We start from the raw sequence: 144,179 nt of genomic DNA on the forward strand, positions 1-144,179 counted from the left end.
CCACCCCACCACGCTGGACCAAGACAGCGACCCCACCCTGGCTTCCGTGACCCTCGACCAAAGCGCTCCCCACCAGCTTGCAAGGTCAATGATGGACATCCTGGTGGAGGGGCACAGGACAAGCTGCCTGTTTGACACAGGCAGCACGGAGAGTTTTACCCACGCGGCCACGGTGCAGCATTGTGGACTCATGATACGGCCGGTAAGTCAGAGGGTCACCATGGCCTCCGGGTCGCATACAACAGACATCCAGGGGGGTTGTGTAGCGACACTAGTGGTGCAGGGCACAGAATATCGGGACTTTAAGTTACTGGTCTTGCCTCAACTGTGTGCCCCTGTGCTGTTGGGGTTGGACTTCCAGAGCCACCTGAAAAGCGTGACAATGAAGTATGTTGGGCCCCTCCCACCAATTACTGTCATAAATCCCCTGTTTTGTAGAGATATGTCACGTAACCCGCTACTGACCACACACACACACCGACCCGCGCATCCCACCCAACATCATGCCAACTGCCACACTACCGACACCACTTGCGGCCTCTCCACCCTCAGGATCCCTCCCCCACCGCTGTTCGCCAACCTGACCCCCAACTGTAAACCCGTGGCAACTAAAAGCAGGAGGTCCAGCGCGGGGGACAGAGCTTTCATTAGGTCGGAGGTGCAGCGGCTGCTCAGGGAGGGGGTCATTGAGGCAAGCACAAGTCCTTGGAGGGCGCAGGTGGTGGTTGTTCGGAACGGGGAGAAGAATAGGATGGTCATGGACTATAGCCTGACCATCAATAGGTTCACGCAGCTCGACACGTACCCTCTACCCCGCATCGCGGATATGGTCAATCAGATAGCACAGTACAAGGTGTACTCGACCATAGACCTAAAATCCGCTTACCATCAGCTCCCCATCCGCCGGGAGGACCGCCCTTACACCGCCTTCGAGGCGGACAGCAGGCTTTATCAATTCCTGCGCGTCCCCTTTGGTGTCACGAATGGTGTATCTGTCTTCCAGAGGGCAATGGACTGGATGGTGGACCAGTGCCAACTGAAGGCTAACGTTCCCATATCTGGATAACATCACCATCTGTGGTCACGATCAACAGGATCACGACAACAACCTCCAAAAATTTCTCCAAGCGGCCAAATCTTTCAACCTCACCTATAACAAGGACAAGTGTGTATTTGGGACCACCCGACTTGTATCCTTGGGTGTGTCGTGGAGAATGGAGTCATTGGCCCTGACCCAGACCGTATGCGCCCCTTGTTGGAACTCGCTCTTCCCAATACCCTCAGAGCCCTCAAAAGGTGCCTGGGCTTCTTTTCATATTACGCCCAATGGGTCTCTAACTATGCAGACAAGGCCCGCCCCCTGGTCAAGTCCACCACATTCCTCTCTCTGCCGAGGCCCACGCGGCCTTCAACCGCATAAAAGGGGACATTGCCAAAGCAGCAATGCATGCGGTGGATGAGGCCATTTCCTTCCAAGTAGAGAGTGAAGCCTCCGACTTTGCGCTGGCTGCTACCCTCAACCAGGCAGGAAGACCAGTGGCGTTCTTCTCCCGTACCCTTCAAGGCCCTGAAATTCGGCACTCTGCGGTAGAGAAAGAGGCCCAGGCCATAGCGGAAGCTATAAGGCACTGGAGGCACTATCTTGCCAGCAAAAGGTTCACCCTGCTAACTGACTAGCGCTCAGTCGCATTCATGTTTAATAATCAGCAGCGGAGCAAAATCAAAAATGATAAAATTCTGAGGTGGAGAATCGAACTCTTCACCTACAACTATGACATCATGTACAGGCCTGGGAAGCTCAACGAGCCCTCCGATGCCCTATCCTGGGGAACATGCGCCAGCGCGCAGATCGACCGGCTATATGCCCTACATGTAGACCTTTGCCACCCGGGAGTCACCCGGCTTTTCCACTTTGTGAAAGCCCGGAACCTGCCTTACTCCCTTGAGGAGATCGGGATGATGACCAGGGACTGCCAGGTCTGCGCAGAGTGCAAACCGCACTTCTACCGACCCGAAAAGGCACCACTCATCAAGGCCACCCGCCCCTTTGAGCGACTGAGTGTTGACTTTAAGGGCCCCCTTCCCTCCACCGACCGCAATGTGTACTTTCTTAACGTAATTGACGAGTACTCGCGGTTCCCCTTCGCCATCCCCTGCCCCGACACCACCACCACGTCAGTTATAAAAGCCCTGCGCAAGCTCTTCACTCTGTTCGGATACCCATGCTATATCCACAGTGACAGAAGGTCCTCGTTTATGAGTGACGAGCTGCGCCAATATCTACTGGCTAGGGGAATTGCGACCAGTAGGACCACGAGCTATAATCCCCGGGGCAATGGACAGATGGAGAAGGAGGATGCCACGGTGTGGAAAACCACACTCTTAGCCCTCAGGTCAAAGGGACTGCCGGTCTCCTGCTGGCAGGAGGTCCTTCCCGAGGCACTCCACTCCATCCGCTCCCTGTTATGCACGGCCACCAATGCCACCCCTCATGAGCGGCTCTCTTTTCTTTTCCCAGAAAATCGACCACTGGAACCACCCTACCATCTTTGCTGACGTCCTCGGGGCCAGTGCTGCTCTGGAAACATGTGAGGAGCAATAAATACTCCCCGATAGTCGAGAGGGTTCACTTACTTCATGCGAACCCCCAGTATGCCTACGTGGTTTTACCTGATGGGCGGGAGGACACGGTCTCCATCCGCGACCTGGCGCCCGCAAGAGCTCCGGGCCCCTACCCTGAACACTCCGTGGTGACTATTGACCCCATACCCACCAATGTATGTACCTACGACACCGTGCACCCCAAACCCTCTACAGACACTACACGACACTCCCATACCGGGCGCGACACACACGCACGAGGGATTACCGACGCCTAACGTGCTGGCACCTGAAGTCAGGCCGGAGCCAGCACAACCGCCATCGCCGGTGCAATCACCGCTGGTGCTACGTAGATCACAGCGACGGACTCGGCCGCCTGATAGACTTAACCTGTAAATATACTTCTTGTAAATATTGTCAGTCACTTCACCCCGCGGGACTCTTTTTAAAAAAGGAGGGGTGAATGTGGTAAACCATGTATATATGTTATAACTCGGTTACCTGTCTGGACACACCCCTCTGCTGACTGCTCCTGTGACTCCTCCCACAGAGTCCAGGTGTTCGCCTTGCCCCTCCCCCTCAGTCTGGGGGCAGACACTCTCTGTGGAGGTCGTATTGTACAGCGAATAAAAGCCTTTCAGTATTTTACCAAACCTCAGTCTTTTGGAGTAATTGAAGGTGCCTCACAGTCCTATAAAGGGGCAACTGGAACTGAATGAAATACTCTAGATGTGGTCTATATAAAGATTCAACACAACTTCCCAACTCTTGAACTCACCCTATCAACCTGTGTAACATTCCTACCATTGAAGTGGAACTACAACCCAGATCTATAACTTCCATATTGGCTAGAGAGGACAGGAAGATATTAGTCAAGGCCCCAGCAATCTTACCTCTTGCCTCTCTCAATAACCTGGGTCCTGGGAACTTCTCTAGGAAGAGGTACAGTCGACATTTCGGGCCGAGACCCTTTGTCAGGGCTAACTGAAAGAAGAGCTAGTAAGAGATTTGAAAGTGGGAGGGGGAGATCTGAAATCATAGGAGAAGACAGGAGGGGGAGGGATGGAGCCAAAAGCTGGACAGTTGATTGGCAACAGGGATATGAGAGGATCATGGGACAGGAGGCTTAGGGAGAAAGAAAGGGGGAGGGGGGAAGCCCAGAGGATGGGCAAGGGGCATAGTGAGACGGACAGAGGGAGAGAAAGGAGAGAGAGAAAAAGAATGTGTGTATGTAAATAAATAAATAATGGATGGGGTATGAGGGGTCCAGCAGGAAGTCGCCCACTGATTTTCCATATGCTTTTGAAGTTGTTCATGATTTTGGAAACTTATGGAGACAAAGAATTTCTTACAGCTGTAGGAATCCCAATCAAGAACGGCCAACTAGTACAAGAACTTATGGATGCAATACAATTGCCGTCAGAAGTTGGTGTATTAAAATGTAAAAGCCACTCTAAAATGACAACAATTGAAAACCATGGAAATGCACTGATGGATGATATTACAAAAAAAGGCAGCACGGGAAGGTGTAAAAGAGACAAAAGTATCAAGAACCCACAACTGGAATTATGGAAACAGTGGAACTCAGAATAACAAATGAACTAACAAGATATTCAAGATGCAAGCTCAATGCTCTAACCAGGAAAAGTGGTTCTCGATGGAGAATGTTAGGAGGTTAAACAGTGACGGAGTATTGAGATACAGCACTAGTAATTGACAAATAACTCAGCTAAGTTGCCTCCTTCCCTGGCACAGCAAGTATACTCCCTGGGGCAAAATGGAGTGCAAAAGATTCTCCCAATGGTGGTGGACTCCAAAATTCAGAACACAAGCTCAAAAAATATTTGAGAAATGCATGACATGCCAAAAAAACAAATCCTGGAGTAGGGGAAAAGCTACCACAACTAAGTGCTCCTGCCCCAACAGGTCCATCTTTACACTTACAAGTGGACTATATTTCTTTGTCAAAGTGTCAACGATATTCAGATGTTCTGGTAATAGTGAACAAGTTTTCAAGATAAGTGGAAGCTATTCCAAAAAGCAAACCCCTGCCACTCACACAGCAAAAACTCTGACCAAGGGACACATTTCACTTGGAGTGTTTGTCAGCAATTATGTCTACTGACATAAAATAGTGCCAGCGAACAAAAGGACAAAAGGTGATGCCCTTCAGTCAGTTCACAAAGTTACCTTACACTTCCTCTTTCATTTATTTATTTATTTCTGCTACTAAGCTTGGAACCTGTGATTTACATTTTGATGGCATTTTTCAGGCCACTTGAGAAATCTGGCGGTTTGCTGGTTCCGAGGGAGATGGTGAGGTTTCGAGCTGAGTGTGTGGCCTGGAGACCTCGCGTATCAAAGCATTGAGCAAAATTGGAAACAATGAGCATGAGAGCAGAAGGCGAGCGATTGTTCCACACCATCTGTCTGTATGTGATCTCTCTCTCGCTCTCGCTCAATGCTGCTGGAGGATGGTGGTAGAATCTTGGGTCTTGGGCAAGGTTTATTCGAAGCGGTTTGTGGATAGACTCTGCAGTTCATATTATGTGTGTTTCTGGTTCTGGTTACCAGACATCCCACCTCTCCCGGAAATTCCGGGAGTCTCCCGCATATTAATGGTGGATCCCTGATGCCCACAAGTTATATACGCTATCACGGAAATCAATTTTTTTGAGAGCGAGCAAGAGAAAGCAAGAGAGAGCGCGTGAGCAAGAGCAAAAGCAAGCCAGAGCGCTTGAGAGCACACGAGCCACCACAAGAGAGAGGGAGAGAGAGCGCAAGCGAGAGCACGCCATGGCAGAGTGTTCCAAAGAAAACATAAAACATACGTCACCCCAGACTACACTAAAGTGTACCCCTGCCTAATAGGGGTCAAAGTAATGACAGTGTTGCTCGCTGCACTGTTTGCAACAGTGACTTTTCTATTGCCCATGGTGGGTTAAGACTGTAAAAGACATGTTGAGGTGAGTTTAACAGGTGTCATTCGTTCATTAGCATAGCTAACGTTATTTAAACTAGCTGGCCAGCTGCTAAGGAGCTACTCTATTGCAGACATCCCACCTCTCCCGGAAGTCTCCCGCAAGTTCATGGTGCTACCTCCCTGAAATGAGTTTTTGCAGGGAGGGATGTCTGGGTTATCTTTTAAAAATTGTTGCTTTGTGTGATTTTGATCGTGGCGGACTGTGGAAAGACAAATCTCAGTGTTGTATGTTGTACACATACTTTGATAATCCACGTACCACGAATCGACTGATGGAAATTGAATGGTCTTTCCATTGTCCACATCACCCAGAGTCATTAGGACAAGTCAAACAAATGAATGGAACCGTCAAGCAATGACCAAGTATCATGAGGAAGGTGTGCCATGGCCTATGGTTCTTCCTATGGTCTTGTGCAGTATCAGAGCAATCCCAAACAAGAAAACTAAACTAAGTCATTTGAGGTGGTAACAGGACCTCTTATATAACTGCTGAAAGCCTTCAATCTCAGGGAGGCTGATATACACATTATGGCAGACACTTCAGGTAGCTGTTGTTTGAAATTAACTCAAGCTTTACAGTCTGCTTCTCAACAGGTTTCTACCACTTGGGAGGATACAACACAATCTTCAGGAGGATAATTCACCCTGATTCTTCACAATGGTTCATGATTTAACAAACTGAAATGGAACCATTGGGAGCTGGATAGAAAGGTCCTTATCAAGTGCTGTCAATTGCCACTTGGTAGAGAAAGCCAAAGGTAAAAGTAGAATAGCATGTCAACAGATCTTCTCTTAGCAGCTAAGAGGGTGGGATCATGTACAGTTATAGGTATGGAATGTTGTACTTACATACCTGACAAGCCTGAAGACATGAAAGACATAACTAATTTGGCTGATCATATTCGTAAAGAAACAGCTAAAAATACATCAATCTGATGGATGAGATTTCTTTGATTGGACTCATTTAAGTCTTAGAAGCTGAGTCATATCATTCAGACTAATCTGCTTTATCACAATTTACATTTTTTTAATTCACTTAAAGGCAATCATCACCAGAATAGTTCAAACTCCTACTGATCTACCAAACCATGACATAATATTATGAATACTTTGAAGAATATATATACTTTTGATACTTCATAATCCAAGTAGCTTTGATTACTTATACATAATGTAAATACCACAAGTTTTTTTCTTCCACTGAATTTTCAAATGTAGTGATTATAAATGGGGGGGGGGAATTATTGGATCTGACCATTTAATTTTAATTGTCATTTTTTTTGCAGTTTAAAAATAAATTAGCTATTTGCACTTTAAGTGGCCTTTATATACATAACAGTTTGGTATGCCTCTATTGGCTATACAAAGTATAATTCTAGAGTTTCTTTGTTCTTTGACTAAGTAGCGAGTAGTTTATCAGTGAATCTGAATCAGAGTCAGGTTTAATATCACTGGCATATGTCATGAAATTTGTTGTCTTTGCGGCAGCAAAACAATGCAATACCTAACAATAGAAAAAATGTTAATTATAATAAATAGATATTAAATAGTTAAGTTAAATAGGCAATGCAAAAATAGAAATAAGGAAGTTAGGATGTAGTGTTCAAGGGTTCAATGTCCATTTAGAAATGGAAGAGTGCTTTAGAAGCTTTTTGTATGACGCATGGCTCCAGGGCTGAACACCTATTGGGGTTTTTCCCCTTCACTTTTTCTTGCTTAGTAGGGTTTTTTTTTGTCACCAAAATTTTTTCAATCTTTAAACAATGTTTCTTTTTCTTGAGACATTGTAAGTGTTGCCTACTTCGATGTACTCTTGTTAATTTTGGATAATAATAATAAAATGATTTGAAAAGAAAAGAAATGGAAGAGCAGAAGAAGTTATTCTGAATCATTCAGTGTGTGCGTCAGGCGTCTGTACCTCTTTCCTGATGGTAACAATGAGAACAAGGCATAACCTGGCTGGATGGGGGGGCCTTAATAATGGATGCCATCTTTTTGAGGCATCACTCCTTGATGATGTCCTGGATACTACGGAGACTAGTGCCCAAGATGGAACTGACTAAATTTACAACTCCCTGCAGCTTATTTCCTGTGCAGTAACCCCCCTCCCATACAAGATGGTGATGCAGCCAATTAGAATAGTCTGCACAGTACATTTGCAGAAGCTTGTAAGTGTCTTTGGTAACATACCAAATCCCCTCAAACACCAAATGAAATATAGCTGCTGTCATGGCGTCTTTGTGGCTGCATCGGGCCCAGGATCCTCAGAGATAATGACACCAGGAAAATGAACTTGCTCACTCTTTCTACTTCTGATCCCTCTTATGAGGAATCGTGTGTTATCCCTCAACTAGCTGATACATAGAAACATAGAAAATAGGTGCAGGAGTAGGCCATTCGGCCCTTTGAGCCTGCACCGCCATTCAGTATGATCATGGCTGATCATCCAACTCAGAACCCTGTACCTGCCTTCCCTCCATACCCCCTGACCCCCGTAGCCACAAGGGCCATATCTAACTCCCTCTTAAATATAGCCAATGAACTGGCCTCAACTGTTTCCTGTGGCAGAGAATTCCACAGATTCACCACTCTCTGCGTGAAGAAGTTTTTCCTCATCTCTGTCCTAAAAGGCTTCCCCTTTACCCTCAAACTGTGACCCCTCGTTCTGGACTTCCCCAACATCGGGAACAATCTTCCTGCATCTAGCCTGTCCAATCCCTTTAGGATTTTATACGTTTCAATAAGATCCCCCCTCAATCTTCTAAATTCCAGCGAGTATAAGCCTAGTTGATCCAGTCTTTCACCATATGAACGTCCTGCCATCCCAGGAATCAATCTGGTGAACCTTCTTTGTACTCCCTCTATGGCAAGAATATCTTTCCTCAGATTAGGGGACCAAAACTGCACACAATACTCCAGGTGTGGTCTCACCAAGGCCTTGTACAACTGCAGTAGTACCTCCCTGCTCCTGTACTCGAATCCTCTTGCTATGAATGCCAGTATAGCATTCGCCTTTTTCACCGCCTGCTGTACCTGCATGCCTATTTTCAATGACTGGTGATATAATGTCTTCCTGTTCTCTTGGCTAATTTCCCCCCTCTCAAACAGCTCCCATTCACTTATTAACCAGATAACCTTAGTTACAGCTTATCCATTACAGTCAACCTGGTTTCACCCTATGAAAGGAAAGTTGCTCCTAGGTACTTCCTGCAGATTTATATGCTTCTTTTCTCTTTCATAGTTGGGACAAAGGGTCTTCTACTTGAAACATTAACTGTGTTTCTGAATAAAGGAAGACTATACACGCTGCACATAAACAGCACCAAAGGTCTAGACTGGAACGATGAGAAAGCTGCTCTACTAACTGTCAACACAAAGTAATCTGCATATGCTGTTGTCAAAGGGACACTCACAATGCGCTGGGGGAACTCATCTAATCTTTTCAACTGATGCTGACTGACCTGCTGAGTTCCTCCAGCGCATTGTGAGTGTGTTAATGACTGTGCCTCCCTCCCCATGTCTATTTTGATATTTTCTCATCTCTGATTCTAAATTCCAGAGCTCCTGAAGAGTACCGTGACCACAATGGTTCAAGACAGTAACCCACCAGCACCTTCTTTAAGGCATTTAGGGATGGATAATAAATTCTGACCTTAGCAGACGATGAATAATGCATAAAAACATGCTTATTTCACTCTTATCAAGCAGTGAAGACACTATGAAAAACATTATGACATTATTACCTTACTAAAGCTTAAAGAAGTTAAAGCAATGTTGTTCAGAAGTCGAAAGTGCTCTTCCCTCCACTCCAACACCTTCCACCTACCATATCAAATTTAAAGAATTCTGTTAATTGGAATATTGATTAAAAAAACAGATTAACATTCATTTTCAGAAGAGAGTATTTAGGAATTCTACTCCCGAAAATGCCAGAGTTAAGAACGATATTAGAACCATAGAACCATAGAAACTACAGCACAGAAACAGGCCTTTTGGCCCTTCTTGGCTGTGCTGAACCATTTTCAGCCTAGTCCCACTGACCTGCACACGTATCATATCCCTCCATACACCTCCCATCCACGTATCTGTCCAATTTATTCTTAGATGTTAAAAAAGAACCCGCATTTACCATCTCGTCTGGCAGCTCATTCCATACTCTATGTGTGAAGAAGCCCCCCCGAATGATCCCTTTAAACTTTTCCCCCCTCACCCTTAACCCATGTCCTCTGGTTTTTTTCTCCCCTTGTCTCAGTGGAAAAAGCCTGCTTGCATTCACTCTATCTATACCCATCATAATTTTATATACCTCTATCAAATCTCCCCTCATTCTTCTATGCTCCAGGGAATAAAGTCCTAACCTATTCAACCTTTCTCTGTAACTGAGTTTCTCAAGTCCCGGCTACATCCTTGTAAACCTTCTCTGCACTCTTTCAACCTGATTTATATCCTTCCTGTAATTTGGTGACCAAAACTGAACACAATACTCCAGATTCGGCCTCACCAATGCCTTATACAACCTCATCATAACATTCCAGCTCTTATCCTCAATACTTTGATTAATGAAGGCCAATGTACCAAAAGTTCTCCTTACGACCTTATCTACCTGTGATGCCACTTTTAGGGAATTTTGTATCTGTATTCCCAGATCCCTCTGTTCCACTGCACTCCTCAGTGCCTTACCATTAACCCTGTATGTTCTACCTTGGTTTGTCCTACCAACGTGTAATACCTCACACTTGTCTGTATTAAACTCCATCTGCCATTTTTCAGCCCATTTTTCCAGCTGGTCCAAGTCCCTCTGCAGGCTCTGAAAACCTTCCTCACTGTCTACTACACCTCCAATCTTTGTATCATCAGCAAATTTGCTGATCCAATTTACCACATTATCATCCAGATCATTGATATAGATGACAAATAACAATGGACCCAGCACTGATCCCTTTGTCCACTAGTCACAGGCCTCCACTCGGAGAAGCAATTCTCTACTACCACTCTTTGGCTTCTTCCATTGAGCCAATGTCTAATCCAATTTACCACCTCTCCATGTATACCCAGCGACTGAATTTTCCTAACTAACCTCCCATGCGGGACCTTGGCAAAGGCCTTACTGAAGTCCATGTAGACAATATCCACTGCCTTCCCTTCATCCACTTTCCTGGTAACCTCCTCGAAAAACTCCAGTAGATTTGTCAAACATACCTACCACGCACAAAGCCATGTTGACTCTCCCAAATAAGTCCCTGTCTATCCAAAGGCTTGTAGATTCTGTCTCTTCGTACTCCCTCCAATAACTTACCTACTACCGACGTTAAACTTACCGGCCTATAATTTCCCAGAGTACTTTTCGATCCTTTTTTAAACAACGGAACAACATGAGCCACTCTCCAATCCTCCGGCACCTCACCTGTAGACAGCGACATTTTAAATATTTCTGCCAAGGCCCCTACAATTTCAACACTAGTCTCCTTCAAGGTCCGAGGGAACACCCTGTCAGGTCCCGGGGATTTATCCACTTTAATTTTCCTCAAGACAGCAAGGACCTCCTCCTTTTCGATCTGTACAGTTTCCATGATCTCACTACTTGTTTCCCTTAATTCCATAGACTTCATGCCAGTTTCCTTAGTAAATACAGACGTAAAAAACCTATTTAAGATCTCCCCCATTTCCTTTGGTTCCACACATAGCCGACCACTCTGATCTTCAAGAGGACCAATTTTATCCCTTACAATCCTTTTGCTCTTAATATACCTGTAAAAGATCTTTGGATTATCCTTCACTTTGACTGCCAAGGCAACCTCATGTCTTCTTTTAGCCCTCCTGATTTCTTTCTTAAGTATTTTCTTGCACTTCTTATACTCCTCAAGCAACTTATTTACTCCCTGCTTCCTATACACGTCATACAACTCCCTCTTCTTCTTTATCAGAGTTGCAATATCCCTTGAGGACCACTGTTCCTTATTCCTATCCACTTTGCCTTTAATCCTGACAGGAACATACAAATTCTGCACTCTCAAAATTTCTCCTTTGAAGGCTTCCCACCTACGGATCACATCCTTGCCAGGGAACAACCTGTCCCAATCCATGCTTTTTAGATCCTTTCTCATTTCTTCAAATCTGGCCTTCTTCCAGTTAAGAACCTCAACCCTACGACCAGTGTTTTATCAGTGTTTTGAAAGGAAGTCACAGACTACACAAGATCATACTTCATATTCAGAAATTTTTAAAATAAAAATGTTATTTCTGTCCTTAGTTATAACCTAAAGTGTGTTTCACATTCAATTCATTTTGAAAGTCACTAATTCAAGAGAACAAACCTCCAAAACGTTACCATTAAAAGCAAATGTTGTAAACAACCAAGGAATCATTCTGCTGAGATTTTTCAGCATTTTCCATATTTATTTCAGATTTTCAGTATTAGGAGTGTACCGTAAACAATTTCTGCTCTGACTAATCACTCACAGAAATGAATTCCAGATCATAACCTTTGGCTGAGTGAAAAAAAAAATCCTAATGTCACTTTCAGGCAAATCTTTGTCATAGAATACAAATACAATGATCGTTCACATCACAGGGCTACTTTGACAAAGCAAGTAAGGTGAAGATAGAAAGCAAAGAAAACATGAGTATGACATTAGAGATGAGTGATTCTGAAATATAATAACGGAACGCTATTATCCATCAGCAGTGTTAACCCAATAATAACGTGCAATCTATGAATAACTTACTCAGTAAAGTAATTTATTTGAAACAAATCAAAAACATCACAAAAATATGTAAGATTTGCAGCAAAAATGATTTTGTGAAATAATTTCACTCAGTGAAATAATGTCCAAAGCGACGCCCCCCTTCCCCCCACTAAAGATCTTCAGCAGGCGAGATGTCTTCAGGGATTCCCTGAACCTCCCCAAAGTACTGATGAAAGCCTCCGGTGGTTAACCCCAATCTCGGACAAAGAAAAGATGAACTTCACGCCGCCCAACTAAACCACGCAACAAATCTCTGCGACCGCTTTCTGCAGCGGCGCCAGCCTCGTCAATTACCTGCTTTGAAGAGAGTTACGGGAGCCACACTCGGGCCCCAGGCCTTCTTCCCTAACAGAGCAGAGGCTGGTGCTCCAAGCCGCACTGATCTCACCCGAGCTCGGTTCCTGGATGTTCACCGCTCTGTCGCTACCGTGATTGCCGTTCGCTCGCCACTAGCTGTGTCAAGCACGAATGCTAAGTTTTCGCCGCGCTTGCAACCACGGGGAGTTATTTTGGTTCATCGTCGTCCCGGCAACATTGTAACGAGACGTACGTCACCTGGCAGCTCATGACGTCACTACATTTCAAGCCGCTCACTCCGGCCCTGTATTAGCATTTTAGCGCAGCCGCACCGAGTGAATCCCTCATTTCACTCTAGTCCGTCTGTAGATCATGGAAGTGATGCGAAAGAACTGGAACTTATTATTTCAGCAGACCAGATTTTAAATCGTGCATCACTGCAGACCCTACATATCAGAAAATATAGGTTTCATGCTTTTCCGTCTATTACAATTTTTTAACCTTTTCTATTAATCTGTAAAGAGATATTTAGACATCTCGGAACCTTCTCATCTAAGTGAACTAAATTCATCAACTGTGCATTCTTTTTAGAGAGTGGGAAACAACTGAAGATCAGATCAGAGGAACATTGTATCATTTCTTAATGCATGCATTACTAAATGACAAGAGAGGACTGCGTGTCCTCATAATCTTAAAAAAAAAGATCAAATCATAAAATAAAAAAGAAAAGTTAACAGGCAATAATTTCCACTATCCAGTATGCACTCCAATGACCTGAGGATGATAACCCTAGGGATATCAGTGCACTGAATCAGAGAACACTGCTTGCACCCATGGTACCCTGTCACATACAGAGGAGTGGAGATGCTTTTTGCCTTAAAGCATCTTAACCGCATCTGGGGGATACTGAAGGTGATCTGTTAGATCTATGAGATAGTGAGAAATTCCATTGTAATGCATGATGTCTGCATTGGCAACGTTCTTTCACTTATTTTATATGTCGTCATACTCTTAGTAATGCTATTTAATGGAGACACTACAAAAGAAAATGCAGCATCTTTATGATTTTTATAAGTACTTCTTAGGCACTGTAAGATATCTTAGTTTCTTTCCTTAACCCAGTGCTAGCAGAGCGGCTCCTGTAAATACTAGTCCTGGCACATCAGTACGGTGACCCTCTTGTCCAGCTTGTCCTCCATATGTACCAGAGGATGGTATTCCGAAGGAACTATAAAAATATAAACTAAAAACCCAAGTGCAAATATTGGAAATATGAAATAAAAAGGAAGACAATGCTGGAAATGCTGAATAACTTCTGTGATGGCGGGAGGATCACAGTTAATGTGACACCTTCCAGATATTTAGAGTTCACTTTTAACCTCTTTAGAAATAGGGTGAGAGGAATGGCAAACCTGCAAAAGAAAATTTTTAAAAATGAGGACCTAGAACTGGCCTCTAAGAGTGAAAATTAATCCTTCAATATACCAGAAAAAAGATGTTATCAAAGAGTATGTTTTCAGTGCCTTTAAAGGGGCCACCAAAGAGTATTTGATGCTCTTTATGCAATCATGATGTACACAGCGATTCGTTAATTGTTACCCTATTCGTCACAAACATTTATTGTTTCCATCAACATTACAGTGGTGCGGCATTTAATACCTATAAATCAGTAATGGTAGAAAATGGCACAAATGGTGCCAAATAGGCCTAGCATTTTTAAGGCAAGTGTTTCACACATTGAGTAGAAATTAATGGACAGGTCAAAAGAACATGTGATTTTCCTAAATTAGTCTCAGTATTTGAATCACTTCTTAAATATAAAACAAAGCCAACCTAATGCTCGTGTCTGTAATTAAAACAACCCACTGTCTACTCCGCAGGGACAACGTTATTGAAAATCCAAAAACGGAAATTTTATTCTGTTTATGACTCCTTGTTGCAAGAGGCTTAAAATGATTTACTCTTGCTCCCCTGAAAAATGCCACATATCTGTATCAAAGAGAATTATCTAATCTGCCAAATAATGACCATATGCCAAAGATGATAGATCTTAGGTAACTGTCTCAGAAAAGTATTGCATTTATTTATTTTTTAGGATTATAACATTGCTGCCAAGGCAGGTTGTACTTGGGGGACCACAAGACCATCAGACGAACACTCACAATGTGCTGGAGGAACTCAGCAGGTCAGTCAGCATTAGTTCAAAAGATTAGTCGGTGTTTCGGGCCGACGAAGGGTTTAGGCCCGAAATGTCGACTAATCTTTTCAACTGATGCTGACTGACCTGCTGAGTTTTTCCAGCGCATTGTGAGTGTTCCTTTGACAACAGCATCTGCAGATTATTTTGTGTTTAAAACCATCAGACTATAAGACATAGCAGCAGAATTAGGCCATTCAGCCCATCAAGTCTGCTCTGCCATTCCATCATGGCTGATCCCAGATCCCACCAACCCCATACACCTGCCTTCTCGTCATATCCTTTGATGCCTTGACCGATCAGGAAACGATCAACTTCCACCTTAAATATCTGCACAGACTTGGCCTCCACCAGAGTCTGTGGCAGAACATTCCACAGATTTACGACTCTCTGGCTAAAAGAATTCCTCCTTACCTCTGTTCTAAAAGGTCGCCATTCAATTCAAGCATAAGGAACAGGCGAGACATGGTACAGGCAGAAGTACGGATCCGTGAGGAAGAGAAGCGGATGTCAAAGGCAGTAGAACAAGGGTCCCAGGGTGCCTGGACAAAATGGGATCTGCCCAAGCGCAAGATCTCATGGGCAGAGTTAAGGAGTCTGGAGCCCTTCCGTATTTCCTTCCTCTTGTGATCCGTGTATGACACCCTTCCTTCGCCATTACATCTGTACACATGGGAGATGAGAGAAGACCTGAACTGTAAGCCCTGTGGTCAAAAGGGGACACTGGCTCATATGCTGTCAGGGTGTAAAACAGCTCTAACTCAAGGACGGTATACGTGGCGCCATGATCAGGTGCTTCTGGCTCTTGCTGACACACTGGAGTGAGAGAGATGCAAGAGAGGATGGCTGGCACAGATTTGAGGAAGCCCATCACCTTCATCAAAGAGGGAACCAGGCCTTCTTCTTCTTCTTCTTCCTGTGTTGTTTAGTGGCGGTTGGCAAACCAGCTTTAAGGTGCATTACCACCACCTGCTAGACTGGAGTGTGGATTGTTGGATAAGCAGGAGAAGGGAAAAGAATTGCATTCCCTATATTCTATATAAAAACCTGGGTCTTTCAGACACTTCATGATACAGATCTGTATTTCTCTTGAATTCCCACTTAAGGTGTCTTCTATATCCACATCAGTTTTTTTGTTTATCTGAAGCACTCCTATCATCTTCACTCTTTCTTTTTGATACTTCTTACATTTTATCAATACATGTTCAACTGTATCTGGTTGATTACAGTATTCACACAACCCAGCTGGATGTTTCTCTATTTTGTGTAATGAGTAATTAAGACTAGTGTGTCCAATTCTCAGACGACTGATGATCACTTTTGTCTTTCTATATCCACTTGACAATCTTTTGTATCTGACTTTCCTCTATTTTGTACAGTTGTCTCCCTGTTACACTCTGACAATAAAAATGACAATAAAGAGGACTGCGAATCTTTATAATATAATCTAATCTAATCAAATCTAATCTCATCCCAATCCTTCTGCCATGTCTCCTCAATACGTGCTTTAATAATGCTCTTGACTTCCACTTTGCTAAGAGCGATCTGGACCTCTATTGTATATGATTTGAGTGATTGTTTAGCTATACTATATACCTTTTCATTACCCTCCACTCCACAATGAGCAGGAATCCAAAGAAAGCTTACTTCTACCCTATTTTTGGTCAGTGTATATAACTTGCATAGAATCTCCAATAAAATATCCTGTCTACTTTCTGATTTTCTTGATTTGATCGAAGTTAATGCAGATAAATTGTCTGTACAGGTTACAGCCTTTTTGATAATATTTTCTTCTGTCCAAGGTAATGCACTCAATAGTGCCATTAATTCCATTGTATACACTGATAAATGGTTTGATGTTCTTTTTCTGATACTGGTTTTGCACTGAGGAATGTAGACTGCAATACCTGTGTGGCCAGATCTAGGGTCTTTTGATCCATCCGTAAATATTACAAGTTCATTTCTAAAATGCAAGTCTTTATATTCTTGTACTATCTGTTTGAATCTATAGTTAGACTTCTTTTTTTAAAAGTTGTTGCAGGTTTTTGTCTACTGTATGCATTGTAAAGAGCCATGGAGGAACATCAGATATTGGAACTGCAGGGCTATATTCCATTTTGTGTGGACAATATTTTTGAGCTGCTGCATCCCTGATCCATCCAAAGCTATTATAATTTGACTTATTATGTTCCCAGCAGTCTTAATATAGCTTTAGCTGGATGTGAGTCATTATGTCCCATGACGTTAACCCAGTAATTTAGCATTAGCTTTATTCTTCTAAGTCTTAATGGCACTTCCCCCATTTCGACTTGAGGAGCTGATATAGGTGATGTTCTGAATGCACCAGTACATATCCTGAGGGCCTGAGCTTGCTCAACATCCAGCATTTTTAAATTACTTTCTGCAGCTGACATGCATGCTACACTTCCTTAATCCAATGTGGCCCTCATTAAAGCTTGATAAATACTTAATAGCGATATCCTGCTTGCACCCCAGTGCTGTCCGGCAAGACCCCTTTCGTAACCAAACAACCAAAGCCCAATCTGCTGCTAATGGCCAGGTCCTGGGAGATGAGGGTCTATCTGGGAAGGAGGTTGCGGTTCCTGGATGTGGTGCACACAACCTTATGCCCGGATGTTGTACTGTGGTCAACTGAAGACAGGAAAATAATTCTGGTTGAGCTGACTGTGTTGTGGGGGGAGGGATGGGAAGAGGCCCATGGGAGAAAGGCCTTGAAGTACCAGCCCTTAGTGCAGGAGTGTAGAGACAAGGGACGGTAGGCATGGTTGTTCCCTGTGGAAATCGACTGCAGAGGTTTCTCAGCCAAATCAGCATGGCGGTTGTTGTCAGCTCTGGGCCTGGATGAAAGGAGCAAAAAACAAGCAGCTCGTAGGATGGGGGAAGAGGCAGAACGAGCCTCTTGTTGGATTTGGAGTAGGTGAGAGGAGGGGAGCTGGAAGCCAGGAGCAGATGGGCAGTGATTTGTACACCACTGCCAGCCCACCAACTGGAGAGTGCCTGGTTAAGGGTTGAAACACTCTGTGAAGCTTGGGAACCACGTGATGATATCTGCTCATGGCTGAAGTCTACAGTTACCTTCTAAGGTATCTGGAGAATGTGCCCGAATGGGTGTATGTAACCAAGTAACAAGAGGCTCTGCCCTTTAGGTCTGGATACCCCCACCATAGGAAACATTCTCTCCACATCCAACCTATCTAGTCCTTTCAACATTCAGTAGGTTTCAATGAGATGCCCCCCACATTCTTCTAAATTCCAGTGAGTACAGGCCCAAAGCTGCCAAACGCTTCTCATGTGTTAACCCCTTCATTCCCATAATCACCCTTGTGAACCTCCTCTGGACTCTCTCCAATGACAACACATCCTTTCTGAGATATGGGGCCCAAAACTGTTGACAATACTCCCAAGTGCGGCCTGACTAGTATAAGAGGGTGTGGTGTTGAGCAGCATTCTTGAACTGCTGAAGATATTTTTGTGATCGTACCCCAAAGAACCCTGTAACATAAGGATTCCACGTTTGTAGTGAGGAATGAAGAAAGAATGAATATATAGAGTACTTCTAAATCAGGATGCTGTGTGACCTGAGTGGAACATGCACTTAATGCCCTGTTCTTCTTGGGAGTATAGATAAATAAAGGTAATAGATTTGGGAGCAGCTTGGGGAAGTAAATGCATGTTTTTGATAGCACACATTATATTACTGTAAATAGTGATGGGGAGAATACATTTTTAAGGTGGTGGATAGGATAATGATTAAGCAAGTGGATTTATCTTAGACGCTGTTGATCTTCCTGAGTCATTGGGGCCTTACTCATCCAGGCAAGCAGAGGGTATTCCATCATGCTATTGACTTGTTGCTTTAGATGGTGGAAAGACCCTAAGGTGTTAGAGGTAAATTGTTCACAACAAAATATCCAACCTTTGACCAGCTTTGTAGCCACTGTGTTTATGAGGTTGGTCCAGTTGATATTCTGGTCATTGATGACCCCCAGGTTGTTGATGGTGGTGAACTGAACAGTGATAATGCTATTAAATGTCGTGTAGCTGAGTTTTCTTGATGGAAGTAACATTTCCCTAGCACATTATGGTGCAAATGTTATCTGCCACTTATGATGGCTCAGGTCATTCTGGATTTAGGTGTGGACCACTTCATTTTTAAAGTAACTTATCATCAAAAATCATCAGAAAATATCCTTACTTCTGACCTTAATGTGGAAGGTAGGTCACTGATAAAACAGCTGACGATGTTTGACCCTGAGGCTATCCTATCATGATGTCATTGGGCTGGGTCGATTAACTTCCAAAACCATGATGATCTTCCTTTGTGCAATGTACAACTCTGTCCATTGGAGTGCTTTCCTGCTTGTGCCCCTTTGTCAAAGGTTGCCATGATGTCAAGGTCAGGCATGCTCACCTTCTGTTTGCAACTCAGCTCCTTGATCACACTTGGCTGTGGTGTGCTCTGAAGCCCAGCGGCCCTTTGGGTACCCAACCTTCGCACTGATGCTCAATTATCACTTTATAATTCTGTTTCTGACACTATCCATTACTTTGTTGATGTTTGAGTGTAAACTAATTGGGTGGATTGAATGTGTCCTATGTTTTGTGAACATATCCGGACCTTTTTCACATTGCTCAGTAAATCCTGTACAGTATCTATACTGGAAGATCCTGATTTCAGCCATTATTGTATTCAAATTCAGGCCATCTTCTTTTGCTAGCAGTTTACATGCTCACAAAAGTCATGACCAGATGCTGCAGAATTACACAGCTTTAATATTGTTGCTTAGCTATGTTTCATTGCTCTGTTAATCCATTCAGTCTCTGCCCTGATGTCATATTAGCACTGACATAAAAATTGAATTCAAGATGCCTGCCTGATACAAACATCTCCCTGTATGTTTAAACTAGATTCACAGCCTTAAGTGATCAAATGAATCACTAAGATGGAAATTCACAATTGATGACTGTAGCAATGCAGTGAGAGACAATATCTATCCAAAAGGTTAGTGGTTTATTTGCTAGGCAGATATTTAGATTAAGACACTAATTGGGCAGAAGGTGACAATGTTGTTACTGCAAAACAGACACACAGCATGACTCAACTGTCCATTCAGCACCATATTATAATCACACAAGCAGGTAGGGAAGAATTAGTATGTTCTTCTTCAAAACAATAACAGTGCCATCAAATTATGTTTAAAAACATGTTTATTAATGCATTTGAATGGAGGACTCCTAATGCTTTTACATATTCTGGTTTACATGTAACTTTAGTCACAACAATTATGTGGTTAAACTTAATTGCCTTATTAAGTATGCTCAAACATTGGTCTATCGAGCACACAGTTGTATGATATTACCTTCTGGATATAACGTTCCTCATGGGAAGTTTTGATGAAGTTAGTTACATCAATTTTCCAACGTACAAAATTGAACAGTCAGCTGGGAATAAAACGATGTGCTTTATGTTAAATGTTCAAAGCTAAGTAATAATTTTTTTCATTTCTTCATATTATACCTACTAACAGTAAAACATACACAGAAAAAAACTGGATGTTACATGCAGATGACTGACAACTCAAAAAGACAATTACAACTTCCTAAATAAAACTGATAAGAAAGTTACTTACAGAATGCAACATTTGATATTTTAGTAATAAGATATAGTTAATAGAAATTAAACCAGCAAGATATTTGTGAAAATAAACAAACATAGCTTCTGAATAAAGAAATGACCCTGACAGTATATTAATACATTAAATTTACATTTCAGATGTAAACAAATAAAAAATCTTTTTTCCCAAGTCTTGTTAAGACAGATTTTAGTTATTTAAAAACAATTGGTCACAATATTGAGATTATTTTAAAAGGAATTACATTTGTAGGATATACAGTAAATGTTTAATTGCAATTACCCACTGTGCAATATTTTATTCAAATTCTCTGGCAATCTTATAAGGGAATAACAAATACATAGAGAAGCAGCATATTTTAATATTTATCTTTGTGTAAATTTTGTTTTGGTGTCAAAGTGCTTGTAATCAGATGACTGATTTTTCCTGCTCTGTCATTTGAGTTGCCATTGTTGAACAAGATGTCTTAATCTTCAAATAAGATGCAACTCTAAAAAAAAATCCACATTGTAAATGAATAAAATTAAGACACCAAAATGCAATAAAATGATACTATAATTTTACTAAGTACCATAGCATCTGGAAGGGCATGTCTATGTTTGTGTGAGAATTAGCCATCACTTATAACATGCAAGGTATTGAAAACATTGTTTATTGATTTCACTAGCTCTTTTAGGAGTGGGCCTTTGAGACCACAAGAACAGCAATGGAAGTGCACTTTTTGATCTACTGAGCCTGCTCTGCCCTTTAATACGATCATGGCTGATTTGACATTCTACAAGTCCATTTTCCCACACTATACCCAGATTCCTTGATTCATTTACTGAGCTAACTCAGCTTTGAATACATTCCAGGATTCAACCACCACTGTTTTCTGGAGTACCAATTTCAAAGGCTCACAACACTTTGAGGGCAGAAGTTCTTCCTCTTCTTGGTCTTAAATGAGACTACATTCTCTTTCCTAGACTCTAGTACAAAGGAAAACCTTTTTATAACTTTTTATCCTGTTCAGCCCTCTAAGGACCTGAGGTGATTCAATTAGATCATCCATCATTATTTTAAATTCCATTGAGTATAGTCCCAGCCTTTTCAACCTTTCCTCAAAGGATCACTACCCCCATACACATAGGATCATCCCAGTCACTGTTCCCTCTAAGCTGCAGGGGTGCATGGCCACGCAGCAACTGAAATGCTCCCGCACACATAGTTCTTGTTGCTGTACAGCTATAATTTTCTTAACATTTAACAATTTAAAGTGCCGTGCAGTTTTCAGTCCATGTAAAAATTTCCTGCTCAGAGCAATGGTTGGTCCACACAGAAGTTAAAAAAAATTTAGAGAGAATCTCAGCGAACCTTTTCTAAACTGCCTCCAGTTATAATATATCTTGTCATGAATAAGGGAAGCAAAACACTCAATAATATAACTAGTTCTTCATTAAAATTATATAACACTTCATTTCTGTTATACTCCAACCATCCTAAAATAGTAGTCAGCATCATTAACCATCTTGTGCACCTGGATATACTAGCCTTTTGTGTTTCTTTAATGAGAATCCCTCAGTATTGCAACTTTCTGCAGTCTTTCTCTATTTAAATAAAAACCAATTTTATCACTCTTCCTTCAAAAGTGAACAAGTTATCTTCCCTCATATATTTTATCTGCTATATTTTGTATTCTCTATCTATCAATATTTCCATGCAAATTGTTTACATCTAGAAAGTAAAGGCACCTACATTAGACTATTGCTTATTAACTACAGCTCCACCTTTAATACTATAATTGCAAACAAACTCATCACCAAACTCTAAGACCTAGGCATCAATATCTCCCCTTGCCACTGGATGCTCAATTTCCTGACCAGCAGAGCACAATCAGTAGGATAGCCAATAACACCCTTACCACAATTATTGTCAGCGCTGATGTTGTACAAGGTTGTGTCCTCAGCACTCTATTCTACTGCCTGCTCTCTCATGACTGTGTGGCCCGATTCTGCCCCAACTCCACCTACAAGCTTGCACTGTAGCGGTTGTTACTCAAATAATGGTGAGTTTGAGTACAGGAAGGAGATAGCTCAGTAACATGGTGTCATGACAATAACATTTTCCTCAGAGTCAGCAAAACAAATGAGCTCTCATTGACATCAGGTGGGGTCGGGGTAGTTACACATGCTTTTGAAACAACAGATATAGGCTTTTATTATTCAAGATAGTTTATTTCCATGACCAGTCTTAACGTGCTTAACGTGAGATAAAAGCCAGATGTGTTTTATAGATGACATGGGAGGAAAAAATTATTTTTCTTAGAATTAAAGCAACACAGTCCCTTGGAAGTGTGTGTCACAACATTAATGCAAAAAGAAAAACGAGAAGTCTTTGATGTCTTGCATAGTTTATGATCAGTCATGATCAGTTTATGTGAGAATTGTTTTGCTGACTTAACATGCCCAGAATACCTTGGTGCCTGTAGCTGAGCACAATATTTTGTGGTTAATAATTTGCTATCAGCCGCAAGTCAATGCTATTTCCTCCTACCTGCTAAAAAGCTCAACCTCACTGATCTACGATTTCTGTGCAAAAACTTCCCTTTTCTCTGCACCTGCTGCTGTGAAAATGTCTGTTCATTTGTTTCTCTGGTACCCAGTAGTTGGGGCATCATCAAGCTGGCTGACATATTAAAAATTCTTTCATGCATCAAACCAAAGTAAAAATGTTTCATATATATGCACAAAATGCCCAATATAGATACAAACATATGTAAATGATTAAAGTGGAAGCTGAAGTATCATTAAAAAATAACTTTTTAGCATATGTGCTAGTAATACCTGCATGCCAGTAATACTTTTTAATAAAGGTGTTTGAGGCTCCCCCACCAATTTTGTGTGAGGTCCTTCTACAGAAAAATACACAAACCCAAAAGCAAAGGAAGGCCTTTTCAACAATGAACGTATCATTCCAAATCTAAGGCAGTGAGCTGGAGCACAGTGTGTTCAGGTGCTGGATGGAGTTGCTAATGGGGATGAGTCAAAAAGAATGGAAACAGGTCCTTCAGACCAACTGGTCCATATCAGCCCAGATGCTCATCCAAGTTCGTCGCATATGCCTGCAGTTGGCCCATATACTTCAAGACTCTTCCTATCAATGTACCTCTCCAAATGTCTTTTCAAAATTGTATTGTATATGCCTCAACCACTTCCTCTGGCAGCTAATTCCATACACTGTACATACCCACTTGGCTATAAAAATGTTGCCTAGCAAATTCCTATTAAATCCTTTCCTTCTGACCTTTGACTCTATCATTTATCTATGCCCCTCATGACTTTACACACTGTTTTGTCTGTGCAGCTACATATCAAATGATTAAAAGCATGCACACGGAATGGCTTTAACTGCAGTATTCACATGGGGGGGGGGAAGAGAGAGAGAGAATGCAGATAGGTAAGTTATCAGTTCAGATGCAGTTATGAGGGGAGCCATTGCTCTAAAAGAAATAGATCCATTAGAGAGAGAGAAGAGGAGAGAAGGGGAGGGGAAAGGAGTAGGAGGATGGGGGATGAGGAGTGGGAGGGGGAGAGGGTTGATGGTTGAAATCGGACCGTAATGAAAATCCATAAGCGATCCGTCTATTTTGGAGTTCAATGTAAAGGATAAAATAAAGTTAGTCCCTTCTGACCAACACTGAAGGAGGCCTTAATTTTCCAATGAAAATGTTTTAGTGGGAGTGATCCACACTGATTATAGGCCTCACTTGTAAAAACTAATTTTGCAGTAAAAAACACAAAAGTGTGTTGTATGCAATCTGCTATCTGCTTATTCATGTGTCTTAGAAGGTATTTACCTGTGTAAGGAACAAAAACGTTGCTCCATGTAAGTGAATTTCTGATCTCCATTGCTTGATTTAAAATCCCTTAAATTTTTAATATTCAGAAAGGAAATTACACTGCACAAACATAAAATTAATGTTTTATTGCCTTAGAGGTTGCTAAAAAGACATTACAGCTTAGTTCACTATTAAAAACTCACTTAGACCTTGTTTAACCAAGTATAAGTTATTCAGTGTATGTTACAGTGAGATTTGTTTGCTAAAAGCTTACGTTTGCATTTGTTCGATTAATTTCATCCTTACTGCATACAGCACAATGTGCAAAGGCAAAGCAAATCTCCAATAGAAATTTTTCAATTCAACATTATCATGTATGCATGAAAACCACAGTTGGTTTAAATTCATAGAACAGTAACAATGAACATCAATGACATTGCTAACATTTCTGTCCCAAATCAAGGCCATTATGAAACTTGATATCTTCCTTCCAAATACTTAAACCATTAAGAGATAGTGATGGAAAATTAATGCAGGTTCTTTCTTCAATGTGCTTTAGATTCTTTAAGTTGTTCAGTTGTTCTAGACATTACTAGCAGACCAAGATTTATTTTCAAAGATGATTAAAATTATCTCCCCAAGCTAAATGGCTTGCTATTTCTAATGGCTTTAAAACTCAACCACTTTGGTCAGTCTATGGTCACCTGCATATCATACTGGATAATAATCTCAGGTATTCTTCTTGATGGCATTATTTAGCTTACATGCCCTCCATTATGGAGATTATCATTTTAATACAAGCTTCTTTAATTTCTTTTATTATATTCCACACGTGAACTGAACTGAGGACAAAGGAAGAACATAGGTGCATCTGCCTAAGCATTTTTATATTGCAATCCAGACTCTCCATTTTTTTAATTACAATTATCTTTCTTTTTCACTGGAATTTAAGTTTCCCATCTCTTTGGATCAATAGTCTTGTCCTCTGAATACTTATCCAATGAACATTCACTAGAATCAGGCCAGGGTCTTTTGCACCAACAAAGGAATGGAAGGCCAAAGAGGATCAATGAAAACTCTTACGGCTTTCATTGGAGAAAGGAGTCTTCTGTGGAACTCATTCCCTATTACTAGTAATGGTGAGGGTTTTTTTTGTATGGAATGTAGTGGTTAGCTTCCTAACTTCTTAGACATAGTCACTGATAACAGGGGAATAATGATGGATGATCCATCCATGACCCTTTCAGTTATAAATTGATTTGGTAGAAGAAACAAGACCATAGAATACAACTCCAAAATCCAGCCTTCAATCAGCTTCAGAGATTAGGAAACCAAGAGCTTATTTTTAGCATGCAAGTCTTTGATAATCAAAACCACATCTGATGTAAGAATAGTTTTTTTTCATCGGCAACCATATTTTCAAAAAGGAAATAGATTTTGTACTACCTTAACACTTCTTTGCCAGAATTTAGGCTCACCCCAACATTTTAGTACAATACATGTTTAGAATATATAAATAACAGGAAACTAAGCGACTTCCTCATTGAATATAGTGAATGTCAGTGGGAATTCCAAAGAAATTTTTTTAATATCTAACTAAATTGCATCAATAAAAAGTTAAGCGTTTTGAGAAGTTAAACCAGGCCAAGACATAAAACAGAGAAACACAGGGCCCTGGCAAGCACTATTAAATAGCAAGACCTTGTTGTACTCATATATAATACCATGAAATCACAAAGCAAGTAGAGAGAGTGATGAAGAAGCCACATGGTAAGCTTACTTTCATCAGCTGAGGCACTAAGTTTAGCATTTATGGTGTCATGTTACAGTGGTACAAGTCTTTCGTTTCACTACACTTGGAATATTGTGTGCTGTTCTGGTAGTGATGCTATCAGAAGGAGGTTGCAAGAAAATGATTCACAGGAATGTTGGTGGAACTATAGGGCTTGAGTAATCAGTAAATATTGGATAGGTTGGAATGTTTTCCCTGGAGTGTAGGAAGCTGAGGAGTGACCTTAAAGAGGTCTATAAAATTATGAAGGGCATAATAAAGTGGAATGTCAGTCATTTTCCCCTTGTAGGAGAGGGAAAACTAGAAGGCATAGGTTTAAGATGAGAGGGGTTGGATGCAAAGGTGATCCCAGATGGTGCTGGATAGGAAATGAGCTGCCAGAGGATTTGGTAGAAACAGTTGCAGTGACAACATCTGAAAGACAGGTACATGGATAGAAAAAGTCTAGAGGGATACAGGCCCAATGCAGACAATTAGGATTAACCTACATTGGCATCTTGGTCAGTATGAGTCAGTTGAGCCAAATAGTCTTTATTCCACACCGTTTAACTCTACATAAAGATACTAACACAAATCACACATAAAATTATGGAATAGGTACCGGCAGAAAGCCAAACCATAACTCAAAACATTACATTATGCATTACATTATTATTTGCCTACTTATCTTTGAGAAATTACTGAGGCAAAAGTGCTGATGGTGTTAGTGGGGTGTGGGGGCAGCATGGAAGCGATAAGTAAATGGCCAGACATGGGAATCCTGTACTGTGACATTCTCTTTCTTTGGATTAGTTGTGATCTGTGACTTGGCCTATGTGATAAAAGAGAAGTAATAACTACATTAGTTTTTTTTGTGGGGGGGGGGGTGGGTCTAAGGTCCAAAGCACCTTTCTAAAGAGAACATCCAGCACTCTTTTCTTCACTGTTCAGTGTGCCTTTAGCTTCATGCTATTGCACTGAAACATGGATATCAGAAACAAGTTGGGGGTTAGATAGCCAATTTCTACCATAATGACATGTGACAACATACTTCAATAGTATGCCTGTCATGTGAGTTGTGAACTGCAAGAGTTAAAAAGAAATAAGTTTTTAAAGAGACATGGCTGTACTACTCAGACAGTTCTGAGTGTGTAGTCTGGTTGTGCGTGCAGTGTGTAGAAGTAATTAAGATATTCTATGAGTTCTACATGTGCAATTGCTGTTTCTGATGGAAGGCTACAGTTGTTACATATAATTAAAAGAATGAGTGAGATGGTGGAATTTATTTTTCACTGTTGCCAAGTCTGGGATGTACACTTACGGGTGTGATTTCATTCATTTCCTGTTACTTGATTTCAGCTCTGGGGACCATCTTGCCACCCATTGCAGAGCATATGTCTTTTCCTCAACACCTCACCTGCAAGCATACAAGGGTCTCCACCTACAAAGAGTGGGTCACATTCTCTGTTTTGCACAACTTCCTTTCCAGCTATCAGAAATCAACAAGCAAATAAGACTTCCTACAGGTGTCTTTCGATCTGACATCAAATAATGAAGAAATGAGAGCTGAAGTGTAGTATAGCATGAAAATAACTGTGCAGCCTATTGCATGGCAACAAGCTAAGTGTTGTGTGCATGTGCTTTAGAACTAAGATCACAGTTAAATACTGTGTCCAGCTGCAGCAGCATGAATTCTAGACCACTGCATATAATATAGAACAAGCTGTACAATCACTGAGATTTTTATCTGAGTCTGTTTTTTTTGTTTGTTTGTTCACAGCATCTGGGCATTGCTAGTAAGGCTAGCATGTATTATCCATCACAAATGCACTCTAATACAAATAGTTTTCGAGGCCATTTCAGTGGGCAACTGAGTATCAACCACATTGGAAGGTCTAAAATCTAAAGTAGAATGGGTGAGGGCAATGTATTTCTTTTCCTGAAATGTATCAGTGAACGGTGACTCTTATTACAAGCTATTCATTACTATCATCATTACTGATAGTACCTTACGATACCAGATTTATTCTAAGTACTTTTAAAGAAACATTGAAACAATATAATCATATAGTACTAAGTTCATCACCTGTACCAGTGTTTCTTCCCCATGTGAAACATTTTCTTACTTTAACCCTTCCTCCCCACCCACTGTGTGTAACATTCATGTATTGCCAAATTCATTCTTCAATTGATGTGGACCCTGCTGGTATAGGACCAATAGACAGCCAATTACCCAATGGAGCCTGGAATCATCAGGCAAAAGAAAACCAATGCCATACTAATAAACTGTGATTAAAAGTAAGTGCTGTACCTAAATTACTGCACACACAGCTCACTTTATGACACAGCCCAAAATAATTGTTTTTCACTTTTACTGTATTTTCACACTGAAATAAGTGCTTTTGCCTTCCAAAAATACCATTGAATTTACATTCAGTTATTTTCAGTATTTAGACCTTCTGCAAATATTAAAATATACTTCTCTGAAGCCTCAGAGGTTGCAGTGAGACTGCAGGTGGTGACAGTGCAGCTGTTCAGTTACCGGACCTGTCATTCATTGGGCCTGTACTAATACTTCAGATGCTGCAGTTCAAATCCCACATTGGCAAAAGTGAAACTTAAAACTCAGTTAATATCCTGGACTTTTTAAACAAGTTAATTATTAGAAAGGAGGGTCACAATATGGCCAGAACAGAATGAAGCTCCATTTGTTTGATTCATGCCTTTTACTGTAGGAAACCTAAGATACAATATATGACTCCAAACCCAATGCAGAAGTAGCCAAGCAAGGCACTGATGGCCACTATGCCAAAAAGACAAGAACAAAATCAGACCCAGACATCAAACTTAGACAAGACAAAGATTCTCCCAATACAGACAGACTTGTAAACTGCTCCTCATAAACATCTGGGGGTCTTTTGTCTAAGTTGATAAAGCCGTCACACAGACTAGCTTTTCAAAATTTCAACTGAAGTTAGTAAACAATACTGCTGCGGTAGATTTATGTTCTTCTTGTCCTCATCATAAATTTTTATTTCAATTTCTCATTGTTACTCTCTCATTATAATGCTTTTAAGATTTGAGAGGAGTTTAAACGCAATGTAAGGGGCAATTTTTTAAAATGCAGAGAGTGGTATATACCTGGAATGGCTTACCAGAGTAGCGGAAGCAGGCAGTTTGGTAAAGTTTAAGAGGCTTTTAGATAAACATATGGCCATGAGATGATGATAAACAGGAGGAGGAGAATATTGAGTATAAATTGCCATCAAGATCAGCACAAAGTTCTGGAGCCAATGGCCTGTCCCATGCTATACTGTTCTGTGTTCTGTTATCTAACTCTTCTGCTCCCTTGATAGATCCCTCTGTTCCCATCTCATGGGATAAGTTAACTATAAACAATTACAAACCTACAGGCTTCCACGGCTACCTTCCCTAAACTTCCTCCTACCTTGTTCGAACAAGGACTACATTCAACTCCCTCAGTTCCTCTGCCCCTGATATTCATATAACAAAGCCGCATTCCCCACATTAACATAACAAAGACACCATTTTAATTAGCCTCCGCAGTAACATAAAAGTCGAAACCCCCTTACTCTAAGATAAGACTTTCCATAGAGGCCCCCTGCTGTTTCTGTCAGTTCGTTCTGCACTAACTAGCTGATGCATATTTTACATTAAAGCAATGGCTACACTCGTAAAGTACATTGCAATCTGAACTCAAGAGTTATGCTATAGGAATGCAAAACTTTATTATCTGTTGTTTCCTTGGTGGAAAAGGCAGAGAAAGTCGGAGGAGCAGAGTTGATGCAAAGAACAGAAACACTTTGGTGGAGTGGAAGGGAGGGACCAGCAACTGGTAGTTGAGCAGTGACTGGAGAGGCTGCAAGATAAATGAGGAGGAGGGAAATGATTTATTTATTCTGCATGCTTCAGGTCTCTGTACTTCACCACGAGGCCAAAATTATTCACTGCATTATCATTATGGCTTCATTTAGTGCATGAAAACCCTGAGCAAACTTTCATGGTTCAGCAGCCTTAATCATTTACTCTATGCAAAGCCATTTTATTTTTGTTGTCTTCCAGCTACCGAAAAAGGAATCAGAGTATTTCATAAAGCCTTTGAAAGTCATCTTCAGAATAGTACTTCTATTATCTGAGCAGACATATCAGTTACCTATTTTGCAGGTTACTTTTCAACAGCTTCTGTAAATAAGTGTCCAGTAGTCTCCCTTGGACTCTTTCTTCCCTCACCTCCAATGGGCTAAGGAGTGTTTCTGGTGCCAAACTTCAGTCTGTTTGCAGATTTTACTGAGTGCGTGGCTTTGGTAGCAGGCTGCTGTTTATGTACTGAGTGTTTCTGCCAGCTTCCTGTTGTTGCATGTTGCGCCTGGATAAGTTCAGTTGCATTTTGCTAGCTGCTTGGACACCGAATGGTAGACCAACTGCAGGATGGTTGGTTGGTTACTCTTCCTGATCTACATTAGCTCGGCTATTCTCTAGGTGAAATTAATGAACCATCATGGGAGCCAGCTGTTGCATGTTTCAATTGTACACAATGTTTTTAACATATTATGACAAGTTTAATTAGATCTATTTAAAAATATATCTACAACAAACACTGCAAGAAATACCCACTAAAATATTTAGGTATATTTACTTTTCCAAAGAGCCAAACACTTCCCCAGAAAAAAAATATTGTTAAAAGTTACAGATATATCACAGTAATTTGAGGAAATGCCCAATTTCTGGGAACTGCACATTGCATGTGGTTAGTATTAATAACCATCATTCAAAATAAAAGCAGAAAACATTGGAAATACTGAGCAGGTCCGATCAAGTGAAAGAGAAACAGAGTTAACATTTTTGGTCGATGACCCTGCATCAGAATTGGGAAGGAAAACAAAAGGAGCTGGTACAGTTGTAGGGAGTGTGGGGGAGTGGGATACCTAAAATAGGGGAAAACTGGGTTGACCATAGGGATAAGCTGCAAAAGGAGAATAAGTGGTTGATGAGGGAATAGGTGCAATTAGAGAGTGACAGCATAGATCAAAGAATGCAGGAGTTGTAAAATGAAGAGAACAAAGACATTCTAATTTGAGAACGAATTTGAGGTCCTCCATTGGTTCGGGTCAACCATGGATGTTGCACCCCAGCTGTCTGCATGATATGCAAGCCAGGGCAGTACAATATGGAGAGCAAGCTGTTGCTCCTGTAGTAAGCTTCCCCCCCCCCCACACCCCCCGCCATGCAGCTGATGCATCCAAAGGGACAGCAGAGACCAATATAGTCCAGAGTCGCAGGAGTTAACACTTAACAGTCAGTGTTGAACTCAACGTAGGGCTGCCTCAAGGATTCCAGCTCCGGATTTTTCTACAGGGTTTACTTCCAAAGCCTTCTCCATCAGTAGGTATATCTGCAAGGCAATGGAAGTAGAGAACTGATACAGTCAGAGAAACCTACTGTTGCAATGAAGTCCAACACCAAGCTTGAGAGATATCTTCTCATCTTCCACCTAGATATACTGCAGCCTTCTGGACTCAATATTAATTCTACAGCTTCAGGTAACTTGATATTTATATCCATGTCACTCATCCATCTGTGATAGTGGCTCAATCTGGTTATTTTTTTAATCTTTTATTTATTTTTTATCTTCTATTTGTGGAGGACATGCCCAGCCTGATCTGCTCTGCATTTTGAAACTTTCACAATCATTCATCTCTGTTCTCACTTTCAACTGCTTATATTTACTCATTTTCTAGATCACCTAACTTTATAGTTTATCGCCATGGACACTATGGTTTTATTCCTTATCAACTCTTTCCCTCTTTCTCCCTGCAGCTTAATAAGTTTATTTTAACTTTTCCTCAGCTCTGATGAAGGTCCATCAGGCGTGACCTGTTCTCCTGAGTACTTCCAGCATTCACTGTTTTATTTTATATTTCCAAAATTTAGTTTTTCAGATTTTCATCCAAATCTCATTACAGTCTGATAACAGCAGATGCAATTCAGAAGAGAACGTGGCTCCAGGAACAAAAAAAAAAAATCTGGTGCTGAAAAATACTTAAAACTATCTCCATAAGAATCAATAGGACCGCAACATATGTAGTCTCTCTCTGGGTTAGATAATAATCTGCTTTTCGATTCTTCCTATTGAAGTGCATGATTTCATGTTAAACTCCAAATAACTTTAACAATCAAAATAGGCTCCAGCCCCTAGTTATTCCCCTTTCAGAGTTTCTCGAGTAATTTTACAGAATTCCCATCAATATATCTATCAACCCAAACTAGCTTCAGACAGGCAGGCAATTGTGCATTCAATTTGTTGGGACTTCTGTTCTGGGGCTTTCTAAAGAGGTGTGTACCCACTTTTCTCAAACTGTATACCAGTTAGGTTTTCTCTCTAGATGTTCCCTTCTGTTGTTTGTGTGAGTTTCAGACCAGTTAACCAAAAAAAAAATCGGTATCTGCTGAATAGAGTATTCATTTCCAACTATCCATATATATGACCTGACTTGGTCCATCCAAGCAGAGTCCACTGCCAAGAAGGCCCACCAGCGCCTTTACTTCCTGAGAAAACTAAAGAAATTTGGCCTGTTCCCTAAAACCCTCACTAATTTTAATAGATGCACTGTAGAATGCATTCTTCTAGGGTGCATCACAACCTGGTATGGAAGTTGTCCTGCCCAAGACCGAAAGAAGCTACAGAAGATCGTGAACACAGCGCAGCACATCACACAAACCAACCTTCCGTCCGTGGACTCAATTTACACCGCACGCTGTCGGAGCAGTTCTGCCAGGATAATCAAGGACACAACCCACCCAGCCAACACGCTTTTCGTCCCTGTTCCCTCCGGGATAAGGCTCAGGAGCTTGAAAACTCATATGGCCAGATTTGGGAACAGCTTCTTTCCAACTGTGATATTCTGCCGAACGGATCCTGACCCGGATCTGGGCCATACCCTCCAAATATCTGGACCTGCCTCTCGTTTTTTTTTGCACTACCTTACTTCTAATTTTTCTATTTTCTATTTATGATATATAATTTAAATTTTTAATATTTACTAATTTTAACTATTTTTAATATTCTTAATATTTAATATTTGTAATCAAGGGAGTGGGAAGTGCAGAATCAAATATCGCTGTGATGATTGTACATTCTAGTACCAATTGTTTGGCAACAATAAAGTATGAAGTATTTCTTTTTTCATTTCATGGCTCTAATATAATAGAGGTATCATGCTTGGCCACTAGGATTGTCCTTTTAAGTTAGGATAACTAATAGAAGTTAAACAGAATTCTACAAGAAATGCAATTGCAGTTAATTTGTTAGATCCAAATTTGTTTCTGCTCCTTCTGCAATTTTTCACAGCACCAAAAAAAGCTGCGTTTTCAATGATTTCCAAGCATGTTTAATCACAAGTCTGTTGGTTTTGCATGTTAGCTTATCATTATTAATTCCTTTGGAATATGCAAATTAATTCAAAGTAATTTAATTTTCACTTATACTCACTTCCCCTAATCCAAATTGTTAAAGCATCAAGAAAACCACCCAGAAGAAAAGAATGTATTGGTTAAAAATTATGAAAACTTTGGGTGAGTTCTGAAACATTTTCCCCAATCAATCATGGCAGTCTCTACGAGATGGAAAAGTGACAGAAAAAGACCATAACAATAGACAAAGTTGGAAGAGTCAGATTTCCATGTGAAGACTGATGACATGTTTTATCTTATATCAGATCTCAGTGAAAGTACACATTATTTCAGAGTAATGACATTACTAGTGCCAGTCCCTCGTGTCTGATCTGCAGCCAGATATTAGCCACCATGCAATAAAACTCCAATAATTAACTCTCTGTGGTCAGAAATCCAGATGGTTCAGCACCTAGCTCACAGGGTAATGCATATCACACAAAAGAGATGTTTGTGGATTTTCGGAAGGTGCAGGCTGACCACTTCTCTGTGGAGAGAGTTAAGAGCATCAAGTTTCTGGGAGTGCACATAACTGATGATCTTACCTGGTGCCTCAACCACCTCTTTAGAAAAGAAAGCACAGTAGTACCTCCACTTCCTGAGGAGACTGAGGTGAGCGAGACCACCCCCTCAATCAATTTTTACAGTAGCACCATCGAAAGTGGGCTGACCAGCTGCATCAGCATCTGTTATGGTAACTGCAAGGCATCTCATTGCAAGAATCTACAAGGGATTGCAAGGACTGTTGAGAGGATCATTGGGATCTCTTTTCCACCCATCTGAGATATTTACCAGGAGTGCTGTGTACGCAGGGCACTTAGCATTCTTACTGATCCCTCCCATCCATCTAACAATCTCTTTGACCCCCTACCATCAGGTGGGAGGTATCATAGCATTAGGACAAGCATTGTTAGGATGAGAAACAACAATTTCCCCCAAGACGTGGGGCTACTAAACTCCCTGCCACCACCCAGGTCTCAGCGCGTACTGTATGAAGCACCGCTAGTGTTATACTGTTTATCTTTTAACTTGTGTTGTAAATGCACCTTATGATTTGTTAATTTATTTGTGGTAATACTACTTTATGTGTTGTGTGTGAGTTATATGTATTGTGTTGTGCACCTTGATCTGGAGGAACATTGTGTTGTTTGGCGGTATACATGTATATAGTTGATATGACAACTTGAACGGTAACCTGAACTTTCAACACACTACAGTCCCAGTTTCTACCTTCATTTAACACTTACAACTAGTCAGTCTACATTTCAACTGAAACACTGTGTCAGATAGTGATACAAGATTTGACCTAAAATGTCAACAATAGCATTCAAAGAAGCAGTACACATCAACATTTGTTGGTTAAAAAAAAATCAAACCATTATAAAGAAGTGGCATAAGACCAGAGGATGTAGAATCCTTGTGGGAAGAGTTGAGAAACTGCAAGGGTAAAATTACCCTGACTGGAGTTATATACAGGCTTCCGAACAGCAGCCATGATGTACAAATTACAATGGGAGATAGAAATGTGATGTAAAAGCACAATGTTACAATGCTGCTGAACAAGATAAGAACCCATGGTATTACAGGAAAGAATATTGGCTACCTTGCAGAAGGCAAAGAGTGAGAATTAAGGGAGGGCATTTTCTGTTTGGCTGCCAGTTACTAGTGGTGTCCTGTAGGGTTCAGTGTTTGGTTTGCTACTCCTCACATTATATGTTAATAATCTAGATGATGGAATTGTTGGTTTTGTGGCCAAGTTTGCAGATGATACAGAGATAGGGGTGTAGGCTGTGTTTTGGACGCAGGAGTATGCAAAAGGTTTTGAACAGATTAGGAGATTGGGCAAAGAAGTGCCTGAGAGAATACATTGTTGGAATATGTATGTCATGTGCTTTGGTAGAAGTAGTAAAGGCAGAGACTATTTTGAACTGAGGAGTGAAATCAGAAATCAGAGGTGTGAAGGGTCTTGCGAGTCTTCATGCAAGATTACCTAAATTTTATCTTGCAGATTGAATTGGTAGTAAGAAAGGCAAATGCAATACAATTTTGAGAGGACTGGTATATAAAATCAAGGATGTAATGCTGAGACTCTATAAGGCATTGGCCAGACCACATCTGAAGTATTGTGAGCAGCTTTGGGCCCCCTATCTAAGAAAGTATGTGCTGGTACTGGAGAGAGTCCAGAGAAAGTTCAGAAGAATGATCTCTGGTGTGAAAAGGGTTAACATAGAAGAAACATTTGAAGCCCTGTACTCAAAATAACTCAAAAGAACTGAGAAAAATGAAAGGGATCTCATTGAAACCCAAATATTTAAAGAAGTACATAGAGTGGATGTCGAGATGATGTTTCAGTAGTGGGAGACCTTAGATTCAGAGGACACGGCCTTAGAATAGAAAGTTGTCCATTTGTATAGAGATAAGAAGGAATTCCTTTAGCCAAAGGGTTCTGAATCTGTGGTACTTATTGCCACAGATGGCTGTGGAAGCAAAGTCATTGGGTATATTTAAAACAGAGGTTGATAGGTTCTTGATTAGTAAAGGAAGAAGACAGGAGAATGGAATTGAGAGTGAAAATGAATCAGTCATGATGGAGTGGCAAAGCAGACTCTCTTTGAGCCTGTCTTATTTTGCCTCACCTAATTTGACTTGAGGTTCCTTACGTTTGCTACAGCCAGGGGAAGATGTAGTGGCGATGAGCTCCCACTAACTATTAAAATAACCCAGTGGTATGCTTCTCAAATAGCCTCTGACAACCAAATCTATCTCCTGGCCTTCACATGTGGTTTAGCTTCAAAGGCCAGCAGAACTATTTCTACTGACAGGAGAAGAGGCAAAGGTGCCTTAAAACCAGTTACTCCGGGCAGATGGCTCTCATCAGCTAGGATTGGCAGCTTATCTAGTAGAAAGAAAACTCTGATCTCAAACCTCCACTGTCTTGTGCCTATAACCACTCATGGGGAAAGCGTCAGGAATAAACCCTGAGGAAAATTTAACAGCTGGAATCCCCAAGACAGCCCTACGTTGAGTTCAATGTTGACTGGCAACTCCTGTCAACACCATTGGAGCCAAACTGTATTGATCTCTGCTGTTCCCTTTGGATTCATGGGCAACAGTTCGCTCTCCATATCGTACTGCCCGGGCTTGTGTATACAGCTAGGACACAACATCCATGGTTGACCCCAACCAACAGAAGACTTGAGTTTGACTTGATTTCACTCTTTTTCACTTCCTTGTATTGTTTCACTATCTGAATTTTCACTAGCTAAGAATATCACTGTTGGTCCAAATGTACCCCAAGGTCTCTCTTGGACCTTGCCACATCAATAATTCGACTTCCAGTGAGTTGTTACACAAGCACTTTTCAACTGAAATATGATGGGAAAAGAACCTGTCAAAAATGTGCTAAAAAATGTCTCCCTTTAGCAGTCGGCATTAAATTTGTGATTCTGTGAAAACAAAAAGGAATTTCCTTACCTTTTTTTAGCTTCTTGTGTTCTTATTCCAGTGGAAACACAACATTAAAAAATTATAGAAATTGCCAGTGGTCCTAAAATAATCCAAAAATAACGTTCTGTTCTAAATTCTGATGCATGTGCTGAAAAGCAAAAAAAGAAGTATTAAATAATTGAAAATAGCAGATTAACCTTTTCATTTTCAATTGCAGAACAAATTTAAGTCCGGAAGATTGTGAAATGTCATTCTTTTTCTGAAACATACAGAGCATATTTGTTTCCTCTGACTTATTTTCCTGGCATTTTGAAGCGTCTCAAAGGAATTTCAAGGGAATTGCAGCCAGTTTTATGTTGAAATTTGCAGCTCTCTGTTGAAATTGGAATGAATTAGTCTAATGGAGGGGAGGATGTTTAACTAGCACCATTAGGGGAAAAGAGGACAAGTTCAGAAGGGATGATGTGAACAGCACAGAATGGAACTGGCAGGAGATATGGAATCAGAGGCAAGTGAAGAGGGGAGAAAGATGTAGGGGGATTTGGAAATTCAAGAGTTGAGTTTCAAAACTAGAGGCAGTTGAAATTAATGGGTCAGGTCATCTATCCATCTGTGATACTGAATCAGTTTTTCTCTCTCAGTACAATCTGATCTGTTGAGTATATTCTGCAGCCCTTCAGTTTTTGACATTTACATTCCGTTGTCTGTGATTCGCTCTCTTTACTGCCGTCATTTCATGATTTTTATGAGAAAAGGACCATGTTATTTCTCTCCCTAAAGTTTCCATTAACTCATCAACTTGATTATGTTGTTTCCAGTTGATCAATAGGGCAACTTTGGCATCATCCTTACAGAGATATAATCTTTGTCAGAACCAGAATCAGATTTATTGTCAGTGACACAAGTTGTAAAATTAGTTGTCCTATCCAATAAGCCCTCCCCTACCCCATCCCATAATTTAATATATATATTTTCTCTCCCTTGCAGTTCTGACTTTAAGGTCTGTGACCTGAAACATTAAATATGTTTCTTTTTCTCCCCCCCAAATACTGTGTGGCCTTCTGCTCCCAATGGCTGCTTGGCCTCTTGCTCCAACTGTCAGAGTCGCTGCTTCCCACACTGGCCTCATTTGTCACCCTGGAATCCACAAAGCTGAAGCAGAAGCCAGTTGTCCTTGATGCTGAGGTGTGACCAAAGAAGAACATGAATATTGGAAAAAAAAGTAGGAAAACATGAACCTGCAGACAGCTTAGCCTAACATTAGTCATGAAGAAAATGATAGATACTATTAAAAAGAAATGGATATCATTACACTTCGAAAATATCAATGGGATTACACACAGACAACACAGATTTTTGGAAGGAAAGTTATGTTTGACAAACCCACTGGAGGTTTTGAGGATGTAGCTGTTAGGATTGATAAGGGGAAAATCAATGGGTGTGATTCACCTGGTCCTTAGAAAACCTTTAATAAGTACTGGGAACAATGTATTGGCACAAATTAGTAAACAGAAAATAGAACAGGAATAAATAGATGGACAGCAAATAAAATGGTGAATGCTGTAATCCAAAACAAAAATAGAAATGTTGGAAGTACGCAGCCAGTCAAACAAAATCTGTAGAAAGAGACGCCAGTTAATGTTTCAAATCAAGGATCCTTCCTCATAATAAGTGGGACTTCTGAGTGCCAGGTGCCATGTATATTCACATATTGGGTGAGGAACCAAACATAATATTTCAACGTATGCTGGTGACACTGAACCACATTGATGGGAGGATGCAAAGAGGCTTCAAGGCAGCTGAAGTTGATGGAGTGAGTGGACAGTATCTTACTAGGTGTGGTATAATATGGATAAATGTTTTCCATTCAGCAAGAAAACAGAAAGACATGTTAAATGGTTTTAGATTGGGAAGTGTTGAGGTAGAAAGAAACTTGGGTATCCTTGTACACCAATTACAGAAGGTATCAACTAAATGCAGCAAGTATTTAAGAATGCAAAGTAGTTTAGCCTTGAAAGCAAGAGGATAGAGTACAGGAACAAGGATGCCCTGATACAATTCTACAAGACCTTGTTGAAACTGCATTTAGGACCTTGTCTACAGTTTTGGGTCTCCTTAACTAAGAAACAATACACTTGCCATAGAGGGAGTGCAGTGAAGGTTAACGTAGGGACTGCTGTAATGAGGAGATATTAGGTTAACTATGTTTGTATCCATGGTAGTACAGAAGAATAAGAAGAAACCTAATTGAAATGCTGACAAGGCAAGATAGATGGCAAGCAAGAATGTGTTCCTTGGCTGTGGGTTGTGAGGAGTTCCAGTCTCAGGATAAGGGCTGAGGCACTTGAAACTGAGATGAGGAAAAATTTCTTCACTCAGAAGATGATGAACCTGTGGAATTCACCAGCATGAAGGGCTATACAGGAAAGGTCATAAATATATTTTAGAAGTAGTGAAAGAAAATTCTTAATGCTAAAGGCATTAAAGGTATTGGGAGAGAGCAGGAATCTGATATTAAGATAATGATTAGCTGTGTTTCTATGGAATGGTGGAGAAGCCACAGAAAGGCTGAATGATCTACTACTCTTAATTTACTGGACCCTGTGCATTTGTCATAATTGAGATGCCTGAAATATAACTTTTCTGCAAGATCTTTCAAAGATTATAGAGGCTGATGCCTAAAGTTTGCAAATGCCCAGGGCAGCTCGGTTATTCTTCAAGATAAATTTCGATTTCCTTTACTGATGTGAGGGTCTCCGCTGGTTGGGAATGACTATGGATGTTGCATCCTAGCTATCAACATAGTTGATATGCAAGCCAGGATAGCACGATATGGAGAACAAGCTGTTGTTCATGCAGTAGGCCCCCTCTCTCCATGCAGCTGATGAACTTACAGGAATGGCAGAGACTAATACGGCTTGATAACAGGAACAGCATTGCAGGAGTTGCCAGTCGACATTGAACACAGCACAGGGTTGCATTAGAGATCCCAGCTCCAGAATTTTTCTTGGAGCTATTCCCGAAGGCTTCCCCAACAGTTGTTATAGCTGGAAGGCAGCAGAGGTTTGAGATCAGAGTTTCCCTTCTCCCAGATAAGCTGTCAAGCACAGCTGATAAGTCCCATCTGCCCTGGTACTGATGAAAGTGATACAAAGTGTTGCCTTTATCGGACAGCTTCCAAAGCCTCAGACAGCAACAGTGACATTTTGATAGTTAAGGAAGCTTCTTGGAGAAAAAACATAATAATGACCATGTAGTTAGTTGAGATTAATTTTTGTGTCTACTGTTAAATAACAAAATGACACTTCCACCTAGAACCTCTAAGAAGATTGCTGCTTGACACATCTGCTCTTCATGGAATACTTTTAAAACCAATAATTCAGCCGAAGAACATGTCATACTTTTCAGATTGCTCGGGGAGACAAGCTCTATGATTGCCATATGATTTTGGGGTTCCAAGCAGCAGAAACAAGATACTGCAGATGCTCTGAATCTAAAATGAGGTTAAATGTTGATGCAGATCCTCAGCAGGTCAGGTAGCAAAGACAAAAAATCAGAGTTTCAGTTTTAGTCTAAGGAGCTTACACTAGAATAAGACAAAAAATGACTCTTCCATTTCTTCAGTCGATTCTGTCTTTCATCCCTTCTTCAGATCTTCAGCTTCTTCTTTGAGACCTTGAATAGTCCATCCTCAACAAAGGCCTCAGCTTCAACCACACATTTCTATATTACAATCATTTCAAGCTCAAAATGATACCAAGAACTTCTTCCACTGCCTACACTTCCAGGTGAAGTTCCCTTTATTCAGGAGACTTCAACCAGAGCATCGAACTATGGGAACATGGGAACATCAGTAGCCTCCCAAGCTTTTCTGGCATTTAAAGGGATGGCCATGCTTATCCATTGACCTATAACTTCAAATAAACTTGGTTACCAAAAATCTACCAAACTCAGTTTTAAAAATAACAAAATACCAAAGAACACGTGATTTTTATAAAATGATATCACAAGCTTCTTCAACTCTTTGCCTATGCACGCATTTCCTAACTTCACTTCTGACAGGACCCCTAATTGTTTAGACCATGCCACATGTCCAAGACTTCCCATTTAGTCAAAAAGCTGCACTCCATTTTCCCCGTTATTAACTTGGAAGATTTGATCAAATCATAGCTTAACTTTCTAAGTTTTACAAACGATAGATAACACAACATATTTGTGTAATTTCTAGTGAATTTCTTGTTCATGTATGATTTTGGCAAATTTATAGTGCATTCTACCAAAGGTCAATACATTATTTTCAAGGTGTGGCACCCAGAATTGCTCACACTACCTCTGTACTAATCCAATTAGGGATTTCCATAGCTTAGTCATAGAGTCACAGAGCACTAAAGCACAGAAACAGGCCATTTGGCCCATCAATCCTGTGCCAAACTGTCATTCTGCCTAGTTCCAATGACCTGCACCTGGACCATAGACCTCCATACCCCTCCCACTCATATGCTTATCCAAACTACTTTTAAATGTTGAAATCCACTACTTCAGCTAGAAGTTTCACACACACACACACTCTCTCTCTACACCCTCTGAGTGAAGAATTTTTCCCTCATGGCTCCTTAAATATTTCACCTTTCACCCTTAACATATAACCTACTTCCAGGCTTGCTTATCTTCAGTGGAAAAAAGCCTGCTTGCAGTTACCATATCTATAAATCTCATAATTTTGTATATTCTTTCAAATCTTCCTTCATTCTCCTACAGTCCCGGGAATAAAGTATGGTACTAAACTATTCAACCTCTACAGGTAACTCAGATCAGTAAGTCGCAGCAGCATCCTCGTAATATGTTTTTTCGTACTCTTTCAATCTTATTAAAATCTTTCCTGGAGGTAGGTGACCTAAACTTCACACAGTACTCCAAATTTGGCCTCACCAACATCTCATGCAACTTCAGCATAACATACCAACTCCTGTATTCAATACTTTCATTTATTAAAGCCAACATGCCAGAAGCTCTCTTTACGACCCTATTTACATGTGACACTACTTAATGCATTAATTTCATCTGCCATTTTTAGCCCATTTTTTTCCAGCTTTTATACATCCCACTGTAGGCTTTGATAACCTTCTTTGCTGTCCGCTATGCTCACATTCTTAATGTTATCCACAAATTTGCTGATCCAGTTTGCCACTTTATCATCCAGATCACTTAGTTGACAAAGAACAATGGACCCAGCATTAATCTCTGGCACACGACCAGTAACAGAAAGGCTACCATCTACCCTGGCGTCTTCTGCAAAGTTAAGCTTGAATCCAATTTACTACTTCATCCTGAAAGGAGGGATTTTTTCAGCCAGAGTGGTGAGTCTGTAGGTTGAGGTCAACTCATGGGTATATTTAAAGCAGAAGTTGATAGATTCCTGACTGGTCAGGGCATCAAGGGATATGGTGAGAGGGCAGGTGTATGGCGTTGAATGGGATCTGGGATCAGCCATGCTGAAATGCCGGTGTAGACTCGATGGGCTGAATGGCCTAATTCTACTCTCGTGTCTAATGGTCTTATGGTCTAATGCCAAGCAACTGATACTTCTGGACCAGACTTTGTCAAAGGCCCTGGCTATCCAAATACTTACACATATATCCATTCCCTTACAATACCTTCCTATAATTCACCCACTATTCAGGTCAGGCTCATTAGCCTATAATTTCCAGGCTTATTCCAAGAGCCTTTCTTGAACAATGAAAGAACATTAGCTATCCTCCAGCCCTCCAGACCTCCAGCCCCTCACCTGTGGCTAAGGATGCTTTAACTATCTCTGGCTGGGCCTCTGCAATTTCTGCACTGGCCTCCCATATAGACCAAGAGGACGCCTTATCAGGCCCTGGGAATTACCTACCATAATTTTCCCTCAAGACAGCAAGCACGTCCTTCTCTGTAATTCAGATACAGTCTATGAATTCAGTAATGTTTTGCCTCAGTTCTATAGTCTCTGCATCCATCTCCCAAGAAAATAAATAATCAAAAATTCTATTTAAAATCTAACACACTCTCCATCTCTTTTGTATAAATTACCACACTGATCTCATGTGGACTAATTTGGTCCATTGCTATCCTTTTGATCTTAATATAATCTGTAGAAGCCCTTGGGATTCTCCTTCACATTGTTTGCCAGAGCAAGCTAATGCCTTCTTTTAGCCCTCCTCATTTTCCTTTTAAGTGTTCTCTTGCATTCATTATACTCTTCAAGCATCTCATTTGTTCCTTGCTGCCTATACTTGCTGTGCTAAAACTTCTTCTTCTTCTTAACCAGGGCCTCAATATCCTTTGAAACCAAGGTTCCCTAAACCCGTTAGACTTGCCTTTCATTCTTACAAGGAACATACAAACTCTGCACTCCCAGTATTTCACTTTTGAAGGTCCCCCATTTACCAAAGATCCCTTTGCCAGAAAACAACCTAACCCAATCCACACTTGCTAGATCCTTTCTGATGGCATCAAAATTGGCTTTTCTCCATTTAAAATCTCAAACCAAGGGCTAGTCCTATCCTTCTATGTGATTATCTTCAAACTAATATAATTATGATCACCAGATCCAAAGTGTTCGCCTATACATATTTCAGTCACCTGCCCTGACTCTTCTCTAATAAGAGATCCTGTACCACACTCTCTCCAATTGGAATCTCTATAGATTGATTAAGACCATAAGGCCATGAAAGATAGGAACAGAATTAGGCTATTCGGTCCATTGAGTCTGCTCCACCATTCCATCATTGCTGATTTATTATCCTTCCCAATCCTGTTCTCCTGCCTTCTACCTGTAACCTTTGACGACCTTACTACTCAAGAACCTATCAATCTCCACTTTAAATATATCAAACGACTTGGCCTCCACAGCCGTCTGTAGCAATGAATTCCACAGATTCACCACCTTCTGGCAAAAGCATTTCCTCCTCATAGTTGTTGTAAAGGGACATCCCTCTATTTTGAGGCTGTGCCCTCTGGGCCTAGACTCCCGCACAAGAGAACATCCACTCGTTCAAAGACTTAAAATATTCAGTAGGTTTCAATGAGGGAGCCCCTCATTCTTCTAAACTCCAGTGAATACTGGCCTAGAGCCATCAAACTCTGCTCATATATTAATTCTTTCATTCCTGGGATCATTTTTGTGAATATTTTCTGGACCCTCTCCAATGCCAGCACATCTTTTCTTAGACAAGGGGCCCAAAACTGCACACAATGCTCCAAGTGCAGTCTGACCAATGCCTTATAAAGCCTTAGCATTACATCCTTGAGTTTATATTGCAGTCCTCCCGAAATGAATGCTGACAATGCATTTGCCTTCCTTACCACCGACTCAACTTGCAAGTTAATCTTTAGGGAACACTGCATGAGTTCTCCCAAGTCCCTTTGAACCTCTGAATTCTGAACTTGCTCCCCATTTGGAAAATAGTCCACACTTTTATTCCTTCTACCAAAGTGCATGACTATATTCTTTCCTACACTGTATCAATCCTCCACTTCATTGCCAATTCTCCTAATCCTTCCAAGTCCTTCTGCTGACTCCCTGCTTCCTCAGCAGTACCTATCCCTCCACCTATCTTTGTATCGTCCGCAAACTTAGCCAGCAAAACATCAATTTCAATCTCCAAATCATTGACATATCAAGTGAAAAGCTATCCCAACACAGACCCCTGTGGAACACTGCTAGTCCCAGGCAGTCAACACATATAGGCACCCTTTATTCTGACTCTGCCTTCAATCAGTCTTCTATCTTTCCTACAATGCCATGGGCTCCTATCTTGTTCAGCAGCCTTGTCAAAGGCCTCCTGAAAATCCAAGTAAACAACATCCACTGACTCTCCTTCGCCTATCCTGGCTGTTATTTCCTCAAAGAATCCCAGCAGGTTTGTCAGGCAAGATTTCCCCTTAAGGAAACCATGCTGACATTCACCATATTCCTCCAAGTACTCCAGGTAACTCCTTAATAATGGATTCCAACATATTTACAACCACTAATGTAGGGCTAACTGGTCTATAATTTCCTTTTTTATGCCTTCCTCCCTTCTTAAAGAGTAGAGAGACACTTGTGATTTTCTAGTCCTCCAGAAACATTCTAGAATCTAACCATTCTTGAAAGGTCATTAAAAATGCCACCACAATCTCTTCAGGTACCATTTTCAGAACCCTGGGGTGTAGTCTGTCTGGTCAAGCTGTCTCACCTACTTTCAAACGTTTCAGCTTCTCCTCAGTAAGAGCAACCATACTGACATCTGCCCTCTGATGCTCTCAAATTGTTGGCGTACTGCTGGTGTTTTCCACAGTGAACAAAATACTTTTTAAGTTCATCTGCAATTTTTTCTCCCCCATGACTACATCTCAGGAATCTTTTTCCAGCAGTCTGATATTCATTCTTGCCTCTCTTTTACTCTTTACATATGTGAAAAAAATCTTGTGGTATCCTTTTTTATATTTTTTTGGGCAGCTTACCTTAATATATTAACTTTTCTCTCCTTATAGTTGCCTTCAGTTGGTGTTTAAAACCTTCCCAATTCTCTAACTTCCCACTGAGCTTTGCTGTATTATAAGCCCTCTCTTTTGCTCTTATGCTGTCATCCACTTCCCTTGACAGCCTCATCCTCCCTTTAGAATACTTCTTCTTCTTTGAGATGTATTGATTCTGTGACTTCTGAATTGCTTCCAGAAACTCCACCCATTGCTGTTCTGCTGTCACCTCTGCTAGCGTCACTTTCCAATCAGCTTTGGCAAGCTCCTCTCTCATGCCTCCGTAATTCTCTTTACTCCACTGTAATACTGATACATCTGATTTTAACTTCTCACTCTCAAACTGGTAGTACAGGATTTTTATCTGAGGTATGGAGGATTCAAATGTGAGATCTATTTGCTGCAGTTTTGGTAAATTTTCAAATTGTAAATACCATTTTTGTAATTTTATGGTTCCATCTACACATATCTGCATTTTTAAATTGTATATGTGGCTTTTTAATCCCATAAACTTCATTATTAATAAACCACAGTGAATACTTTATGGGTCATTATTAACCATCGTCTGCCTTTAGACAACCTGTCTACCAGAGTCATTGTCAGAGTTGTACAGAATAGAAACAGGCCCTTCAGTCTACCACAATGTATTCTCACCATCATGTCTATTTATAGTCATTCCATTTGCCTGCATGAATTCCATATCTCTCTCTCCCTGGCTCATTTAAGTACCTGTCAAGATGTCTCATATATATATTTCATCACCTCCTCTGACAGATCATTCCATTTACCAACTATTCTGGGTGTGAAAAATGGCCTCCTCAGATCTCTTTTAAACCTCCTCTTGGTCACCTTAAATCTACGCTTCTGATTTTAGTCATTTCCACCACAGGAAACAGACATTGCTATCTATGCTATTTATGCCTCTCATAATTCTACATACCTCTAATCATGTCTCCTCCCAGCTTGCTACAGTCTAGGGGAAACAGACCCAGTGTATCCAATTCCTTCTGCTAACTCAAGTTCTCCACTCCAGGCAACATAATTGTGAATCTTTTCTGCAGCCTCTGTTTTAATCGTATCTTTCCTGTAGCACGCTGACCAGAACCGCGCATAATATTCCAAGTGCAGACTAAGCAAACTGTTGTACAACTGACACCTGAAGTGCCAACATCCCTATTCAGTGCCTCAGCCAATGAATCTAAGCATGCCATATGCCTTTTTCACTACCCTGTCTACTTGTATTCCCATTTTCAGGGAACTATGTCCACCATCTGCACAATCTCTGTGTCCAAGTTAAATTCCATCTGCCATTCCCTTTCTCAGTTGATCTCTATCCTGTTGTAGTTTCACCTTCTTCAGTATCAATGACTCCACCATTTTTTTACGCCATCTACAAACTTACTCAATCACGCTACCTACATTCGCATCCAAATCATTATGTGACAAACAACAGAGGATCCAGCAATGATCCCTGCAGCACACTACAGATCACAGGCCTCCCATCTGGAAAAGCAACCCTACACTATCACTCTCTGCTTCCTCATCTATTGAAACTTCTCACTCTGAATCCATGTGTTCTAACCTTCTGTCACAGTCTACCATGTGGAAGACTTTGCTACAATGTCCATGCAGAAAACATCTACTGCTGTGCTCACGTGTCTCTTGGTTACATCTTCAATAAAAAACTATTTAATTTGTGAGATGTGATTCTGCTAATCAGTCCTCATCCTTCCAAATGCTAATAAACTCTTCCTCTGAAAATCCCTTCCAATAACTTTCCCACCACTTATGCAAGACTCACTTGCCTGCAGTTTGCTGAAGTAACCCTGCTGCTCTTCTTAAATAAAGGCACAATATTAACTATCCTCCCGTGCCACAGCTATGGCTGACAAAGATACCAAGATCAGGGTCCTGGTGAGTGGGTAGGAAGTGGGAAACTCAAAGTCTTTGCAGGAGGGGTTGGAAGGTGGAATTGTAGGGAGCTTGGCAAGTATTAACTGATGAGCTAGAGACTAAACCTGTGTGATTTCAGAATTGTCAAATTGTTGACTTTTGGAGCACTTCTCTAGGCACGTAATTCTCCATTAACTTCAGTGAAATGAATTTTAGAAACTTTAAAGTATTTTAGAAGTTTTAAAGTATAACTCCAATAATCCTCAGTTTTGTTTGTTTAAATGATACAGACTGGGATGAATTACTACCTCTGACCTTTTTGCAAATTTACTATAGGTAATTAATTTGCCCAGGTCTTTGACTGAAATGAAAACTCATTTTCTCCCTCCATATTTATTACCCTATCTGCTAAGTGTTTTCAGTATTGTTCAAAAATCTAATAATTCATTGATAGAAATGTTGTCCATGTCTTTGTTTCATTTTTCTGCTCATTAATGTATTATACTTACCAGTTACAGTGAGGCAGGTCTTGCCAGAGCTTGAATCAATATCAGACGTATTAAAGAGACATTGATAACATCCTTCATCTTCAAGCTTTATTCCAGATAGTTCTATTGTGTACACTGACTCATTTGTTGATATAAAAGAAGCTCTTTTATCACGTTTCTCAAATGTATTGAGTTTTACATTAAATTTGATGATATTTTCCTCAGATTGACCTCTTAGCTTTTTCCATATAACCTGTTGAATATTTTCTAATTGTGTTGTACAGCTGAAGTTAACGTTTGCACTTATAACTGCTGTCTTATTCTCTTGAGCCTCTTCATGTGGATTTTTTGCTGTGAAATGGAAACAGAATACAGTTAAAATTTCCCGTCAAGACCTTGAAGTTTTCAAATTGGTATGAATGATTTTACCACAGTTTGGTAAAATGATTCTCATCAGCTTTGTTCCACTCCAAAGCCCAAAGCACAAACCCTGGACTTGTACTTCCGTGCTGATTTGAAGGAGCAGCACTGTATTGGAAGTGTACTTTTCAACTGAGTTGGTAAATTGAGACCCTGACTGCTCCTCTGATACAAAGCTCTTTACAATGGACAGGGCAAGTTTTCTCCTGACCCTGGCCAATAGTGATTGCAAATCATTTATTATTAATGACATTATTAAACTAATCCTTAAATAGTTCACACCTCAATCTGTAGTAAGTTTTCATAGGCAACAACACTTGAACTGGAAAACTAGAAGAATCTGTTGCTGGACAGCACCAAAAATACTTTTTTATTTACCTGAATATCATGTCAGAAGATGCAAGACAGCTGATCTTTATCTCAGTTATCATATTGGTTTCTATAGCATTTCCTCTGGATGAAAAAGCACATAACTATGTATTTGGTTCCCAGTCACTACCCCATTATCTATCTCTGGTGCTTTTAATAGCAATGCCTTATTTCTGGAGCATTATGAATACAACCTTTTCATGTTTCATAACAAGAGTGCCAGAAATTACTCATCCGAACTCTTGAACTCCCCTTGTTACTCATTATTTTAAGTCTAAAAGATAAAGAGCAATATTTGTGATATTCTTTATGGGGATAAAATAGCTACAGTTTGGTAAGACATTGTTAGTGAGCTACTAGGAAACTACATGCATAAAAGTTGATCCCCAGTTGCTACAGGTCATTCATGTTTTTATAGATGTCCATAAGTTGATTTTGTCCATGATGGAAAATAAACAACAAAATAAAACTCACTTGGTATCATAACCAATGGTAACCATACCTCCACAGTACTACAAGGAGTGGCATCAAAAGCACACACGACTGATAAAGAAAGAACAGTTTTAAAAAGTGGAGTGAGAAGAAACTAATTCTGCTGTTTGTAAGTATGTACATTGAATTTTTGAATTTGAATTTTGTGAGCATGCCTGTATGTAGGGGTGTTCATAAGTTGAAAGTTCTTAACCCAGGAATATCCTACACTACTAAATACATTATTACATTAACTATGTGATAGTCTGCCTTGAAATCCATTCCAATGATATCAATGGATTACAGCACAGAAACAAGCTTTCCACCCCACCAAGTTTCACTAAGCAGCAAGCATCCATTCACAGTAGTCCCATTTTATTCTTCCCTCAACATTCCTGTCATTCATGCAATTTACTGCGGCCAATCTATCAATCTGCACATCTTTGATGTGTGAATGGAAACCACTGCAGCCAAAGGAAATCCATGTGGTCATGGAAAGAATGTCCAAATAACTGAGGTCAAGATTGAATCCGGGCACTGGAGCTCTGGGGCAACAGCTTTATTAGCGCATATTGTGGACAGCACTATTTTGAATCTAGATTATTTAACCCACTGTTTACCTCAGGTCCTCAAATGAAATTTGAATTAACTTCTATTTCATCTTACTAGTCCTGCAATTTAACAACTGACCACATGATTTCCTTAGCAATACACAAAGTACTCTCATAACTACTGATCCAGGCAGAATACCTGTCAGTGCAACAAGGAAAGTACAATGGTTTAAGAACATACGATGCTAAGCACATAACTGAGCAACGTCCCATCCATGATCCAGTTAAACCCGAGGACTGTAGACTGCTAAATTGCCTGATTGCTTCTCAGCTGCAAGGTCAGCCTCATGGGAAATAAAACATCTTAATTAATCAACACACCATGAGATATGTGTTTCAAAATGATCCAAATTGAATTTTCTGTAGTAATAGACAATACCTATTATCGACTAGACATAACTTATTGCTTATTCTTACCAATTAACATCAACTTCAGGTAAGTAAATATCAGTTGTATTTTTAAGTAAAAAGTAAATATTTTAGTCACTTTTACATGAGATAATGAAGTTACAGATAGACTATCATAGATGATTTTAATTCAATCAATTCTATTTCAAGATAACAATTAACAAAAAAAGATTGAGAGTTTTGTTTGAATAGGTTAGTTTGAATGATGCAAGAATTAAAAAAATTCTGGAATCTTGCACGAGTTTGCATTCATGATTAAGTAGTCACATAGGGAATGTGGAAGGAGATAATTTAATGAGCCAAGTGGACTTCGGTGGTTGAAGACATACTTTATTTTTATTTGTACAAGTCTTACCAAGTACATTCAGGCAGGTCTTCCCAATATTTGATCCATCTGGGAATGTCGTGAAGAGACACTGATAACATCCTTTATCTTCATATCTCACTCCAGAAAGTACAAGGGTGGATTCTTGCAGCTTTGATGTCAAAATAGACACCCTATCCATAAATGGTCCAAATACTTTGGGTCCAACTTTTTCATTATAGATGGCGATGTTTTCCTCTGTTTGACCATTTAACTTTTGCCAGGTCACCTGTAGAATATCATTTAAATTTGTTGTACAAGTGAAGGAAAGACTTTCTCCGAAAACTGCTGTTATTTTTTCCTTTGTCTTTACAATTGGACTTTGAGCTGTGAAACAGAAATAAAATAGAATATTGTAAAGAAAACTAATCAACCATTTCACAAATATTTATTCCCAAAACACTCAAAGGTATGCTAATTATACTGGACGTACATATGTCTTGGATGAGAATGCATGTGTCTGATAGCATATTTACAGAAGAGGTAAAAATTTGTGCCTGCTGAAGGGTCTCGGCCCGAAATGTAAACTGCACTTTTTTCTATTGATGCTGCCTGGCCTGTTGAGCTCCTCTAGCATTTTGTGTGTGTTGCAAAAAATTGTGGAGGTTGTAGATAGCAAAAAAGGTAGCCTATGTGTACAGTGGGACACAGATCAGTCAGAAAGTTAAGCAGAGAAATGGTAAATGGAATGAGCTAATGCACCTTGGAAAGCAAATCCTTGTAGGATATGTACAGTAAATGGTAAGAACCTTAGGAGTATTGATGCATAGAGGGTGCAAGTCTATAGCTCACTGAAAATGGTAACCTAGCTGCATAGGAAAACAAGGAAGACATTTTGTCTGCTTGGTTTCATAGGCTGAGATATTGAGTATAAGAGTTATGGTGTCATGTTATAGCTGTATGAAACATTGGTTAGACTACACTGGAGTGTTGGGTACAGCTCCATTTGCCACACTGGAGGGAGGGTGCTGTAACAATAGAAAGAGTGCAGAAGAGATTCACCAGATAGTTGCCTGGAATGGTGGGCTACACAGAAATTGAATAGCTGGGTTTATTCTTACTGGAACATACAGTGTGCTAGAAAGTTTGTGAACCCTGTAGAATTTTCTCTATTTTGGCATAAATATCACCTAAAATGTGATCAGATCTTCACATTAAGTCCTAAAATGAGATAAAGAGAACCCAATTAAATAAATGACACAAAATATTATACTTGTTCATTTACTTATTGAGAAAAATTATCTCTACAATTCTTCTTCTAAGGTCCTCTGAAAGTTGTTTTGATCACGGCATGGGGCACATAAACAGATCTTTCTTGAGAAGAGCAGACTCTGTCAGTAACCCGACTTGGTGAGCCTTTTTTATAAGACAGGGCACGTCCACAACCCACACCTCCAATCTCACCACATTGATTGGAACATCTGACTCCAAATAGCTTTTGTAGAAGGCATTACCCAAGAGGTTCACATACTTTCACCAACAAATATATGTAATACTGTAATTTTGTAATAATGTAATATATGCAAATTTGCCTCCAACTTCCACCCTGCTCTCAAATTTACCCGGTCCATTTCTGACACCTCCCTCCCCTTTCTCAATCTCTCTGTCTCTATCTCTGGAGACAGCTTATCTACCGATGTCCACTATAAACCCATGGACTCTCACAGCTACTTGGACAATACCTCTTCCCACTATGGTACGTATAAAAACGCAATCCCCTTCTCATAATGCCTCTTCCCCTCTCTTTTACCTTGTCCCTGTACGTTTCGAAACATCTAAACCTTGGAACAGCCAACAGCCATTCTGTTATCCAAGTCTCTATAATATCACAACATCGTAGTTCCATGTGCTGATCTACATTATAAGTGCATCACCCATGTTTCTGATACTCTTTGCATTAAAATACTCACTTCAACACATCCTACTGACTGCAATTATACCCCATCCAGTACCTATTCTTCCTCACAGTCTGTCTGCATGCTGAATCTACCATTACACCTGCTGCCTATTTTCTGACCTTCCCGCCCCCTGCCAAACTAGTTGAAATCCTTCCCAATAGCTCAAGCAAATCTGCCCACAAGGATATTGGTCTCCCTTGAATTAAGGTATAGCTTGTCCCTTTTGTACAGGATATACCTTCTCTGGAAGAGTTTTCAATGATTCACAAATCTGAAACCAGCTCTTCAGCCACACATACACTTGCTAAATTATCCTATTATTATCCATACCAGTGCATGGCACAGGCTGCAATTCAGAGATTATTGCCCATGAGGTGCTGCTTTAGGATTCCTACCTAGCTCCTTCTATTTGCTCTTCAGGACTTCACATCCCTTTTCCTGCCGATGTCAATTGTATCAATATATACGACTTGCGGTTGTCCACCCTCCCCCTTAAGAATGCTATGGACGCGATCTGAGATGTCTTTGATCCTGGAACCTTGAGGTAACAAAACATCTGGGAGCCTCTTTCGTATCCAGGAAATCTCCTCTCTGTTGCCTTAAGTACTGAATCCTCTATCACCACCCCTCTTTCCTTCTACCTCTTCCCTTCTGATCCACAGTGACTGTGATCCTCAGTGACTCGTAAGGGTACAAAGATTATGGGATGAAGGCAGGTGAATGGGGCTGAGGGGGAATAATAAATCAGCCATGACCGAATGGCACAGTAGACTCAATGGGCGTAATGGCCTAATTCTGCTCCTATATCTTATGGTCTTCCATACAGAGGGTGGTCGTTATCTGGAGGAGGTAGTGTGGCAGATACAATTACAACATTTTAAAGGCTAAATGACAGATAATTAGATCAGAAAGGCATAGGAGGATATGGGCCAAATGCAAACAAATGGGATTAGTGTAATTAGACATCATGGGCCAAAAAGGACCTGTTTCTATGCTGACAATTCAATGATTGTATGAGATGGGAAATAAACTTCATTATTACATCCAACAAAATAGTAAATAGTTGTTTTTTAATATAGCTAATCCAATTGTGTTTGGAATGCTGTTTATTATTAATAAAGAACTTACTCATTCTTGTAATAAACTTTGCACAGACTTTTGTCAATAATATTTTTTTCCTACTGTGAGAACAGGAGCATAAATGTCAACCGAACAGCTACACTTCATTAGGAGTTTGAAGGGATTTGGCACGTCAATGAATACACTCAGAAACTTCTATAGTTGTACTGTGGAGAGCATTCTGACAGGCTGCATCACTGTCTGGTATGGAGGGGCTACTGCACAGGACCGAAAGAAGCTGCAGAATCTAGTCAGCTCCACCTTGGGTACTAGCCTACAAAGTACCCAGGACATCTTCAGGCAGCTGTGTCTCAGAAAGGTCCATTACTAAGGTCCTCCAGCACCCAGGACATGCCCTTTTCTCACTGTTACCATCAGGTAGGAGATACAGAAGCCTGAAGGCACACACTCAGCGATTCAGGAACAGCTTCTTCTCCTTTGCCATCCGATTCCTAAATGAACATTGAATCTTTGGACACTATCTCACCTTTTTTAATATACAGTATTTATGTTTTTGCATGTTTTTAAAAATCTATTCAATGTACACAATTGATTCACTAGTATAGTTATTATTAGTTTTTTCTCTCTGCTACATTATGTATTGCATTGAACTGCTGCTGCTAAGTTAACAAATTTCACGTCACATGCCGGTGATAATAAACCTGATTTTGATTCTGAAGTAGCTTCCACAGGCGTAGACAGTGACTCAAGACCACAAGTTTGAGCTCCAACACAGCAGCTGGGAAGTTAAATGTAATTTAATAAATCTATAATTACTAACGGTTAGCATGAAGTTACTAATGTACTTAAGGGAAAGAACCCTTGCCTACTTATTACTGATCAGCACGTGTGATTTCAGTCTGACTAACTTTCTCCTATGTTGACATCAATAGGGATGGAGACTGAATGCTAGCTTTACAAGTTTCTTTACATCTCATGAACAAATAAGTAGAACAAAAGACCTGTTCCTGCAGTAGAGGCACCAGGTCATGAGGTCAGTCAGTATAGCAAGCAACTTCTTTTCTGTATGGGATTCCACACAATTTTGATGATCACTTCGAAGAGCATGGGGATATTACAAATATCTCTGCTGGGACATAAGATGGAGATCTATAGAACTGGCAGCTGACCCAAATTTATCCCTTACCCAACCAGTTAATGGTGCTTTGGTATTTTGAATTTTGTGGGAAATTTTGAATTTGTATTTAGATTCTTACAATAAGATCCATTTACATGGACCATAATATACTCCACTTCGAACAAAATAGAGTAGATTTAGATGAAGCATCCGAAGAAAGACTGCTTTTCACACAAATATTTAGAAAATGGAAGCTTTATGGATATTTCAATGTAATTCTAAACTAGGAAGTTGGAGCACATACAAAATTGCTGGAGGAACCATGGTGCCACGGTGGCGTAGCAGTTAGTGCGATGCTATTACAGCTCTGGGGATCGGAATTAGAGTTCAATCCCGGCATCCTCTGTAAGGAGTCTGTATGTCTTCCCTATGGAATGAGTGGGTTTTCTCCGGTGCTCCCATTTCCTCCCACAGTCCAAACATGCACTGGTTAGTTGGTTAAGTGGTCATTGTAAATTGTCCCATGATTAGGTTAGGATTAATTCTGGTTGTCAGGGGTTGCTAGGCAGTGCAGCTAGAAACATAGAAACATAGAAAATAGGTGCAGGAGTAGACCATTCGGGGGCCAGAAAGGCCTATTCCACTCTGTATCTGTAAATAAATAAATAAACAAATGAATTCCACAGGTCAGGCAGCATCTATGGAGGGTAGTAAACAATCAACATTTTGGGCTGATAACCTTCTTCATGATTGGAAAGGAAGGGGTCAGAAGCCAGAATAAGAAAGTGGAGGTGCGGGGGGGGGGGGGAGGAGAATACAAGCTGGCAGGTGGTAGGTAAGACCAGGTGAGGGGGAAGGTGGATGAAGTAAGAAGCAAGAAGCAGGGAGGGGATAGGTGGAATGGGCAAAGGGCTGAAGAAGAAGGAATGTGATAGGAGAGAACAGCAGATAATGGAGGAAAAGGAAGGAGGAGGGGAACTAGAGGGAGGTGATGGGCAGGTGAGAGGGTAGCCAAAGTGGGGAATAGAGAAAGAGAGGAGGGAGGGGGGAGAGATTACCAGAAATTGAAGAAATCAATGTTTATGCCATCAGGTTGGAGGTTACTTGTTCCTCCAATCTGAGTGCGGCCCTTTTGTGGCAGCAGAGGAGGCCATGAACAGAGAAGACCGAATGGGAATGGAAGTTGAATTGAAATGGATGGCCATCTGGAAATCCTGCCTTTTGTGGCTAACAGACTAAAGATGCTTGACAAAGCAGTCCCCAAATCTGTGTCAGGTCAGGTCCCACTGATGTAAAGGAGGCCACGCTGGGAGCAATGGATACAATAGATGACCCTAACAGACTTGCAGATGATGTATTGCCACACCTGGACGGACCATTTGGATCCTGAATGGTGGTGAGGGAGGAGGTGTAGGAGCAGGTGTAGCCCTGAGTGATGAGGCCAAACTCAGTTTTTAGTAATCTCTGCCCCATCCAACCTTCTATTCCCCACTCTGGCTACACTCTCACCCCTTCCCTTCTCCTCAGTTGCCCATCATCTCCCTTTGGTTCCCTTCCTCCTTCCCTTTCTTCCATGATCCACTGTCCTTTCATATCAGATTCCTTCTATCGTCCTTTACCTCTTCCACCTATCCTCTCCCAGCTTCTTACATCATCCCCCTCTCCCACCAATCTACTTTCCCTCTCCCTCCTATCACCTGTTAGCTTGCACTCCTACCTCCCTCCCACCATCTTCTTATTCTGGCTTCTGACCCCCTCCCTTTCCAATTATGCTGAAGGGTTTCAGACAAAAACCATCAACAGTTTACTCCCCTTTATAGATGCTGCCTGTCTTGCTGAGTTCATCCAGCATTTTGTGTGTGTTGCTTACTATTATTAACATCTGCAGAAACTTGAGTTCAGGAAACTAGGAATTGTTTTGTTTCTGTAAACTTGAAAAGGTCATAAGTAAATACAATAATAGGTTTCTGATTTATTGGAAGTCCTGATTGTACAACCAATGCACATAAATAACATGACAAGAGGCTCACTGTGCTATCGGCTCCTAGCATACCCCCATCATCATTCTTGAATATGGAATATTAGCTACCATTCTCAACTTTTCATTCTCTCCTCCATGCTTAACACTAGTACAAAGTATCCATTCAGGACACCACACATATCTGCTGGCCCTTCACAAGGACTTCCCTTTAGTTCCCAAGGTGATTTCCTCTTTTCCTAGCTACCCCCTTTGCTTCTAAAATACTATGGAAGTTTATGGAACTCTCTTTGATTCTGTTTATCTCAGAAGTGAATTCACTGGCTTCCCATCTGAGAGGCAGGAATTATCCCCCCCAAAAGCGGCTTTCTACTTTTCTAATTTAGATTGTTGTTCTGTTCTCAATCCTTTCTGTCTGAAAGTACCACAATTTCTTGGTACTTTCAAATCTTCTCATTTAGAGAATACTGGAGGATAGCCAGCAGTTTAAACTAACAAACACTTGTATTTTATTTATAGAAAGAAAATGACAATGTTTCTTGACATAAACACTCAGTCTTTCTGGCAGCTTCCTGAATGAAACATGTAGCATTCAGTTAGTCACACTTAAATACTTTAACGTCTCATAATATTCCACATGTTACACCCCTGCTTGAGAGTGAAAAACAAAAAGTAAAGATCCAAGTCTAAAACATTTGTCTGCCTCAGGCTTTATCATAGCACAAGGTCCTCTAGATATTTGGGTTGTTGGCTCCATACTCGTTCCACTGATAAAGGAATGCCATCTTCATTGTGAATTAGTTTGATGCGTGATGAGGTGTGTGGAATCACTGCTGATCTCTGCCATACCCAGCATCATTCTGATGGTTGGCCTCACCTCACTGGGTCTCCACATTTAGTGGCATCATATTTGTTGCAACTCTGTGCCTGTCCTGCCCCCCAGTTGCTTATTTACACTTTCTTGGGGTTCTGACTTTACTGCTCTAATCACCTGTTAATTGCATCAACACTATCTTCCCACTTTTGCCTTGCTATATCTTGGTCAGTCACATCTCTGTATTGTAAAACTTTCAAATAAGCTTTCTGATATGCCGCAATAAAATTCACAGCAATGTTCAGCAACACAAGACATTCTTGCAGATGCTGGAAATCTTGAGAAACACGCACAAAATGCTGGAGGAACTCAGCAAGTTAGGCAACATCTGTGGAGGAGAGTAAACAGTCAATGTTTCAGGCCACTGTGCCTTGGTTTCACCTTCTCCTAACCAGCTTTCACATAGCTTTGATGTACATTGAAGTCATAGTGGTACAGCACGCAAACGGAACCCTCAGCCTAAATGGTCATGCTAACCCCAGCGTCCTCCCGTCTAGTCCCATTACCTGCATTTGGTAAGAATCAATGACAAAGGTTGGTTTCAACTGCATTGTCTCAAGGTTGATAGCTTGCTTCAGGGCAACATTAACTGAGCAGAATTTTCAAGTTGATGTATCACTGGGTTGCCCTTGGACCAATATTTTGAAGCAGTATATCTAATGTGTGTTCATTCAGCATATACACTAATTTTCTTCGGTGAGCAAATGCTGCCCTACCCATCCTATTTTCTTATGGTCTTTCCTAGGATGGCTCAATTGTGAATCTAATCTTGTGCTGAACTGGGAGCCTGAATGTGACCTATAGCAAACTATAGCGTTTATTGTTCATTTAATTCATTGCAGCTGCTTTATATTTTACTACACTGTAAGTTTTAAAACTGATTTCAAATGGATTGACCCTATTGCCATTGCTGTAATTTTTGATGAACTTTGTATAACATCAGAGTATTACAACAGAGTAAGTTTCAACAATCTACTGCTTGCCATATGTACTGGTTTAAACTAATATGGCAGGGGGATGTGAATCAGGAGTATAGAGCTGACGAGGAGCCTGCAGGTTTACAAGTAGATGACGGATGTAACATGAATGTAAGGAAGGACAAGCCAATGAATGGGGCAAATGCAGACAGAGCAGAGTGTTAAATTGGACCACAGAGGCAAAATTCAAAAGGCCAAAGAATGCAGGACTGAAGGTGCTATATTTAAATGCGCTTAGCATTTGGAGTAAGGTGGAAGAACTTGTGGAGCAATTAGAGATTGGTCGGTATGACGTTGTGGGCATCAATCGTGGCTGACAGAAGGCCATAGTTGGGAGCCTAACATCAATGGATATACTTTGTAACAAAAGGACAGGCAGGAAGGTAAAGGTGATGGTGTGGTTCTGTTTGTAAGAGATGGAATTATATCTTTAGAAAGAGGTGACATCGGGTCAGAGAATGTCAAATCTTTGTGGGTGGAATTGAGGAACTGCAAGGGTGAAAAAACCATTATGGGAATCATATATAGGCCTCCAAATAGTAACCAAGATGTGGGGTTGAGACTGCAATGGGAGCTGGAAAAGGCATGTAATAAGGGTAATGACACAATTGTAATGGGGGACTTCAATAAGCAAGGGGATTGGGAAAATCAGATTGGTATTGGATCACAAGAGAGGGAATTTGTTGAATGCCTACAAGATAGCATTCTAGAGCAGCTTGTGCTTGAGCCTATTCAGGGAAAGGCTTAGATTGGGTGTTGTATAATAACACCAATCTTATTAGGGAGCTCAATGTAAAGGAACACTTAAGAGCAGTGATAATAATATGATTGAATTCATACTGCAATTTCAGAGGGAATAGCATAAGTCACATGTATCAGTATCGCAATGGAATAAGGGGAATTACAGAGGCATGAGTGAGGAGCTTTCCCAGGTGGATGGGAGAAGGATAGGGGTGGGGATGATGGTAGAGCAGAGATGGCTGAAGTTTCTGGGAATAGTTCATAAGGCACAGGAGAGATATGTGTCACAGAAGAAGAAATTCTCGAATGGTGGGGGTAGGCAACCATGGCTGACAAGGGGAATTAAGGACTACATAAAAGCCAAAGAAAGGGCATATAAGGTAGCAAAAGTGAATGGAAAGTTGGATGATTGGGAAGCTTTTACAATCCACCAAAAGGCAAATAAAGGCTATAAGAAGGGAAAAGATGAAATATGAGGGTAAACTAGACAATAACATACAGCAGGATACCAAAAGTTTTTTCAGTTATATAAAGAGAAAAAGGAAGATGAATCTTGATATTGGACCACTGGAAAGTGATGCTGATGAGGTAGTAATGGGAGGACAAAGAAATGGCAGACGAACTTAATGGGTGCTTTGCATCTGGCTTCACTGTGGAAGACACTAACAGTGTGCCAGAGGTGTGAGAGTGTCAGGGAGCAGGAGTGAGTGCCATTGCTATTACAAACGGAAAAGGGCTAGACAAACTCAAAGGTCTTAAGGTGGATAAGTCACCCGGACCAGATGAACTACATCTCAGACTCCTGAGAGAGTCCTGAGGAGATCATGGGTGTAATGGTTATGATCTTTCAAGAATCAGTTGACTCTAGCATGGTCCCAGAGGACTGGAAGATTGCAAATGTCACTCCACTCTTTAAGAAGGAAGGAAAGCAAAGGAAAGGAAATTATAGGCCAGTTTGCCTAACCTCATTTCTTGTGAAAGTGTTGGAGTCTATTATTAAGGATGAGGCTTCGGGATACTTGGAGACTAATGATAAAATAAGCCAAAGTCAGCAAAGTTTCTGTACAGGGAAATCTTGCCTGACAAATTTGTTAGATTTCTTCGAAGAAGTAGGGTGAACAGAGGAGAGGCAGTGGATGTCACTTACTTGGATTTTCAGAAGGCATTTGGTAAAGTGCTACACATGAGGCTACTTAGCAAGATAAAATCCTACAATGTTACAGGAAAGATATTGGCATGGATAGAGGAATGGCTGACAGGCAGGAGGCAGTGAGTGGGAATATAGGGGGCCTTTTCTGGTTGGCTGCTAATGACTAGTGGTGTTCCTCAGGAGTCAGTATTGCGACCGATACTTTTCACTTTGTTTATCAAGGATTTGGATAACGGAATTGATAGCTTTGTGGCAAAGTTTGAGGATGATACAAAGATAGGTGGAGGGGTAGGTAGTTCTGAGGAAACAATGCAATTGCAGAAAGACTTACGACAAATTGGAAGAACGGGCAAAAAAGTGGCAGATGGATGACAGTGTTGGGAAATATACGAGAATGCATTTTGGTGAAAGGAACAATAGTGCAGACTACTATCTAAATGGGGAGAAAGTTCAAACTCAAAGGTGCAGAGGAGTCCTCGTGCAAGACTTCCAGAAGATTAATTTACAGCTTGGGTCTGTGGTAAAGAAAGCAAATGCAATGTTGACATTTATTTCAAGGGGAATAGAATATAAAAGCAAGGAGATAATGCTGAGGCTTTATAAGACACTAGTCAGGGCTGCACTTGGAATATTGTCAACAGTTTTGGGCCCCATATCTCAGAAAAGATATGTTGACATAGGAGAGAATCTAGAGGAGATTCATGAGGATGATTCCAGGAATAAAGGGGTTAATATATAAGGAGCGCTTGGCAGCTTTGGGCCTGAACTCACTGGAATTTAGATGAATGCAGGGGAATCTCATTGAAACCGACTGAATGTTGAAAAGACTAGATAGGGTGGATGTGGAGAGGATGTTTTCTATGGTGGGAGTATCCAGAACTAGAGGGCACAGCCTCAAAATTGAAGGGTGACCTTTGAGGACAGAGGTAAAGAGGAAATTTGTTAGCCAGAGAGCAGTGAATCTGTGAATCTCTACAATGGAGGCCAAGTCCATGGGTATATTTAAGGCAGAAGTTGATCGTTTCTTGATTGGTCAAGGCATCAAAGGATATGACGAGAAGGCAGGTGTATGAGATTGAGTGGGATTCGGGATCAGCCATGGTGGAATGGCAGAGTAGACTCAACGGGCTGAATGGCCTAATTCTGCTATGTCTGCTATTGCTTTACTAATGTTTTACATCTAAATACATGGATTTTTCCTATATTCTTTGTTGCAAGGTGAAGTTATCAGTATCTCTCCTCTTCACCTACTCTAATATAAAAGAGAAAGAAAAATAGTCTTTCACTATTAAATTTATTCTTGCACTCCACATCTCATCTACCCCATGAATTTACAATGTCTACTTAGTTGTGTACTTTTTGTGGAAATGAATTTACAGTTCACATCAACCCACTTTTTCCTTTACAGAAGACATTACTTTTTTAGCCATTAATATTCTGGTCCATTATGCTTATAGGTGATCTTGGGCAAATTTCCCCTTAGCTTTTATCATGCGCTAGTTCTCTCTAGTGATTAGAAAATAAAATAGGTGCTACATAAATTGATAATTCATTCATAGTTAGTTTTACAGTTGGCTGAAGATGACTTTCCACCCCCTCTTTTCACCCGTGAAGAAGCTTGATCCGCTAAAAGCCATGTATCACTGCTAATTTCATCCCAGATAATGATGTTTCCTGACAGAACTGGTACAAAAATGCAGTCTGAAACCCCTCAGATAATTAAAATTGACTTATTTCTCAGATTTTAGAAGTGATTGATTTTTAAAATCGTACACTTAATTGTGTAACTTTCAGCTTTCTAGATCAATATGGAATTAACCCAAACTATTTGCAACAATTACTTCTCATTTACATTTCATTTTTTAGTTTCTTCAAAATCTGTTAATTTACTAGTATTTTGATCCCATATAAGAAAGAAAATGCTTTTGGAGCAAAGCACCTGGCTGAATTCAGTTTAGAAATAAAAAAATTACAAGAAGCTAATGTTAAATGTTAAGAAAAATAATCACTTTGTTGCGCAGTTGGTCTCAAGCATCTCTCTTCCTATAGAATCTCTGCTTTTATTGGTACAAAGTCTTAAAATCAGTTGTTAAAATAAAATAATTTTTAGGTGTTCTACCCTTGTGTCTACCATAATTTTTATGTGTATGTGAGATATCATTGACTTTGCTTATTGTTCCATCCTCATTTCCAAGAAAATAAAAGCCCGTTGTGGTTCCTTAATGTTCTGTTCCAGAAATTAGTGTCTCATTATTTCAGTAAATTCTCCCTCAGATGCAACAATTGCTCACTCACATTTTGCATTTTGATCCCCTTGAGGAAGACTGAAATCCCCTAGTACAATAGTTTCCAATTTGGGAGTCTGCTAAATATCGCTAAGGTTCCAAAAAACTTTATTATTATTGAAGTAATTTAGTTAGTTAGAAAGTTCACGAAGTATGAAATAATTAAAAATGAACTTGTTACAACATCTGCCCTACCCACTGCCAACAGTTGCTGTAATTCTCTGGGACAGTCCAAATTCTTATCAGGAGTGACCCATGACTACATCAGGTGCCTATGTGGGTGGGGGGCAGACACAAATTTTACACAGAGTGTGGAAGTAGTACTTTCCTTCAAGAAGAGTGAAAACTAATGACTGAGAATGGGTCCTGATGACCTGCCACACTGTTACCTTAATGTTTCCATGAAGTAAGTTCAGTCCTTCACTTTAAATGCCATCAACTGAAGTAGTACCATTTTCATCATTCAATTCCATTGTAATTCAACTGTCTCAGATGAACATTGATTCCCATCTCCTGCTTTATTTCCCTGATGCTTCTTAACAAGCACTGAATATTGAAAATGTATTTCTTAACCATCAGCCATTATTTTCTTCCAAACAGGTTGTTATTTCTACAACATTTTTTACTTTTCTAAGCATCAGTAATTCCAGCTTTAATTCTTTACACTCTCTACATTAATGAAAGTTCACTTCAGGTCCCAGCACTAACCCTGCGGTATACCATTGATTCGTGACTTTCAGTCAGAAAATCAACGCACCTTGTGGTACACCACTGTTTACAGACTTGCAGTCAGTAAGATATCATCTGTCTAACATCACCAGACTAATTCTGGATCCCATGTGGCCTGACTTTCTGGACCAGCCATTCATGCAGGGCCTTGTCAAAAGTCTGTGTATACAACATTTACTGCCTTAAATTCACCAGTCTCAAAAAATCTGATTTGTGAGGCAGGATTTCTCATACACAAAACCATTCAGATCCCGCCTAAATATTCTCTGTCTTTCCAAGTGATTGAAAGTCCTATTCGCAAAATGTGGATACTCATTTGTTTTGGCTACAAATAAATTATGAATGTATTTGAGTATATCATCTTTAAATCTATTAAGAAGCTAATCACAGATTCCTAATACACTGTTCTATTTCTTATTGTTATCTCATTTTCACATATTTAAAATTAGAGGTAGTTTGACACTGCTCTGTCCATGACCACAAGAAACTGCAGAGAGCTGTGCATTTATTTCAGCACATCACAGAAACCAGCTTCCCCTCGACGGACTCTGCCTACACTTCTCACTGCCTCAGTATAGAAGTCAGTATAAAGAACAACCCACCAACCTCAGACATTCTCTCTTTTCATTATTCCTATCAGGTAGAAGATACAAAAGCCTTAAAGCATACACCACTAAGCTCAAGGAAAGCTTCCATCCCACTGTTGGAAAACTATTGAACAGTTCCCTACTATTATAAGAATGGCCTTTGACCTCACAATCTACCTTACAACCTTGCACTTTATTGTCCAATTGCACATGACTTTCTCTGTAATTGTTACACTTTATTCTGCAATCTGCTGTGGCTGTATCTCAATGCACTGTTGTCATAAATTGATCCGTATAAATGGTGTACAAGACAAGCTTTTCTTTGTACCTTGGTACATTCACCTATTTCATTTTTGTGATAAGCCTGGTTTCATCTATAAGTTGCAGTTTAAAACTTAAAGATATCAAATGAACATGTAGAACGAGCTGCCAGTGCAAGTGGTGCATGTGAGCTTGATTTTATTGTTTAAGAGAAGCTTGGATAGGTACATGGATAGTAGGGCTAGCGAGGGCTATGGTCCCAGTGCAGGTTGATGGGAGTAGGAAGCTTAAATGGTTTCAGCTTGGACAAGATGGGCCAAAGGTCCTCTTTCCGTGCTGTATTTTTCTATGACTCTGTGACTCTATCAAGGATAGCTTTGAAAAATAACACAAAACCTAGTCAGGTAGTGTAGGCTTGCGGTTATATTGTTGTTGAATGAGTCATTTGAATGTGAGATCACAAAGATAACAAAATTTTAGGCAACATTTGCAGTCAGACCATTGTTTACTCCCAATAGCAGACAAAAAAAAAGTATTTTCAAACATTTCCCATCTGTGAAAATTCTAGTGCTTCCCCATTAAGCCAGTAAGCTTCTAACTCCTGGACAGGCATTGCAGTTTTGAGGATAGACTACACTTAGTTTTCATTCAGGGTGGGAACACAAAATCTTGCTAAGCTTGGCATTTCTCTTCTAGGCAGTCCTTCAGGGTGCGGGTGGCTTGTTTCTACTCAAATTCTGAGGGTTATGTGGTCTGAGGTGTAATATGGCTTAAGAGGCCATTGTGGGACCTACTGATTCTGCTGGAAGGGCTTACTGGGATGGGCGGGTGGGTAGTTTGATGTCGATGCTCTCCTTCTGCTATTTTTTTACCAGGTTGTTGGCTGCTCCTGTCAAATAACCCTGCTTTCTGAATGGTCCTTCTCAACTAGAAGTGGTCATTGGCCAGAGGTTCCCATAAGTCAAGTGAATTGTTGCATTTCTTCAAGGAGATGTCCTTGAGAACAGATTGAATTCCCTCCACTGTGCACCCAGCACTTTCTCCCCATGATAGGTTGGGGTGTCTGTTTCAGGAAGAATGTAGTCGTCATGCCAATCAGGTAGCCTGTCCAACAGAACGGATGGAATGCATTAGAAATATTTTGCAAAAGTAGTTACTGGTGTTATTCCACCCCTCCCCTTGCTTTGAAGTGGCTGTTGTAAGCTGTCTGTAGCTTAGAGCGACGCTGGATGGCAGGGCTCGCTGCTGCTTAGTGGAACCTAGCACCAGGTTCGATTTCCTGATCCTCATGGGCTCTTTCCCTCAGCAAGGCGGCACTGGTTCACTGAAAGCAATGCCCGCCTTCAGAACGTTATAACTCTCGATTTACTGTAAGTATTACACATTTCCCAGGACTTTACTATCGGAGCGCAGTGTTGGCAGTGGAGCGTTGCAGTTGTTAGTATACGGCTCGTTCACTCACTTTCTTCGGTGAACAACTTAGCAATAATTTGGAAATCACAAGTATTACCTGCACATTACAACTTGACTGAAACGGTGGCAACCTTGATTCTGGGACAGAACTTTCCCTATTTGCTCTGTACATTATTCGATTCCAACAGTAAGCTTGTCTGAGTAACAGGCAACAAGAAGCTACATATCCAATCTCCCATCTGAACACCGACAATCGGCAAACTAAGAGAAATGCTTATCGTAATACGTTGCAGAAATGCATATCATTCAGGGTCTTGACCCTAGCCTCTGCAAATGCTTTTCCCTTTCCAATACGCACCTCCCCACAACGAAATTGAGCACCAGGTATAGAGTGCAGAACAGACTATATTGGCGTACTCTTTAAAGAAACAAATCGGCAAGCCGATGTCGAATGCATCAGTTTGAAACATTATTTTCAATGCACTTACTATTGTTATTTCAGCTCTTTACACCGTTGCATTCTTTTTTAATTAAACTGGCTGCAAAATACAACTCAAACGCGTTGTTTTTTGCATGCCTTTGTGAAGCTGTATATTACTATACTAGTCTCTTTCCTTTAACATTCCTCCTCCTTTCTCCTCATCCTCAGCTGACCCCGATTTCCCAGTTCACTATCCTGTTAAGCCATTCGGCAGAACATACTGAGCTAAAGAAAACGTTAACGATTCTCACCGTCGGCCAGAGAGACCAGCAGAGCGAGCGCAAGGAGTTTCATTTGGAGATTGTCAAGCGGTTCGAAGATCCGGTTCCAATTCGCCGCAGAAGGTAAACTATTTTTCCGGGTAAGATCCACTGAGCGCAGCCGGCTGGATGCCTGCACTTTATTGGGAAGCTATTTCGATAGTGAATTTGGCCCAGAACCAATTTACGCACACTCTGTTAAAATTACCGACATCCACATGCCTTTTATTTCAGTTCCCGAAATGAATACTAAATTGCTTGAAGGAAGTAACGTGCACGCCCCTTTCTCAATTTACATCAATAGAGGAATATGAGTACGTGTGCGTGTGTCCGTAAACCCGATCACTTTAAAAACTTCCTTACTTCTGAGGGAGTATTAAACAACAGTTTCATTATCATTATTAGTTCACAACTCTAAACTATAGAATAATTATTTTACGTCTATACCGCGGGAAGCAAAAGACTTGGGGTTACAAGGGTCGCTAATCTTTGTACCATTGATTACGCTGGACAACAAAGATTTTAATTCCTGAATACTTTTGAATGGCTCTTATGGATTTTGGGCAGCAAAGGATTTCACCATGAAACATCCCTCTCAAGCACCATTTTAAAAATTCGCCTATATGTTATTTCAATTCATAATTCAACTGATGCCAAGATTAAGGAGGTACTTTTGTTGGTACGCAAATCAAAAGGTCATCAAAGACAGGTAATTCGAAGAATTTCTAGTGGGACCTGAGAAACTTGCATGGAAGGCATCCAAATATGTTGCTGAAAAATTTCTTTGCAAGTACAGAGCACCGAACATGCTTCAAGCCATACAGAATCACGAAGTGTAACATGTCACTAAAGATTCATTTTCTGCATTCCCATTTAGACTTCTTCCCTACAAATCTGGGCACTGTCAGTGATGAGCATGGTGAATGGTTTCACTGGGACATTGTGGTCATGGAGAAATGCTATCAGGGTAACCGGAATCCATCAACAACAGCAGATTATGGATGAACACGGACGCAAGAAGCCTCAGACACTGAGTAAAAACAGAAATCATCAATAAAACGTTTTAGCTTAGTCGAACTATTGCAAAGTGTCAGGATCATTGTGCAATTAAATGCATTTTTTCAATAAAAGTTAATTTCTTGTTTCTCCAAATTCCTACCCGATAGACTCCAAATTTCCACTTGATAGTTTGAAATATTTGTGTTCAGCCTCATGAGGTCTATAATAAACAAAAAAAAATTCTGAGGAAGCAATACTTACAAAAAAGATGTTGTCCAGTGTTTTTGCTAAGCCAAAACATGGGATGGGAGAAAGTTTTCCACACACGCTATTACTACTACTTGAAGGTTATAGCAAATGCCCTGGCATCAAGGACCCTAGGACCAACTGAGACACTTTGGATTATTGTTCAGTTTGTTCTGGAGCCCTGGTTTGTTAGGTTGGTTCTGTGCTTCTGAGTAACTTGTATACTCCTGCTACCAGCAGGTTTCCACTGAGACAGCCTGCAGAGTGGCCATTCATTCTGAATGGGGTAACAGAATCCAAAAAAAAATTAATCCCCAGCTCTAACATAAATCGCTCCAGATCAGTACAGAGCCATAGAGTTATACAACACAAAAAAGGCTCTTTGACCCAACTTATCCCTGACCAAGGCTGAACTAGAACCATTTGGCTGCTGCATTTGGCCCCTACCCCTCAGAAGTTTTCCATAAACCTGTCTAACGCTTCTTTTGGCAGCTCCTTCTATACACCCATCACCCAATGTAATGAAAAATGTGCTTCTCACATCCCCTTTAAACCTTCCCTTCTTCTTGTTAATCTACGTCCTCTAATTTTAGAATCTTCGAACCATGGGAAAGGACTGTGACCATTCGCTTTACCTATGCCCCTCAATATAAAATGTTGTGCTTATTACAATGGATCTTATTGGTTTGCCTATGGAGTTGATAACTGATAACAGAAAGGGGTTGAGAGAGATGCGGTGGAATGGCAGAGCAGACCTGATGGGCTGAATAATCTAATTCTGCTCCTATGTCTTGTAGTCTGTTTACAAAGTTGTCAAAAGTTGAGAGTTCAGACTATATATAAATTAGCATATTCTCTTTGAGTTTATTTTCTTGCAAGCATTTACAGGGAAAAATGAGATACAATAGAATTTTACAAAAAAACTATATAAACAGACAAACAACACACACAAAAAATGCTGGTGAATGCAGCAGGCCAGGCAGCATCTATAGGAAGAGGTACAGTGGACGTTTCGGGCCAGGACCCTTTGTCAGGACTAACTGAAAGAAGAGATAGTAAGAGATTTGAAAGTGGGAAGTGGAGGGGGAGATCTGAAATGATAGGAGAGGAGATAAAGACTGATTAACACCAATATGCAAATCAGAATATACTGAGAACACGGGTTGTAAAGAGTCCTTGAGAGTGAATCTATAGGTCGTTAAATCTGCTCAGAATAGTAGTGAATGAAGTTATCCACACCAGTTCAGGAGCCTGATGGTTGTAAGCTAATAACTGTTCCTGGATCTGCTGATGTGGGACCTAAGGCTTCTGTATCTCCTGCTCGACGGTAGTAACAAGAAGGGGGCATGCCCTGGATGGTGGGGGACTTTGACGATGGTTTAAAGATAGAGTTGAAAATAATATCTACACATCAACTTGACAAATATAGATCATTTTGGATATTCACCAGATGGAGCAGCAAAGTTAGCCAGGATAGGAACACTGTCAATCACCCACTCTAATGTTTTCCATATGCATTCTCTTTATCACCAACTGAAAGTATCAGCTTAGGCCTTGGGGAAATCATATAACTCTGCAAAAATTCAGTTGAAGTTATTGTGGAGAGGGTGATGAATTCCTGTGGAATATCAAACCTCCTCCAGAATTGAACTGCTAGAAGCAGCAAAAACTGCTGATTCAGACAAACATTTGTGTTGTGTACAAGGACACATTCACACGGGAGGTTCTGCAACTTCAGACAATATAAGACCTTAAGTCTATAAGACCATAAGATACAGGAGCAGAATTAGGCCATTTGGCCCATTGAGTCCACCCTTCTATCCCATCATGGCTGACGCATTCCTCCTCTCAGCCCCATTCTTCTTTCTTCTGGATGCATCCTTCATGCTCTAAGCTATCAAGAATCTATCAACCTCTGTCTTAAATATAGACATTTAAGACTTGACCTCTACAGCTGCCCATGGCAATAAATTCTACAGATTCACCACTATTTGGCTAAATAATTTCCTATTCATCTCTGTTCTAAAAGGGCACTCCTCTATTCTGAGGCTGTGTCCTTTGGTCCTAGACTCTCCTACCATAGTAAACATCCTCTCCACATCCACTCTATCAAGGCCTTTCACCATTCAAAAGGTTTCAATTAGGTCACCCCTTATTCTTCTGAATTCTAGTGAATACAGGCCCAAACCTACCAAACACTCTTCATAAGACACAGCATACCATTTCTAAGATAAGGGGACTAAAACTGCTCACAATACTCCAAGTGAGGCCTCACCAGTACTTTATAAACCCTGAACATTCCATTCCTGCTTTTATATTCTAGTCCTCTTCAAATGAAATCTAACTCCTTCCTCACCACAGACTCATCCGGCAAATTAAACTTTAGGGAATCCTGCACAAAGACTCCAAAGTCCCCTTGCACCTCAGAGTTTTGAATTTTCTCTCCTATTAGAAAATAGTCTACCCTTTTATTTCTTCTACCAAAGTGCATGACTGTGCACTTCCTGACACTGTATTTCATTGCCCCTTCTCCTAATCTGTCTAAATCCTTCTGTAGCCTCTTTACTTCTTCAAAACTACCTACTCCACCACCTATCTTCATATTGTCTGCAAACTTTGCAACAAAGTCATCAATTCCATTATCCAAGTCATTGATATATAACATAAAAAGAAACAGTCCCAACACAGACCCCTCTGGAACACCACTAGTCACAAGCAGCCAACCAGAAGAGGCTCCCTTTATTCCCACTCTTTGTTTCCAGCCAATCAACCACTGCTTTAGCCATGCTGGAATCTTTCCTGTAATGCCATTGGCTCTTAACTTGTTAAGCAGCCTCATGTATGACAGCTTGTCAAAAGCCTTCAGAAAATCGAAGTACACAACAAACATCAACTGATTCTCCTTTGTCTATTCTGCTTGTTATTTCTTTAAATAATTCTAACATATTTGTCAGGCAAGGTTTTCCCTTTTGGAAATCATCCCGACTATGGCCTATTTTATCATGTGCTACCAAGTACCCCAAAACCACATTCTTAACAATTGACTCCAACATCTTCCCAATCACTGAGGTCAGACCAATTGGCCTATAATGTCTTTTCTTCTGCCCCTCTCTCTTGTTGAAGAGTGGAATGACATTACAATTTTTCAATCTTCTGGAACCATTCCAGAATCTAGTGATTCCTGAAAGATTATTACTAACGCCTCCACAATTTCTTCAGCCACCTCTTCCTGAACATTGGGGTGTACACCATCTGGTCCAAGTGACTTATCTCCTTCAGACTTTTCAGTTTCCCAAGAACTTTCTCCCTAGTAATGGCAACTTCACACACTTCCGACTCCTGACACTCTTGAACTTCCACCATACTGCTAGTGTCTTCCAAAGTGAAGACTGATACCCCGCTGAGGGTAACAGACACCAACAGAATCAAGAAACTCATTCGTAAGGCCAGTGATGTTGTGGGGATGGAACTGGACTCTCTCACGGTGGTGTCTGAAAAGAGGATGCTGTCTAAGTTGCATGCCATCTTGGACAATGTCTCCCATCCACTACATAATGTACTGGGTGGGCACAGGAGTACATTCAGCCAGAGACTCATTCCACCGTGATGTAACACAGAGTGTCATAGGAAGTCATTTCTGCCTGTGGCTATCAAACTTTACAACTGCTCCCTTGAATGGTCAGACACCCTGAGCCAATAGACTGGTCCTGGATTTATTTCATAATTTACTGGCATAATTTACATATTACTATTTAACTATTTTTGGTTTTATTACTATTTATTATTTATGGTGCAACTGTAACGAAAACCAATTTCCCCCAGGATCAATAAAGTATGACTATGACTAAATACTTATTCAGTTCATCAGCCATTTCCTTGTCCCCCATTATTACCTCTCCAGCATTGTTTTTCAGTGCCTGATGTCCACTCTTGCCCCTCTTTTACACTTAATGTATCTGAAGGTATTTTTGGTATCCTCTTTAATATTACTGGCTAGATTTCTTTCATATTCCATCTTTTCCTTCTTAATGACTTTAAATAGTTACTTTCTGTTGGTTGTTAAAAACTTCCTAATCCTCTTCCCACTAATTTTTGCTCTATTACATGCCTTCTCTTTGGCTTTTATGTTGTCTTTGACATCTTTTGTTAGCCATAGTCATGTCATCTTGCCTTTAGATAATTTCTTCCTCTTTGGGATGTATATATCCTGTACCTTACAAATTGCTTTCAGAAATTCCAGCCATTGTTGCTCTGCTGTCATCCCTGCCACTGTTCTTTTCCAATCAATTTTGGACAACTCCTCTCTCATGCCTCTGTAATTCTCTTTACTCCTTTGCAATATGTTCAGCTTCAGTGGAGGGCATGTAACACTATCCCATTAATGGGGATGGCATGGAACTATTGTCAAATGTTATCCATGCCAAAGCTGATTTGCAAATAGAACAAACGTACATCAATGCACATTATAATCCAACTATGAAGCAAAAATTAAACAAACTGACCTTTTAAAACAAAGCTAATGTAAAGACTACTCATACAATAAGGTCTAGAATACACAGTTGCACAGTTGTTTTGAAAGTGTGGACACAATGTTGAAAAGGCATATGACGAGATGGGCCAAAACCAGCATGGTTCCTGAAAGGAAAATCCTGACCTGACTAACCTACTGCAATTTTTTTGAGGAAATTACAAGCAGGGTAGACAAAGGAGTAGGTGTGATGTACTTAGATTTTCAGAAGGCCTTTGACAAGTGCGGCACATGAGGCTGCTTAGCAAGATAAGATTCCATGGAATTACAGAGAGTTACTAGCATGGGTGGAACATTTCCTGATCAGCAGAAAACAGAATGGGAATAAAGGGAGCCTATTCTGGCTGGCTGCCAGTTACCAGTGGATTTCCACAGGGGTCGGTGTTGGGACCGCTGCTTTTTACGATGTATGTCAATGATTTGGACTATGGGATGAATGGATTTGTGGCTAAGTTTGCTGATGATATAAAGATAGGTGGAAGAGCGAGTAGTGTTGAGGAAACAGAGAGCCTGCAGAGGACTTAGATAGTTTAGGGGAATGAGAAAAGAAGTGGCAAAGGAAATACAATGTTGGAAAGTGTATGGTCATGCACTTTGGTAGAAGAAATAAACGGGCAGACTACTATTTAGATGGAGAGAGAATTCAAAATGCAGAGATGCAAAGGGACTTGGGAGTCCTTGTGCAAGATACCCTAAAGACTAACCTCCAAGTTGAGTTGGTGGTGAAGGAGGCAAATGCAATGTTGGCATTCATTTCTAGAGGTATAGAATATAAGAGCAGGGGTGTGATGTTGAGGCTCTACAAGGCACTCGAGAGACCACATTTGGAGTATTGTGTGTGGTTTTGGTCTCCTTATTTTAGAAAGGATGTACTGACGTTGGAGAGGGTTCAGAGAAGATTCACGAGAATGATTCCAGGAATGAGAGGGTTACCGTATGAGGAACGTCTGGCAGCTCTTGGGCTGTATTCCCTGGAGTTCAGGAGAATGAGGAGGGATCTCATAGGAACATCCCAAATGTTAAAAGGCCTGAACAGATAAGATATTTCCTATGTAGGGGAGTCCAGGACAAGAGGGCACGACTTTAGGATTGAAGGATGTCCATTTAGAACCGAGATGCAAAGAAATTACTTTAGTCAGAAGGTGATAAATCTAGAGCAGGGGTCCCCTATCTTTTTTGCACTGCGGACCGGTTTAATATTGACAATATTCTTGCGGAATGGCTGACGGGGGAGGGGGGTGTTCCAGTTCAACAGTGCGTGACAGGGAATGAGGAAAGTTGCAGCTGACTCATATCGTTTCATATTGCCAAATCATATTGTTTTCTTGCGGCCTGGTAGCACATCTTTGTGGCCCAGTACCGGTCTGCGGCCTGGTGGTTGGGGATCACTGGCTCTAGAGCACAGTACCATTAAAGAGGACTACAAAGAACTGGCTGGGAGAGGTGGGGGAGCAAATTTGGGATTGCTTTGAGTCAGTGGACTAGACCACTTTCAAGGGTTTATCAATAGACCTAAATTAACATGTAACAATCAACACTAATTTCATAAGAATGTGTATGGGTAAGTGTATAACCACAAAAATATTCTTTCTCAATGAGTAGTCCTGGATGAACCAGGAGATTCGGGACCTGCTGAGGACTAGAACTGAAGTGTTTAGGGCTGGTGATCCAGAGTCATATAAAGAAGAAGAAGAAGAAAGCCCTTAACTCTGAGTGGAGTCATTGGGACGCCATCATGATGGCGTTTTTTTAGCAGGCTTTCTTACTTTTACGAGACCGAGTTGCTAGCTCGACGCTCAACCCAGCACGGATGGAAAGCGGGCAAGGGAACTGGCTGGATTCGAACTTGGGAGCATTCGCTCCGAAGTCCGGCGCTGATGCCACTACGCCATCAGCTGGCAGAGTCATATAGGAAGTCCATATATGATTGTAAGGCCATTACAAGCTCAAAGAGACAACTTCAGACTAAATTGAAATCACAGACACTGTAGATGCTTGACAGCATTGGTAGAGATTGGACAATATTACTTTCTACAAGGTGAGATTAGTTAGCAAAAGTGGCAACAACCCATCACTCCCATCTGTTCAATGCCTTTTATGCACACTTTGACAAGGAGAAGTATGGCACACATACAAATCCATACATCTCCAGATTACTCCATAATCTTAGTCTCTGAGGTTGATATTTGTGCTTCCTTCAAGACGGCGAACCCAAAAGATAGTGTACATACTGAATACTCAAGATCTGTACATAACAAGTGGCAGGAATGTGTATTGGTATATTCAGCCCCTTACTTCAGCAGTTTAAGGTTCCCATCTGCTTCAGAAAGGCATCTATTGTACCGGTTCCCAAGAAGATCTTGGTGATGTGCCTCAAATACTATTGTCCTGTTGCACATACGTCAACCATAACGTGACAGAAATTCAGTAAAGGCTGTAGTGTAGAGGGAGGGATACAGAAGTGTAATGAACAGTTGACTAAGTTTTTAATAAGAACTGTACAGAACAAAGAAAAATAATAAATACTAGGACAAAAGGGCTGCTAGCTAAGACTCACCGAACTAAAAACTAATGCGGTCACTGTGGCTTAGAGCAGTAACTTAATATTAAATTAATAACCATGAGAAATTCTACAGAAACTGGAAATGGAAAGCAATGCACAGAAAATGCAGGAAGAACTAAGCAGATCAGGCAGCATCTAAGGAAATGAATAAGCAGTCAACATTTTGGGCTGAGACCTGCATGACCTGCTGAGTTCTTCAGCATTTTATGTGGGGTGTGCTAAATCAATACTGCTTCTTTACAGAGTCCATCTAAATCATTAATCTTCTTTCCCTCAATGTGGACATAGTAAGCAGGTTGCATTGCTATTGCTGTGCTTCAGTCAAGACCTGACAAGACTGAAACGAAAAGAAGGGAGTTAATACAATTACGAAGAAACCCATAATTAACTGGAATATTCATTCTCATGTGAGTGATTACTGATCTCTTCTAGTTGCCCACCTACGAGAGCACCTAGACTTTTCTCCATAGTCTCTTACTGACCCTTGTCCTTGGCACAGGTCCAGGACCTCCTGACCTTGTTCTAGAAGGTCAAAAGCTCTTTTGAATACAACTACAAATTGCTGGAAAGACTGGGCTGCAGGACAACCTTGCTCTCATAGAGTGTTGAACAGGCTCTGTTGAGGTCCTTCTCAAAGGTTCACCATGGATCATCACTGAACCCACCTGGATGGGCCTGGAAAGTCGGCTCACACTGGGTAATAAAGTTTCTACAGCCTTCGGAGTCACTGGAGTTTCTGCCTGGTGGCGGAATGCTTGGTTCAGTCAGGATGCAGCAAGGGAATCAGGGCGTTAGTGGCTGAGGCTGATGCGAGTGCAATAGAGGAGATGGGGGAGGTGCTGGTACCAGAAGTGGGACTGTCCCGGCAGAGAGCTGCTGAATAGAGACAGTGAGAGCAGTTATAGCTGCCAACTGACTCTGTCTGTTTGCTGAACCATCGTTGCAAGTGCTGATATATATTCTTTCAAACACGAGGATATCTGCAGATGCTGGAATTTCAAGCAACACACATAAAAGTTGCTGGTTAACACAGCAGGCCAGGCAGCATCTCTAGGAAGAGGTACAATTGATGTCTCGGCCCGAAACATCAACTGTACCTCTTCCTAGAGATGCTGACTGGCATGTGCTATGATTGCTGTACTTGACTTCGGCAAAGGGAGGCCCAAGGTGAATTATCCATCAAATATGTTAAGAGTCATGCACCTGATTTTTTGCTTTAAATCAGCGATCCCCAACCACCGGGCCGCGTACCGGTACCGGGCTGCAAAGCATGTGCTACCGGGCCACGAGGAAACGATACGATTTGGCGATATGAGTCAGCTGCACCTTTCCTCATTCCCTGTCATGCCCACTGTTGAGCTTGAACACACGTGAGGTCATTAACAGCGCGTCATCCATGTCAGCGCGGAAAGGAGATCAACTCCTCGAGCTTGCAAATGACAGCGGGCTGAAAAGTATGTTTGTTATAACATCTCTGCCGGCATTCCGGATCAAAATCACGACTAAATATCCTGAGATAGCCACGAAAGCACTGAAAACGTTACTTCCATTTCCAACATATCTCTGCAATGAATGCAATGAAAACTAAATTGCGGAATAGACTGGACATAAGGAACCCCCTTCGAGTATCACTGTCTCCCATCACCCCTCGATAGGATCGTGTTGTTGCAGGAAAACAAGCCCAGGGCTCCCGCTGATTCAGCGATATTGGTGTGTTGCAATGATTTTATATGTTCATACGGGGAAAATATGTGCTGTGTGTTTAATATCCAAACGTTACTTAAAATGTTATGATGCTATTGACTTATAAATGACTTATATAACCATATACCAATTACAGCATGGAAACAGGCGATCTCGGCCCTTCTAGTCCGTGCCGAACGCTACTCTCCCTAATCCCACTGACCTGCACTCAGCCCACAAGCCTCCATTCCTTTCCTGTCCATATACCCATCCAATTTTTCTTTAAATGATAATATCGAACCTGCCTCTACCACTTCTACTGGAAGTTCGTTCAACACTTCAAGCTCCCCTGTCCTCCCCTGATAATTGACTTATCACTATTTTCATGCGAGGAAAATATGCGCTGTGCGTTTAATATTAAATTCGTTAGATAAACCCTTTTAAAAACGAAATTGAGTGTATTAGCCACTTATCACCCATATTCCGGTCGTGATTCACACCCCTGAACAGAATCGCCAAAAACAATTTGTAGAAAAAAAAATGGCATGTACACACATGCGCAAGTCACGCATGTGCGCTGGTGCCCGCGCAAGGCCTCATGGTCATTGTAGTCTTTCAAGGGGTAAACAAGGTATTTGGCTGCTACTCTTGTCCACTGGCAACCCTACCCACACCACCGCGCCCCCCCCCCCCCCCCAGGTCGGCCGGTCTGCAAGAATATTGTCAATATTAAACCGGTCCGCAGTGCGAGAAAGGTTGGGGACCCCTGCTTTAAATGCATATAATTTTTGCAAATGATTTACAAGCAAATCACTATTAATATATTAATTCACATGAACACTCATAGAGTCCTCATCCAATTACATTAAGGGATTTTCCTTCCACAAATATCCATCCATATTTTCACTCCACTGAAACTCTCACTTGGTGTGCTTGGTTCATATAACAATGATCATCCTCAATCTGCCACCAGCATTTCAATAATCTTCTGGAAATTAGACCGAGTTTTCACAATTCTAAAGACACAAATCACTGTAAGTGCTGGAATCTGAAGCAAAGAACATGGGGCTGAAGAACTGATTGGGTCAGGCAGCACCTGTGGAGTAAAATGAACAATTGACATTTATCTGGACCAGTAGAAGGGTATCAACCCTGAGACATCCACTATTTATTTCCATCCACAGAGGCTGCCTGACCCATTCAGTTCCTGCAGCAGTGTGGAGACAAAAGAGACTTCAGATGCTGGAATATAGAGCAGCAATCTGCTGGTTTTGACCAGAAATTTTCCTTTCCTCACACAGATGTTGTTTGGCCCAGAGTTCCTCTAACAGGTTCTTCATTGTTTCACAATTCTATATTATTTTTGTGTGGTCAGCCCATAGCAGCAGACAGACTAATAACAAATGAGCTGCAAGTACAGTTATAATTTTTGACTTGTTCTAAGGTAGTATTTCTGAGCATGGAAGTCGTGAGGGAGACTTTTGTGAACAACCTTCTCATGTTCTTTTAACCCAATAACTGTCTGGTTTCTTCCTCTTTTGAGTGGGAAATATAAAGTTCAGTCATCAGATAGGAAATTCTTATAAATTATTCATTTACAGAACGTAGGTGTGACTGACAAGATCAGTATTTATTGCTTATTCTTGACTGCCTGTCAGAAGTTAATGCTGAGCCGCCTTCTGAATCATATGGATCTTCTGATGGAAATACTTTTATTGCTTTGAGGGTGGGGAGTTCCATGATTTAGGTTCCCCCAAATGGCCACAAATATCACCATCAACCCATTGCAGATAGGAAAACATATTTGTGCTAATTATGATTTCAGTGCCAATGCAGGACTAACAGCACCCCAGCGCCAAATTCTGATTTCACAAGTGGTTAACAGTAGGAGTCTGAAGTGATTATGACTGACATTTTGCAAATGACTCAAGGCATAACACAGTTTTTAGATGTTCTTCTGAAGCGTTGATGTAAAAAGTGAGGAGGAGGAGATATATCTTTTTAATAGAGTAGGAGGTGATGGAATTTGGCCTCCATGTGAGCATATACAGTAACCATTTCTGCATACTGCGTCTTGTTAACGCTACCTATAGTAAACTTGGTTTTGGAGTGGAGATGGTGTGGTTTGGACTATGTACCCATTTGCTCTGCTCATTAGCCCTACTTCAGCAGGAAACTTGTCAAATGTGAGAACAATTGAGTTAAGCGTTGGGATAATGGTGTGGCTTTGCTTGTCACCACTCTCTGCACTGAGAATGAGCTGGAAGCTTTCTTCATGTCTTATAATGAGAAAAGCTTGTGAAACTCATGATCAATGTTAAGCAAGGTAATGCACTTGCGCAACATTTCGTAACTAGGCCATGTAGATCAGAGTGAGCCTGTGGTGTAACGATAGTTTAATAGCAATAAACGATAAATGTAATACTTCCTTCAAAATATATCTCAAAAATGTTTACCAATGTCAAGAAAGCATAAGACTCACTGATATTGCTGATCAAGGGCAAGTAAAGAGCGGCTGGAGATGGATATCTTTCTACACCACGTGCTTCAAGTCAACATCAGAATTAACCCACGCAAAATATAATGTTAAAAAACAGATTACCTACAGTAAGTGATGATCATACAAAATGAACAGTGTTTCTAGAGGCCAAATAAACACTCCACCAAGACATCCATGGGATGTCAGGCTAACTACTGAAACTAAAAGGCAGATGGTTATTTCATTATGTCTTTGCCAAAAGAAGGACAGTCTCCAAGACTGGACTTGAAAATAGTCTTACCGCACAGTCTTTAACCATTCTTGCTTCGAAAATGTCACCTTTGTTGACATACTTGCTCGTGGCAGTGTCTGATGAGCAGACCGGTGACACAGTGCTCACCCAGAATGACGCTTGGGTGAGGTAACTCTGAAGTAAATTGTGCTCTTTTAATACATCCTCCAACTCATAGTAATTCTTCAGAGTCAACAGGGTTCACTAAGGTAACCTTGGATTGGAAGAAGTTCCCATTTTGTGATGCACTGTACTTCCTCTGCATAAATTTGTCTTTGAACATCAAGCAGGATTCTAACCTTTTCCCAATTCCATTGCTCAACACTGAGATGTTGATTACACATTTGCCAACCACTTCAAAGGCTGTCTTTGGCTACTTCTACAATATTCACTGTCATACAGAAACTACTCCCATAGGGTATGAAGTGACATTGGCACCCATTGTCCGGGACGTTAGTCTTAAATACGCTGACAGTAGGCTGATGAGCATCATCAAGGCAGAATTCGTCCACTATGACCCAACCTGGTCCAATATTTGTGCATAAGGTGCATACTGAACTGATGCACTGTCCACATACCTTATATGTATGGATGGTGTCTTGGTCAAGCAACAGAGTCCATTTGTCACTGGAATGTCTGTGCTGTACTTTTCAGCTCAAACAACATGCACACAAACTCAGATAGGCCAAACAGGGTGCTAGCAGCAGTTTTGAGAATATCCCCTGTGCACAGAGGCACTTGATGGTAGCTCCTGGCTAAGACCACTTTAGAAAAAATTATCTTTCTGGCTAAAGGTGCTGAAAAGTGCTGGTGGGACTGGGTAATGACTGGGGGTGGTGGTCTCATTAAGGTGGTGGTGATTTCTACATGGACTGAAACCAAGAATGGGCTTAGAGACCATGTGGTTAGGTGATGACCAAGGGCTTTCCAACCTGCGTAAAATGCCAAACACTTTCATGTTAGCAAACTCAGCCTTTGTGCTGGCCAGCTTTTCTGAGTCCAGCCTACGCACAAAGGGATGGACCAGTAGGCCAGTTGTGGAAATGTGATGCTTACTGTCAGGCTTTGTTACTGTAGTGGAAAATGGGGACCTGGTGAGGTTTGGGAATTTTCCCAGCAGGTGTGACAACTTGAGATGTAATGTCTCATGTCTCTAAAATGGTCACAAATACAAAACCTCTGTGGTGTTCTGGGAGGACTTTCTCTTTGGACAGTTGATAGGGGAGTTCAGGTCTGCTGAAGTCTAGATCTTCAGTAGGAATTCCAGAGTACTCAGGTCAAGGCTTCAGTCAGTGTTGAGTACTTTGAAGAGTTCCTTCTAGTTGATGATGTACATTGATTATTCAGTCTGTGGTTTCCCATCTACAAAGTTTGTATTTTCTGTTAGGATCAGTGAAAAAGTTTTATGGGAACAAAATGTAGGAGTTGTTGGAAGTAATAGATTTTGCAAAAGAGGTTTAATGTGAGAACACACCAATAAAGAGACAGCAAAGAACTGAAAAGTGTGAGCATTGGAGATTGAAGAGTACAGCACAATACTGCCATTCAGCCCACAATATTGTGCCATTCTTTTAAATTACTCCTTGATCAATCAAGCCCTTCCATTTTCTACATCCAAAAACCCTTCATTTTTTTCTTTTATCCATCTGCCTATCTAGCAGTCATATAAATGTCCCTAATGTATCTGCCTTTTCCATCACCCCCTGCATTGCATTGCAAGCACTTACTGCTCCCTGTGTAAAAAAAACCTACCCCTGATAGTGTGGTAAGTGTATTGTTTAAAAAAAAGATTCTAAAATGTATGTGTCATGTGCTTGTGTGTGTGTGTGTGCCCTGAATGTGCATGTGTGTGAATGTGATTTGTGTGTGTGAATGTGATCTGTGTGTGTGTGTGAATGTTAGCATCAGTTGCCTGTACCAGACCTCTGAAGGACTCCAGTATTGGGCATGATTGTAAATTATGGATGAGAGATCAATAAGCATATTAATAATTATATTATACGGTGGAATAGACTGTGTGAGTGTCTGCAAACGTGTATTAGAGAACAGAAACTGTGAGAAGACTGGAGGGTGTGTTACGTACCCTGTAATGGGTTTAAGAACCAGCAGAAATGGAACACACCTGGAGTCTGGTTTTGCTTTTAACTAATGCTATTTTTATTAGTAACTACACAATACAGTAATATAAAACCAGATAAATCAAACAGGTTGGCAAAAATTATGCATATATAGGTGTGTAAATATAAAACCCAAACTTCTTCAAGCTTAGGTGGTAAGGGATACAGTCTTATGATGGAATGAAAACAAAGTCAGTTCTGTTCGTGTTATTGAGTTGAATAGAATTGAGGAGAGAGAGAGAGATGTTTTGTTGTTCACGTGAGCTGATGCCGTCGATTCTTCCCATTGTCTTCCGGAACTTGCAAGTTAGCCAAACTTTACCAACTTAAGAGCGCCGTCTTCAAGTGATAATCTACCAACCCAGGCAAGGGTTAGACACACTGGTAGACTCTACGGGGTCACTCTTTCATGCAGTAATAATCACAGATCGATTCCTCATAATCGATCCTCAGTCCCACACTCATGGGCAAAGTGTAGTGGTAACTTCACAACACCTTAGTCCATCTGCATGTCCTTTTCTTCGGTGTCCTCCAAAATCCTCTAAAGTCACCGAATGTGACAACAGGAAGGACTGTCTTCTGTGGTAACGCTATCGACCTAGGCAAGGGTTGGACACACTGATAACTTCCCACCGGTCACCCCTTTTCCACACTGCGAGAGCCACTGATCGATTCCCCCAATCGATCCTCCAAAACCCACCCTTCTGTGTGCACACAAAGCTGATGCAGTGTCCGAATTCATGTGTGTCTCACTCCACACACGAAGCATCACAATGGTGATCTTCAACAAATATCCTTTCAACACAAGTGGTACCACACCTGAATTCAGCTACGGGTCATCCCAAAGTGGTGGCCATAGGATACTCTAACAGAATCCACGTGTGGATTATCACCAACAGTAGCCTATCACAAAGGGGACCCTCTTCAAGGGAATCACCAAACACACAACTGTGATAGCCACTTATCCAGTTCCACGACATACGAAATAACTCCAACAGTGATTTTCCACAGGGGTGCCTTTCTTCAGTGAACTACCACACCCAAACAAGGGTAACACACACGTGGTATTCACAAAGGTCTTTCTCTCACCGGAGAACCCACTCCTGCGGATTAATGAAGTGACAATCACACATTTGTGTTCGAATGGAACTCAAACTCACCCTTTTGAGCTACTTAGGAGAGAGTCCAAACAGTCACCTCTTTGTCACTAGGTTTCTTCTGTTTCAAACCTTCCTCTCCCGTCTACTCTTCCTGCAAACTTGTTCTAGTTGTAGAAACTTGTGAGTATCATTTATCAATACTCAGGATCGATCTAAACTCACCCCTTCTGGGCTACTGGAAGTTTACAGCAGGACCTCATTCACTGGTGTCTTTCATTGATTGAATCCATCTTGACTCTGAGCATGTGTTTCTGTGTGTCTGTAACTGTCCTTGTAAAAAGTAAACTCGCTGCAGAGAAGCCATAACATCGATTGTCCATCAAATACCTCCACCTCCCTCTCTCTCTGTAGGAACTCACAAGCGGTGTCCAAAAGTCAGTCTCATTCTCCCGATGTTTAAAGTGACAGTCCACAGAAAATATGAACCCTAGGGGTACATAACATCTACCCCCAAGAAATCAAAATTTTGATCAAAGAACAAAACTTTTTTAATTGTACATTACAGAATATAAAGCAATACATACGTGATTATCATGTAGCACATTACAAAAGCACATACAAATACTAGTTTCTATTTCACTTTTAAACTTAACATTCAGACAGTCAATCTACCATGATATTGTCTTTATTTTTCACATGCTTTAGTACAAAAAAGTCAAATTCCTGCAAAATCATATTGTGCTATATTCAAAATGGCATTTGATCACCCATCGTCCCTTTTCCACTTAGAAACAGAACAATTAGTCATCAGGTGACCAGATTGCTTATCAGCTCAGATAACTGCCTGAACTTTACTCTACACCAGTGCCAACTCATCAACGTTTTCCAAACCAAGCACATTTGCTGAACTTATTGAAAACTGCACTTATAAAAAGTTCCAAATAAATCATTAATTCTATCTCTGAGACCTTCAGTTCCACAGGTTTCCATAGTAACACCCACAGATGGTCCCTCCTGATCAAAACAACACTTCAGGTTTTGTCTCTCCACACCACAAACTTGGTAACAACCCCACGTTGTTTATTCCTAAATTCTAAAACAAACATACTAGCACACAACTTGTTACCAAACCACTGTCCCTTCAGTAAGGTCAATGGTCCTGAAACCAATCCAGACTTTAAATTTACCTTATTCAAAGGTTCAGAAACAACACTTTTCTCAATATCTTCAATAACATTTACCTCACCAATTTTCATCTCATCACCAACTAACACAAGTGACTGAGAATCCTCAATTTCCACTGGTACCAAGGTTAACCCCTTATTCACTGAACCAAGTCCATCTGACACAAAAGGACTGCATTCCTTTTCAACTGAGTCAGACACCTCAGATCTAAACCGAGTTTCAACACAAGGTTCAGTACCCTGTGGACCCACAGGTACTTCAACAACCTGAACACAGGCGATCGGAACAGGTCTCTTCTAGGCCTTCATCACTAGTCGCAGTTTCAAATTCCAGGTTACCCTGATCCTCCCAGCTGCTCTCTGGGAAACTCTCATCCGGAATAAACTCAACCTTGTGGGTTAAAACAACATCGTCCGCTAGTCTAGCAAGGTAGCGGCATCCTTTTCATCTGAGTATGCCTTTACATCATCTGGAACACACTTCTTAAATTCTTCAATCAAAACCAGCTCTATCAAGCTGTAAAAATCATCTGGGTCCAACACTGGACCTCCCAGCTGCCGACATCTCCCTCTCGAACTCTCTGTTTTCTTGCCTCTTCAGCCTCGAGCTGTTTTACTCATAACTCAAACTCGAGCTGTTGCTGTCTCCGCTTCTCCTCAGCCTCAATCTCTACCTTAAGTCTATCTAACTTAATTTGTTCCAGTTGTATCTGGATCTCCTCTTCACCTACAGGAAACCCCTTCAACACCTCCTCATGAAATTGCTCCACAGAGGTATAGTGTTCAGCTATCTTCCTTTGAATTTCCGCCTTTCTCATACCCTTCTTGACTTCCGTAAGTTTCAGTTCCTCAGCAATTTCCTGCAACTCATCTTTTCTAGCTTTCTTCAAAGCCACAGGGTCTGGTGAGGCCAGAATTTTCCTAACATCCATTTCTGCTGTTTTTCCACACAAGCAAACCAAAAGAGATTTTCCCCACTCAAATTGATTAAGCCCCCAACAATTTTAAAATGGCTCCAAACACAAACACGAGGAATTTTGCAGATGCTGGAAATTCAAACAACACACATCAAAGTTGCTGGTGAACGCAGCAGTCCAGGCAGCATCTCTAGGAGGAGGTACAGTTGATGTTTCAGGCCGAGGCCCTTCGTCAGGACTGAGGCACAGTCGACGTTTCAGGCCGAGACCCTTTGTCAGGACAGATGAAGGGTCTCGGCCTGAAACGTCGACTGTACCACTTCCCAGAGATGCTGCCTGGCCTGCTGCGTTCACCAGCAACTTCGATGTGTATGGCTCCAAACAATTTGTTCATATCCCGGATGCAGGCCCCAATTTTGTTAGAGACCTGGTTAAAGGAACCTGTTTGGTAAACAGGAGATCCTGAGTTTGAATCTCAGTGGTGCCTCCAATTTTGTTATGTACCCCGTAATGGGTTGAAGAACCAGCAGAAATGGAACACACCTGGTGTCTGGTTTTGCTTTTAAGTAATGTTATTTTTATTAGTAACCACACAATACAGTAATATAAAACCAGATAAATCAAACAGGTTAGCAAAGTTTATGCATATATAGGTGTGTAAATATAAAACCCAAACTTCTTCAAGCTTAGGTGGTAAGGGATGCAGTGCTACGATGGAATGTAAATTAAGTCAGATCATTTTGTGTTATTGAGTTGAGTAGAATTGAGGAGAGAGAGAGAGAGAGAGAGAGAGAGAGAGAGGTGTTTTGCTGTCCACATAAGCCATGCAATCGATTCTCCCATTGTCCTCCGAAACTTCCAAGTTAGCCAAACTTGACCAACTTAAGATCGCCGTCTTCAAGTGATAGTCTACCAACCCAGGCACACTGGTAGACTCCACAGGGTCGCTCTTTCACGCACCAATAATCACAGATCGATCCCTCGTAATCGATCCTCAGTCCCACAGTCATGGGCACCTGAAAGTGTAGTGGTAACTTCACAACACCTTAGTGCGTCTGCATGTCCTTTTCTTCGGTGTCCTCCGAAATCCTTTAAAGTCACCGAATGTGACAACAAAAAGGAGACCGTCTTCTGTGGTAAAGCTATCGACACAGGCAAGGGTTGGACACACTGAGAACTTGCGAGAGCCACTGATTGATTAGCCCGATCGATCTTCCAAAACCCACCTTTCTGTGTGCACACAAAGCTGATGCAGTGTCCGAATTCATGTGTGTCTCACTCCACACACGAAGCATCACAATGGTGATCTTCAACGAATATCCTTTCAACACAAGTGGTACCACACCCGAATTCAGCTACGGGACATCCCAAAGTGGTGGCCACAGGATACTCTAACAGAATCCACGTGTGGATTATCACCAACAGTAGCCTATCACAAGGGGACCCTCTTCAAGGGAATCACCAAACACACAACTGTGATAGCCACTTATCCAGTTCCACGACATACGAAATAACTCCAACAGTGATTTGCCACAGGGGTGCCTTCCTTCAGTGAACTACCACACCCAAACAAGGGTAACACACACGTGGTATTCACAAAGGTCTTTCCCTCACCGGAGAACCCACTCCTGCAGATTAACGAAGTGACAATCACACCTTTGTGTTCGAATGGAACTCAAACTCACCCTTTTCAGCTACTTAGGAGAGAGTCCAAACAGTCACCTTTTTGTCACTAGGTTTCTTCTGTTTCAAACCTTCCTCTTTCCTCTACTCTTCCTGCAAACTTGTTCTAGTTGCAGAAAACTTGTGAGAGTCATTTATCAATATTCAGGATCGATCTAAACTCACCCCTTCTGGGCTACTAAAAGTTTACACCAGGACTTCATTCACTGGTGTCTTTCATTGATTGAATCCATCTTGACTCTGAGCATGTGTTTCTCTGTGTCTGTAACTGTCCTTGTAAAAAGTAAACTCGCTGCAGAGAAGCCATAGCATCGATTGTCCATCAAATACCTCCACCTCTCTCTCTCTCTGTAGGAACTCACAAGCAGTGTCCAAAAGTCAGTCTCATTCTCCCGATGTTTAAAGTGACAGTCCACAGAAAATATGAACCCTAGGGGTACATAACAGGTGGTCTGTGTTTACGTTAAATGCAAAAACAGTCAGGTAAATCCTGTAAAAAGCAGAGAAAATGAACAAAAGTAAAAGAAGAGAAAAACACGGAAAGAACAGGCAAAGCATCAAACATCTCAGTGATTGAAAAGGAACAATAAGCACCATAGTCTGAGGATGAACTAGATGCTGTATCCCTGACTTTCCCAGGCCCTGTTTGAACAAGGCTCATGCCAAGCAAGGCTTCTTGAGTATTCAGTGAGGTTGGCTTCAGCTGAAGCCGTGCCACAGGTAGTAGTTCCCAATACAACTACTGAAGGTGGAGGGGTGCAGAGGGAATGAATGAAATATTGATCTAAGTGTACCTCAAACTGATCCAGTGGGAGCTCGAAGAAATTGTTTCCCTTGGACTGTAGACTGGCATACAGAATCAGTGTTGGACAGGAGACAATGATGTTAGTGAATATTGTGAATGCATGCATAAATGTTTTCAAAAGCATCCAGATTAACTCTACAAGTGGGGATGCCCATCCTAATAAATGTTAGGATAAATAAGTTGCAGCCTAGATTATAGGAAAACATGTACTGTTACTTGTGTGTTACGAGAAAGTTAAGTAAAATTCCCAGTGCTTTACAATATTGCCAAAAACAAATACAACATCAAGGGATTAAAGCTGTTAAGGGGAATGGGGCCAATACTTGTGTGAAACATCCCGAGCTGCTCCACTAAAAACTCTGGGCAATATTATACTCAACTGCCCTTGCAGTTCATTTGTACCAAGCTCAGCAGGCAGTTAAACACGTTCTCAAAAACCACCCGAGCTAGAAGCTTTCTACAGTTCTTTTAATCTGAAAAACATCTGACACTGCATAAAGATAAGTAAAATACATATTAGATTCAACATAGAATCATCTAACACCTGAATATACCAATACTATCAATTATTTTCACGATCAATTTTAAACAAGTGAATACACTATATTGTGTAGATCAGAGTGAGCCTGTGGCGCAACAATAGCTTCATAGCAATAAATGATAAATGTAATACTTCTTTCAAAATATGTCTTCTAAATGTTTACCAATGTTAAGAAAGCTTATGACTCACAGATATTGATGTTTCAAGGGCAAATGAAGAGCGGGTGGAGATGGCTATCTTTCTGCACCACGTTCTTCAAGCCAATAACTGAATTAACCTTTGCAAAAAATAATAAAGTAAAAAAAAGATTAGATTAGATTAGAATATGAGGATACAGTCTTCTTTTATTGTCATTTAGTAATGCATGCATTAGGAAATGATACAATGTTCCTCCAGAATGATATCACAGAAACACAAGACAAATCAGAAATGATGTTCATACAAAATGAACAATGCTTCTAGAAACCAAAACACACAGTCCTGGCATCCATGGGATGTCAGGTTAACTACTGAAACTAAAAGGCGTATAGTCATTTCATTAAGTCTTTGGCAAAAGAAGGACTTGAAAACAGTCTTACCACACAGGACAGTCCTTAACAATTCTTGCTTCGAAAATGTCGCCCTTGATGACACACTTGCTCGTGGCAGTGTCTGATGAGCAGACCGGTGACACAGTGCTCACCCAGAAGGACACTTGGTGAGGTAACTCTGAAGTGAATTGTGCTCTCCTAATACATCCTCCAACTCATAGTAATTCTTCAGAGTCAACAGGGTTCATTAAGGTAATCACGCGGAATTCTGCAGATGCTGGAAATTCAAGCAACACACATCAAAGTTGCTGGTGAACGCAGCAGGCCAGGCAGCATCTCTAGGAAGAGGTACAGTCGACGTTTCAGACCGAGACCCTTCGTCAGGACTAACTGAAAGAAGAGCTACTAAGAGATTTGAAAGTGGGAGGTGGAGGGGGAGATCCAAAATGATAGGAGAAGACAGGATGGAGCCAAGAGCTGGACAGGTGATTGGCAAAAGGGATATGAGAGGATCATGGGACAGGAGGCCCAGGGAGAAGGAAAAGGGGGAGGGGGGAAAAACCCAGAGGATGGGTAAGGGGTATAGTCTGAGGGACAGAGGGAGAAAAAGGAGAGTGAGGGAAAGAATGTGTGTATAAAAATAAATAACGGATGGGGTACGAGGGGGAGGTGGGGTATTAGTGGAAGTTAGAGAAGTCAATGTTCATGCCATCAGGTTGGAGGCTACCCAGACGAAATATAAGGTGTTGTTCCTCCAACCTGAGTGTGGCTTCATCTTTACAGTAGAGGAGGCTGTGGATAGACATGTCAGAATGGGAATGGGATGCGGAATTAAAATGTGTGGCCACTGGGAGATCCTGCTTTCTCTGGCAGACAGAGCGTAGGTGTTCAGCAAAACAATCTCCCAGTCTGCGTCGGGTCTTGCCAATATATAGAAGACCACATCGGGAGCACCGGACGTGGTATATCACCCCAGCCGACTTACAGGTGAAGTGTCGCCTCACCTGGAAGGACTGTCTGGGGCCCTGAATGGTGATGAGGGAGGAAGTGTAGCACTTGTTCCGTTTACAAGGATAAGTGCCAGGAGGGAGACCAGTGGGGAGGGATGGGGGGGACGAATGGACAAGGGAGTCGCGTAGGGAGCGATCCCTGTGGAAAGCTGAGGGGAGGGAGGGAAAGATGTGGTGGGATCCCGTTGGAGGTGGCGGAAGTTACGGGATTTAATATGTTGGACCTGAAGGCTGGTGGGGTGGTAGGTGAGGACCTGGGAACCCTTTTCCTAGTGGGGTGGCTGGAATGAATAGCCTCATCCTGACAGCAGATGTGGCAGAGATGGAGGAATTGCGAGAAGGGGATGGCATTTTTGCAAGAGACAGGGTGAGAAGAGGAATAGTCCAGATAGCTGTGAGAGTCAGTAGGCTTATAGTAGACATCGGTAGATAAGCTGTCTCCAGAGATAGAGACAGAAAGATCTAGAAAGGGGAGGGAGGTGTCAGAAATGGACCAGGTAAACTTGAGGGCAGGGTGAAAGTTGGAGGCAAAGTTAATGAAGTCAACGAGCTGAGCATGCATGCAGGAAGCAGCGCCAATGCAGTCGTCGATGTAGCGAAGGAAAAGTGGGGGACAGATACCAGAATAGGCACGGAACGTAGATTGTTCCACAAAACCAACAAAAAGACAGGCATAGCTAGGACCCATGCAGATGCCCATAGCTACACCTTTAGTTTGGAGGAAGTGGGAGGAGCCAAAGGAGAAATTATTAAGAGTAAGGACTAATTCCGCTAGACGGAGCAGAGTGGTGGTAGAGGGGAACTGTTTAGGTCTGGAATCCAAAAAGCAGCGGAGAGCTTTGAGACCTTCCTGATGGGGGATGGAAGTATATAGGGACTGGACATCCATGGTGAAAGTAAAGCGGTGGGGGCCAGGGAACTTAAAATCATCGAAAAGTTTAAGAGTGTGAGAAGTGTCACGAACATAGGTAGGAAGGGATTGAACAAGGGGGGATAAAACCGTGTCGAGGTATGCCAAAACGAGCCGTATCTGCTCTCAGGATGAGGCTTTTCATTCCAGGACGAGGGAGATGTCCTCCTTTTTTAAAGAAAGGGGCTTCCCTTCCTCCACCATCAACTCTGCTCTCAAATACATCTCCCCCATTTCATGCACATCTGCTCTCACTCCATCCTCCCGCCACCCCACTAGGAATAGAGTTCCCTTGGTCCTCACCTACCACCCCACCAGCCTCTGGGTCCAACATATTATTCTCCGTAACTTCCGCCTCCTCCAACGGAATCCCACCACTAAGCACATCTTTCCCTCCCCCCCTCTCTTTCCGCAGGGATCGCTCCCTACGCGACTCCCTTGTCCATTCGTTCCCCCCATCCCTCTCCACTGATCTCCCTCCTGGCACTTATCCTTGTAAGCGGAACAAGTGCTACACTTCCTCCCTCACCACCATTCAGGGCCCCAGACAGTCCTTCCAGGTGAGGCAACACTTCACCTGTGAGTCGGCTGGGGTGATATACTGTGTCCGGTGCTCCCGATGTGGCCTTCTATATATTGGCGAGACCCGACGCAGACTGGGAGATCGTTTTGCTGAACACCTATGCTCTGTCCGCCAGAGAAAGCAGGATCTCCCAGTGGCCACACATTTTAATTCCACATCCCATTCCCATTCTGACATGTCTATCCACGGCCTCCTCTGCTGTAAAGATGAAGCCACACTCAGGTTGGAGGAACAACACCTTATATTCCGTCTGGGTAGCCTCCAACCTGATGGCATGAACATTGACTTCTCTAACTTCCGCTAATGCCCCACCTCCCCCTCTATTTGTCTATTTATATACACACATTCTTTCTCTCACTCTCCTTTTTCTCCCTCTGTCCCTCTGGCTGTACCCCTTACCCATCCTCTGAGTTCCCCCCCCCTCCCACTTTTCCTTCTCCCTGGGCCTCCTGTCCCTGATCCTCTCATATCCCTTTTGCCAATCAACTGTCCAGCTCTTGGCTCCATCCCTCCCCCTCCTGTCTTCTCCTATCATTTTGGATCTCCCCCTCCCCCTCCCACTTTCAAATCTCTTACATAGCTCTTCCTTCAGTTAGTCCTGACGAAGGGTCTCGGTCTGGAACGTTGACTGTACCTCTTCCTCGAGATGCTGCCTGGCCTGCTGCGTTCACCAGCAACTTTGATGTGTGTTGTTCATTAAGGTAATGTTAGATTGGGAGAAGTTCCTGTTTTGTGATGCACTGTACTTTCTCTGCATAAGCTTGTCTTTTGAACAGCAAACAGGATTGTAACCTATTCCCGATTCAGTTTCTCTGTGCTGAGAGGTTGCTTACAAATGTGCCAACCATCCAAAGGCTGACTTTGGCTAATCCTACAATATTCACTGTCGTATAGAAACTACTCCCATAGGGTCCGAAGTGACTTTTGCACCCATTCTCCAGGACATTAGTCTTAAATACGCTGACAGTACGCTGATGAGCACAATCAAGGGAGACCGCATTCTCTATGACCCAACCAGGTCCAATATTTGTGCGTAAGGTGCATAGTGAACTAATGCACTGTCCACGTACCTTATGTCCCTCCCAAGCAACAGAGTCATTAGTCGCTGGAATGTCTGTGCTGAATTTTTCAGCTCAAGTAGCATGCACAGAAACTCAAGTAGGCCAAACAGGGTTCTAACAGCAATTTTGAGAATACGTATCCCCAGTGCCCACAGGCACTTGATGGTAGCTCCTGAGTAAGACCACTTTAGAAAAAAATACCTTTCTGGCGAAGCGTGCTGAAAAGTGTTGGTGGGACTGGGTAATGACTGGGGGTGGTGGTGATTGCCGCATGGACAGCAACCAAGATTGGGCTTCGGGACCATGTGAAGGGGTGAAGCCCAAGGGCTTTTCATCCTGCGTATAATGCCAAGCATTTCCATGTTAACAAACTCAGCCTTCATGCTGGCCAGCTTTTCTGAGTCCAGCCTATGCACATGGACCAGTCAGTCAGCTGTGGAAATGTAGTGCTCAACCCCAGGCTATGTAACTCTGGTACAAAATGGGGACTTGCTGAGGTTTGAGAATATGCCCAGCAGATGGGTAGTCACTTATGGTGGTCCATGCACTAGACAGAATTGTTGTGAGAAACTTACTGGGTCTATAGGGTAATGACCCAGAGCTCGTTGTGTCCACAATTTGGCAGTTCCTAAGATCTACTCACCGTGTTTTGGTGCACAGGAAATATGCATAGAGCAGAGATCCAGCAACTTTAGCAAGATAAAGTTCATATGCAGCATTGACCACTGAAGCAAAGCATCACGCGTTATGTCCCATAAGTCCGGATCCAGCTGCCGTTAGCGGCCTCCAGTGAGGGTCCTTTGTTCTCTACCTTTTAATCAATGGTCAATACTGGCAGCAAAGTTACTTGAGTGCATGTGTCACACAGGAAGCCTCACCTGAAAAGGTGTCCTTAATGAACAGCAGACTATCCTGGCAGCTATCCATGGAGTTCTCAGACCTCTGATGTCCCAATGCGCCTAGCACTGTCAAAGCTGTCACTTATTGGCATTCATGCTGAAGCGAGCATGTTAAAAACATAGACCTGGTATTGTCTGGTTTGGAGCCGTGGGCATGAGTCTGCTGGAAGGTCTGCTGACAGGGCTTATTGAGACAGGTAAAGAAGGAGGGACAATGCACCTCTGTCTGCCTAAGAAAGTCCATTAGAGCAAGTTCCCCATCATCCTTCACGACTATTCAAATTTGATCAGGCAAAAAAGCTCTTTAAAAATAAAATATGGATGGTGATTGCCTAGTAGAAGTAGCACATAGTCTGTTAGTTCTGAAGGTCTAACATCATCCAGGCTGGGCAAATTGATCCACTGTTTGCTGTGCTCGGACTTAGACAGTTCAAAAGTCTGTAATGGGTGAGTTTTCAGAGTGACTTATTTATCAGTTGCAGGTGGGTCTTCTAGTAGACTCACCACTCTGGCTGCAGAGGAACTACTCAGCAATGCTATGGCATAGTAAGATCTGGTATGTCTGTGGGGATTTCTCAGTGCAAACTGGGCTTCTGTCTGTGCAAACATGTGGATGTATGCTGCTCCCAAAATTCCAGCAGCTTCAAACTGACTGCATTGGTTGACATATCATTGAGTAACTCCGGAATTATCCAAGTGTCAGGGTCACCAATGTAGGATTTTGTGAATAAAACGTGAATAATGAAGGCCCACTTACCATATGCCTTCTTAATCACCTTATCAACTTGTGCGACAACTTTATGGGATCTATGGACATGGAATCCAAGGTCGTTCTCTTGTGTCACACTGCTAAGGATCCTGCCATTAACCATGTACTCTACCTTCAGGTTTGACCTTCCAAAGTGTATCACTTCAAACAACAAGCAACAGAACTCCCCAACTTCCAGAGGGCCAAATTACGCACAGCTCTTCCATATGAATGAGCATTTGGCAGAATCAGAATCAGTGGCATATGTTGTGAAATTTGTTGGTTTGCAGCAGTAATACAATACATAATAATAAAAAACTATAAATTACAACAAGATATATATATATATATATATATAAATTTATTTTAAACAAGTAGTGCAAAAAGAGAGCAAAAAAACCGGGGCAGTCTGTGTGGTTTATTCTTCATTCTGAAATCTGATGGTGGAGGGGAAGAACCTGTTCCTGATACACTGAGTAGGTGTCTTCAGGCCACTTTGCTCATCCTTAATGGTAGAACTGAGAAGAGGTCATATCCAGGATGATTAGGGTCCCGACTGTTGGATGCCGCCTTTTCGAGACATCACCTTTTGAATATGTCCTCAATGCTGGGAAGGCCAGTGCCCGCTCAGGAGCTGGCTGAATTTACAACTTTCTGATCCTGTGCAGTGGCCCATCCATACCAATTAGTGATGCGACCAGTTCGAATGCTCTCCATGGTACGTCTATAGAAATTTGCTAGAGTATTTGGTGACATACCAAGTCTTCTCAAACTCCCAGTGAAATACAGCTGCTGTTGTGCTTTCTTTGTAATTGCATCAATATGTTGGGCCCAGGATAGATCTTCAGAGATGTTGACACCCAGGAACTTGAAACTGCTTACACTTTCCATTGCTGACATGTCGATGAGAACTGGTGTGTGTGCCCGTGATTTCCCCTTCCTGAAGTCCACAACCAATTCCTTGGTCTTACTGACATTTAGTACAAGGTTGTTGCAATACCCCTCAACCAGCTGATCGATATCACTCCTGTACACATCCTCATCACCATCTGAAATTCTGCCAACAATAGTTATGTCATCGGCCCACTTATAGACAGACTTTGAGCTGTGCTTAACCACACAGCCATAGGCATAATGAGAGTGAGCAGTGGGATAAGCACGCAACCTTGAGGTGTGCCATTGTTGATTGTCAGCAAGGAGGAGATGTTATTTTTGGCCCACACTGACCGTGGTCTCCTGATGAGGAAGACAAGGTTGCAGCTGCAGAGAGGAGTACAGAGGTCCAGATTTTAGATTTAGATTAGATTAGATTAGATTCAACTTTATTGTCATTGTGCGGAGTACAGATACACAGCCAATGAAATACAGTTAGCATCTGACCAGAAATGCAAAGAATAGTGTTGTTTACAAAATAACTGTGAATAAAAAGTAAGTGCTACAGCACACAAATATAAAAGTACTGAGACAGTACAATATGGATGCAATACTGCTTAGCGCTGTGATGTGAGTTTTATCAGGGTCACAGCCAAAGGGAAGAAGCTCTTCCTGTGCCTGCTGGTGTGGGAGCAGAGGCTCCTGTAGTGCCTACCAGATGGGAGGAGAGTAAAAAGTCCATGGTTAGGGTGAGATGCATCCTTGATAATGCTTTTCGCCTTATCCAGGCAGCATTTATGGTAGATGTTCTCAATGGTGGGCAATTGGGTGCCGATAATCCGCTGGGCAGTTTTCACCACATGCTGGAGTGCTTTGCGGTCCGATACAGGACAATTGCTGTACCACACTGAGATGCAGTTGGTGAGTATGCTCTCAATGATACAGCGGTAAAAGTCCATCAGTATCCTGGGACAGAGGTGAGTTTTCTTGATGCTCCGCAGGAAATAAAGGCGCTGTTGTCCCTTTTTGATCAGGATGGAGGGGTTCAGGGACCAGGTGAGATCCTCGGAAATGTGGACACGAAGGAACTTGAAGCTTGTTACATGCTCCACTAGCATGCCTGAAGTCCACAATGATCTCCTTGGTCTTCTGGGTGTTAAGGGCCAGGTTGTTGTCGGCACACCACACGGCCAGGTGCTGGACCTCGTCCCTGTAGGCTGTCTCATCATCCCCTCTGATCAGGCCGACAACCATGGTGTCATCTGTGAACTTGATTATGGAGTTAGAACCCTGTACAGGAACGCAGTCATAGGTGAAAAGGGAGTACAGAAGAGAGCTCAGCACACAGCCTTGAGGCACGCTGATGTTCAGGGTGAGAGTGGAGGAGGAGAGGCTGTCTAACTTAACTGATTGGGGTCAGTTAGTCAGTCTGTTAATCAACAAGCTCCAGAAATCTTGGAGCTTGTTGATTAGAACTGACAGTATGATTGTGTTGAATGTTGAGCTGTAATCAATAAACAGCGTGTCAGGGGCGTTGCTATTGTCTTGGTGATCGAAGGCTGAATGGAGAGCCAGTGACTGGGAGACTGCTGGGGTGGATTTATCAGCTGCTGTGAGGCTCGAGGCAGTTTTTTCTGAGTGGGAACTTCGTCTGCAGCTCTGGTGCAATGTTATGATCACAATGCATGTTCTATGTTCACTCAGCATACAGGAAATAAATCATACTTTATTGCATGCTGAGCACTGATATTACCTAGTATAGATAATAGTTTTTCAACCACAATATGTTTGCATCTTTCAGAGAAATCAGAATGTTTGAGTTAAATGCCGTAGTTTAACACACAGATTGCCCTTTGTTGACCTATGTTTTATTTAAATATATTGTTGGGTGATCACATTTCCAACTTACAAATTCTTCAGGTTACAACCCAGCTTTCATGAACAGAACGCTGTCATAACCTGACACTGGAGCCAAAGAAGGCAGTACTAGACCACAACCAGGAGAGGTCACTATTGTAACGATTGACCTGACTGAAGTCAGCAAAGTAACTTCAGGTAAGCTAAGAACTGCAGAAAAAAAAGTTTAGACCAATAAACTGATGTTGCCGAGAGCAGATGAGGGGGGAACAAAAGGAAAGCAGCAATTGTAATGGCTGCAGCCTGGATTAGAAAGACCCTGGTATGAAAGTATCATGGGAAATACCTCAAGGAAGGCAGAATATAAATCATTCCTCCAACAGACCTGGTGGGGGCCAGGACTGGGTAGACATGCAGGGAGATTCTTTTAGCTGTGTGTCATATTCATCCGAGCACTAGCAAGAGAGAGATAAAAGTAGAATTCAGCGTGACCACAGAGCCCCTACAAAGTCTACAAATGGATTTTGCCAGACCCTTGGAAAGTGGAGGAAACTGGTACTGGTTGGTAGTCACAGAGGATTCCGCCACTCGGAGAAAACATTTCTGATATGAAATTGTGCTTCTGGCACTATAGTGTGGATTATTCTTCAGAAAATCATTCCATCAGGATGGATTTTGGTTGGAGATTATTTTATGTCATATAACTTAATTCATAATAATAATTATTTACAAGAATAAACCACGCAATGCCTTTTAGATTAGATTAGATTAGATTCAACTTTATTGTCATTGTGCCGAGTACAGATAAAAAGCCAATGAAATACAGTTAGCATCTGACCAGAAATGCAAAGAATAGTGTTATTTACAAAATTCACTGCGAATAAAGAAAGTGCTACAGCACACAAATATAGAAGTACTGAGATGATACAATACGGATGCAATACTGCTTAGTGCTGTGATGAGAGGTTTTCATTCTTACATTAATGAATGGTAGTGGTAGTTGATAGGGTTATTCCCATTCCACTCAGTTAGCCGCTCCCACATGGGTGGAGTTCACATCATGTACAAGTAGGGATCATTAAAGTTCAGTTAAATATACTGCATGCTGGCGTCCTGGTATGCTCTGCACTGTCCCTCAATATCGAATAGAACATGGTGTCAGAAGTGGTTGATCGTCAATGCTGCACACCAAATGAGATCTCCATCATGAAAGGGATTACAGTAGTACTGTTCTTGTTCCCATATATCAATGAAAAACATCCAGAGACTATCAACCTGAACTGTTGATGCTAGTTTGCTAAGTTGTATACACCAAGAGGCTTGAGCTGTAATAATCTGTGGCACACAAGCCTGGTGAATTACACAGATGCAGCAGAGAAGTCAGTCAAATTCTCAGAGAGAGAAAAGAAGCTTTTCTAGTCCAAGTAAATAAAATAATAAATAAATAAACAGGAAAATGGAGCAAATACCTGCAGGTACCTGCTTATCTACTTCCCTAATAACCCCCCCCCCCCAAGATATTTGATTTTTCTAAACCAGGGGACATTGAGAGATGGCTCAGACACTTTTAGAGATTTAGAGTTGCAAGCAATCTCACTCAGGCTTCAGAAGAGCATCAAGTAAGCACACTGATATACTGCATTGGTGACAAAGCAGATGATATCATGGGTGGATTGGGACTGATGGATGTTCAGAAAAAAAAGTACAAAACAGTGCAGGACAAATTCAAAGAATATTCCACAGGAAAGCAAAATGTGATTATATGAGAGGGCAAAGTTCAACTCCAGAAAACAGGAGTGAGATGGAAGTTAAAATGACTTCATCACAGCATTTTATGTTCTGTCAGACAACTCTGCAAATGAAAATCTGAGATATGAGTTCATTAGAGACAGGATTATTGTCAGGCTACTAGACACCAAATTGTCAGAGAGACTTCAGTTGCAGGCAAATCTCACACTAGAGAAAGTCATGACTATGGTCAGGCGGAGTGAGAATGTTTATCAGCAACAGGCAGAACACAGGCAGAAAATTATGCCAAGGCAAAGATAGAAGCTGTACAAAAAGAATGGTACAAACAAATTGCAGTCAGAAAGGCTGCAGAAAAAGGTGACAGGAGAATACAGCTCAAACAAAACAGACAAGCAAAACAAAGAGCAGCAGAAAATGTCCAACTGCAGGAGATGTGGCAACTCTTCATTCCATGTCAAAGAGCTCTGTCCAGCAAAAGAAGAGAAATGCCACCAATGCAATAGAGATGGTCATTATAAAAGCCAGTGTCACTCCAAAACAGTTCTTCAGGAGGTCATAGAAGGCCATAATTCAGATGAACAAAGAGCTTTCATTGGGGTTTTAGATTCAAATAGACAGGGCTGGTGTACTATAGTTCAGTTGCAAAATGAGGCTGTGTCGTTCAAAATAAACACTGAAGCAGATGTCACAGCCGTCCCCACATGTCAGTTCATAAAACTGGCGAGAAAAAACAGGCTTTACGCTAAACTTAACAAAGAAAATGCTCATGAGGCCAGGGAAACATAAGCTCAGTGTGAAAAGAATGTTCACTACTTCCATCTGTAAAATGATTAGCAGTTAAAAGAGGATATCTATGTTGTTCAGAATCTCTTCTCACCACTACTGGGACAACATGCCATCAAGAAGCTAAACCTCATTACGAGGTTGGATTGGTTAAATAATGTTCAAGGCAGAACAAGTACCAGGAGTTATTCACAAGCCTGCGATTACTGAAAGAAGAGTACCTTATCCAACTGGGGCCAGGAGTGACGCCCCACTCTCTTACCACAGCAAAGCATATAACCGTCCCATTGATGAACAAAGTTAAAGCTGAACCTGAGAGATTGGAGGCACTCGATACCATAACTAGAGTGAATGGACCTACTGAGTAGTGTGCACGCATTGTCCCTGTTCAAAAGCCAGATGAAACAATTCTGCATTATTCACTGCAAGATTGAATAATGCCGTGAGGTGGGAAAAAATTATTCTGCCCTCTGAGCACACATTGGGTATGCTGGGTGGGGAAAAGTTCTTCAACAAACTAGATGCAAACTCAGGGGTTCTGTCAGATCTGTTTAGCTTCTGAGTCACAGTAGCCCATAACCTTTATCACACCATATGGGCTCTATGCCTTCAAGAGATTCCCTTTTGACATCTTATCAGCCCTTGAACCCTTTCAAAGTTTGGTTCATCCTCATCTGGAGGGACTGGAAGGAGTCGTCTGCCACATGGACGATATATTCTTCTTCAGAGGCACAAGTGAGGAACATGACAAAAGAGTGGAAGCTGCCTTGGAGAAACTGAAACAGGCCAGAAACAGCCTGAACAAATAGAAATGTGAAAGTTCAAAGTTGAAGTTCTGAGGGCACAAACTGTCCTCAGATGGGGTCCATCCAGATTCAGACAAACTGGCAGGAGTTCAGAACAAGGAACAGCCTACAAATGTATTAGACAATAGACAATAGGTGCAGGAGCAGGCCATTCGGCCCTTCGAGCCAGCACCGCCATTCGCTGTGATCATGGCTGATCACCCACAATCAGTATCCAGTTCCTGCCTTATCCCCATAACCTTTGATTCCGCTATCTTTAAGAGCTCTATCCATCTCTTTTTTGAAAGCATCTAGAGACTTGCCCTCCACAGACTTCTGGGGCAGAGCATTCCATATATCCACCACTCTCTGGGTGAAAAAGTTTTTCCTCAACTCCATTCTAAATGGCCTACCCCTAAACAGAGTTTAGGTGAGAAGGTGAGAGGTGAAACAGAGTTTATCGCTCTGCCTACAGTGGCGTTCTTTGATCTGAACAAAGCAACCAAGGTCTCAGCAGACACTTCCTCTTTTGGCCTGGGGGAGTGCTCATGTAATACTGCAGTGATGTATGGAAACCGGTGGCATATGCATCAAGAGCACTGACTCCTACTGAACAGCTTTATGCCCAGATCAAACAGGAGATACTGGCTTTTGTGTGGGCTTGTGAACACTTCAGTTGCCATTTGATAGGCAGTAAATTTCTACTTGAAACAGACCACAAGCCACTTGTCAGCCTCCTCAGCTCGAAACACTTGGATGACTTACCTCCATGTCTGCAAAGGTTCAGAATGAGGTTTATACAAGACACAAAAAATGCTGGAGGAACTCAGCATGCCAGACAGCATCAATGGAAAAGAGTAAAGAGTCGACTTTTCAGGCTGAGACCCTTCATCAGGACTAGAAATGAAGAGAAGAAGTCAGAGTAAGAAGTTGGGGGGAGGAGAGGAAGTACAAGTTGGTAGGTATCAGGGGAGGGGGGGAGAAGTGGAGGTAAAGAGTTGGGAAGTTGATTGGTGAAAGAGGGGGACAGGAGGGAATCTGATAGGAGAGGACAGAAGCCCATGAAAGAAAGGGAAAGGGGAGGACCACCAGAGGGAGGTGATAGGCAGGTGAGGAAATAAGGTAGCAAGAGAAACAGGAATGGGGAATGGTGAAAGGGAGGCAATTACCAGAAGTTCAAGAAATTAATATTCATGCCTTCAGGTTGGAAGCTACTGGCTTGAAAGCTACTCACCATTCTTGATGGTTTGCTGCTAAAGAGCTCCAGACTCCTCATTCCTGTTCTATGAACACGAGGACCATCAGTCAAATCCACCAAAGACATCAAGGCATCAATAAATGCCATCTAAGAACAAGGCAATCCATGTGATGGTCTAGTCTGACCACACAGCTGGATGATTATGTAAAACAATGTAAGGCATGCAGAAAACTGCACAAAAATCTTTCCGAACCGCTCTGCCCCAAGGATTTCCCAGACTTTACATGGCAAATTGCAGGCACAGACATTTTCAAGATGAAAAGAGACGTATCTTCTCACTGTGGATTACTACTCATGGAATGTTAAGTTGTCCAGGCTATCCTCTAAGTTCTCAGAAGCAGTTATACAACACCTGAAAGCTATATTCACTTACCGGAGACATTTGTGTCAGACAACAGTCCATAATTCAGCTGCTTAGAATTCAAAGCCTTTGCTGGGGACTATGAGTTCAAACACCAGACAAGAAGTCCACAGTACCACAGGCAAATGGAGAGGCAGAAAGAGCAGTGCAAACGTTTAACAGTCTCCTACTGAAGGCAAAAGGTCTCAACAAAGCACTAGTAGCTTATTGCTCCACACCTCTTGTGAAAGGCTACATTCTATCAGAGCTGTCAATGGAGAAGCCTGCCCATTCTTCCTTCCCTTCTTTAACCTCATACACTGGACTTGCACAAAGTGAGAAATTAAGAGACAACACAGCATGGAGTCAACTCAACAAAGGTGGAACAGCTGTACGCCTGAGTGCCTTCAAAGTCCACAAAAGGTGGAGAAAGAACAGGGGTGGCTCGATTGTTATGATGAAGACCATGTTCCTGAGGTGGACACCTGTTCAAGAATCTCCATCCACTCCAACGCTTTCAGGAACCTATACCAGATTGGGTCATTTATCTGTCCCACCACAGAGATATACTCCATAGCCTAGAGGCTTAGAGCAATTGACTAAATAGACAGAATAACCCTCTCACTTTGCTAGGGTGTTCAGGTAGTCTAGCCAGACCGCCATTGGGTTTTGTGTTTTTTTAAAGTTCTAATGTTGAAAATATTTCACAGAATGAGACTGTTCTTAAAAAAAGGAATTAGTGGAAAAAAGGAGGAAAACAAAGATCGAGAGAGAGCATTAAAAAAACAAAGAGACAGTTATAATGTTGACAATTCTTTTTTATGTTTATGTATGGGTAAAGTGAACTGAATCACACAATTTCAGTGACTATAATTTCAATGCAGTTCTCTAGATAGGAAGTACATTCCCAGTTTTGCTTTTTCTTTCAAAAAGGGGAGATGCGGTGGCAGTTAATAGTGTTATTCCTATGACACTCAGTTAGCCACCCCCACATGGGTGGAGTTCACATCGTGTACGAACAGGGATCAGGGAAGTTCAGTTACGTATCCTGCATGCTGATGTCCTGGTGTGTTCTGCAGTGTCCCTCAATAATGAACACAACATAAGCAATGCATGAAGTAATGTTCTATTAGATCTCTTAAACCAAGTAGACTGTTGCTGCACATGTGGTCCTCTGGGCTATTACATTTATTACAATAAATGAGAGGCTTCCACATCACTCCACCCCCCCCCCCCCCCACAAGTTCAGTAACTTGAAGAACCCAACTCTGTGGTCCTTACCCACAGTGGCCTTACATCAAGCCTCAGTGTGTTTCACAGCACATACTCCTGCAGCCTGGAGTGTGTCAGTCAGCAGCATTCTTCTACTGACACCTCGACGTGCTGGGAAACCTTTAGGTTTCAGGCAGACCAAACAATGACTTTCGCCGAGCTGATGATTTTCCAGCAGCCCTTGATGCCTGTCACTGTGTGCCCCTGTGAACATCATGTAGATCAGAGAGTCTGCTTTTGTGCAGCTGCTCAGAACAAAGTGTAATACAGGCCCCTGCATCTTTCACACCTCTCTATATACTCTTCATAAACCCAAAGTTCACAAAGAAGTGAGCAACACCCACAACAGTCATCCTGCAGGCAGTATACAGTGACAGCAATGCTCCCGGCATGCAGGATGGTTCTGACTAGGAGGGCCCCTCTCACTGCCATCCAGGCAAGGTCTGGGTGCCTGTTGGTGAGGTGTGGTGATGAGGCATTCTGCCATTTGGTTTGTACAGTCTGCTGAGTGAACCACTCCAATGAGTCCATTGAGACCTTCTCCTGTAGTATCTGCAGGATGTTCTGAGCTGAGCACTACCTGATGGACTTGTGGTCAAAGATGTTGGTCCAGAAGAACTTTTCCATGAACGACAGATAGTGCGGCAGTGTCCAACTGACTGGGATGTTGCATGGCAATGTGGCCAGACCCATCCTTCACAACACCAGGGACAGATTGTATCTCAGCATGTAGTGGTACATAGTGCCACATACTTAGGTTCCAGACATGGCCTGATGCAGCCACACATGAAGGTGGTCATCAGAGCGAGGGAAACATTAGGTCCATTTTTGCCCCTGTTATCCAGGGATTTCTGCATCATAACCCACCTGACTCGCTCCATTTCGAATTCCCAACTGAACTTGAAGACAGTTAGGGAGATTTTCAAAGGTCGACCACACCTACACCAAGTACAGCATCCCTGAGAGGATTTCATACCTGATGACCAGGTTCTTCGTAGTTATTGAGAGGGAGCGTCCTCCCATCATCCCAGTTTCTATTGTGCCTTCCCAATCTGCTCCAGCCAATTCTTGTTGGCTCCTCCAAACCAGAATTCTTCCCAGCACCTTCAAATAATCAAACCTAACAGAGAAAGGGACACTGGATTGGTTGGGCCATTTGCATTAAGTACAGAAATGGTTCCATATACTCTATCACTCCCATGGCTCTGTCATGTTGAATCAGAGAACCAAGCCTCAGAATTATTTGGTTCGAATGGCAAAATATGTGAGGGATGAGTAATCAAATATCCAAGGTTCAGAGCAAAACTAATGTTAATTTATTATCATCCGGGGAACTGAATGAGAATGAGAATGGTGGATCTTCTGCAACTGGGGGATCAGGTCGTTACAAAAGAAACATCTGGAAGGGCAGAATTTTCCCCTATTGACTGGATAACCTAAGATGCTGTTATCTGGATATTTTAGTGTTTCCTGAATTTCATCCCGATTACCTTATTTAAAGTAAATCAATGAGTTGAATATCTATGCAGTTCTCTCAGTCACTTGCCATAACTTTGGAAGGAGATCAACAAAATGGATAAGCTAGGGCCATATTTTCTGACGTTACAATGGATACTATTGCACATGCCTTTATAGGCATTTTTGTTTGGTAGTATTCAGGATTCACCAGCCACATTGGAAAATGTATCTTATGTTACTTCCGGTGCAGAGTAGACAAATGATATCAGAAGCAATTGATGAAAATTTGGAATTTATGCTCTTTCTCCTCTGATTCCTGTAACACCTATTTATTCTTCCACCTTTTTTCTGCACCTCCTTATCTTCACATGTTATGCAAATAGGGAATTTATGTTAGGGAACTTATGCTGGTAGATCAACCTCTGATCTGAAAAGAAGTAATAAGAAATTATCCAAAGACATGAACTTTGAATCAAAAAGGGTTTTATTTATAAAAGGCAAATGAACAAATAGTACAGTATATAGATTAGTAAATATATTTCAACACAGCTCCTGAAACTTAATTAACAGGAAGCAGGTAAAGAGATGCTCTGCTAGCCATTTAAAATTCTGATATAAAAAGTGACTAACTGTTGTTCATGAGTCAGTAATTAGCAGATCAAGAGAGAAGCTGTGTTGTGTCATATATGTAAAATTATCATGAATTTGTTTGCCATGCACATACTACAGAAAAGAGCAAAATACACATTAGTTTTTGAAAGAAATCTGAATTTTTTAAAAATACATAAGTGGAAATAAGCAAATTTCTTTTTCAGCATTGTAAAATTCAAAGTTGCCAAAAATCAGTTTTGTCAGAATTTGGGTAATTAATGTGTGAGTCTTTTTTTCTGGACATAAATATTCAGTGTGATAAGGTCAAGGTACATATTAATGCACTGAAATTCTTCAGGTGGAATTTTAAGATACCTTATTGCTGGCTGCAGAATAATCCATGTGAATTTTACAATTTCAGTATAAAGCCATGAGCTTCATATGAATGGTGGGTGCCAATGCATATGTGTGTACTCTGCTGGCTGCAAGACCAGGCTAGTGAATGCAGGCTTGGCTATAGGATTATTTGTCCTCCACAGGTGATGTTGCCCTCTGCTACTCCTTTATAAGAGGTAACGTTTGGAAACTCTGCCAAAACAAACATTCCTTGGTTTCCAGAGTTATGGCTGGGACCTACACTATCTCATTCCCAAGTTGAATCATAGCCCATTTATGGCACTTAATCTGAAATATAACAGGAATGTGTAGATGGCACTTACTGAATAAGTGATTAAAGCAAAATTGAACATGTTGGCATAACTGACCTCATTACATGCTTCTAAAAATTTCTAAGGATAGAAATTCAACTGCACCATTTTCTTGCTGCTATAACAGTGCCAGCAATTTCATCAAAGTTTCATGAAGTTGTTAAATACAAAACATAATTCATTTTTACCAGTTCCAAAATAGCTCTGGTGCAGTTTCTCATGTAATGCAACATCCTGCTCTATTTCAAAGCAGCAGTTGATAGAGTTAACATTTCCGCCTTATTTGCACCATTTCTCACAGATCTCACCTCAGGTAGTATCTCTTTGAGGGTCAGAGAACAATACCACCAACAGTTTCAGTTATAGGGGAGATAGGGTCATGAATGAGTGCATGACACAATAATCAAATGTACTTCAGAGTACTCTATGGACAAGGTAGAATCACAGGCGTTAGAAGAATCATGTACATAGGAAACAGGTTTCCTTGTGCAAAGGGAACATAGGGGTGGAAATTGCCAAGGAGACACAAATGCCTACTGAACAAAATGGAAAATTCTTATTAAAACCAATTCTTATTTAACCAATTTCCCCCAGGATCAATAAAGTATGACTATGACAATGACTATGACTATCAAAAATGTAAGATTGCTAATATCCTTACAGAACCAATCTGGATTTCTACAAGGCTCATTGAGATGGGAAATGTCACATGTAGAAGTCTCGGCAGAGATGTGCGGAAAGATCCTAAGGCAAAGTGTTTGAAAGTGAAGTTGCCCTGTTTTTGAGAGAGGTTACTACCTGTGTCTATTTGGAAATGTAAATGCTTGCACAACCTTTATGGTCAAAGTCAGGGAAATCCTATTCTCTTACCCATTTCTGATCTGATATAATGGAGTTGTGTCTTTTACTGTAGGACTTCCACTAACATCTCTGGCCACTTAATTTTGAAGGAAATTTTGTTGAAACTACCTGTCAAACCCTATAAGTGGTGCACTTTGACTAAAATTGCAGGAGACATGTGTCTGACCATCAAAGTTGCACTGATCTTGAGACTCCAGTATTAATAGAATTTGTGTTTTCTGTGACTAAACACAACCTGTTGTGGTTCATATCAATATGGTTAAAAATGACAAGTGAAACAAATTTTGAGCATTCCACTAGGTTTGAGGTTATTTGAGCAAGCTGGATGCCTAAAAAAAGTGCTGGTTTACAACAAAATCTCACATCGTCTTGTACTCACAGCATGAATTCACACAGAAATATGCACAAAGCCAACGTATACACTTGAAAATAATTTTCACCTGCACAATGTCATTTATTTTCAAATTTCACAGATGGACTTCCATGTCTATATATTCACATTTACAAACCTGGCACTTTCCCCATTTTTTCATAGATGTCATCATTCATACTTTTTCTGATTTCATCTGATTGTTCAGCCTTGTTTCTTTTACCTGCTTGGACAACATTGTACCACCAAATTACTATTTTCAAACAAAATGGACAAAACCATATATACATTTACACAATGAACTTAGATTATAAAGTGCAAAGTACAAATTCTTCTGGAGGAGATTCAATACCTTGACTGGTGAACAATTATAAGTGATTGTGAGTGTCATGCTTTCACACACTTAGTTACAGAGATGAATTGAGGATCACTGAAAACTAGTTTCAATTTAACAAGTATTAAAACTATCCTACAAGTGAAACAGAAGGGCTATAGATTAAAATAGTAATTTTGAATTATATCTCAATTTTAAGAATACAATATTTGTAATCTCTCCAAATGGAAAATCGTGTGTAATGGGAAGCCTACATAATAAAGAAACAATTGCTTTTTGCCCTCCCACAGGATATAAATAGGCCACAATGCTAGCAATTGGCTATGAGTGTACTGTGTACAAACACATGTGGCTCCAATAGAATCAATGTGGGAAGATAATCAAAAGATAAATCTCCAAGCTCATTATATCAGTACATATAGCATTCATAATAAGGTGGATGAACTGACGTCACAAATAGAAATAACTGGATATGATTTGATAGCTGTTACACGCCAGCTTCTAAGGTCCAGGGTTGAATATTGCAGAGTATTTGGTAAAATTACGATCTAAGATTAGCTTTATTTGTGACATGTATACTGAAATGTTAAAGCATACAATGAAATACGTCAATGACCAAGAGAACCTGAGGATTGTGCTGGGGGCAGCCCGCAAGTGTTGGCACCAGGTGTAGCGTGCCACTGCTCACTCACCCTAACAGTATATCTTTCTGGAATGTGAGAGGAAACTGGGGCACCTGGAAGAAAACTGCACCGTCATGGGAAGAATGTACAAACTACTTACAGACAACATTGGGAATTGAACACTAATTGTGATCACTGGTGCTGTAAAGTGATTGCACTAACAGTTATACCATCATGTCACCCCCACAATGGAAACAGAAAAAGTAATAGAGGTGCTGTTGTTCTTTTAGTAAAGGATCAGATCAGATGAGTAATGTACACTTTGTAAAATCACCTTGTCCCAATGATCAAAATGTAGAGTTTGTTTGGATAAAGATAAGAAATAATGAAGGACAGAAGTTGCTGCTGGTTAGATTCTCTACCTGGCACTTTCATGGTATGATTGCTATTTAAACCACATGTCTGCCCATGCCTGAATTTTGCGGAAGTCATCAAGGGAAAAAGTCATTAAAGATGCCGTCATATGCATTGAAACAGGATTAACTAATAATCCAAAAATAAACTATTGATATTTAAATAGGTAAAATAACATTTTGTAGTTTAACCGTGAAACTCTTTTGTCAGAAACTAGTGTATTATATTTTCATAAAGCAAACAGCAATGCACAATTGACAAGAAGGCTAAAATGGAATTAGAAAATAAATGTAAAGGGTAAAATGGTACACAAGAAGTGGGACCATCCTGAAATACATAATACTTCAATGAGAGATAAAGGCAATTAGAATGATGCGAATTTGGCCAACCAAAGAATTCAAACTCAGTGTCAAATTGAAAGGAAAGGCACATAATGTGCGTGCTTAGTTCGTGGTAGGTCTGAACACAGAGAGACCTTTAGAAACCAGCAAAGAATGACTGACAAGTAATAAAGAAAGATAATGTGAATTGTGAAAGTAAACTAGCAGGGAAAAAAATTAAAAATAAAAGACTTAGAACTTTTTGTTTGTTATGTACAGCAATATGGAAAGTGTTATTAGTAGGTCAGCAAATCACTCAAATACTGGTATTGTGAATAGTGAGAAGGATAGTCTCAGGCAACAGAAAATATTGATCAGCTGGTATATTGGGCAGAGCAACACAGATGAAATTCAATCCAGTTAAATGCCAAGCGATGCATTTTAGGAAGTTAAATATGGATAGAGTGTACACAGTAAACAAGAGGGCCGTAGGCGGTATCGATGATCAGAAGGACCGAGCAGTGCAAGTCCATGCAACTCTAAAGGTGGCAGAACTGGGAGACAGGCTGAAGAAGAAGACATTTGGAGTGCTTATCTTCAGCAGTCATAGCATGGGATACAAGAGCAGGGATATTACGTTACAGCTTTATAAGACATTGGTGAGGCTATCTCCAGAATATTGAGTGCAGTTTCAGTTATCACAGTATAGAAAGTACGTGATAACTCTGGAAAAACTGCAGTGCAGATTCACCAGGATGTTGCCTAGGTAATGCCCTGGTAAAGGTTTTATTGATAATCTTGCAGGATATTTCATGTAATGGTTTTTCTATAGAAGCAGTGTGTTCCACCGGCAGTGTTTGGGTTACAGTTAAAGATAAGGGATGCTTCGGAATGTGTGTTTCATCCAATCGGAGGGTGGGACTGGAAGAAGATTCTTGTGAACGTTGGGGAAGCAGCTTTTGTGACAGACTCTGGTGCAGGTCGAGGTCTTTCTCAGTGGGAGGTGGAAAGAGAAGGAGCTCGAGAGAACTGGCTGTGGGATTTGATCCGGCGGGAACATGCAGTCTGATGGAGCCCAAGAGGGGAACTTCTACTGGGGAGCAGTGAATATGAGTTGGTGCAGTGAGTACACATCAGACACAGTGGATTTTGGAAGATTTGAGCTCCACCTGTGCACATTTGACTGTTCAGTTATAACGGACCTTTTTTTGTTTTTTCTTTCTTTTCTTTAATAATTCTTCGACTAAGTTAACATTCATAAATATACTCTCTATATAATTGTACGCAGTATACGATCTGTTATTTCTTGCATGGGGCACTAAATCACGCAGTATTCGTACAAACTGGGGTTTGGGGTGGGCAGTGCATCCCAACCTTATGGGTTAGCTGGGACCAAAATCATACACACCCTATCACAAACAAGACAAAATCTGCAGCTGCTGGAAATCCGAGCAACACACACACAAAATGCTGGAGGAACTCAGTAGGCCAGGCAGCATTTTGTGTGTGTTGCTTGTATACACCCTAGACACGCAGAGCCTAAAAAAGGTAGGTTTCTTGCCAAGGAGTCAAGTGGCTGTTAGCAAGGGGCTAACAATTCACATTTCCAGAGACGCCCTGTAAAAAGGGGTTTCATTGTGGGGGCTACTTTCCAGTATTGAATTTGTGGAATGCTGTCTGATTGCCCTAAGAATTGATTAAGTGGGTTTGTGTTTTAGCCTGTGTTAAATTATTGTCCAGGAAAATGATTAAGATACGTGGTTATGGCATGACAGGGATTAAGTGTTGGTGTGATTCAAAGAGATTACCCATAACTAATCAACACACATAGAATGCTGGAAGAACTCAGTGAGCCAGGCAGCACCTGTGGAAAAAAGTACAGTCGACGTTTCCTGCCAAGACCCTCTGGCTGGACTCATCTTCCACCTATCTCAGTCCTGCCGAAGGTCTTGGCCCAAAATGTTGATTGTTCTTTATTCCATAGATGCTGCCTGGCCTGCTGAGTTTCTCTAGCATTTTGAGTGTGTCGCTTGGATTTGCAGCATCTACAAATTTTCTCTTGTTTGTGATTTGCTAACTCGTAACTAATGCTTGTGTTCTGAGCTAGGTGGATATCTGCAGCCCAGATAAATTGTTGTTTAGGGTTTTAAGTACTTTTGGAGCATTAGGGAAAGTCATGGTCATTGACCAAACAGCGGGGAAAGATGTGGTGTTAGTTCAGACTAGCACTGATGTGGCATCAATGGATCTGGCTGTTACCCTTAAGAATATCCAGCAAGGCGGGGCCTTGGGCTTTCAGAGAGAGGAGAGTGTAGGCAAGGGTGCCAAACTGGAAGACAAGTTTCCCGTAGAGGGCAGAGACTATAAAGACAAGTTGCTCTTGTTTCTGCAGAGTGAGGGGAAGAAGTTGTCTGATGTTGAAGGCCAAATGAGCCCTCCAGTGAGAGGATAAAATTTGAGTTGGTGTGGCCCCTTACATTCCTGGCGGATAAACGGCAAAGAGCACCGGCAGAGAGTCAAAGTTATCAATAGCTGAGAAAGTTCTCAGGAGTGAAACCCACCCCTGAGGGGGAGGAGGAATATGAGACGGGTGGAGCAGACCTCTCGGATGCTGGATGAGCGACAGTGCTCTGATAATGTGAAAAGACAGCAGCTGGTAGAGAGTCTAAAAGGTCCGGCTGCTGAAGTACCTAGGTCCTCGAAGGCAGAGAAAACCCTTTGCTACCTCCAAGGGCTACATGCAAGTGTTAGAAAATGTTTCTGTCATGACAGGAAATCCAATGGAGCTTACGACGGAATTTAGGAGCGTGTTTCAGGAGAAAAGGGAGAAATTTACTGCCTACATTTTCTGGCTAGAGAGACAGCTGCTTTGCTTGTGGCGTAAAGCGGCCATCCAGCTGGCTGAGGTGAATCAATTCAGAATGGATGAAGTGGCGAAGGGCGCACAGTCACATGACATGATTGCTTTAAGCATCCTACTGTTTCATAAGACCTGCCCCCGCCATTTGTTGAGCTGATTAGAGAAGTAAGAGAGGAGGAAAATGCAATTGAGAGGCGGGAGGCCTCCTTCAGTGGGGCACAGTCCTTGGTAGTAACCTCTGTTGCTGAAGCAACCCCCAATGCCACACAGGCAGGAGTTTTGCAGGATTTCATTAAAGATTTGAGAGCTGAGGTATCCTGCTTGATGTCGACAGGTGCTGTCATCAAGCATGACAAAGCCGATAGGGAGCCGGACCCACCGATGGGATGTATGAAGCACAGGCCTGCTGTTGACCGGGGTCCCTTGAAAAGGGGAGTGACTGGTATTGTCTGTTACTACTATGGTGCGGAGGGACACTTCAAGCGGGAATGTGAAGGACGGGAAAACCTTCAGAAAGTGAGCCCATAGTTATTGAAACAGAAGGAGAAGTCGGGAAAATTCGGAGAGACCTAGTGAGGGAACGGCCTGGCGTCTCAGGGGGAACACATTCCAATTAATGTATCAAGGAAAACACTAAAGTGCAAAATCCTATTCCTGAAGCTCCAGTGTATCCCTAAAGATTGAGGGTATTTAGGCGAGAGCCATACTTGACCCAGGGTCTCAGCTTACTCCGCTGTACAGGTACTTCTACAACCAGTATTTGATGCATTTACCATTGACTCCACTCAGTGCCCTAGAGCTCTGGGGCCTTAGCACTGATGCCTACCCGTATGATGGTTACTTGTCATTGAAGCTGGAGTTTTCGGAGGCAGGTATGTAGTAGCTGAGGTCCTTGATATGTTAGTGTTTGTCTGTCCGGACCCAGACGAGGAGGGTGAAGCTTCAGTTCTTGTGGGAACAAATACTCTTATAGTGAGAAGCCAGCAAGGAGAGATTGAGAGAGAGTATTCTGAAAAACTTGTCCATTCACACGGTGCTCAGAGCTGGTTTTGAGGAAGTGAAAGCCTATCCTAAGCTGGATGGTGAACAGAAATGAGGAACTGTGTGGTATACCCAGTCCAAACCCGTCACGTTATGGCCTGGGGAAGTAGCTGGAGTGACCGGAAATCCCAAGTTTCCTGGAATGTCTGATGCCGAGGCCCTCCTGTTGGATGCTGCAGAAGACCACAAAGAGGAACCACACTTACTGGCTGGGGTATTAGTGAGGCCTGAACTGCAGAAGCCGTCGATTGTACAGGGAAACAAGATGATAGTGATGTTCAGGAACACCTTGCAGAGGGAGGTTACCCTCAGGTGGAGAATGCTGATGGCACTTTTTTTTTTCCCGGTGACTGTAATGTCTAGTTTTCCTGTGAGAAAAGCAGGAGAGAGACCATCTCCTGGAATAGGAAAGTTGACAGCCAAGTCATTCAACCTTGGTGACTCCCCGGTGCCTGGAGCTTGGAAAAGACGACGGATGGACAAGGTGTTAAAGTTTGAAGATGTTTTTTTCTACTGATGAGTTTGATGTGGGTTGTTCCAAGAGTACTCGCCCCACCATCAAAGTGACAAAGGACACCCCTTTCAGAGGAAGGTCTCGGCGAGTGGCGCATACCCAGAGGTGGAGGACATTCTGCAGCAACTGCAGGAGCTGGGATTACCACTGAGTCCAGGAGTCCCTGTGTGTCATCCATAGTGGTGCTGAGTAAGAAGAATGGGAAGGTACAAATGTGTGTTGAATATTGGACACTGCACTGAAGCACAGTCCCCAACCAGAACACAGTTGCAAGGATTGAGGCCACACTGGCCTGACTGGGTGGAGTGAAATGGTTCAGCGTGCTGGGTATTATCAGATATCCATGAGTGAGACTGGCAAGAGAAGGCGGCATCCATATGTTCACTCTTTCGGTTTGAAAGGATGCAGGCCAATCAAGAGCACCAACTACTTCCCAGCATGTCATGGATAGAACTGTAGGGGACACAAAGTTGCTTGAGATGCTGGTTTTCCCGGATGATCTCATGGTGTTCAGGTCCACCTTAGAAGAGCACGAGGTGAGGCTCCTGAAGGTGCTAGGCCACCTGAAAGCTAAAGGGTTAAAACTGTCATTGGACAAGTGCCAGTTCTGAAAGACATCTGTCGACTATGTTGGGCCCATAGCCATGGTGTGTCAAAGATAGAGGCGGTGACCACATGTTCTTGGCCTGTGACCATGAGTGCTCTTTGCTCGTTCCTTGGATTCTGTGGGTACTATCGCAGGTTCATGAAGGACTACTCCAAAGTGAGTCACCCTTTGATTCAGCTTCTGTGCGGTTCTTGGGGAAGAAAGGGAGGAGGATGAAAGGAGAAGATGGTGAGGTTTACCATAGCCTTTTGGAGCAAGATGGGATGCAAAATGCAAAGAGGCCTTTCAGTTGCAGAAGGAGCTACTAATGAAAGCACCTGTGTTGGCTTTTGCGAACCCCCAATTGTCTTAAGTTTTGCATACAGACACCAACAGAGAGGTCTTAGGTGACGTTCTCTATCAGGATCAGGGCACAGGGTTGAGACCCGTTGCTCTTGTCAGCTGGAGTCTGTCACCCTCTGAGCGAAACTACCCCAAGCACAAATTGGAGTTTCTGACATTGAAATGGGTTGTGGTGGATAAGTTGAATGATTATCTATATGGTGTCAAGTTTGAGCTGAGGACTGACAACAATCTATTGGCTTCTCTCCTGACCTTGATGAAATTGGATGCCACGGGCCGTTATTTGCTGACGGGGTAGTCTGCTTATGATTTCAGCCGGGGAGCCAGTACATTGATGCGGATGCATTGTCCCGACATGCGCATGAAGGGTTGGAAATGGACGGAGAGTGGGAGAGCGTTCCTGCCTCTGGAGTTAAAACAATGTGCCAATTTTCAGCCACGGAGAAGTCAGAGGCAAGGGCAGGGCAGAATCAAGCTGCGGATCATTTGGGAGCTTCTGATTGCACCGTTTCACAAGTCTACAACCTGGCTGCTCTGAACATGAAGCAGTTGCCCGCATTGAGTCCTGGGGAAGTGGCTGCTGCTCAGTGAGATGACCCTTGTATAGGTACCATCTGGTCAGCCATTGCCAACCGATGATATGGCCCAAGTTGAAAAGACAAAACTCCCTGGCACACCTCTGCTGCTGAGAGAATGGAACAAACTGGAGTTGAGGAACCGGTGTCACGTCTTCTCCAGACAGACCTTGGCATTCCCAGTTGATTTTGTCTGAAAGGCATCAGAGGATTGTGTTGAAGTCACTTCATGATGATTCAGGTCATTTCTAATTTGATGGATCCTATGGATTGGTCTGAGATTGGTTCCACTGGCCCCGAATGAACCCTGAGGTCGAGGAGTGCTGTAGGTCGTGCACTCGATGTATTTGGAGGAAGATGCTGCCTATGAGGGCCTCTCCTTTATCCCATTTACAGAGCACGGGCCACCTCATCTGGTATGTATGGATTTTCTCTCCCTAGAGCCTGATTCCAGTGACGGTGAATGCCTGGGTTATTACTGATCACTACACCAGATTTGCTCAAGCCTTCCCTACAAAGGGTCAGAGTGTGTCCACCATGGCCGAGGTGTTATGGGAGAAGTATTTTGTTCATTATGGCCTTCCCAGATGGATACATGGCAATCAGGGAAGAGATTTTGAGAGTTGGCTCATACATGAGTTACTGAGCATGCCTGGAGTCGAGAAGTTGAGGGCTATGCTTCATCACCTGCAAGGTGATCCCCAGCCCGAGAGACTCAAACAGACATTGCTAGACATGCTCAAAACTCTAGAGATCAGCAAGAAGAACAAATGGAGTCAGCATATTGGGCATCTGCTCCACTGCTACAACTGTACACAGAATGAAGTTACTGGATACTCGCCATATTATTTGATGTTTGGGCACAGAGCAAGATTGCCTGTTGACCTTTGTTTTGAAACTGCTGTGGAAGATTTGCCACAGAAGACCTACCTTAAGTATGTGGCTGACATGAGGAGGAAATTGCAAAAGGCTTATGAACTAGCAGAGGTCTTTGCTACCAAGCAGGATCAAGGAAATAAGAGGAGACATGAACAAAAGATTAGGTTCTCCTAACTGATGCCTGGAGACAGGGTTTTCATAATGGATTTGGGGCTAACAGGGAAGCATAAGTTGGCTGACCAGTAGGTGGCTATACCTTATGTGGTGGAGAGTCAGATGCCAAATGTGCCAGTTTTCTGGGTGAAGCCAGAAGACAGGAATGGACCTGTCAAAATTCTCCACCGGAACCACCTTCTACCTCTAGGACAAGAGAAACTTTTTGACCCAGAGCCTGACATGGACCCTACGCCTAGTAGGAGGACTCGGCACCAACTTAGGAGAACAGAAAGGCAATCGGTGGAGAGACCTGAAGGGGGCTTAACAACTGAATGATGTACAGACTCAGAAGATGAGGAAATAGGGATGTGTTATATGTTACTTTATGCAAACTCCCCAATAATCGATAAAGAGATTCCCGAACCTCCCCACACTGATGTCGATGTAGCTGGGGGACTAGGCGGTGGACAGGCAGGCTTGCAGTTGGACAATGAAGGGAAACTAGGCCCCAAAATAATTGGTGATGAAGCTGAGATCAGTCGAGTGACCGGGGGACCTGAGTTGCCAGATGGCATGAGTACTGGACAGGGGGAGGCCTCTCGAAGTAGACAGGAAGGATTCCAAGCGGTGTCTGAGACAGAACAAGTAGATGATGTGATAAGGAGTCAGGAAACCCTCAGATAGGCTGGCATATGTTGTGCCAGGGGAACAGAGTGTTATGCCTATCCCCCGAGTGAGATATGTCACTAACATTGACAAATGGATTGGCAGTCCTGACTTAGAAACATAGAAACATAGAAAACCTATAGCACAGTACAGGCCCTTCAGCCCACAATGCTGTGGCAAACATGTACTTACTTTAGAAATTACCTAGTGTTACCCATAACCCTCTATTTTTCTAAGCTCCATGTACCTATCCAGGAGCCTCTTAAAAGACCCTCTCGTATCTGCCTCCACCACCATTGCCGGCAGCTCATTCCACGCACTCACAACTCTGCATAAAAAACTTACCCCTGACATCTCCTCTGTACCTATTTCCAAGCACCTTAAAACTGTGTCCTCTTGTGCCAGCCATAAGTGGTGTGCCACATGGATCAGTGTTGGGTACACTGTTGTTAGTCAGATATATATTTTATGGTCGTATATTAATGATATGGATGAAAAAGTACATGACATAATTAATAAGTTTGTAGATGACACCAACATTTGTGGTGTAGTGGATAAGGAAGAAGGTTGTCTGTCACAATGGGATTTGGACAATTGGGAAAATGGGCAGAGGAAATGGCAGGTAAAGTTTAATACACACAGGTGTAAAATGATGTATTTTGGTAAGTTAAACTAGGACAGGGCTTACACAGTGAATGGCAGGGTCCTGGGGAGTGTTACTGAACAGAGAGACCTAGGGGTACACATACATAGTTTCCTGAACATACAACACATTAGGACAGGTTGTGAAAAAGGAGTATGGCATACCTGCCTCTTGAATACATGAGTTAGGATGTCACATTGCAGTTAATTGCATAAAATATTAATTAGAATGTATTAGGATTATTATGTGCATGCAAAAATGTTGTAATTAAGCTGGAGATGGGGCACTCACAAAATTCCTTTGAAAACTGTATTAATAAGGAGTGGTTGATAAACTTTTGGTGGGAGGGGAGTGTAATGCCCTGGTAAAAGTTTTACTGCTAATGTTGCAGGGAATTTCATGTAATAGTTTTTTTTGTAGAAGCAGTGTGTTCTACTGGCAGTATTTGGGTTACCGTTAAAGATAAGGGATGCTTCGGAATGTATGTGTCATCGACTCAGGAGGGTGGAACTGGGAGAAGACTCCAGAGAACGCCGGGGGAGCAGCTTTTGTGACCAGACACTGGTGCAGGTCGACATCTTTTTTGGTGGGAGATAGAGAGAGAATATGCTAGAGAGAACTGGCTGTAGGATTTGATCAGGTGGGAACATACGGTCCAATGGAGCCCAAGAGGGGAACTTCTACTGGGGAGCAGTGAATTTGAGTTGGTGCAGTGAGTACACATCAGACACAATGGTTTTTGGAAGATTTGAGCTCCAACTGTGCACATTTGACTGTTTAGTTATAATGGGTCCTTTTTAAAATTTTTTTTCTTTCTTTTCTTGAATAACTCTATGGTTAAGTTAACAATCATAAATATACTCTCCTTATGCAGCATACAATCTGTTATTTCTTGCTGACGGGCGATTGCATGGGGCATTAAATCACACAGTATTCACACAAACAGCATGTGGGTAGGCGAGACATCCCAACCTTGTGGGCTTGACCGGACCAAAGTCGTAGACACCCTAGACATGTGGAGCTTGAGGAAGGTGGGTTTCTTGCCATGGAGTCAAGTGGCTGTTAACGAAGGGCTAATGGGCCTCTTTTCCAGAGACACCCAGTAAAAAGAATGGGATGTCTCTGTTAGGTGGAGAGATTTGGTAGGCTGGGTTTACTTCACCTGAAATGGGGAATGGGGGGACCTCATCAAAATGTACAAAATTATGAGGAACTAAATCGGGTAGACAGTGGTAAACCTTGCCACACAACATTGCATTTATAACCAGAGAGCACAGACTTAGGTGAAAACTAACAGGTTTATGTGGAGTATAAGGAAGAATTTTTTTCTCCCAGAGGGTGATTGGAGCTTGGAATGCAGTGTCTGAGAGGGTGCTAATCTCACAGTATTTAAGAAGTATCTAGAAGACCACTTAAATCAATGGCTCCCAAACATTTTCGGGTTACCGCCCCCTTTTTGCCTATTACATAAAATCTGTAAAGAATTTTGATTTATGATGCACAGTGAAAGAAAATAGGATGAACTGCAAATTCAAAGCTGTGGCAAATAATTGCAAAAATTATCAAATCTACTTAAAGCTACAAATAAAATTATTTCTTTATTCAATTGCAGTAAAAACTATTTTCAACAATTTTAGAGTGTGCATTAGTAGTCCAACTATTAACTACTTCATTGCTTTTCAATGGGCTTGGCGCAGTGATATCAGCTTCTCAACATCAGGTTAAATATCACTCAGAAGGAGTCTCAGATCCCCATATTCAGTAGTTTGCATTCCATTTCATTGCTTTGAAAGAAGTTGGGCAACTGCGTTGAAGTTGTGCTCCACTCAATGTGACGTTGGAAAGGCAATAAAGAACGCCTTACCCTTTTTCCACTGTGGAGGATTGTGTTCAGAGTTACAGAGTTCAAAGATACAAAGTTTCGAAGGACATTTATTATCAAAATATGTATTTAGTATACAACCCTGAGACTTGTCCTCCTGCAGAAAGCCAGGGGAAAAAAAACCCATGAAATCTATTTAAAGAAAATATCAAACATCCAATTCATGAACAAAGAACAAATCATGCAAACAGCAAAAAAGGAGGCAAATAACATGCAGAATATTAAGCACAATCTGCATAGTCCCCAAAATGGTCCAGGAGTGAGAGACACTGAGTCAGTTCAATTTAGCGCTGTGTTAAACTTGGTTCCACACCAAAGCACTTAGATCGAATTGTGCAAATAACAAAAAAAGAACAAAATAACATAAACTCATGGAACATGAACTGCAAAGTCCTCCAAAACAAGTCCACAATCACGGATTGCATTCAGTGCTGAGGACATTAAACATCAAACCGCAAAGTTCCCTAAAAAAGCCCCACAGCCACAAGCCATGCCACTGAGGCTTTCAAGCATACACCTTCCTCCAGCAGCATTGAGAGGGAGACTAGTCAAATGCAGGCAGGTGGTGCTGAACACCAACTCATCTTCGACTCTCATCATTGTTGATTTCTATCTTGCTTGACCTTTTAATTGGCAAGGAGTAATAGAGCTGGCCATGGATTTGCATTTCGCCATTGAGAAATGATGGCTATATACTCTGCTCCCAACCTCGCCAAATTCCCCAGGAAATAGTGAAGGTGTCAGATTGCTCAGTCGGCCCAAAAACACATAAAAAAAATTGAAACTACAGACCACAATTGATCGCAGTTCAGAAAAGAAGCATATTTAAAAGACGAAGATGTAGAAGTAGTTTCATGAGCTAATTGCAGCATTTCACCATTCGTCACATGGGTTGCTGGCACCTTCTTCTTTCTCCAAGCAGAAGTCTTGACATGATTATTTTTGAACCTTTGCTTCAGCTCAAAGTCATTCTGTAGTGAGATCAGTTCTTCCTTTATCCTTCCTGTTAATTCCTCATTACATGTGCTCAGGATGGCATTTGTCACCCAATCAGGAATTTGGATTGAGAGAAAATCCTGAAGTCTCTCTAACATGTCTTTATACAGTTCACCAAGTGGATACAGTATACTTGAAGATCATCTTCTGGTATTCTTTCTTTCTCTTCCAACAGAGAGGGGCTTGGAAATTGGAAAAGGTCCACTTAAATAGGGTTAACTGTACTCAGAACCTCTTACTGCTGGCAGAATCAGTTCTTCTCCAATTGTATGGGGTTTTCCAGATTTAGCAATGAACAATAAAATGTTATATGGAGCACATGAACCATTAGTGGTTTGTTGTGATGTTCTGACAAGCATGTTTTGAAGTGCTTTCCTTTTCTGAAATTTTTCATGAAGTGACTGAAAATAAGCCAAGTTCTTGTTTGCTTTATCAGAGTGTATTCTCTTCAAATGGTAAAAGAACCTAGCTGGTTTCATTGTCTCGTCTGAAGAAACTTTTTCACACAACAGACACATTGGCCGCTGCTGGTTGCTTTGCGCTGGTATAAATCTATGTTTTCAGACACTCCACACCATACTGTCTACACTTCTTTATTGTTTGATCCAGTTCTGCCATTTTTGTTATGGATTAATGATCATGGTCAATCACCTGTTGCAGGGGTGGCCAACCTTTTACATTCCATGCATCAATTTTTTCACTCACAAGTTCAGATGCACCATACAACTCTTGTACCCCCATTCAACTCTTGTAAAAATATGTTAATATAGAATTCGTGCGTGAAAAAAATCGCATCTGAACGCATGCGTGAAAAAATTGACGCATGGAATGTAAAAGGTTGGCCACCTCTGACCTATTGTTTAAATCCAACATCAAGTGTTAGGATCAATAAAGTGGAAAGTTATGACTGCACATAGCCCAGGCAAACCCTGACTCTCTGCCTGAAGGTACATAAAGTGAGGCAGCAATATTTTGGTTGGCTGTGAGCTAGGGCAGATTCTGAACTTTACCTGATTGAATGCCATATCTTATTTCACAGAGATTGTGTCATTGCGCGAATACAGAATGGGAATCGTATTACATACGATAGTAAGTAGAGAATGGCAATGATAGATGGGCCGGGCCCAGAAATAACATGATTTCTTCAGTCTAGATTTCTCATGATATGCCAAATATTGAAGTGTCACATTATTTTTCAACGACTAGAACACACTTTGAGCAAAGTACAAGAGAATGGTGGGTTAGCAAGAGCTAAGGTGATTATTGTAATCAATTATGAGGCAGTGAGGTTCAAGTGCTTATAGTAGGTAATTCCTTGCTTAAATTAAGCCTGTAGTCTCTCAGCTACCCCCCTTGCTACCAAGCGCCCCTTCACTGCCCCCTTTATCTTCATTGTCCCCTTAGAAACTCCCAATGCCCCTGGGGGAAGGCGATATGGAACCATTGATTTAAATCATCAACATGTAGAAATTCATGGACTAAGTGCTGGTAATTGGAATAGTAGAGCTGAATACTTATTAGTTGGCATAGACAGAGTGGACCAATTCAGTCCTCAGGTCTGAAAAGGAAAGGCTACAGTATCAGCAGATACTTTGTATTCTTCCAAAATTCCCAAGTTTTCCTAAATTTATTAATTCAAGGCATATAATCTCACTACGATGAGCAGCATGTACAGTGCACCCTTAATTACTCTAAAATAAAGAGGGATTTAACAGTCTACTATATTGGTCCATCTGGGAAAGACTTGGTAAGGATGGCAGATTTAATTTCATCAAGGACATCAATGAACCAGAAGCATTTTTACTTCAGTCTGGTAGTTTCACAACCACCACTTCTGATACTATTTTCAAGAAAATTTGGTTAATTACTTGCATTTTAATTCTACACCTGTATTATGGATTCAATAGCAAGCCTTTAAATCTTGCTCCTTGGCCAGTAATTTAATTGCTAAAAGCACTAGCTAATTCTGGAAATATCCCAACTGATTGGAAATGACACAATGTAGCAGCCAGCTGGTGGTGTAGTGGCATCAGCGCTGGACTTCAAGGCAGATGATCCTGAGTTCAAACCCAGCCGGGTCCCAACTTGGGCAGCAGCAGTATCTGTGTGGAAGGCAGGCCTGGCAATCTACTTTCATGGCAATCTTGCCATGAAGGACATATGGTCCATGAGGTCATATTGAGTCGGACTCAACTTAACAAATGAACAACAACAAAACTCCTACTATGAAACTATGAATAGGGAACTATGGCCAATTATCTTCACATCCATCATTGGGAAGATGTTGCAATCCATTTAGACTTTGTGAATGCAATAAGCAGTGTAGATAAATTGGAACAAATAGATGTAAAATGATTTTTTTTGGCACTTATATAGTTACTGCATTTGTTTCCAAGAATATATATACAAAGCTTATTGGTTGTGTTATTTTAAAGGAAGTCCATTAATTTTTTTTTTGAAAGTGCAGATTCTAATAATTTGACATGGCACTGACAACAGCTCAACAAAGAGCAAACATGGACAATGATTAAGAGGATGGGAGGAGATGGGAGGAGATGGGAATATCCAGTAATGATATCTGAGGAGGAAACAGCAGTCTCCAGTAGGGATAAGGCTGAGATCATGGCTAAGTCATTTGTACAGATATACAGTTCAGAAAATTTGTCAGAAGAGGGAAGGAGAAGGGAAAGAACAATGAGTCAACACCCAGGTGTTTTAAACAGGAGGGAAGAAACTGATGATATAATTGATGATCCATTTACGTTGGCAGAAATGGCGAGGGCAATAAAGAGATCGAGATCAATCTTCCCAGGGAAAGATCTGATATGCTATGTTATGCTAAAAAATCTAGGAGAAGGAGCATTTTTATAACAGAGTGTGGGAGGAGGGAAGATTACCAAGTGCATGGAAAGAAGCAGTAATAATTCCAATAGGGAAACCTGGCAAGGATCAGTCAAAACCCACTAGCTACAGACCAATATCATTAACATCAAATATATGCAAGATAATGGAAAGGATGATAACAGAAAGGTTATCGTATGAGCTTGAGAAGAGGGGAATGCTGGCAAGTTATCAGAGTGGTTTTAGGAAGGGAAGGAATTCCATGGACTCAGTGAAAACATTAGAGACTGAAATAAGAAAGGCCCAGGCAAATAAAGAGTCAGTAGTTGCAGTGTTTGTTGACATAGAAAAAGCCTATGATATGATGTGGAAGGAAGGATTGTTAATTGAACTGCACAAGATGGGGGTTGGTGGGAGAGTATTTAATTGGATAAACGGTTTTTTGTTTGGTAGAAAAATTCAAGTTCGGATTGGATCAGAATTATCAAAACAGCACAGTGGAAAATGGCACACCTCAAGGTAGTGTGATTAGCCCGTTACTTTTCATCATTATGATCAATGATGTCTTCACAAAGGTACCAGTGGATATAGGTAGGACTCTGTTTGTGGATGATGCGGCCTTGGGGAAAAGAGGCAGAAACATGGAGCGTATAATCAGGAAACTACAAGGAGCAATTGATGAAGTGGTGGAGTGGGGTTATGATTGGGGATGTAGATTTTCAGTAGAAAAAACTCAAGCTGTATTTTTCACCAGGAAAAAATTGAGGTTGGGAAGAAGTTAAGCATGTATGAGATTGAATTAGAAAGGGTTGAACTATTTAAATTTCTGGGAGTTATATTTGATTCACGATTAACATGGGTAGACCATATCAGGAAAGTTGAGGAGAAATGTAAAAAAAGTACTAACTGTGATGAGATGTTTGACTGGTAGGGAATGGGGAGCAAGTTGTTCAGTGTTGAAGAGAATGTATGTGGCTTTAGTGAGATCTGTGTTGGACTATGGAAATATAGTATATGGATCAGCAGCTAGGTCTCTTACAAGGAAACTGGATGTGATTCAGGCTCTGGCTTTGAGAGTGTGCGATGGGGCTTTAAAAACATCACCAGTATCAGCCCTACAGGTAGAAGTGGGAGTAATGCCTTTGGAACTAAGAAGGATGCAATTGATGGCAAACTACTGGGCTAATTTGCAGGGGCACAATGATTCTCACCCTGCAAAAGGAGTGTTGCAGGAGTGCTGGGAAAATGGGAGGTTTCAGGGGGATAACTTTAGTCGGGTAGGGAATGATATTGCTAAAGAATGTGGAGTGTTTGATCTAAGGAAAAGTCCTTCAGCAGTTTATATGGTTGTAGCTCCATGGAAGATTGTATGGCCTGACATAGACTGGCATTTGTTAGAGGTAAAAAGGAAAGGAAAATATAAAACTGATTTGGTAAGTGCATTTAACTGTCATGTGAGGGAAAGGTATAGTGATTATACTCAGATTTATACGGATGGTACTAAGGAACCTGAAACAGGAGTGACAGGGTTTGGGGTGGCTATACCAGCAAAAGAAATTGGAATCAACAGAAGAATATCTAATAAGTTAGGGGTGTTTACAGTGGAGATTCTGGCAGTGTTGCTTGCATTGTGATGGGTGGAGAAAGCTAGACAAGTCAAAATGTTGATATGCTCAGATTCATCCTCAGTTCTAGCAAGTTTAAGGTTTTTACACAAACAGTTGGCAAGATGTACTTTATGAAGTCCTTCAGTCAGTCACAAGAATTGCAAATCAGGGAGGTCAGGTAAAATTTTTATGGGTTCCAGCACATGTGGGGGTGAAGGGGAATGAGAGGGTGGATGAGTTGGCAAAGAGGGCGTTGAAGAAAGAAAATATAGAAATGCACATTAGTATCAGTAAAGCAGAGGTTAACTGTGTAATCTGGGAAAAAAATCAACCAAATGTGGTAAGGAAGATGGGACAGGGAGGGGAAAGGGAGGCATTTATATCAAATACAAAAGAGTATTGCAGGTACTAGGGTAGGTAGTGGAAACAGAAGAGAGGAAACTGTGTGGACTAGGTTAAGGCTGGGGCATTGTGCAGTAAACAAAACATTGAAAATGACAGGGAAACAGCAGACAGGATTGTATGAGGAATGTCAGGTAGAGGAGTCAGTAGAACATGTAGTTCTGAGTTGCAGGAAGTATGGGATAGAGAGAGATGATGGGAATTAATCTAAGGGAATTGGGGGTGCAGGAATTCACATTAAAAGGGTGAGAGAGCACAGGTCAGGGTATTTTTAGCTTTCTTAAGGGATACAGGGTTTTTTTTTTATATAGGATATGATGGATAAGCAGGAATAGGGTACTAGGATGGCCAAAGATGGGAGGATAAGGTGTAGGCTAGGATATGTGTGGGTGTGTGATTGGGTGAAGGTATTTAGAATGTAAGTCTATTGCACATTCCAGAGCAGAAGGTGGTGGTAATGCACCATTAAGCTGGGTGCCAACCGCCGTAAAACAAGACGAAGAAGAGAAGACGACAGACAGACAGACAGACGGACTCACTCTTTGGCAGTGAAAGAGATGGCAGGGCATGTGTTGCCTCCTGGATGCTGCAGTTTAGAAAGTCCTTGGATTATTGGAACCTCCTCAGGGGCAGGAGTGACCTTTACAAGAGAGATAGGCTGCACCTTAACTGCAGGGGAATCAATATCCTGACTGGGAGATTTACTAGTGCTCTTTGGAGGGGATTAAATTACTTTGACAGTAGTGGGGGGGTGGCATGAGGGGGAGTGGTGGAAAGCAGAGCACCAGATCAGAAAGTAGAAGAATTGTGAGAAAGGTAGACGTCATGAAGAGGCAGGAGCAGAGTAATAGACACAATTAGACAGATGCATTGCCATGTTTTGTTGCTGGAAATATGAGTAAGGATGTTGAATCTAGAGCATGGATCAGCACATGGAACTGATGTTGTGGCTGTAACAGAGACTTGGTTGAGAGAGGGAGATTAGTGGATGCTTAATGCTCCAGGGTTTCAATGTTTTAGAAAAGATGGATGTGAGAGTAACAAGTGGGGCATGTGGGGAGTGAATGGCAGGGAAACAATGCTATTAATCAGGGGCAATGGCACAGCTGCATTCAAAGCAGCATGATGGTAGCCTCTTCCACATGGTCTAATGGAAGAGAAAGGAAGCGTATGTAAGGTTTCGGAAGCTAAATTCCAAATAGAACCACCGAGGATTATAACAAAGCCAGAACAGGTAACTAAGAAAACCAAGAGTGTCATAATGGGGGGGGGGGGGGGGCAATGGGGAACAGACCCAAATGCAAGACAGACACTGAAGTACTAGGAACAGGACAGGACAAAACTAAATGTCAGGATAGGACACAGACTAGGAGTAGGGACAGGAACACAGACTAAACTAGGGGAGCAGGACCAGGACGAGGGACTGGGAACAAGGAGCCTGGGCATGGGCTCCGAGCCAGAGACTGGACAAAGACCCAGAACCTGGGTTTTGACTTGGGCTCAGACCCCAAAACCAGGCAAAGGTGTGGCAAAGCCCAGGTTCCTGGGGAGCGGGCAAAGGCGTGGCGAGGCCCGGGTTCCTGGGGAGCGGGCAAAGGCGTGGCGAGGCCCGGGTTCCTGGGGAGCGGGCAAAGGCGTGGCGAGGCCCGGGTTCCTGGGGAGCGGGCAAAGGCGTGGCGAGGCCCGGGTTCCTGGGGAGCGGGCAAAGGCGTGGCGAGGCCCGGGTTCCTGGGGAGCGGGCAAAGGCGTGGCGAGGCCCGGGTTCCTGGGGAGCGGGCAAAGGCGTGGCACGGCCCAGGTTCCTGGGGAGCGGGCAAAGGCGTGGCACGGCCCGGGTTCCTGGGGTGCAGGCAAAGGCGTGGCACGGCCCGGGTTCCTGGGGAGCGGGCAAAGGCATGGCACGGCCCGGGTTCCTGGGGAGCGGGCAAAGGCATGGCACGGCCCGGGTTCCTGGGGAGCGGACAAAGGCATGGCACGGCCCGGGTTCCTGGGGAGCGGGCAAAGGCATGGCACGGCCCGGGTTCCTGGGGAGCGGGCAAAGGCATGGCACGGCCCGGGTTCCTGGGGAGCGGGCAAAGGCATGGCACGGCCCGGGTTCCTGGGGAGCGGGCAAAGGCATGGCACGGCCCAGGTTCCTGGGGAGCAGGCAAAGGCATGGCACGGCCCAGGTTCCTGGGGAGCGGGCAAAGGCATGGCACAGCCCGGGTTCCTGGGGAGCGGGCAAAGGCATGGCACAGCCCGGGTTCCTGGGGAGCGGGCAAAGGCATGGCACAGCCCGGGTTCCTGGGGAGCAGGCAAAGGCATGGCACGGCCCGGGTTCCTGGGGAGCAGGCAAAGGCATGGCACGGCCCAGGGTCCTGGGGAGCAGGCAAAGGCATGGCACGGCCCAGGGTCCTGGGGAGCAGGCAAAGGCATGGCACGGCCCAGGGTCCTGGGGAGCAGGCAAAGGCATGGCACGGCCCAGGGTCCTGGGGAGCAGGCAAAGGCATGGCAAAGGCACAATAGGGCAAGGGTACTTCAATGCAACTCCTGGGCAGGACACAGGACTCCAGTCCACAGAGGCAAGGACATGGAGGGACAGACCCAATCACAGGGTAACAGCAATCAGGCTGGCTTACCTGACAGAGGCAAGGGACAGGAAGGGAGCTAGGCTCAAGACAGCCAGGCTCAAGGCAGCCAGTAACCTCAGCAGGCTACAGAACAGCCAACTCCATATCCTGATAACTGCATTAGCCTTCCACCAGTCAGTTGCTCTTAGGGGAAAACTGACAAGACAACCCAGCCACCACACCTGATCCCAGGGCCACTTATATTCCCAGCCCCAAGATGAACATCAGGTGCTTATGGTTAAGTCCAACTGAAACAAGGGATAGCCGGAAGACCTGGAGTCCACGGACTGGACTGTGAACCGGAATGCGGACTTTGGACCGGACCATGACAAAGAGAGGCTATGAAAGGTCCAAGGTAAGTTGGATTAAAGACAGTCCCACATCATTCTATACATCAAGAGCAAGAGGCTAAATAGGATGTGGGTAGGATCACACAAGGATAAAGGAGGGAACATGTGCTTGGAGATGGAGGAAGTGGGTGAGGTCCTAAAAGAGTACTTTGCATCAGTATTTATCAAGGAGAAGGATGTGGACGATAGAGTGAGCTGTATGGAGTGTGCTAATTTGCTAAGGCATTTCAAGATAAAGGAGGTGGTATCACACATAAACGTTGCTGGTGAACGCAGCAGGCCAGGCAGCATCTCTAGGAAGAGGATGCTGCCTGGCCTGCAGCGTTCACCAGCAATTTTTATGTGTGTTGCTCGAAATTCCAGCATCTGCAGATTTCCTCGTGTTTGCATTTTTAAAGGAGGTAGTGTTGGGTCTCTTAATAGCATTAACCATATAATCATATAACAATTACAGCATGGAAACAGGCCATCTCGGCCCTTCTAGTCCATGCTGAATGCTTACTCTCACGTAGTCCCACCGAATATAACCATATAACAATTACAGCAGGGAAATAGCATTAATGCAGATAACTCCCCAGGGCCTATTGGAATATACCCCTGGTTATTGAAAGAGCGAGAGAAGAGACCTCTGGGGCTTTTACCAATACTTTTGTTCTGACTAACCACAGGCGAGGCCCTGGAGGACTGGCAAGTCACTAATGTTGTTCCATTATTTAAGGGAAATGGGGTTAATCCTGGAAACTATAGACTTATGAGTCTCACGGCAGTGGTAAGGAAGTTACTGAAATGATTCTTCAGGGTAGTATCTATGAGTAATTGGAAAACCATGACTGAATTAGACATAATCAGCATGGCTTTGTTAAGGGCAAGTCAGTGGCTGATGTGATTTATTCTGGCTAGAGTTCTGTGACTAGTGGTGTTCTGCAGGGATCTCTACTGGGACCTTGGCTAAACATAGATAGGTGGATTAGTAAGTTTGCAGATAATACAAAGATTGATTATGTTGTGAATAACACAGAAGACTGGCAAAGGATACAGCAGAATATACATCAGTGCAGACATAAACAAAGAAATCGCAGATGGAGTTTAACCCTGACCAATATGAAGCATTACTCCTTGTGAAATCATATGTAAAGAGACAGTACTCTATTAATGGCAACACCTTGCAGTACTGATGTACAAAGAGATCTTGTGGTCCAGGTCCATAAATCTCTGAAAATGGTTGCACTGGTTACTTGCGTGTAAAAATGGCATATGGCATGCTTGTCTTTATTAGTTGAGTAACTGAATTCAACAGTTAGGAAGTTATGTTGCAGCTTTATAAAACTCTAGTTAGACCATAGCTGAAGCATATCATTCAATTCTGGTTGCCACTTTACAAGAAGGATGTTGAGGCTTTGAAGATGATGCAGGTGAGGTCAGCTAGGATTTTGTGGTACTATAAGGAGAGGAGGTTGGGTAGATAGGTCCTTTTCTCTGGAGTGGCAGAGGATAAAGGGAGATCTGTTTAAATTTTATAAGCTTGAGAGGCATAGATAAAGAGCTGGTATATTTTTCTCAGGGTTGAAATCTTTAATACCAGGGGTCACTCATTTAAGGTGAGAAAGGGTAAATTCAAAGGAGATGGGTGGGGTAAGTTGTTTTAACAATGGTGTGTACCTGGGATGTATTGTGTGAGGTAATGGTGGTGGTGGTGAAGGCAAATACAATAGCGATGTTCAAGATGCTCTTGGGTAGGCAGATGAATGTGGAGGAAATAGAAGGATATGGACATTGTGTAGGCAGAGGGGATTTGTTTAATTAGACATGTTAAACCTTTAAGAGCTTGGAGCTTCAGGGACAATGAGTCTGACTGTGTTTGTGTAGTTTATAAAGGTGTTCCTGAAATGCTATGTTTCTTGAAGTAAATATATTGTTTACATTATATTAGGTTAGTAGGAGTGCCAAGAATGTACATAATTTAAGCTGTATTTATTCAAAGGAAATGGTTTTATCTTTAGCACTGATACTGGTTCACATACCAGTGTTGCCTAAATTTTCTTTATGACATTTACTTGTTCAGAAATTGATAGAATGAGTTATTTCATACTCTCTGTATGAATCATTCACAGAATTGACTTTTGTATTGCACGCCATCCTTTGTAGTCCATTCCTGTGTATAGATGTGGGGTCATTGCTAGACCTTCATATCTGCACAGCAATGTAAAGAATATCACGTTAAAATAAACGTTGAACGGCCTTGTGGTTTTTCCGCCCAAGCGATGTCTGTGGTTGAAATCTATGATGTGCTCTATATTTTCCAATATTACACAACAACCAATCATATTATCAATAAACTGAAGTGACTATTACTACTAATTCATTACTGATGTACTTGCTAATAATATAAAATTTTGCAGAATCAAAATTAGAAACTTTTGCTTCAGTTTTCAAAGTCACTAGCATCTCCAGTTGTCTTTAATGGTTATTGGGATATGTTAAAATTTTGCTGGATTCTCAATGAAGTGATATTGGGTAGACACAACCAACAATGACATTCTCACACATCTACTAAAGTGGAAATGAAAAAAGACAATGCAGGAAACAGTAAGTAGGTCAGGCCGCACTTGGAAAAGAAAAACAGTATTACTATTACAGGTTAAAGACACTTCATTAAAACCTGAAGAGTTGATTGTTATCATCATTTTTTTGCTTTCATTTCTAGCATTAGCATTTATTTGATCCTTGATTTTAAAGACAGCACTGTTCAGTCATCCCAATGCAATCACACCTGTCCATCATCAAAATGATTTTGCTAACAGTTAAACAGTTATAACAGTTAAATATAATTTAAACATAATTTATTTCAATCTAATGCATTTATTGTTTTAATGTCACTTCTTCCACCTTATTTACTGTTCTCCTAACATAGGAGGAAAATTTGTGGAAAAGTCCCCGGGAGATAACATCTCGATGTTTAAAAGAAAAAAATATGCTTCTATTTAGCACTTTTATCATATAATTGTTATTAAGACCCAAAAATTGACACAGAGAAAGCAGAGAATGCTAAGTAGAAGCATATTTGTTTCTTTTAAACATTGAGATGTTATCTCCTGGGGACTTTTCCAAAAATTTTCCACCCATGTTAGGAGAATAGTAAAAAAAAATCTCATGACCCAATTATTCACGTTTAGACCATATCAGGAAACCGCCTTTCATGGCAGCACAGTAGTGTTGAGGTTACTGTAATGCTATTGCACCACCAGCAACGTGGGTTCAATTCCCACCGCTGTCTGTAAGGAGTTTCAACATTCTCCCTGTGACCATGTGGGTTTCCTCTGAGTGCTCCAGTTTCCTCCCACATTCCAAAGACCTACAGGTTAGAAGGTTAATTGGTCACGTGGGTGTAATTGGGTGGTTTGGCCTGTTGGGCTGGAAGGGCCTGTTTACTGTGCTGTTTCTCTAAGTAAATAAAAATTTTCGTTGGTACATCATCAAACTAATTATAACCGACTGCTTGGGAATAAAGTGCAAAGTGTGGTCTTAGGGTTGAACTGGTTATATTAAGGCAGAAATTATATTACTAATTTGCAGATCATTTATTTAACTTAACTCAAAATTTGAACATCAGAGTGTAGTTGTTATTAATTCTTACAAGATAATGGAACTGGGCTTTTCTCCTCGACTATTTATCATCTGTTAGATGCACTGCCTTGCCAGTTCACTTCAAGGGTCACTGAAGTAAAACTAAATTCATAATATTTGGAAACCGTGTACCAAACTCATATAGTAAACTTAGAATAAATTATGTTGAAATTGATAAGGTATCTGAAACAAAATATTTAGGAGTGGTAATAGATAATAAATTAATCTGGAAACCACATATAAATTATGCCAAAGCAAAAATGTCAGAATCTAATGCAATACTGTACAAAGTGCAAGATTTCTTAAATCAGGAATCTTTGTATACATTATACTGTTCACTTATAGTCCCATACATGACTTATTGTGTAGAGGTATGGGGAAATACATAAAAAATAAATACAAAAAAAATAAATACAAACTCAATTTTTCTACTCCAAAAGAAAGTCTTATGAATTGTAAATAAGACAAGGTATTATGAGCCAACTAATCCACTACTTATTCAAATAAACACTTTAACATTCAGAGATTTTGTAGATTTTAAAATAATACAAATTATGTATAAAAAAATGGACAGCTACCACAATGTATCCAAAGGTTGTTTAAAATGAGAGAAAGTCAACATGATTTGAGAGGAACATGTATATTTCAAAAACAAAGGATAAGAACAAATGTAAAAAATCATTGTTTTTCAGTCAGAGGGGTGAATCTATGGAACAGTTTCAGTGAGAATTTAAAAACATGCACCACACTTAACAAGTTTAAAAAATTATTTTAAAATAATTAAATGAACAAATATAAAATACATGATTTAAAATGAATGGGAGTAATGTAAATAAATGATACTTGGAATTGGATTTTGTGTTAAAAGATTATGAATATTTTTGTTTTGATGTGATAATTGACGCCAATTAAGTTGTTGTATAAGTAAGAGGGGTAGGCGTAAAAAGCTGTAGCTTCAGCCTACACCCGAAACCTTTCGGTCTGTTTTAAAGAATATCTATGTTTTTTTGTTGTAATTTTGTCCTGTGAAATCATTGTTGAAAATGATGCTTTTTGTTATATTTGTACTGACTGAAATAAAATTCATTCATCCATTCATTCATTCAAGGGCCAGTTAAGGGCCTACCCTGGAATTCTTACAGACCAGATATGAATAACAGGTTAATTTCAATGAAGGACATTAGTGAACTTGATGAACGTTTATAGAAATCTACCACCAGAATGTGTTTCACTGATATCAATTTTTTTGCATTTCTGTTTTATTTTTTAAATTTGGATGTAATTGATCCTTTATTATCTATGTATTGCTGAATCTCTAGTTTGTATTTAGTATAGAATCAATCTTTCTCTTAATAACAGAGCAACGTAGCTTTTCTTATTTTACCTTGCCTGCTTGACCTTGTCTTACAACACTTGACAACAGCCCATGCTAAAATGATGATCAGCAGTCCTATTGCCATTCCAGCAAGTATGCCGATGAAAGTACAATTTGCCGAAGTGCGACCTATGAAAGAAGATAATTGATGAAAGATTTTGATTAAAATACATTGTATCAATAAAAAGCTCATTCAAGAGATTAAGTACAGCGCTGGCAATCTGACACTCTCAATTTTGGTTGCATTGGATTGACAGACTTTCTGGACTATTGGAAGTTAGATCAAAATCAGAAACACTGATGCATGTTGTGAAATTTATTGTTTGTGGCAGCAGTACCATGCAAGACATTAAAAAGTTACAATAAGTTGCAATAAAAAGTAAAACAAATAACTAGTTCAAAAGGGGAATGTTGTTGTTCGTCCTTCGTAGTCGAAGATGACCATGGCTTCAAAGTCAATTGGGAGATTGGTGGCTGTGGGTCCGGAGGTGACTGATGAGGCCAATCCGGGCCCTGAAGGCTCGCCCACATGTGAGACACAAGTGGGTGGGTGCTGTCGTGGCAGTGGAACTGCTCGGGCCTTGCGCACAGCACACTTTCGTTGCGCCTCGCTGATGCGCCTGACTTCAGCTGCACGGGCTGTTGTGGTGATCTTGCTGCGCCAAGCTGGACGGTCGAGGGCAGGCGTCTCCCACGTGTTGATGTCAACACCCAGGCCTTTGAGGGACGCTTTCAGGCAGTCTTTGTAACGTTTCATCTGCCCCCCGACTGAGCGCTTGCCCTGACACAGTTCTCCGTACAGCAGCTGCTTAGGCAATCGGCTGTCTGGCATTCTGACCACATGTCCAGCCCACCTGGCTTGGGCTTTCAGCAGGAGGGTGTAGATGCTGCAGAGCCCAGCTCGTTCCAGGATTTCTGTGTCGGGGACTTTGTCCTGCCACCCGATGTGGAGGAGTCTGCGGAGACAGCTCAGGTGAAAGTGGTTGAGCTGTTTGGCGTGTCTGCTGTAGACAGTCCAGGTCTCGCTGGCGTAAAGGAGGTGGTAAGGACCACTGCACAGTAGACCTTCAGCTTGATGGTAAGGCTGAGTCCTCTCCGCTCCCAGACATTCTCACGGAGTCTCCCAAAGGTGGTGCTGGCTTTGGCAATCCTGTTGTTGACCTCAGCGTCTATGTTCACTGCGCGAGAGAGTATGCTGCCCAGGTAGGTGAAAAAGGGGAATAACTTTGTGTTCATGAGTTTGTGGACTGTTCAGAGACCTGATTGACATTCCCATTGACACCCAATATACTTTATTCACATTGTTTAGCTGTTACATGGTAGTATAATAAATTTTCCAGTGAGTTTTTGAGTTTCTAGGGAGCATGGGAAACTGAGTGGTAGTTCAAAGGGAGCACAGGAGATAGGATACTGGTAGATTTAAAGGAATCATGGGAAATGGGTCCCTGGGTAAATTTAAAGGAAGTGTGGGAAACAGCAGGTTATTGGAGTTCTACTCTAACACAATAGCATGGAGCATCGCACAGGTGTGGTAGAATACCCACAATATCTCTCCAAATTCCTCTCCCAGTTGAAGATGAAGAGAGATTTTACAGAGCTAGGTAGAAAGCAGGACCTCCTGGGCAGTAATCTCTGAATTGCTGCCTGTGTCATGCACCAGTGAGGGTAATAATAGGACGATTTGGCAGATGAATGTGTGGCTGAGGAATTAGTGCAGAGGCAGAGGTTCAGATTTCTGGGTCATTGGGAAGGTATAAGCTGTCAAAAGGGATGGGTTACACCTGAACCTGAGGGGGATCAATGTCCTTCCAGGAGGATTTAAACTAATTTGACAGGGGATAGGAACCAGGGTAATAGGGCTGAGGATGGGGTGGTTGGTTTACTAACAGAGGCGGTATGTAGTGAGACTGCTCGGTAGGACAGGCTGATGATAGGGCAAAATTGCAATAGATGGAATGAGTTGCAATGTAAAAATGTGACAAAATCAAGAAGGGTGTTGAATACAGGACTGAAGGTGTTATATTTGAATGCATGCTGTATACAGAATAAGGTAGATGAACTTCCAGCACAGTTTTAGATTGAAGTGTATGACATTGTGGGCATTACTGAATTGTGGCTGAAAGAAGATTATAGCTGGGAGCTTAAAGTCCAAGAATACACAATGTATTGAAAGGATAGACAGGTAGGCAGAGGGGGTGGTGTGGCTCAGATGATTAAAAAAATAGAAATCAAATCGTTAGGAAGAAGTGACATAGGATCAGAAAGTGTAGAATCATTGTGAGTAGAGTTAAGAATCTGCAAAGGTAAACAGAACCTGATGGAAGTTATACACAGACAACCAAACAGTAGCAAATATGTGGTCTACAAGTTACAATGGGAGATAGAAAATGCATGTCAAAAGGGCAATGTTACAATAGTCATGGGGGATTTCAATATGCAGGTAAATTGAAGATATCAGGTCGATGCTGGATCCTAAGAGGGGTGACTTGTCGAATGCCTACAAGGCGGCTTTTCAGAGCAGCTCATGGTTCATCCCACTAGGGGACCAGCTGTTCTGGATTGGGCATTGTGCTATGAACCAGAATTCATTAGAGTGCTTAAGGTAAAGGAACCCTTAGGAGACAGTGATCATAATATGATAGAATTCACCCTGCAATTTAAGAAGGAGAAGCAAAAGTCAGATGTATCAGAATTAAAGTGGAGTAAAGGGAATTACAAAGGCATGTGAGAGGAGCTGGCCAAAATTGATTGGAAGGGAACACTAACAGGGATGATGGCAGAGCAGCAATGGCTGGAATTTCTAGGAGCAATTCAAAAGGCACAAGATGGATACATCCCAAAGAAAGAAGTATTCTGTAGGCACAATGATGCATCCATGGCCGACAAGAGAAGTCAAAGCTATCATAAAAGCCAAAGAGAGAGCATGACATAGAGCAAAAATTAGTCAGAAGTTTGAGGATTGGGAAACCTTTAAAAACAACAGAAGGCAGCTAAGAAAGTCATAAAGAAGGTAGAGATGAAATACAATGGCAAGCTAGCCAACAAAATTAAAGGGGAAGCCAAAGGCTTCTTCAGATACAGTAGATAAAGTGTAAAAGAGAGGTGAGAGTAGTTATCAACTTCTGGAAAATTATGCTGGAGAGGTAGTAAAGGAGGAGAAGGAAATTAAAGATAAACTGAATAAGTATTTTGCATCAGTCTTCTCTTTTGAAGACACAAGCAGTATGCTGGAAGTGCGAGAGTGTCGGGGAGGCAGAGGTGAGTGAAGTTGCCATTACTAGGAAGAAGGTGCTTGGGAAACTGGAAGTTCTGAAATTTGGTAAGTCTTTTGGACCAGATGGTCTACATCCCAGGGTTCAGAAGACGAGGCTAAAGAGAACATGAAGGCATTAGTAATAATCTTTCAAGAATCTCTAAATTCTGGCATGGTTCCAGAGGACTGGAAAATTACAATTGTCATTCCACTCTTCAAGAAGGGAGAGAGGCAGAAGAAAGGAAATTATAGTCCAGTTAGTCTGATCTCAGTGGCTGGAAAGTTATTGGAGTCTATTGTTAAGGATGTGGTTTCAGGGTATATGAAAGCACATACTAAAATAGGCTGAAGTCAGCATGGTTTCCTAAGAGAAAATATTGCCTGAAAAATCCATCTAAATTCTTTGAAGAAATAACAAGCAGGATAGACAAAGGATGTTGTGGACCTGGATTTTCAGAAGCCCTTTGACAAAATGCAACACAAGAGGATGCTTAACAAGTTAAAAACCTCTGGCATTATAGGAAAGATACTAGCATGAACAGAACATTGGCTGATGGGCAGGAGGCAAAGTTTGAGAATAAAGGGAACCTTTTCTGGATGGCTGATAGTGACTAGAGGTATTCCACAGTGTTGGGACCACTTCTTTTCGCATTATATGTCCATGGTTTGGGTGATGGAATTGATGGCTTGGTGGCCAAGTTTGTGGACAATAGAAAGATAGGTGGAGGGACAGTTAGAATTGAGGAAGCAGAGAGACTACAGAAGGACTTAGATTAGGAGAATGGGCAAAGAAGTGGCAGATGGAGTGTACTGCCGTGCACTTTGGCATCTGAGGTGCAAAGGGACTTGGGAGTTTTCATGCAAGATTCCCTAAAGATTAGGAAGATCAAACCTGCAGATTGAGTCAGTGGTGAGGAAGGCATATGGAATGTTAGCATTCACTTTAAGAGGACTAGAATATAAAAGTGAGGATGTAATGTTGAGGTTTTATAAAGGACTGTTGAGGCTTGACTTGGAGTATTGTGAGCAGTTTTGGGCCCATTATCTAAGAAAAGATGTGCTGACATTGGAGAGGGTTTAAAGAAAGTTCACAAAATGATTCTGGGCTTATCATATGAGGAGTGCTTGATGGCTCTGGGCCTTTACTCAGTAGAGTTCTGTAGAATGAATGAGGATCTCGTTGAAACCTATCATTCTTACCTTTGGTCCCATTGTTCTTGAGATGCTGGCTTAGGTTGAACTTTGCTTCTGTGCTCCATTCTTTATCTTCTGTCTTCATTCCCCCAAAACCAACACCTCCTTTGAGAAGTTAATGAGAAACATGGATAGGCATCATATTATTCATGTAGATTTTCAGGAATTGCATTTTAAGGTGACTGTGTGAAAATTCAAAGGAGGTGTGCTCATTGTCACATTCTTAAGTGAGACAGTGAGCAGCCGGACGTTGTGGTCCACTTCAATACCAATGACATAGGTAGGAAGGGTGATGAGGTCCTGTAAAGTGATTCAGGGAGTTATGTGCTGAGTGAAATGGTAGGACTTCAAGAGTTGTGATCTCAGGATTGCTATCCATGCCATGTGCTAGTGAGGTCAGAAATAGGATGATCACTGGAGATGATGCAGGAGGGAGGGCTTCAGATTTTTGAATCATCGGGCACTCTTCCAGGGAAGGTGGGAAAAATGGTAGATGGAATTTAAATTAGACAAGTGTGAGGTAATTTGGGAAGAAAAATCAGGGTAGGACCAGGGTACCACAGTGGGTGGTAGGGCACTGAGGAGTGCGGTAGAACAAAGGGGTCTGGGAATACTGATCCATAATTCTTTGAAAATAGGGTAGATAGGGTCATAAAGAAATTTCTTGGCATGTTGACTTTCATAAATCAGATTGTTGAGTACAGGAGATGGGATGTTATGTTGAAGTTGTATAAGACATTGGTGAGGCCCAGTTTGGAGTATTGTGTGCAGTATTGGTCACCTACCTACAGGAAAGATCGAAAGAGTGCAGAGAAAATTTAGAAAGCTGTTGCCAGGACTTGAGGACCTCAGTTATAAGGAAAGGTTGAATAGGTTAGAACTTTATTCCCTAGGGTGTAAAAGAATGAGAAGAGATTTGATACAGATATGCAAAATTTTGAGGGGTATAGATAGGGTAACTGAAAGCAGATTGGGTGTGCTTGGGTGCAGCTGGGTGAGACTAGAATTTGAGGTAATGGGTTAAAGGTGAAAGGTGAAATGTTTAAAGAGAACATGAGGGGGAGCTCCTACACTCAGAGGGTAGTGACAGTGTGGAATAAGCTGCCAGTGGAATTGGTGGACGTGAGTTTGATTTCAACATTTAAGAGTACTTTGGATAGGTACTTGGATGGGAGGGGTATCGAGGGCAATGATCTAGGCTGATACGACTCAGCAAAGTAATAGTTCGGCATGGACTAGATATGCCAAAGAGTCTATTTCTGTGCTGGAGTGCTCTATGAATCTATGAGCAGGGAAGTTTATCGTTATCCAGGGTGGCGGGTTGCTGGAAAATGCTGCCCAGAGTGATGGTAGAGGCAGAGAAAAGAGGGACATGGATCATGAGCAGAAAAGAAGAGATTAGTTTAATTCAGTAACTTTAGCTTAATTAGTTTAGCGCAACATTGTGTGAAAGCCCTTTTTCTGTGTTCTAATTAGGACGTGGTTGTATGTTGAGCATGATTAGTTATTATCCCGCATCTTTGCTACCTGCTCCAGAACAGTGGAGAAACTCTGCATGACGGGGTGGGAAACACTAATGAGAAAACTTGCAAAGCCCTGCAAGATATGGTTAGGAAGATGAGTCAGGTTTGGAGCTTGGTGTGACTCATCGGTGGGCTACACTACCTGTTTCCCAGGGACTAATCCTATCAGATGTGACAGTTGATGCACACAGGCCAACCGCGAAGGAAGTCATTCAAGCAGGCCAGGCATGTTTTGGATTATACTTTACGTTATTTGGAATTTCATAAAAGAGAAGTACAAGGCATGTTTTACCCATGGATCAGCACTTTTTATTATTCATGTGCGACACACACAAAAGTACTGACTGCACTGGTCAGTGCAAGTGACGTGCTACTCTGCAGTAGCACCCAGTGCTGAGTCAGGGGGGCTCCAGGTCAGCCTGAGAATAGGGATCATATCTGACACAAACCCTTTCAGTTGTAGTGCTGGTCCTGGAATGCACCTGAACATTACTGTATGCTGGAACAAATCTAAAGTAAAATACTATGAGTGTCACCTCGGCCAATTAATTCCACTGAGACCCCCCAAAAAATAGTCTTGAAAAAAGCAACTTGAAAAGGAAATACAAATGAAATGCAAGCTAAGGTGTGTTGAGGAAAGATTATTTAAAATAATGATTTCAGAATGGAATAATTATTGAGACTTATAGACGAATCAATGTGCACAAGCTTGATGTTCAAAAGCATAGGGTAATGTACAGAAGGCATGCTCTAAATATTGATGTCGCTGCTCCCAGGAGGGTCTACTTTTAACCTGCATGAGTACAGAAGAAATAAAATGAATATTCTATGTGACATCAGGAGTTTCCTCTGCTGCTCCTTAAAATCATGGCAGATCACATATATCATCCCATATTCTGCCCACTTCCCATCTTGCCTGATTCTATTACCGTCCAGAAATTCTTCAGTCTCAAGTTTTAACTAGATATATGTTCTGGGCTTCCACAGCCTTTGAAGAGGGTATTGCAAAGATTTATAACTTCTCATACCCAAGTTGCTAACCTCTTATCACAGCATAGATATGTACAGCACAGAAATAGCCCTCTGGTTTTCATGTCAATGCTGATATTTTTCCATGTCAACACATTTGCGCACAATAGCCTTGAATCTTTTGATGCCTTGCATATTTAATTACCTGCCTAAATATCACTTAAATGTAGTGATTATATCTGATTCCACCACTTTCCCTGGCAGCACCTTCCAAATCTGCATGCTGTAACAAAAAAGACGCCCTCCTCAAATCCCCTTTAACACCCCTTCCCCTCACCTGAAAGCTATGTCCTCTTATTATTGTCTACTACTGTGGGGAAGATACCTTAACTATCTATCCTATCCATGTCTCTTGTAAATGTATTCCTTTATCAGATCATCTCCACAGCATCATTTCTGCAAGAAAAATGGGTCCAGTCTATCAAATAGTTCCACATAACCAAAGCCCTCTTGACCTAGGCAGCTTCCTAGTGAATTTCTTTCATGCTCTCTCCAAAGCAACCACATCCTTCTTATACTGTAGCAACCAGAACTGCACATGGTGCTGCAGTGCAGTCTAACAGCGTTTAGTCAAGTTGCACAAATTCTGAGACTATGCTCCTTAGTTCTAGACTTCCTGGTCCAAGGAAACAGCCTCTCAGAATTTATCCTTATCCTGCCCCCAGGTCAATGAGGACACCTTTCATTCTTCTAAACTCCGGGACAGCGGTCCTTCCTACTCACCGTGTCCTTGTTGGGCAAACCATAAATACAAGAGATTCTGCAGATGCCAAGAATCTTAAGCAACACACAAAAATGTTGGTTGAACCCAGAAAGTCAGGCAGCAGATATGACAGAATGAATAGTCAGCGTTTCAGGATGCGAACGGAAATGAGCATGCACCAGAATAAGAAGGTGGGGGAGATGAAGGATTATGGGCTGTCAGGTGATAGGTGAGACCAGGTGAGGGGAAAAGTGGGTGCGTGGTTGAGAGGGGTGAGAAGCTGGAAGGTGATTGGTGGAAGAGGTAACGGGCTAAAGAGGAAGGAATTTAATAGGAGAGAACAGTGGACCATCGAAGAGGGAGATCAGATGTTGTGATGGGCAGGTAGGATGGGAGAAGAGGAGAAAGGGTAACTAAATGGGGAATCAGAATGAGGAAAGGGAAGGAGAGAAGTGGGAAGGGTGGAGAAATTACAGGAAATTAGAGAAATCAATGTTCATGCCATCAGTTTGGAGGCTACCCAGGCAGAATATGAGGTGTTGTCCCTCTTACCTGAGAGTAGCTTCATTGTGGCAGCAGAGAAGGCCATGGACAGACATGATTGATCAGAAGTGGGAAGTCCAATTGAATGGGCAGCCAATGGGAGATCCTGTCTCTTCCACTTATCCCCTCCCAACTTCTTAATTCATTCCCCCTCCCCCCCCAGCCACCTATCTTCCCCTCACCTATCACCTGACATCTTGTACCCCTTCCCCTTATTGAAGAAACTGTTCATCCCAGTGAGCAATCTAGCTTTATTTTGATTCCAAAGCAGGTATATCCTCTCTTATCAATGGAGACCTAAACTCCCAGCAAAACAGATGCAGCTTGTACAATTGTAGCAAGGCTTTTGCAATTTTATATTCAATTTCCCTTGCAACAAATACCAGCTTACCATGTGCCTTCTGCACAGCAGGGACTCTCTCTGCTGCTCATGTGCCATCATGTCCAGATCCCTTTATGCACCAACACCTGCTAATTTCTCACTGGTCAAAACATTGCTTGTCTATTTTTCACGCTGAAGTGAACAACTTCACATTGTTTATTTAGCTGTCATCTTCTTGCCTCTTTGCTTAAGTGTTGGTACCTTTGCATACTTCTTACAACTGTCCCCCCACACCCCCCCCCCCAGCAAATCAAAGCGTTACAACACAGGTAATCTGACATTTCAAATGTGCAGCTCTGATGTCAGATTCAACTAGTTTTCTTGATCTTGTGTGCTCCCCAATACCCCTTCAGTTTGTCACGAATCTTTACCACCACCTTTAACCTAGCGCCACTATCATAAGACCAAGACCATAAGACAAAGGAGCAGAAGTTGGCCATTCGGCCCATCGAGTCTGCTCCACCATTTTATCATGAACTGATCTATTCTCCCATTTAGTCCCACTCCCCCACCTTCTCACCATAACCTTTGATGCCCTGGCTACTCAGATACCTATCAATCTCTGCCTTAAATACACCCAATGACTTGGCCTCCACTGCCGCCCGTGGCAAAAAATTCCATAGATTCACCACCCTCTGGCTAAAAAAATTTCTTCGCAATTCTGTTCTGAATGGGCACCCTTCAATCCTTAAGTCATGCCCTCTCGTACTAGACTCCCCCATCACGGGAAACAACTTTGCCACATCCACTCTGTCCATGCCTTTCAACATTCGAAATGTTTCGATGAGGCCTCCCCTCATTCTTCTAAACTCCAAGGAATACAGTCCAAGAGCGGACAAACGTTCCTCATATGTTAACCCTCTCATTCCCAGAATCATTCTAGTGAATCTTCTCTGTACCCTCTCCAGTGTTAGCACATCTTTTCTTAAATCCTCCAAAAAACAGAGTCCATCTCTGCAATCATGCTGCTGCTGTTAGTGGCTAAAGGGATCAGCGGGTATGGAGGGAAGGCTGGTACAGGGTTCTGAGATGGATTATCAACCATGATCATACTGAATGGCGGTGCAGGCTCGAAGGGCCGAATGGCCTACTCCTGCACCTATTTTCTATGTTTCTATGTTTCTATAAGGAGACGAAAACTGCCCACAATACTCCAAGTGAGGTCTCACCAGCGCCTTATAGAGCCTCAATATCACATCCCTGCTCCTATACTCTATTCCTCTAGAAATGAATGCCAAGATTGCATTCACCTTCTTCACCACCGACTCAACCTGGAGGTTAACCTTAAGGGTATCCTGTATGAGGACTCCCAAGTCCCGTTGCATCTCAGAACTTTGAATTCTCTCCCCATTTAAAAAATAGTCTGCCCGTTTATTTCTTCTGCCAAAGTGCATAACCATACACTTTCCAACATTGTATTTCATTTGCCACTTCTTTGCCCGATCTTCCAATCTATCCAAGTCTCTCTGCAGACTATCTGTTTCCTCAGCACTACCGGTCCCTCCACCTATCTTCGTATCATCAGCAAACTTAGCCACAAAGCCATCTATTCCGTAATCCAAATTGTTGATGTACAATGTAAAAAGAAGCGGCCCCAACACAGACCCCTGTGGACCACCACTGGTAACCAGCAGGCAACCAGAATAGGATCCCTTTATTCCCACTCTCTGTTTCCTGCCAATCAGCCAATGTTCTATCCACATATGTAACTTTCCCGTAATTCCATGGGCTCTTATCTTATTAAGTAGCCTCATGTGTGGCACCTTGTCAAAGGCCTTCTGAAAATCCAAATATACAACATCTACTGCACCTCCCTTGTCTAGCCTACTGGTAATTTCCTCAAGAAATTGTAATAGGTTTGTCTGGCAGGATTTTCCTTTAAGGAATCCATGGTGAGTTCTGCCTATCTTGTCATATGCCTCCAGGTACTCTGTAACCTCATCCTTGACAATCGGCTCCAACAACTTCCCAACCACCGATGTCAAGCTAACAGGTCTATAATTTCCTTTTTGCTTCCTTGCCCCCTTCTTAAATAGCGGAGTGAGATTTGCAATCTTCCGGTCCTCCAGAACCATGCCAGAATCTATTGACTTTTGAAAGATCATTGCTAATGCCTCTGCAATCTCCACAGCTACTTCCTTCAGAACATGAGTGTGCATTCCATCTGGTTCGGGAGATTTATCTACCCTTAGACTATTCAGCTTCCTGAGTAGTTTCTCTGTCCTAATTGTGACCGCGCACACTTCCCTTCCCTGCCACCCTTGAGTGTCCAGTATACTGCTGATGTCTTCCTCAGTGAAGATTGATGCAACATACTCGTTCAGTTCCCCTGCCATCTCCTTATGTCCCATTACAATTTCTCCAGCATCATTTTCTATCAGTCCTATACCTACTCTCACCTGTCTTTTACTCTTTATATACTTGAAAAAGCTTTTAGTATCCTCTTTGATATTATTTGCTAGCTTCCTTTCATAGTTAATCTTTTCCCTCTTAATGACCTTCTTAGTTTCCTTCTGTAAGCTTTTAAAAACTTCCCAATCCTCTGTCTTCCCACTAATTTTTGCCTCCTTGTATGCCCTCTCCTTTGCTTTAACTTTGGCTTTGACTTCTCTTGTCAGCCACGGTTGCATTCTTTTCCCATTCGAAAATTTCTTCTTTTTTGGAATATACCTGTCTTGCACCTTCCTCACTTCTCGCATAAACTCCAGCCACTGCTGCTCTGCGTCCTTCCCGCCAGTTCATCGTTCCGCTTTTCCTAGCTTCCACCTTAACACAGATTGCTCTATCCTTTGTACTGTCCTCCCCACTCCCCCCCCCCCCCATCTGTTCTCTGGACCCTAATACTTGTGTATTATTCCCTTCTCCAATGAAAGGCCACCAATCTGAAACATTAAACTGCGTTTCTATCTCCACAAATACTAATTGACTAGCTGGGCATTTCCAGCGTCATCTGCTTTAGTATTTTGTTTTTCCCCCAATAGCTTTATTTTATTAAAATAATGAAACAGTTATGTTTATTAATCATCTAAAGAGTCTAACAGCACACATCGACTGTCGGGACAAACTCACTGAACACGTTCACTTCGGTCTTCTGGGTGAACTCTTCTCCATTCTGACCCGTGACAGTGCAGTAATATGTCCCAGAATCGTTTATCTGCATATTTCTGAGGGAGAGTGAGCCGTTCGGGTACAAAAAAGCCCGGTGTGAGTAGTTGAAGAGATAAGTACTCGAACTGCCTGCATCTGATATCAACTTGCCGACGTGGCGCGAAGTTATCCCATTGAAATACTTCCATTCCACTGTCTGTATCTGTTCAGAAATGCCAGTGACTGGTACTGGCAGGAATATACTCCCAGTGACTGTTCCATTTAAAACGTTAGAGCTCGTTTCGATGATTGCCACTTGCATTACAACTGTAAATAAACGGGCACAGGAATAAAAAAAACTGATTAATATCCCAACCGAGTATGGAAAAAAAAAGACAACGGTGACCAGTGTATCGGCCATGGGTTACCTTGTAGCCAACAACTGCAGAACGTCATCATCGTGGACTTTCCGGACCACTCCATCGTTGAGCCTCAGTACCCTCAATTCGTCGCGTCAATACAGCTGGTTCAGTCCCGTAGCATCAGCAAGTGATTCACGCCTCTGCTCAGGTAAAAGAAAGAGCGAATCATGAAACTTAAATGTCAGTCTGCAAGGAAAATATTAAAGACTTAGTCAGCGATTGCATGGAAGGCAATCAGATTGCAATATCGGTCCCACGGGGAAG

The 144,179-nt window shown here is 41.8% G+C and overlaps 1 protein-coding gene and 3 long non-coding RNA genes across 5 annotated transcripts in view; 1 reads left to right on the top strand and 3 right to left on the bottom strand.

The window, feature by feature from the left end:
* Positions 1 to 20,047: 20,047 nt before the first annotated feature.
* Positions 20,048 to 66,588, bottom strand: LOC140199063 (OX-2 membrane glycoprotein-like). 2 transcript variants are annotated; one of them, XM_072260511.1, is made up of 5 exons: positions 66,329 to 66,588; positions 50,498 to 50,833; positions 47,885 to 48,214; positions 37,011 to 37,131; positions 20,048 to 20,968 (listed from the first exon to the last, which is right to left on the bottom strand). In XM_072260511.1, exons 1-4 carry the CDS (start codon positions 66,369 to 66,371, stop codon positions 37,055 to 37,057), a joined length of 786 nt encoding a protein of 261 aa, XP_072116612.1. In that variant the 5' UTR covers positions 66,372 to 66,588; the 3' UTR covers positions 20,048 to 20,968; positions 37,011 to 37,054. The 2 variants fall into 2 exon arrangements, with proteins under 2 accessions (XP_072116612.1, XP_072116613.1); XM_072260512.1 differs by lacking the exon at positions 20,048 to 20,968 and adding an exon at positions 31,357 to 31,479.
* On the top strand, positions 65,367 to 67,570 carry LOC140199064 (uncharacterized). The gene is made up of 3 exons (XR_011886335.1): positions 65,367 to 65,553; positions 66,246 to 66,421; positions 67,215 to 67,570. It is a non-coding gene; the product is annotated as an uncharacterized lncRNA (long non-coding RNA).
* A 64,295-nt stretch (positions 67,571 to 131,865) lies between these two features.
* LOC140199791 (uncharacterized) lies at positions 131,866 to 143,688 on the bottom strand. Its single transcript, XR_011886493.1, has 3 exons — positions 143,476 to 143,688; positions 136,233 to 136,331; positions 131,866 to 131,908 (listed from the first exon to the last, which is right to left on the bottom strand). It is a non-coding gene; the product is annotated as an uncharacterized lncRNA (long non-coding RNA).
* Positions 143,689 to 143,756: 68 nt separating this feature from the next.
* The window catches only part of LOC140199792 (uncharacterized), a 9,732-nt gene continuing 9,309 nt past the window's right edge, over positions 143,757 to 144,179 (bottom strand). The window contains exons 2-3 of the long non-coding RNA XR_011886494.1: positions 143,922 to 144,055; positions 143,757 to 143,820 (exon numbers count right to left, since the gene is read on the bottom strand). This is a non-coding gene — a long non-coding RNA (uncharacterized lncRNA). The remainder of the gene's footprint in view (positions 143,821 to 143,921; positions 144,056 to 144,179) is intronic.

This window comes from Mobula birostris, chromosome 6, assembly GCF_030028105.1.
Source record: "Mobula birostris isolate sMobBir1 chromosome 6, sMobBir1.hap1, whole genome shotgun sequence".
In the NCBI taxonomy this organism is placed as follows: Eukaryota; Metazoa; Chordata; class Chondrichthyes; order Myliobatiformes; family Myliobatidae; genus Mobula; species Mobula birostris.

Excerpts from the sequence above, each read along its gene's own strand:
- LOC140199063 (XM_072260511.1), bottom strand. The coding sequence starts at position 66,371 with ATGAAACTCCTTGCGCTCGCTCTGCTGGTCTCTCTGGCCGACG. Across the intron at positions 50,834-66,328 it reads GCTGGTCTCTCTGGCCGACG|CTCAAAGTCCAATTGTAAAG; the intron begins GTGAGAATCGTT and ends TCTGTTTCACAG. Across the intron at positions 48,215-50,497 it reads GACCTGCCTGAATGTACTTG|CAAAAAATCCACATGAAGAG; the intron begins GTAAGACTTGTA and ends TCCATTTCACAG.